We start from the raw sequence: 126,278 nt of genomic DNA on the forward strand, positions 1-126,278 counted from the left end.
ATCCAAATCCTTCAATATTATGAATATGCTACACTTGATGATTCGATTGGTAGAAATCAATTGGGTGTGATTCACGGCAAGCCAAGGTTGACATAAGCACCTCTTGGTTGTGAGCAAGAAGATTATAAACCACTGCTTCGAGATAATCACACCTCTGTTTCAATTCCAGAAGTGTTCCGACGCAGTCGAACTGCGGGTCAACCGTTCTGCATTTTCATTCAGATATAATTGAATCCAATACATTTTTTCTCTTATCACAATCCACGTCCTTGAACATACCTTCCAAGTTCTTTTTCAAGAAAAAAAATGTATGATATTGATAGTCCCTTGAGTTACAAATGATGGTTTCTAAACACCCACACCTTTGTGTATTCCAACGCAACCAAATCTCAGGTCAACGGTTCTACACTTACATTTGTAGGTAAGTATAAAGATATAAGAGTTAAAATGGATGATAAAAAGTTAGTGAAATGTTTAATCCCACATTGAAAATGAGAGACTATTTCATTCTTTTTAATTACGGTAATTAATGGGCTAATATGTATTGGAGCAGATATTGGGCTAAATATTGGACTATTTTATTTTATTCTTTTTAATTGTGGTGGTTAATTACCATATCCGTTGATTAGTTGAAATGATTATATATACTATACTACAAGAATTATTGCCTCTTGGATCCTCCTACATTATAAAAAGCATTCTACACACTATACTATGCTTCAGCAATTACAAGCATTCTACATACCATAAAAAGCAATTACAAGCATTTTACACTCTAAAAAAAACAATTACAAATATTCTACACACTATACTACAGAAATTACAAGTATTTTACACACTAAAAATGTATTGCACTAAAAAAAAAGCAATTACAAGCATTCTACACGCTAAAAAAGTAATTACAAGCATTCTACGCACTAAAAAATATACTACACTAAAAAAAAAAAAAAGCATTCTACATACTAAAAAAAGCAATTACAAGCATTTTACACTCTAAAAAAACAATTACAAGTATTCTACCCACTATACTACAAAAATTACAAGCATTCTACACACTAAAAAATATATTGCACTAAAAAAAAGCAATTACAAGCATTCTACACACTAAAAGCAATTACAAGCATTCTATACCATTAGAATAAAGAAAGTTATATTTTCTATGTTTCTGAGTAACGCTATTGGTGAAAATAAAACATTTTATTATATTATTTATTTTTATTTTTTTTGCTTTGTGGTGTTCTAATATAGTATACATCTACCTCTGACACTCTTATAGTGTATATGCCGTCAAACCCAGAATTATTGTTGTTTTTGTTTTTAGAGTTGTGATTGTTTTTGGGCTTGCAAATATTCTTGTAAGAGAGGTAGGAACGTTATTGGCATGAATCCAAATCCTTCAATATTATGAATATGCGACACTTGATGATTCGATTAGTAGAAATCAATAAGGTGTGATTCACGGCAAGCTAAGGTTGACATAAGCACCTCCTGGTTATGAGTAAGAAGATTATAAACCACTCTTTCGAGATAATCACACCTCTGTTTTTATTCCAGAAGGGTTCCGACCCAGAAGTGTTCCGATGCAGCCGAACTGCGGGTCAGCCATTCTGCATTTGCATTCATATATAATTGAATCCAATACATTTTTTCTCTTATCGCAATCCACGTCCCTAAACACCTACACCTTTGTATATTCCAACGCAACAAAATCTCAGGTCAACGGTTCTACACTTACATTTGTAGGTAAATATAAAGATATAAGAGTTAAAATGGATGATAAAGAGTTAGTGAAATGTTTAATCCCACATTGAAAATGAGAGACTATTTCATTCTTTTTAATTACGGTAATTAATGGGCTAATATGTATTGGAGCAGATATTGGGCTAAATATTGGACTATTTTATTTTATTCTTTTTAATTGTGGTGATTAATTACCATATCCGTTGATGAGTTGAAATGATTATATATACTATACTACAACAATTACTTCCTCTTAGATCCTCCTATACTATAAAAAGAATTTTACACACTATACTATGCTTCAGCAATTACAGGCATTCTACATACTAAAAAAAGCAATTACAAGCATTTTACACTCTAAAAAAAACAGTTACAAATATTCTACACACTATACTACAGAAAATTACAAGCATTTTACACACTAAAAAATGTATTCCACTAAAAAAAAAAGCAATTACAAGCATTCTACACACCAAAAAATATACTACACTAAAAAAAAACAAGCATTCTACATACTAAAAAAAGCAATTACAAGCATTTTACACTCTAAAAAAAAGAATTACAAGTATTCTATACATTATACTACAAAAATTACAAGCATTCTACACACTAAAAAATATATTGCCCTAAAAAAAAGCAATTACAAGCATTTTACACACTAAAAAAGCAATTACAAGCATTCTATACCATGAGAATAAAGAAAATTATATTTTCTATGTTTCTAAGTAACACTATTGGTGAAAATAAAACATTTTATTATATTATTTTATTTTATTTTTGTTTGGTGGTGTTTTAATATAGTATACATCTTCCTCTGACACTCTTAAAGTGCATATGCCGTCAAACCCAGAATTGTTGTTGTTGTTTCTGTAGTTGTCGTGATTGTTTTGGGCTTGTAGATATTCTTGTAAGAGAGGTAGGAACGTTATTGGCGTGAACCCAAATCCTTCAATATTATGAATATGTGACACTTGATGATTCGATTGGTAGAAATCAATAGGGTGTGATTCACGGCAAGCTAAGGTTGACATAAGCACCTCTTGGTTGTGAGCAAGAAGATTATAAACCACCCCTTCGAGATAATAACACCTCTGTTTTAATTCCTGAAGGGTTCCAACCTGGAAGGGTTTCGACGCAGCCGAACTGCGGGTCAGCTGTTTTGCATTTGCATTCATATATAATTGAATCCAATACGTTTTTTCTCTTATCGTAATCCACGTCCTTGAATATACCTTCCAAGTTTTTTTTCAAGAAAAAAAGGGTATGGGATTGATAGTCCCTTAAGTTACAAACGATGGTTTCTAAACATCCACACCTTTGTGTATTCCAACGCAACAAAATCTCAGGTCAATGGTTCTACACTTACATTTGTTGGTAAATATAAAGATATAAGAGTTAAAATGGATGATAAAGAGTTAGTGATATGTTTAATCCCACATTGAAAATGAAAGACTATTTCATTCTTTTTAGGGGGAATTACACTTTACCCACCTGTGGTTTGCTCAAAAAAACACTTTACCCACCTGTCGTTTAAAAAATGACACTTTGCCTACTTGTGGTCTAATCTATTAATCAAACGTTTACCCACCTCTGTCCTGCCGTTACTCTAACACTATTCCACTCAAAAAAACAAGAGCAATTGAATCAAAACACTTTCCTAAGAAAAAAAAAACTTCCTTATACCCGTACACCCCTGTTCGAGATTGTGATCCACTCCTTCAAGATCAACCCATGAAACTCTCAGCATCAAGAGAAGAAGGCAGTCCTATCAAAACCCATGTGAAGGATATTGAAGATTTTTTCTCTTGATTTTTACAACAAATACGATTTTGATAGTTAGGGTTCTTGATTTCTTTTTCAAAAATTGCTAGTACATTTTTTGCATCTGGGTAGTTTTCGTTTACTGTGTATTATGTATATTTGTTGTAGTAATCGATTTTGGTTTGAATGCTGCAAAAAAGTGTTGTGTGAATCATTCCGTGAAGGATACTGCAAAGTACTCTGTTATGGGCTATAGTTACTGTTCCTATTGTTTGTTCACATTCCGAATGTGAAGCCTTTGTAATAGTGCAGCCCCTTAGGTGTTTTATGGTTCTACTTGTTAATGCTTATCATTTGGTAGTGTCAATAGCAGTCACTTTCATGTAGTAGTTTTACATCTAATATGCAAACCCAAAAATGTTAGGTGCTACAGAGTGCTCTGTTATGGGCTATAATTTAAGTTCCTATTGTTTGTTCACTTTCTGTATGTGACTAGCAAATATAATATTAACCTGGTAAGTCAAGTCTATGATTTCCTTGCTGGTTTTGTTATCAGTATTTATTTTCTTCGTTGTACATACCAGATCAGTGGAATGGAACAGACCAGCTTTTTATTTCAGCAATCTTCAAAGGTAGTCCTGAATCTACTTATATGAAGTAATGAGATAGGAAGCTTCTAAATGATTTCAGTGATAGGTCATAAAATGTTTTGATGCATGGTCAGAACAACATCCTAATGTTTTTGCCTTTTGTTAATCTAAATTTAGAAGGCAACTAGTGCATTATAATGCATCTTTTGCAATGTTGCTATGGCAATATCAAGTTTTATACCTCTATGTGGATGCCCTTGTGAAAGGGGCTTTTGTTGTTACCCCATCATTTAAATCTAAAGATGCATATTCTAATGTGATTTTTTTTTTTTTTTTTTTCAAATTGCAGTAATTTCAGTGAAGGTTTCTTGAGCAACTTGTGCAATGTATTCATCAAGTGGCACTTATTCTACAACAACTCATTTTTACCAATGCTTCAAAGGGAAAAGTCAGCTAGGGAAATGGAAGAAAAAACTACTAAGAGGGAAATAAAAGCTTGTGAACAATATGTAGAAGCTAGGGAGAAAGCAATGAAGATAAGAGATAATGAGAGATTGTGCAAGCTTGCACTAGTGGTGTCATGGGGATTTTTTGTGTTTGTAATGTTGGTTTTTTGTTTTGCTTTACATCAACAAAACAGAATTTAAGAGATTTAGGTCTAGCATGATGGTTATGTGTTTGTTTTGTTGAGGTTGGTTGGATCATTGAGCTTAGTTCAGTGTTTAAGTTGTATTGTTTTGTAGGTTGAATGCTCAAATGGTCATTTTGTAAGTTGTATTATTGTAATATAACAACTTTGGTAATAGAATCACCTGATTTGATTGTTGGTAATAAATTGATGGTATTTGTAAATTGATGGCACTTAACTATCTTTTTTTTTTTTTTTTGATAATCTGCAATTTTATTCAAATAGAAAGAACTAAGAAACAAGAGGACAATCTGCCATACAAGCAAGCCTTAAGGGTGGAGGCAGAATGTTTGAGCTAAAACAAAAGGAAAAATCAGTAGATAGAGCTAACTTAGCAGCAATATGTGCTATGATGTTACAAATTCTTCTCATCCACAAGAAAGTGCAGCTAACAAAGAAAGGGGTTAGACTTTGGGATGGCACTCAACTATCATAACCAAACATTTTGGAATGTTCATAACAGTACAATATTGACACTCTTCCATATCAGCTAACAACACAGCCACTCTGTCACTACCTGGCATATTGCCAAAACCTGATAAATGCAATATATGACCAAAATATAAGTGATTATTTCATATCAGCTAACAACACAGTCACTCTGTGACTACCTAGCACATTGCCAAAACCTGATTTATGCAATATATGACTAAAATATAAGTGATTCTTCCATATCAGCTAACAACACAGTCACTCTGTGACTACCTGGCACATTGCCAAAACCTGATATATGCAATATATGACTAAAATATTAATAATTCTTCCATAACAGCTAACAACACAGCCAATCTGTCATTACCTAGCACATTGCCAAAAGCTAATATATTACCAATATATTAATCATTCTATCATAAATGGCACATGCCAAAAAATAACACAACAATATATTACCAAAATATTAAAACCTTTCCACCTTAATAACAAGATTACAACCAAAAGTAAAAACATTGTTTGACAAAGACAGAAACACATCTCTTAACCAAAACATAAAACATTGATTTTGGCACCTGACCATTTAAACTACTAATTATACTAGGTATGTGGACCACAAAAAAACAAAACATCTCATCTAGCTTCCTTCTAGTTTGTTGGTCATCATGTACTGCTCTTCCCACCAACCGATTGAAACTTTGATGGTCTTGATGTTCTGCCCTTATCACCTACTACCTTGGATTTTGTAGCACTTGATATATTGTCCTTTCCTCTAGTACCCATAGTAGTACCTCCACCATTAATTTGTCTAGCTACACCAGCAACAGCAAATGCACCAACCACACTAGCTACACCAGCAACACCACTTCTTGGCTACAAAATCATAATCATAGATAAGTTAATTGATGGTAAGGTAAAACAAAAAATTATATAAATAGAGCTACAATACCTGGGATGATGATGGTCTAGAATCCCATGTCTCTCTAGGCACATGAAAGTTTGGTTGACTGGATGAAGAGTACCAATAGGCCCTAGAGGCAGCTTGTGGAGTTGAAGCTCTGTTAGCTGGTTGTAAGGATGAAGGCTGAGATCTAGAGGTGTTAGCAAAAGGTTGATATGCAGGTTGGGATGCAGGTTGAGTTGTGATTTGAGGTCTTGCCTCAGTAACATTCTTCTTGGTCCTACTTGCAGAATTAACTCCCTGTGCACAGTGGCGGAGCCAGGAATTTAGGTCAGGAGGGGCAAAATTAAAAGACAAGATTGAAAGTAAAAAATTAATCTAAAAAAATTAATCAATATTAATAACAAAATAAATGAACTACTATATGATAATGTAATTGTCATACAGAATTTAATATAAAATGTAAATTTTAATTTATTTTTTTACACCTAGCTTATTTTACTCAATCGCCTTCGACGATTTTTCATATTTTGAAACCACTACATGATTTCTTCACACTCAATAGTCTTGAATATATCTTTCTCAATATATGTGACTAAATAATCATTCATCCACTGATCTCCTATTCAATTGCGTAATCGATTTTTAATTATGTTCATTGTCGAAAAAGCTCTTTCAACAATAGCTATTGTAACTAGTAAGATCATTGTCAAAGTCACTAATGGATATGAAACATCTTATTTTTTTTTTTAATCACTACCAAGTGAGACCCATGGTTTTATATTATAGTTGTATGTTTTTTTTTTTTTTTTTTTTTTTTTTTTTTTTTTTTTTTTTTTTTTTTAAGTCTATCAAGCTACTGTGTAATGTGTTTAGACTCCTATCCTATTCAATGTTGAGATTTTTTTTTTTAATAATTATTAAGTGGGACCCATTGGTTTTATTATATATTAGAATTGTAGTAGGAGGGGAAGTCTCCTGAGCAAAGGTACGGTGAATTGATAAATTTTTTTTTTTTTTTGTCTTTTGTGTCAAGGGGGGCAAATAAGGCATTTTAGGTCCTTATAATATTATTAGTAAAAAAAATTCAAAGTTCAGAGGGGGCACATGCCCCCCCTCGCCCCCCCTTCCCTCCGCCCCTGCCTGTGCATATATCACAGCAGTACAAGTTACAAACATATGACAACAATAATGACAGCTTACAAACATATGAAGCAAGGAACGAAGTGACTAAGGTTGAACTCTAAATATACTTACAACTTTATCCTTTTGAAGCCTCTGTCTCCTCTGCCATGTAGTCTCACCAGTAATGATAGCTTTGCAACCTCTTGAATTGTGCCCTTCTCTATGACACTTCCCACATTTGATAGTCTTGTTCATTCTAGATACCCTATATGGGTTCCTTGGCTCGTCAGGGGCTTTTTTCCTTAGCTTAGGAGGCCTACCAGGTGGCTTGTAAACATGAGGGGCAACAGGAGCAGCATGTCCAGTTTGAACCCATTCTGATTGGCCAGGCATTGGTTGAATAATCTCCCGGTAAGTTTGAAGATATGTTTCCCTTAGGTAGCAAGGATGCACATAATCTTCCACCTTCTCTAGGTTCTTAAAAATAGCAGTAATGCCATGTTTGCAAGGCAGTCCAATTAAATCCCATATCCTACAGCTGCATGTCCTATTTGTCAAATTAACCACATGCCTTTCACGGTCATTATTAACTTCATACATGAACCTACCAGATGGAGTAGCACAAAAAGGTATACTCTCTTGTTTCAACTTCTCTAACTTGTCTTGAATATTTGGACACACTTTCCCAGCATACTTCTCTATACCTTTCCTCTTTTTATAGAGATTGGTCATTAGCCTAACTCTAATCCACTCTAACATTCCTAAGATGGGCTTGTCCCTAGCCTTCAAAATCATGGAATTGAATGATTCACTAAGATTGTTGGCTAAACAATCACTTAATGCCCTGCAAGTAAAATGAGACTTAGACCATTGGGCAGGGTTAATGTCAGCAAGATACTCCCAAGCCTTAGGGTCTAGATCCTTTAATTCTTGCATTCTCTTCTCAAACTCCTTAATAGTTGTGGCTCCAGCACATCTCCATAATGCATCCTTCAACTCCAACCCCTTGTGGTTAACTTTGAAGTTATTATAGATATGCTTCACACAGTACCTATGCTCTACAGTTGGAAACAACATCTCAATTGCAGGTATAAGTCCCTGTTTCACATAGAATTCAATAGAAAACAATATTAGTATGGCATTGCTTTTACTATGGCATTTTTGTTCCTAATAGAAAAGTGATTTGTATACCAGATAATATTCCTACGGTAAAATCATGGTGGGCAAAACCATTGGGTAGGGTTGGTCATTCCTACTTGCAGAATAATATTAGTATGGCAATGCATATTTTTTATTTGATAAGTTAAAAACAATATTAGTAATATGAATAATGAAAACACATGCATGTATTACTGAAGTGAACATACAAAGTTTATACCTTTTGCCTATCACTGATAAAGACAAAATTTAGTTGCTCTGGATTCCCAATATCATCTGAAAACTGTTAAAGGAACTAAACCCAAGAGTCCTTGTTCTCTTGTTCAACCACAGCCAAGGCAACTGGAAAAATATTATCATTTCCATCCCTAGCTGTGGCAGCTAGTATTTGCCCACCAAATCTTCCTTTTAGGTGGCACCCGTCCAATCCTATGATTGGTCTACACCCTCCCAAGAAACCAACCTTCTGTGCATTATACCTTATATACATCCTCCTAAATTTTGGTTGAGAATTTTCATTCTCCATCTGAGTTTGCAAAATAACCCTACTTCCCACATCATTCAACCTTATCATCTTTGCATAGTCTCTTAACTTCCCATATTGTAACTGCTCATCCCCAGTAATCAAATCAATGGCTTTCCTCTTAGACCTATACACTTGACTCACACTTATGTCAACCTCAAGTTTATCCTTCACATGGTGTTGCACACCCTCTACAGTCCAATTAGGGTTCTTGCTAAAATCTTGCATGTACTTCTTAGCAATATATGCTGATGTTACTTGGCTGTTTTGGGGGTTCTAGGGCAGGTGCACTCAGTTATCCATGTCTTTATTTGGAAGGTCAACTCCCCACTAACTTTAGATACATAACACCTCCACCCACACTTGTTCTTGCAATAGACAGATATCTTCTCTTTCTCATTCAATTTGAACCAGATATCCATAGGTTTATGTATAGCATATTCCCTCAATGCCTCCCTAAACACCTTAGCATTAGGAAACTTCATTCCCTTACACAGCTCAGGTTTTTTCATTCCAGTTTGAACATTAAAAACCTTCTCTATTGAACCAGCAGCTGGTTCATCATCATCAGACCCTACCAAACTTTCCATGTCATCCTCAACAGGTGGTTCAAGCCAATCATTTTCATCCACACCATCAATTTCCCTAGCATTACTGCTCTGTGGGGCCTCAATAGCTACTGCATTACTCCTTTGTGGGGTTGCAATCTCCCCAAATACATCGTCATTAAAATCTGGCCCTTCTAGCCCTTCCTCCAACCAATCAAAGTCCACATTATCATTTTGCTCAGTTTCTAGCACTTCATCTCCTTCACCATCCACATTCACTTCTTCATTTTCATCCACTTCATTTTCAACAGCAAGTGGCTACTCACCACCTTCCACATATAATACCAACCTATCTGTAGGCCATGCTATGTGAATTTCACACATATACAGCACCTCAGCATCCCTAATTATCATTCTTAAGTCTTCCTCTAAATTACCTCCAGGAATTAGGTAATGATATGTACTTGTACGGGGTGCACCATACTTCTCACACAGTCCTTGTATTTCGAAAAAACTTAGACAATCAGGGTCAACATCTTCATATGCTATGTTGCCACCTATATATTCTAGGTTTGGGTTCCACACAAACTTGCCACCATAATTAATCTCAACAATCAACTTCAAATCTGCCATCTGCATAAAAATAAATGCTTAAATAAAAATGTTATTTGACAAAAGAATAAAACACAAACATAGCAGAAACAGACAAAAGTGTTTGTTCTGTTTTTGGGAGACACCCACGTGAGAATGGACCACAAAGTCCATATTTACACATTTTTTTCTTAATACAAAAAGATTCCTAGGGTCCACACAGAACACAACACAGCAAAGGACCATACCACTAGCAACTTTTAGCTCATTAAACAATATATAAATTTCAGCAATTGAAATTTTCTACAGGTTCCTAACGGAATATGCATATTAAAAAAAAAAAAATCTTTGTTTTTTATTTGGGAGGCAACCACATGGAAATGGACCAATGTCTTTTTTTATTATAACAAAGCACTTTGTAGCATAACAAAGCACGTTGTAGCATCTTGAAGTTTCTGTTTTGCACATTAGATATAAAAAGTACTGAACCAGAGTGACTACTATTGACACCACCAAATGCATTAACAAGATTTAAACTTTCCCAAACACTTTTTTGCAGCATTCAAACCAAAATCAATTACTACAACAAATATACATAATCCACAGTAAACGAAAACTACCCAAATGCAAAAAATGTACCAGCAATTTTTGAAAAAGAAATCAAGAACCCTAACTATCAAAATCGTACCTATTGTAAAAATCAAGAGAGAAAATATTCAATATCCTTCACATGGGTTTTGATAGGACTGCCTTCTTCTCTTGATGCTGAGAGATTCACGGGTTGATCTTGATGGAGTGGATCACAATCTCAAACAGGGGTGTACGAGTATAAGGAAGTTTTTTTTTTTTTCCTCAGGAAAGTGTTTTGATTCAATTGCTATTGTTTTTTTGAGTGGAATAGTGTTAGAGTAACAGCAAGACTGAGGTGGGTAAACGTTTGGTTAACAGATTAGACCACAGGTAGGTAGAGTGTCATTTTTTAAACCACAAGTGGGTAAAGTGTTTTTTGAGCAAACCATAGGTGGGTAAAGTGTAATTCCCCCTTGTTTTTAATTACGGTAATTAATGGGCTAATATGTATTGGAGCAGATATTGGACTAAATATTGGACTATTTTATTTTATTCTTTTTAATTGTGGTGATTAATTACCATATATGTGGATGAGTTGAAATGATTATATATACTATACTACAACAATTACTGCCTCTTGGATCCTCCTACACTATAAAAAGCATTCTACACACTATATTATGCTTCAGCAATTACAAGCATTCTACATACTATAAAAAGCAATTACAAGCATTTTACACTCTAAAAAAAACAATTACAAATATTCTACACACTATACTACAGAAATTACAAGCATTTTACACACTAAAAAATGTATTGCACTAAAAAAAAAAAGCAATTACAAGCATTCTACACGTTAAAAAAACAATTACAAACATTCTACACACTAAAAAATATACTACACTAAAAAAAAACAAGCATTCTATGTACTAAAAAAAGTAATTACAAGCATTTTACACTAAAAAAAAACAATTACAAGTATTCTACACACTATACTACAAAAATTACAAGCATTCTACACACTAAAAAATATGTTGCACTAAAAAAAAGCAATTACAAGCATTCTACACACTAAAAAAGCAATTACAAGCATTCTATACCATTAGAATAAAGAAAATTATATTTTCTATTTCTGAGTAACGCTATTGTTGAAAATAAAACATTTTATTATATTATTTTTTTTTTTTTTTTTGCTTGGTGGTGTTTTAATATAGTATACATCTACCTCTGACACTCTTAAAGTGCATATGCCGTCAAACCCAGAATTGTTGTTGTTATTGTTTCCAGAGTTGTTGTGATTGTTTTGGGCTTGCAGATATTCTTGTAAGAGGGGTGGGAACGCTGTTGGCGTAAATCCAAATCCTTCAATATTAGGAATATGCGACACTTGATAATTCGATTGGTAGAAATCAATAGGGTGTGATTCACGACAAGCCAAGGTTGACATAAGCACCTCTTGGTTGTGAGCAAGTAGATTATAAATCACCCCTTCGAGATAATCACACCTCTGTTTCAATTCCAGAAGTGTTCCGACGCAGCCGAACTGTGGGTCAGCCGTTTTGCATTTGCATTCATATATAATTGAATCCAATACATTTTTTCTCTTATCGCAATCCACGTCCCTGAACATACCTTCCAAGTTCTTTTTCGAAAAGAAAGGGTATGATATTGATAGTCACTTGAGTTACAAACGATGGTTTCTAAACACCCACACCTTTGTGTATTCCAACGCAACCAAATCTCAGGTCAACGGTTCTACACTTACATTTGTAGGTAAATATGAAGATGTAAGAGTAAAAATGGATGATAAAGAGTTAGTAAAATGTTTAATCCCTCATTGAAAATGAGAGACTATTTCATTCTTTTTAATTACGGTAATTAATGGGCTAATATGTATTGGAGCAGATATTAGGCTAAATATTGGACTATTTTATTTTATTCTTTTTAATTGTGGTGATTAATTACCATATCCGTTGATGAGTTGAAATGATTATATATGCTATACTACAACAATTATTGCCTCTTGGATCCTCCTACACTATATAAAGCATTCTACACACTATACTATGCTTCAATAATTACAAGCGTTCTACATACTAAAAAAGGCAATTACAAGCATTTTACGCTCTAAAAAAAACAATTACAAATATTCTACACACTATACTACAAAAATTACAAGCATTGTACACACTAAAAAATGTATTGCACTAAAAAAAAGTAATTACAAGCATTCTACACGCTAAAAAAGTAATTACAAGCATTCTACATACTAAAAAATATACCACACTAAAAAAAAACAAGCATTCTACATACTAAAAAAATCAATTACAAACATTCTATACACTAAAAAAGCAATTACAAGCATTCTATACCATTAGAATAAAGAAAATTATATTTTTTATGTTTCTGAGTAACGCTATTGGTGAAAATAAAACATTTTATTATATTATTTATTTATTTTTTGCTTGGTGGTGTTTTAATATAGTATATATCTACCTCTTACACTATTGCTGAAAATAAAACATTTCATTATATTATTATTATTTTTTTTTGCTTGGTGGTGTTTTAATATAGTATACATCTACCTCTGACACTCTTAAAGTGCATATGCCGTCAAACCCAGAATTGTTGTTGTTGTTGTTTCCAGAGTTGTTGTGATTGTTTTGGGCTTGCATATATTCTTGTAAGAGGGGTGGGAACGCTGTTGGCGTGAATCCAAATTCTTCAATATTAGGAATATACGACACTTGATGATTCAATTGGTAGAAATCAATAGGGTGTGATTCACGGCAAGCCAAGGTTTACATAAGCACCTCTTGGTTGTGAGCAAGAAATTTATAAACCACCCCTTCAAGATAATCACACCTCTGTTTCAATTCTAGAAGTGTTTCGACGCAACTGAACTACAAGTTAGCCGTTCTGCATTTGCATTCATATATAATTAAATCCAATATGTTTTTTCTCTTATCGCAATCCAACTGAAAACCAAACGGGCCCTCAAACCCAAAACTCATAACTCACTACTCAAACCTCACCTTTACTCAAAAATTGCAAAACACCTGTTTGGACTCATAACTCAGTTACATATCCCTACAACTTTTTTCCAAAACCGTGGACCCCACCCACTGACACTACCCATTGTTACTACTGTTGCTACCCGCGTCTCACTAACAAAAAAATCTTCCCCTTTACTTCTCCTACACATCCTCTCACCTTTCATTTCTCTAACTCTCCATCTTTTCTATCAATTTTTTTTGTCTATCTCTCTTTCTCCGTCTCTCCCATCCTCACTCTGTATCTGATTTTTTTTCCACTCCTCTGTTTCTTTCTCAGCTTTCTCTGTCTCTCCCCTCTTCAATCTGTATTTGATTTTTTTTTTCTCTCTTCTCTATTTCTTTCTCAGCTGTTTTTGGTTGGTTTGAATCGGTGATGGTGGGTTGTTTCAGTGGTTGCTAGGTTCGGATTGGTAATTATGGGTTTCGGTGGTGGTCATTTGGGTGTTGGCTGGGTTTTACGGTGAAGATCGAGTTTGAGATTGGGTTTTTGGGGTTGGGTCACGGCGTGGCTTGAAGCGGTTAGGGCTGGCTTGAATCTGTTTGGTGTTTCGGTGGTATGGATTGGCCTGGGTTTGTCGTGGTGGTGCTGTGGCGGCACCGGGTTTGTTGTGGTGGTGCTATGGTTGTTTGCTACGATAATATCTGAACTGATGGGACAACACAGAAGCTCTAGGTCCCATAGAGTCCGAATATTTACAGCAATGCCACTGAGTTTCCTATCTCAGTTTTTGAAAACACTGATTTCTTGTTTTCTGTTTCCATCACTCTAACTCAAAATTGTTGAGTTTTGAGTGATGGAAACACAATGTGAAAATTAAGCCAAACAACAAAATTTGTGTGGGTCCCACATTTTTTCATCACTGAGTTATGAGTTTCCAGTGATATCACTCAAAACAGGCCTAAACCAAACAGACCCTGAGTTATGAGTTTTGAAAATTGAGTTATGAAAACTAAGATACCTCTAAACCAAACGGGCCCTAATTCTTCTCACATGGAGTTTTTCAAATAAATACTCTGCAAAACATATGGTATGTTAACTAATTTGCATGATCTGTTGAGGTTTGATATTTGGAAATGGTAAAAGAGACCCATATTTTTAAGGGAAAAATACCAACAACCAAAAAAAAAAAAAAATACATGTTGTGGTTTAAGTCAATTTGCAACTGAACTTCTATTTTATCAACTTTGTATTATTGACTCCTGAAGTTTGATAATGTCCAAATTAACCCCTTCATCTCAATTTTGTTAGCTATAATTGACTAAAAATTATTATATGTTGTGCATATGTTATTTTTAAAAAGAATAAAGTGGTCATGTGCACACCACATAACCTTTTTATTTAAGATTGATGGTCAATATGTGTGTGTATATGTATATATAAAAACTTTACTAATGTAAAATAAATTTGTCAGGTTGCTATGGCACAAAAATTGAGTGCACAAGACTTTCTCAAGTGAAAATGAGTGATTCATCATATTAATTATATAATAAGTAAATTTCTTAATTATAGGGGTTTATCTTGTATTTAAAAGTTACATATCAAATTATGAGGTTTATGTAATAAAATTTATGGGTATTTTTTTGGAAAAAAAAAAAAAAAAAGTAGAAAATTGATAGTATTTTTAATATGACATTGAACCCGTGGACTAAACTAGAATGAATTAGACTGAATGAACCAAACTGGACTCAATGGAAAGAAATGGACTAAATTGGACCAAAGTGAACTGAAATGGACCAAAATAAATTGAATTAGATCAAATGGACCAAATCATCAGCCGAATAACCATTTATCTTTTTATTGATTTTACTCTAATTTCTTTGATAATATATAATATATATTGATCGGTTGAAAGAACCAAAATTAAAACTAGCATATATGAGAGTATATAAGTAAGTCGTAATCCCATTTGAACCAGGAATTTTGAAAGGGAGGCAAAATAAAGTTACAATATTATAAACAACAAATCTAATCATCTTGTTCTTGGTTGACCCGATTCTATGTATGTCTAACCACCCTCCAGAGAGTTCAACATATCTAGTTTTCTGTAGACTTCACTATGAACTTTCGGCCTTTGTTGCACGTATTCATCATTGTCAACATTAAGCCTTGCTGCAGGCTTCATTGTGAACATTAGGCCTTGCTACACGAGGTTGAGATCACAAGTTCATATCCCAAACTATCGATTTGCTCAATTGATGTCCAAATTGAGAGTTAATTAGATGGAAATTATAATTTTTCATTACAACCAATGAGGGTAATTTCATAATTACACCCAATTTCCGTTTCATTTAAAGCCTAATTTAGACAGTAGGGGCATGTAGATACAATTATTTCAAATTGGAGTGTCAATCGAGCAAATGGATAATTTGGAGGGACATTGTAAAAGAGATGAAAGTTTATGGTGGAAAAGTGTGATTTCTCCTCCTAAAAAAAAAAACATTTATCAACTTAATCTGTGACCACGTAATTGGAATTGCCATCTAACTTGTATGTTAATAAAACAGAGCAAATTTAAGACACGAGCCAATGTGAGAATATTTGTTCTTAGACTCAAATAAGATATTTTAATTGTCTGTATCATTAAAGCCTATCAAAATTCATAAACAAAAGAGCCAATGTGAGAATGTTGGTTGTTAGACTAAATTGAGAATCTCAACTGTCTGTATCAAAAAACCTTACACGACTTGTGCACAAAATGGAAAGAGATTATCACTGACTTCTCATTTCTGCTTAACTTTATGTTGTGACTAACAGATAAGCAAGGCCATTAAGATATTCAACAATTTCAGATCCTCCAAGCTTCGAGCTTCCATATACTCGATCAACAAATGTAATTGGAACCTGTAAACAACCACAAGACTCAGATCAACTAAAAGGTGAAAGATCAATGAATTACGCAGAAAGTAATCTACATGAAGGAAATCCTTTTTAAGTACAGGTACAAATGTAAATATGTAAAAGGGAATAGATTCACATGAAGCATGCAATGCAATACATAATCATGAGTACTCAAACCGCTCTTAAGATAGATTCTGCACAGCTAACTTATGTACAAATTTCAAACACTATTTTTTAGAAGACAACATCTTCAAGTGCCCGCATTTACAAGATAAACTACGCTAAAACTAAGCACAGACAACAAAATATTCCTGGAATGTCCATAATATCATTTATTATTCTACAACATCTTCAAGTGCAATATTATAGGATAAACCACCCTAAGATACACAGACTTCGGAAAATCCACTACATTTCAGTAGGGGAAAAAAAATTTGGACTCGAGCTCAACACAGTGGAGGACATAGTCTCAACACAGAGAACAAAAAAATTGAGAAGTGGGGGAGGGAGGGAGGGGAGGAATTGGCACTACTCGATCTTCTCTCTCCCTCTCTCACTTGATCTGCACTCAAATTGATTGGCAACTAGTGAGATTGGCATCGCTCGAAGCTCATCGGCACTCCTCCATGCTCATTGACACTCCACTTCTCAACAATCACTTTTCATTGAAAGTTACCAGTGCCTTTCCAGAGGCTAATGTCGAGCTTGTTAGGAAGGTAACCTCCCCTTTTGAGTTGAGTGATGGAGGTGGTTTTGTTAGCCTGTTGTTTTCTTTCTGCTTCTGTTTTTGGTTTTGGATGTATGCCAGCTGCTGGTAATTTTCTATTGCTCTCCCCCACCCACAACACCCCCCCCCCCCCCCCTCTCTCTTCTTTTCCCCCTTTTTTTTCCCTAATATGCAGGGGAATAAGCTGGAGAAATTTGCTCCTTCTCTTAGCCTAAATAACAATATTGTCATATCCCATTATTCTACTCTGTTCTTTTGTTTTGTTTGTTTCAATCTCTTTTTCTTTTTCTTTTCACCTAACTAAACATAAAATATGCTTAAAATACATAAATATACCCAAAATATATATTAATTAATTGCATGTCATGTATTAATTTTTTAAGAAATATCTTGACACTGTATTCCGTATCTTATCGGTTTTGTGTCCATGTTTCATAGGCTCCCAACGTTCCAATCCCACTATACATAAGTACATTTAGAAATAAATAGGACTAGAAAATATAGTCAGATAGGCAAAACAAGAGCATCAAAACAACTATTTGGCTGCTTATTGTTTATTCTGATCTGGCTGAGGGAAGATAAATATAGAATAGTAATGCAAATAAGGCAATCAAAAATTTGAAAATTATGCCAGCATGTTGATTGCTTTTACATGGATGCAAATGTATCTTATTAACTCAAGACAGGTATCATTAATGCATAGCTGCATTCAAGAAGCACAACATTATAGCTATAAAATTCAAACAGAAATACTAAGAAGCCAAACCATAATGGTAGGATGTTTATTTGCAAACTGTATCGAGCCTGGCCAACAAAAAGCTGCAATCAATTGTGGAGAAGTGCAAAGGCTGTGGAAGAGCCAATTTCTTTTACTAAGATTTTAAGCAAATGAAATATTGAGGATATCAGAATAGGATTTGTTCAGTAAATTAATTATTTCCCACCAGAAGATGGAAAAGCAAATAATTTTTTTAAACAAATATTTAAATTTTGTTTGTGGTTAGGATCAAGACCCACACAACAGCACATGCACAAAGTTCATCCATCTCCACCATAAACCATGACAAGACAATATAAAACTCTACCTCTTCAATATGGTAGCGTTTTCTAGAAGCTCGAACAATCATTTCCATTTGAAAGACATATCCCTTACTTACACAGGAACTAATGACATCTTCAAGAACTGATTTCCTATAAAGCCTTCAAATGATCCACATAACGTCAGTTTCAAAATCATGTAAGTGTCAAATAATTGTATAGTTTAATTCTATAGATTAGTTTGTGTACCGGAAAGATCCTGTCAAATCTGATACACCAGGCCATAGAAGTGTTTGAGCGAGAACATTGGCTCCCCTACTTGTTAGCTTGCGCATAAGATTCCATCCATGTACACCACCACCTTTAACATAGCGGGTTCCGGTAACTATACTTGCACCAGTCTCCAACTGTTTCCTTGATAAACATATCGGAGTAAAAGAAGTCAGAAGGTTTTCCAGAAAACCAGTACCTAAGCTAATATAGGAAAGTATAAAAGAATCACTAGAATTGCTCTTACCTGATGAAGCTTGGCAAGTACTTTGGCTGCATAACAAGAAGCAAATAGGTTAGAGAAAGAAATCTATAGCAATTAGCAAATAGGAAACAATAATGTGATAAATGGGTACTAACAGCAAAGCAAGCAACTACTGAACTACAAATAGCCACAGACTCCATGCACATGCAAGAAGAAACCCCAAGAAATCAATTGGGACATACTTACCTGGTCTAGAGGTCTCATGGATGTTTTAACCACCATAGGTGATCCTAATTTATACACATTTATTTCAGACAATCACATGAAAGAGATTCCAGATAGTTCAATGGAAAAGGAAATATCAAAGCATACTCTCTAAAATATAAAAATTAAAAACAAAACGAAACAAGAAAACTAAAAAAATGTTGTGTTGCTTCCCTAGCCAACATGCATACATCTAACTTCAACAACATTGCTCAAAATTATTATCCACATCCCACAGACACACTTACATGGTGAGATAGATCAGCATCCATGATCACAACAAAATTTCCTGATGCATGCTTCAGGCCATGAACGTAAGCCGTTCCTGAAATTTGAATATGAATCAAAAGCCAGTTCCCTCTAATTACTTCAAAAAATAAGTTATGAAGACCTACCTAACCCAAGCTTCCTAGGTCTAGCTCTCAAAAGCTGCATCATCAAAAAAGGGGAAGATTTCACTGTCATAAATAAACATAAACATTGACCCAAGAAGAAATACATATCCAATTTCAAGTCTATGGTACTTACAATACGGTCTTCACCATACACCTGCTGTAACTGTTTTACAACTTCTTGAGTCCCATCAGGACTCCCATCATCCACAACAATTATTTCAAAATCCACATCCCTAAACCAAGCAGGAAATTGTATTAGAAGCTCATTCAAAAACTATTATATACTGCCAACATAATCTCAAACACGTTATAAACGCCAGAGCTCTTCAATCACAATTGAATATTAGCATTTGGTTACCCCCCCCCCCCCCCCCCAACCCTTTTACCAGCAGCATAAGCCTAAAAGACCATACCCAGTACACAAAGCTCCCACTTCTGCACGGTTTGAGAGAGATTATTGATAAAGCTAATAATCAGTCTATTGATCTCACTTGATAACACTCTAAAATAGTCAGTATAGACTCACTCAATTACGTCAAAAGCTTATCAACCTCAGAAATAGTGGCAAATACCCTAACTTTAAACATCAATTCACATTGTTGACTTCATGAAATTCTAATAATTAATCAATTCACACAATCTCTCATAACTTTTTTTGATTAAGGTTAAAATTCAATAATACCCATAAGCAAATACGACAATGAAAATTAAAGTTTTTCATAAAAATTAAGAAAACGAGAAATGATCATATGTTTGTACAGACCCAAGATGCAAAACTCGGAAATAACTAATAATACTTATGTATATACACACGCCATGACAAGACAACCTAAATCAGATCCAAAAATTAAGGAAAAGGAATGGTGGGGGGGTACCGGAGATGCTTGAAGACGAGGTATACGAGGAGAGTAATGTTGAGGCGTTCGTTGAAGGTAGGGACAATTATACTGTACTTGTTCTTGTTGATTTCCATTCTCTCTTTCTTTCTTTCTTTCTTTCTTTTCCAAAAACCCTATTCTACTCTATTGTAGTATCTGTATGAACTCGTAATTCAACTCCGGTGAGAGACAGCTGAATCAGATTCTCAATTTTTGACTTTACAAAGAGAGTTTGGCAGTTGGGACTCAGTGCGTGCCAATAGAGCAAGATTGTAGAGCCAAGTCAGAATCAGAAAACCGAGGTCCAGGGGGCTTTACCTTATAGACCTTTTGGGCTGAGCCCATATCACTTGCTAATGAGGTTGGGCTGGCCTACTATACTGCATTTTGCACATTCTAGTATTTACACACTTTTCTATTGCATTTTGCACTTTAGGTGTTTTTTTTTTTTTTTTTTTTCTTCCTCCCTCTCTATATCCCTCTATATTACATGGAGAAGTGGTGTCCCAAATTTTATGACTAACTATTCCACTTCATGCCTGTGAGACTTCGGAAATCTCATAAACTGATAATATTGTGGATGGAATTTGGAATCTCTAGATTTATAACACGTCTTTCAAATTCATTGAGCCCACCACCTTGATGTCCCCGTATGGACTAATCCCTATAAGTTTTGAATGTCACACTTGCCCATCTTTAAAACTTATTAAGCTCTCTCTCTTTTCTTTTTAATTTATCAGAATATTATTAATTTCTTTTAACATCCACATGGCACAAACTCATACTCTCTAACATGAGGTCTCTACTTTTATATATATGATAATTACCATTTTATTCTCAATAAGCAAAATGTCTAAAAGAAAATGTAATGGATTGGAAAACATACACAATGACCTTGGAAAATTGCTTGGGTCTTGATGGCTGTAACATCTTCTTTGGTTGGTTAAATCTTTCCTTTGGGATGGTTGTGCTGATAAAGCTACACCACTAGAATCTTCAAAAGTGACGGATTCTGTGTATTTTTTTTTTTAATGGGAAATACTTCAAAAACTTTATTAATCAATAAAGGTAGCAACTACATCTTGCTTGAGAGCTTGTTCAAGGAAACAAGGAGTCTCTTCAACCCAAACAGATAATTCAGCAATGCCTAAAGCATGTCTTGCAAGTAAATGGGCTGGCCTATTGCCATTACAACCTACATATGAAAAATCTACACATCTGAAAGAATGGGACATGGCAACTAAACTATAGACTAGCGCTGCTACTGATGATGGAGGAGGAGACAAGTCCTGAAGCACATTAATCAACATCAACGAGTCACTCTCAAGAGTGAAATCTTGAATGGACAAATCCCTTGCGAATAGAAGACCCAACTCCACAGCCTTGGCTTCAGCTTCGATGGCACCCAAAGGAGCTTCAAGCTTCTTGCTACATGCACCAATCAGATGACCCTCAGCGTCCCTAATCAAGATCCCCACACCAGCCAAACGGTGCTCCTTGAACACAACACCGTCCACGTTAATTTTGTATCGGTCCGGAGAGGGAGGCTTCTATTTCACAGGTTCAACAGGTTGCTTCGGGTTTCCCAACTCCACCACACATGCTTGGTAAGCATCCAAGTACTCCAACGCCCCTTGCAGCAGTGCTTGACATGATTTCTTCACCCCTCTGTTCCTGCACTCATTTCTATTTGACCAGAGCGCCCAAGCCACCACGATAAGTTTCTCCACGTCGCTGTGCTCCCACTCCCACTGGGCCACCATGACCACGTACCATAACATGTCCATGAACGACCCAAAGAGCTGGACCCAAGACTCCTGAAACAGAGAAGACAAACTCCAGATGTCACGGGCTCTTTGGCAACTCCAAAAGAGGTGGCCTGAAGTTTCTTCAGCCAATTTACACTCATCACAGCAGCTGTCCGAGAGTACTTTCCGTTTGACCAAGTTCTCCTTTGTGGGCAGCACATCTCTGCAAGCTCTCCAGGCAAAGTGACGGATCTTGTGTGGGCTATTGCAGCTCCAAATAGACCGCCAGAACCTCCCTAAATGACTTCCATCATACTCGGATCCCACCCGTGTATCTGATCTTAGCTCCATAGCAAGTTTATAAGCACTACGGACGCTAAAAAGACCCTTTGTTTGTCAGCGCCAACACTTGCTTAAACATAGGAAGAAATTTCTTTTTTTCCTTCGTTTATTTTTGGGAGAGTGGATTTGGTTAGTATTTTACATAATTTTATTTGGAATCAAAATCATCTTCTACTTTGTCTCTTGTACATGATTGTTGAAATGTTTTTCATATTACGTATCTTATTCCTTTGTTTCCCTATTTTTTTGGACTAATGTAATGTATTACATTGACAAAGATACTTCTTCTTTTTTATTGAATTTTATTTGTTCTATTTCTAAAACGTCCAGGTTGCCCCCCACATTTGCACATATAGTGAAAATTTATGTATTCTCCAACTAAAATAAAGTCCCAACAAAGTCTTTCTTATGCATGATACAATACATGCCCCTTTAAAGCTCAGCAAACAGACTAAAGTGTCTAACAAGTTCAACGGACCTAGATGAAACAAAGCCAAACTTATACAAAACAAAATGTAATCAACGCTATTTAGTATTTTCACAACCATTTGAACATGCTGACACTTCTAGATTTGAGCCTAACCATTACTCTACTCCAAGCCATCCCTTTTCCTTGACTGCCCAACAAACTCATAAACCTTCTTCTGGTCAGGAAGAGACTTGGCCACAGTCTCCTTTTGCAGGCACCTCTTAGCCCATGCAATAATCTTGGGGCACTCTGCCTCTATGTTGATATTGCCAAAGATCTCATAGACAATGAACCAGCTGTAGAAGGGGATAAGAGAAAGGTCCACAAACCCAAATGTTTCACCCCCAAAGTAAGGCTTGTCACCGAGCTCTCCCTCCAGTATCTTGAAGGTTTCAATGAATTCCTTCTTGCCTGCCTCCAGCTCTTCTCCTTTTGTGGTCAATACCTTCCTTGAAACATAATAAACCTGTATTTTCCACAGATTATATAAAATGATGAAAAATGACAGTAATGAATTTCAAATCAATATAGAAGAATATTTCTTTAAACCTTCAGGAAAACAAAAAAGCATTCTATGAGATGAACTCATATAGTCATATGACCTCTTTCTCATGGCATGATGATTATTCTTTACCATAATGCCAATCACGCCAATGGATTCCTTTTATTGTATGCAGAAGGAATTCAAACCTAAGTCCATTATTTGATTACCAAAAATTTCACCAGTTAAACAAACTAGCACCTACACATAGTAGATAATTGTGTGTGACATAACAGCAAACTATAGGACTCTCCTAAAAAAATAGCATGACATACTACTGGACTCTCTTAAAAATATAACATGACAAATGCTAAGAGTAGGCAGGAAGAATGTTAAAAAAAACTACATAAATTCAACATGTTAATGAAAAGCAAACAAAAACCATCATTTTTCATTACCCCCACCCCCATTCATCTTTCTTCTTTGGCATAGGACATATTAGTAATCATAAAGGGGTTTAACTTATTTCCCAACTACACTCTGCTCTGATCTCTTGGATCTACTAGGATTAGAAACAAAAACTTCAAGTAGAATCAGAATTGCAGGAGCAAATATAACAGTAGAGACTGAATATTAGTTAACTCTAATAGAATCTAAACATCACAACAATAAATACATAATAGCTAGCTTCTAAAATAAAATCAAGCAAACCTAACGAGTCAAACATGTTTAATAAACCAAACCAAAAATATTCTGCATGATTGATAAAACGTACCTTGTTATCAACAAAATCAGCCCAGAACCTGGCATGAGCTCTCTGGTAAGGATGAGAGGGCAGCAGTGGAGACTTATCCTTCCAGACCTCATCTATGTACTGAACAATGATGAGTGACTCACACACCGGTTTCCCATTGTGGATGAGAACTGGGATCTTCTTGTCAATGGGGTTCATCTCTAAAAGCAGAGGGCTCTTTAATGAACTTTTGTTCCACAACTCCTCCTTGCACTCGTACTTGATACCCTTCTCGGCCAGTGCAATCCTAACCCTCATCCCAAACAAGCTGGCCCAGAAATCCAGCAGAATCACCTCGTCCGCCATTGTTACAGAACTACTCAAGGTATTGAAGCAAATGAAATTAAGAGAAAATGCAAACAACACTTCTAAATGATTTATAGTCTAAGTCATAGGCGGCAAGTATGACTATAGAGATAGAGGTAAAGTTGACGAGCTATGACTAAAACAATTAATTTAGCTATTTGGTTATAGCTTATTTATAAGGTGTTTATCAATAGAGATTAGTTTATTTTAAAATATAAAAAGTTAGAAATTAGTTTTTTTTTTTTTTTTTTTTTTTTTTTTTTTTTTTTAAATTGAGGCAATTGAAAGAAACGCACTCTCGTGGAGCATTGTTGACTGTGTTCCAAGAAAATTCATAAAATTAATAAATTAATTTTTTTTTTTTATTTAGATGCTGTGGCTTTTTAAAAAAAAAAAAAAAAAAAACTATTCCACGTCATATAAATAACTTAAAATTTTAAATTTCAAAAAATAAAATAAAATAATGCAATTTTTTTTCCGAAACAACTTATCACTGAGCCCATGTCACTTCCAAATGAGGTTGGGCTGGCCGAGTATATTGCATTTTGCAATTCAGTTTTTTTTTTTTTTTTTTTTTTTTTAATCCCTCTCGAACTCCCTCTATAATATATGAGAAGGTGGTGTCTCAAATTTTTTGACCAACTATTCCACTTCATGCATGTGAGATACTTCAGAAATCTCATAAACTGATAGTGTGATGGATGGAATTTGGGATCTCTAGATTTATAACACGTCTTTCAAGTTCATTGAGCCCACCACCCAAGTGTCCCCGTATAGACTAATCTCTATAAGCTTTGAATGTCACACTTGCCTATCTTCAAACCTTATTAAGCTCTCTCTCTTTTCTTTTTAATTTATCATAATATTATTAATCTTTTTTAACATCCACTTTTCTATACATCCAGAAAATAATCCTATAGCTTAATTGAAAGTAGAGCTCAGCATGCCTCACTTCAATTATTTTGTAGAATGATTCAAGATTTTTATTAAAGAAGAAAGACTATGTCACTGATGGCATGAGAGATAACTCATGGTCAGTTCATAAGCTTTACCTTCTAGTGAAGCAAGAAGCTCCCAATGTCTTGTTTTTAATGGAAACAAGACTCACTGAGGAATCCCAAGGGTATTTGAACTGCTTAGGTATGCAAAATGCTTTGGCAGTAGGAAGAGATGGACTGTGGGAATAGGAAAAAATCTAGCCCTAATGTGAAATAATTAATGATTTATTGAGGTTACAAGTTTCTTGAAGCATCATATCGATGCTTTTTTTAGTTAATATATTTTGTATTAATTTCGTTTCTATAAAATTTTGATGGGAATGATAGTAGATCCAAAACAAATTTTTATTTTTATCCCCCACTTTCTTCTTTTTGAATTTTGTCAAATGGTTAAGAATAAAATGATCAATAACCTACCAACTTGTTATAGAGTGGATTAATTTGTACTAATAGTTCTAGTTTTTACTGTAATTACAAAACAAACATTTTCTATCATGAATGTTGTTGAAACTAGGTTTCACAATTAAAAAGAATATGATTTACCAAAGGACTGTTTGATTTTATACACTGATTTTCTAAAAAGAGCATTTTTTAAGCATGAATTATTTTCGGATTTAAAAAAGAACAACGAGTTTCATTTTAATAAATTATTGGTTAAACTACATTGAAAAACAGGTATTTTTTTATCTTTTATTTTGTTTATATTTTTTTAGCACTGAATGAATAGTTTTATTTTTCCATATATTAATTTAGTTTTGAATGTTGGTATTTCTTAAATTCTATTAAAAAAATTATTCATGAGTTGGCTCTCCAAAAGAAAATTCTTGTTTATTTATATTCCCATTCATGACAATTATTATACTACATCGCGCAACGTCTTTCTTCTCATATATACAAGCACGGAAAACCTTTGTCCAAATGAAATATAGAACAACCTAAATGAAAGTCCCTTATTTATACACACACCTACCACCTAGCAGGCACTGAAACTATTCGAGTATTGACAAACGAACTGCTGTTTTAGTCATCTGGTGTCTCTTCTCCCATCTCTTCTGCTTCTAAATCTTTCATCTTGTTCTTCTCTTCTGCCTCCAAATTTTACACATTGCTTGGATTGGTACCAATATCCTTGTCTTCAACATAAGCTGATACTTTGAAAATTTTCTGCTGAGCTCCTCCTGCGTCTGCTGTTAATGTCTTAATCGCACCGACCAAATCAATAGCATTGCTTTCTTCTTCTTTTTCTTCCACTCTATAATAAACCTTCAAAAAAAATAATAAAAGTTTTAGCAATTCACATACACAATCCCAAACAGGGCACAACAAATAATAGCTACAAGCTGGAGATTTGATTTCCAAATTACCGGTAATACATGACCAAAACCCCATAAAACTTGATAGCTCGAAATAAATTTTCAACATCAAATAAACACACTTTTTTCTCTTCTCTTTTCGCTGAATAAATACTTTTCTTAGAGAAACAAAGACAAAAAAAACAAAGCAAAGACCTTCCATCTCTTTACACCACTCTTAACACCAAGATTGGTAGATATGAGATAGGCACAGGCCCTGACAAGTATTTTGCAATCTGATAAAATCCTGATTTTTAAATCACCATATAATTTTCTTCTCTTTTCTCATGGCTAGAAGAAACGCACAATTTCCATCAGAAAAGAAGAAATGCACAATAATCATAAGTAGCAACACTAGGAATGACCAAAAGAGTCAACCATACCACACATGTGCGAGGCGGTGAGAGTACTTTGAAGGAGTTGGGGCGATTATTAAAATTCGTCTCAGGCACTCCCGGAATCCCTTCAGGGGATGTGAAATGGTCAGCTTCATGGCCCACCTGCTTAAGAGATAATCGTGTCATCAAGCGATCAATAGTAACTCCTATAAAGACACAATGTCAAAGAAATCTTCACCACCAAAGATAGGAGAGAGACAAATAGATCAATTAACATTTTCTTTTTCTCTTTTCCTTTGTCCGGGTGGATATATTAAGGGTTCCAAAGTAAACTGAGTTTCACAATATACGAAGGGGGTTCAGGAAGAGGGCCAGGAGAAATGCAGTTTTCAACACAAAGGTTAGTTGGTCAAGAATCCACAAAAATTAGAATTAATTTCCATAGAAAATAGTTTAATAAATTGGAATGCAGAAACAGTAAACCAACTGAGCAACTAGCACACAGGCCCATCAAGCAATGGAGCAGTTCCATTATGCTTAATTAGTCTCTTTTATAGCATTATAGAAACGCATGTGTGATTACGGTAAAAGCGGTTACTTACCCTTCCATGGCCACCAAATTCCAAAGCATCACTATCTAGTGCAACTCTATACTTCCCAGGCAAGTCGCACCCAACTTTGTACCTGTTTGTTCAAGAATAAATTAGTCACTTGGAATCTTTTGTTCAATACATAAATGAAAAAAAAAAAAATATATATATATATATATATAAAATATATATAAAATAAAAAAAAATAAGCGATGTTGCCAATATAGTCCAAGCCCTGAACAAAAAGCCTAGCATGCTGCGATTCACTCTATACAAAATTACATTTGCACTTGCACAGAAGACATAGACACCTAGCACAACTTAAAATAAAATTTAAAAAAAAAATACCCATCATATGCATTCTCTGGATGAAAATTGAACACGAAAATGAGATCTCCACGCTCAAAGACAATAACCTGAAACATGAAACAATCATGCAAAGTTCCAAATATATAGTGAAGGTTCAACTGAAATAATCAGGACTACAAAATCAACTACAAGAAATTTGAATGCTTTCTTATTTTTTCCTACTCATATGGAGTAAGAATTGAAGTGATTAGCATATTGTAAACAAACCAAGTTGAGCCAAGTATTAAAAGTTAATGATTGTACATTTATTTTTATTTCAAACACAAGTAGGGCTTGAGCTCATCAATAAACTAGATTACATGTTCAAGTTCAGTTCATTTTCTTATAGAATAAGCTCAAGCTTATTCACAAGCTACTTGATTAGCTTATTATTTTTCCATATATAGTAAACACAGTGACTAAAATTTTTAACCACTTCACAAATCCATGCTAATAATTAATGACTAATTTATAGTTGAAATTATATTATTTGAGTTAATTAGATAGAATGGTTTTCATTTATGTACTTTTAAAAATTAGATTCACCATTCTTGTATTGTTAAAACTTAAAAGTTATATATGATTTTTACTACAAAATGGAGTATTCTCATCCAATCTCAAGTTCGAATAAGTACAATATGTATACATATAAACCTATTTATATATACTTAAATTGAATCTTATACTCACAAGCTTGTTCTCGAACACATTATTATGTTTAAGCTCAGCTTTTTTAATGATCAAACCTAAATTTAGTTTTGGCTTAGCTCATTTGCTAAATAAACGAACATAAACAAGTTTTTTCTCAAGCCAAGCCCAAGCTGTTTTCATTTACAGCCCCTGCCACCACCTAAGTAAACAATAAATAAGATTAACCTTTCAGAATATGTTCTAAATCAGGGTTAAGAGCCCATATTAGACAGAATAATTAAAAGATTTCAAGCTGTTGCTGTTCCAGGTTTGGGGATGAGATTAAACTCTATAATGATTTAGTGTAAAACCTTTATTTACACTCCAATAAAATATTGTCAAATCAGATTTTTCAAATAGAAGAAAAGGGAGTACCACAAACAATCGCCAGATAATAGTGGTCTAAAATTCTTGCGGGCAGTAAGAATACACTGCCAAATAATGAGAAATACCCAGACTTAGATGAATTATTGCCAAAGAGTTTCACAGAAAGGACCAACGATAGGGGTTTGTGGTGAAAAAATGGGTCCTGCATGTGGCAGTACTGAGTCATGACTCTAAGGATGGGTTCATGACTCATTGCAAGTGGAACTTGTGCTTGAAGCAGTGTGTGGTGGGGTGCCAATAGTTGCTTGGCCTTTGTATGCCAAGCAAAAGATGAATAGCATGGTTTTGATGGTGGAAATGAAAGTAGCGTTAGCATTGAGGGAATCAGAACAAAAATTGGTCGGTGCTGCCAAGTTGGAAAAGAAAGTGAGGGAGTTAACGGACCAGAGAAGGGAGAGAGGTGAGAGAGAGTTTCAACCATCATAGATGATCTTGTGCAGCAATAAAAGAGGGTGGATCATCTCATGTTGGATTGGTCAAGTTGGCTCAGTCGTGGAAGCAAAACTGGCATGAGTTCACTTAGCTAATAACTTAGTCAGCATGCCTTGTTCTTCAGCCACCTTTTTTTTAACATGAACAAATTTGAGAATTTTATAGCAAATAGGTTTTTAAAAGGATTTTGATTGTGTGTTCTAGTCCCTATTCTCCTATTTGGGGAAAAAAAAAAACTAATGGAGCAATATAATATTGAAGGGTGTAAATAAGGGGATCAATAATCTTTATAGAGTTTAATCTCTTTAGGGACACGATGATTATCTTTTAGCCAAAACAATGATTGATATTTCTTTTATCTAATTAAATTAAACAAAAGGGTCTTTCTATTTGGATGTCAACTGTTTTCCTCGTTTAGTTCAATAATATGTGACCAAGAAACACACCTCTAATGACCACCTTAAAAACCAATGTGTTCTTTCCAAACAGAGCTCTTGTGTACCATGCACTCTAATTTACTTGCTCATATGAGAATTGTGAACCAATTATCCAATTCTAAAAGTAAAGTAAAAGAGCTATTGATCATCCAGGGGCATCTGTACCTTGTCTTCCTCATCTGTGCTGCTCACAATCTGTTTGGTCGATGCCAAGAACAAAAATTTATCATCGAGTAAATTCATAGCTCTGTCAAACGCATTCATGAACTGTACAACTCCCAAATACAGAAAAAGAAGATGTCAAAATGGTATCAAATGGAAGCAAAAACAGAAAATATATGCAACTATAAACAGGAATAGTTAGATAATAGGTTTCTTGTGCACTGTATGGAGGCAGAATATGCAGTTTCCACCATTACCTATGCCCACCATGGTCCCATGTCATAAGTTAATATGAAAATGAACAGAATCCTAACACCTAAGGCCTAATATGTTTTTAATCAAGTCAGTTAAAACATAATCTTGGTATGGACTATCAGCAGCTCAAATTTGGTGTGGATCTAAGAAGAATTGGAGTTCCATTAAGATAAAAATCTAAACATCCAATTTTGATTTCAATCCAGTAATATATAATATGTAAAAGGTTTGAAATTTATGTCTTATGCATATATGATTACCACACACACACACACATACATACCAACATTCATAACTCTTACATGATGGATCATTATCACAATGATCTACTGAACTAGAATTAGATCCAAGTGAAATCAAGTTATAAACATTTAATTTGAATTCTAATTAAATATGTGAATTGGCTCTTAATCGGGACAGACATGATTTGAACTTGGATCCTAAAATCACCCACTGACAACCCTAATCTTGAACTTCCTTAACATGTATCACATCAGACAGGCCACAATACCTCAACTTACAACCTAAGTGTTAAAGATGTGACCTAAAAATAATAGTTTGTCGGCAAGCGTTCCACTTATACACAAGGGAAATGGGTGGAAGTGAGGTGGGCCATAACAAAGCAGACAAACTTTGTAAAATTATATTAAATGGACTTGGGTATTGGTGTCAGCTATGGGAGTGTGATCAACTGTTTAATTAGCTTGTCTTTAGGGGATTTTCCTCCAGCCATTTTTGGAGTATCAGGTAGCAAGAAGTGGCAATACATTACCCAAACCCATCATCTTCCCTAACCAACCCAATATAAGTGGGTAACAGACCATTCATTTAAGGACTGGATTTCAATGGGTAATGAATCATTTAAATATGTATAGGGGCACCAATCAGGTATCCACGTTATGCCTTCCAAAACAAAACCCTCTTTCAAATCCCTTAATTCCACCCAACTCACCTCTCTAGTCTCTACTTCCCTCAAACCCCACCACCCAAAAACCTACCACCCCATCACCCACTTTCCCAAACACACCAATACCTCAATTCCTTGAAATCCTACCTCCTCTCACAACACAAACCCACCTTCACTAGTTCTACAGTCTCACCTCCATCTTTTCCCTCACCAATCTCATTCTTAAGGTTGGAAAATTCTCGTCCATCATTATTAACATTGATGAGAGACAAGGGTTTGGTCTTGGCTCACTTTATCGCCAAGTTACTAGCAACAAACATTCCTTTGGGATGGGGTGTTGAACATTGTGTATCAATTAGGGTCTATGTTTTAGAGGTTCTTGAGAGGGACCTTGCATTTTCCAAAGGGGGGAGAAGTGCTGTTTGGCCAGAGATATCGCATATCGGATCACCTCTAAGGCCATGGATGTTACGAATAATGTGTATGCTCTTTGCATGTGAGTTGTAGTTTATCAGAAATAAGAATAGTTGTATTGTGATTTATGTTGTACTATTAATATTGCATCTAGCAGTTTTCTTGAATATACTTTCTCTTACCTATCAAAAAAAAAATAGTTAGATGCCTTAAAAATGTTTAATTATGATTCAAAATTCTGCATGAATTGTGGTTGTTAAATGTTTTAGATGTAGTTATTGAATTTCAAGAAACTACCCATTAATATATGTCTTTTTTACTAGGATGCACAGGCACGGACACGAGTACAAGTATGGATACAATACAGCGACATGAGCAATTTTTGAAAAGTTATAACATGATATGGCAGATTGGACACCATTACAACACGGGTACAGCACCCCAAATGAAGTGTCCGTGCATCCTAGCTTTTTTTTTTTTTTTCCATTTTGTCTTTTTTTGTTCCTTTTTTGTTTTTTTTTTGGGGGGGGGGGGGGGAAGGGGTTGATATATTTTTCCTTTTTAAGAAATATTTATAATGAATTTATATAACTTATCTTCTTTCCAGAAATAATTGCAAAAATATCTAATATAAACACACACATGTATTGACTTATACATAATATGTTTGTGTAGTGATTATATATATATATATATATATATATATGGGTTAATGGACAGGTCAGGTCCTGTCCAAAATAAACAGGTTGAGTTGGGACAGGGATTGAATTAAATGGGTAAGTGAAAAATCGCACATCTAACCCATCAATGACTGGCCCATTTGCCACCACTATTGGTAGTCAGCCCATTTCCCACCCCTGTTGATAGCCATACCCTTTCCCATTTCATGCTGTATGGTAGTGTCAAGTGAAGGTCCAAACAACACAGAATTAAGAAATACATGACTAATAAAGAGGTGATCTCAAACCTTATATCTCAAGTGCTCTAATTCCACCAGGTCCCATTGGCGTCTGCATTTTTCATAGCTCCACCCATTGCCTTCTCTTGGGAAGTCTATCCACTCAGGATGGCCAAACTACACAAACATCAATGAAAAATAATTTCTAAATATAACAATGTTGGGTATACACATGGACAACTTAAAAAGATCTCCACTACTTGCTTATCCCATTGCATGTGTTGATGTTGAAGTTGAAGAAACAAACTAATCAACGTGGCATGAGGTGAAAATTTTGTGTCTTTTTAAGTATATGGAATCTTTGAGGACCATCCAAACTAAGCTCCAATCCAATACATAATATATCAGAAAATACCTAGGACTGGCTGCACACTGTTTCCATGCAGTAGTCAAGAGTACGGATCAATGTGCTTACCTCATTCCCCATGAAATTGAGGTAGCCCTCACCTCCTAATGCCATAGTTATAAAATGTATCATCTGCAAAAGATAAAGACAAAAACAAGAACAAATAAAAACAAAATCTCATCAAGACACAATATATTGGGAATGAGCTTTTCTCTGGATCCAATATATAAATTTGTGCCACAAGCATTGCATGAAACATAGATATTGTTAACATTTGGTTATCTGGAAAGGCTTCAAATGAGTTGTAAGAACTCATAGCTATGGACATAGCCAAAAACATTTATAAAAGGAAAGAAAGGAGTGAATTCAGAGGCTGTGGAGAGACTATCAACCAGTCGAGCTATTAAAGATACCACAAATAGAGAAAGCAGAGTCCACAAGCTGGTACAGAACAAACCTTGTGAAGCGCAATTCCTCGATCAATAGTAGGAGAAGCATCTGTTAAGCAAGACATGCCAGAATACATTTCTTTGTCCATTAGAAGAAAAGCTATAGTCTTGTCACCTACAATGGCCTGCATCATAAAAATGAAATGACAATGATGAAATGATAGTACAAACCACAATGACTGTGTCTGCTGCTGCCTTTCTTTGCTCTTGTTTTCCTTTGTGGAAATTCAGTTGTAACTAAATTGACATTTTCTTTTCAAGCAAAGCTGTATCCAGCATAAAGTAATTTACAAAATAACACACAACAAGAAAAGAAAAAGTGCATACCTGATCATGGCTTTCAGCATATGATATACACTTCTCAGTGTATCTTCTATTTGTCAAACCCCAGGAAATTTCCTTCATTGACCAATCTATATCAATTTTGTTCTTCAAGTAATCAATCCACTTGTCAGGAATGGCCATTGCAAGGCGGTAATCAAAACCAATTCCCCCCTCAAAGACAGGCCATCCAAGTCCAGGCATACCAGACACATCTTCAGCAATGACAGTTGCATCAGGCAAGATATTATGAATCAGAGAATTTGCTAGCATCAGATATAAAACAGCATCAGCATCTGTTGCCTCACTAAAATACTCGTCATAATTCCCTGTAAATGCCATGTTGACTCCGTGGTGATGATATAACATCGAAGTTACTCCATCAAAGCGAAAGCCATCAAATTTGAACTCTTCAAGCCACCACCTTAAGTTGGACAGAAGAAAGCGGAGAACTTCCCAATTAGCATAGTTGAACAGTCTGCTATCCCATAACTTGTGGTAACCTCGATCTCCAGTGTGGAAGTATGATTCTTGCGAGTTTTGGCCAACATCAAATCCATTGAGGCCATCAGTCACATTGTTACTTGCATGGCTGTGAACAACATCCATCAAGACCCGTAGACCCAAGCTATGGGCCTTATCAATTAAATATTTTAGGTCCTCTGGGGTCCCAGATCTACTGCTTACAGCAAAAAAGCTTGTGACATGATACCCAAATGATGCATAATAGGAATGCTCCATTACAGCCATCAACTGGACTGTGTTATAATTATTTGCTCGAATACGAGGCAAAATATCATCAGCAAACTCTCTGTATGAATTAATGCGGGGTTCTGAGCTACTCATTCCAACATGAGCTTCATATATTCGAGGGGCCTTGGGTTTTGGAGGACGGGGATACTTAAATTGATACCTAAATGATGAAGAAAAGGTCAACATTCTGCCTATTCTCATATGGTTAAAATTTGAAAAAAAGTACAATAGCTCCCTTATTTCAATGAAACTTTGCCAAGCAACAGTAGAAAGCTCCTTAAACATGGTGAAAGAGATTCTTATTTTTATTTTTATTTTTAAAAATTGATGCCTCATATAAATGTGAAATATTAAGATTTTAGGACATAAATATATGCAACAGATTTTTTTTCTTTTGTTCATGAGAGACAAAAGATTAAATTTATAAAAACCCAAGACTGTGCCTCAGAATGGTCAATCCTGAAGGCATTGGCTATTCACTTTATCCAAATTGGATTTGAGTAAAATATAAGTAGTTGGCACCTTTCTGATGAAGGTGGGTCCCAGTAGACACCATCATATGGTGCTCCAAAACTTGCAGGGTCAACAGTGGCATATTTAATCCAAGCAGGGATGCGATCAACCCAAACTCCATCACCATGCTTGAATCGAAACTTGACTCTTGAATTGTGAGGAATGGCTGGATTTTCACCAGAATCAGGAACTTTGATACTCCAAACACCAAATTGATTCCTTTCCATGTTGTGGTTGGCACCATTCCATCCATTAAAGTCCCCAATAAGTTGCGCCTCTCTATATTATAGACATGAATTACAAGAAACAATCAATTGCATACAATAGCTAGCAAATTTATATATTTTCATATTTCAAAACGTAAAAACTTACTGAGCAGCAGGGGCCCATTCACGGTACATGATGCCATCTTCTTCTCTGTTAAATCCGAATTTCAAATAACCTACAGAATGGAGGAAGCAATGAGGGGTTGTTTTACACTAAAAGGAAACTAGTAAGCAAATCTTAGAATTGGTTAAGTTATTGAGCATAGAGACACAAAAATCCACTAAAGAGTCCAATAGATAATCAATGAAAAAGAATCAGATGCACTCAACATATGAACTAAATATGCTCTACATCCCATGTGGAAAACCACTAGCAGTCTTACGAAATACAAAATGTTTACTTATTAACAACTTTCTATGTGGAAGCAGAAAAGAAAGAAAAAAGATAGCAATTTTCATATCTAATAAAAACTTATCACCTTGTGCAAATTCCTCAAGACCTCTTTCATATTTCTCAAAGAGTGCTTTCTGCTCAGCATATTTCCTCACTCTATATTTGAAGTGATCTTTATATTGTTCCAAGCCTGGATCACTGCCCAGGATACCAATATTGTCTGTGTCTTCCTCAGCGGATGTCATTGTCGAGCTGTCATCTGTTACAAGAGCAGAGATCGTGGAACTGTCTTGCACCTAGAGAAGAAAATGCACCAGATCACAGCTTATATACATGTAATATACTCACGAATAATACTTGGCAGGTAAAATATCTTAGCCTCCACATATAATGGAAAAAAGGCGAGGACCATCCACAAGCATCACGCTTATTTCACATAAGATAAATGCTTGGCCCTGATGCACGAAATCCATGTTAGATATATCAAACGTACCCTCCTGTATATTGAGATTCTTGGCGCAAAAAGGAAGGTTTGGTGCCCAAGGAATTTTTGAGACCCAGAGGTCACTCCAATTGGTATTTGTATGGCAAGGTGTTGCTTATTTCTTGTTGGCTGTGAAAATGATCAAAATAAGTGAACCATTGAAAATGTTTTTTTGAGCACATCCAAAGACATAGAGATGCAGGCACTTGCACAATGTAAAATACTAGTGAAGAAAGAAAGACATTGAGTTCCATAAGTATTAAGTGTCTAACAGATTGTGTTACATTGAGTTCCATGGTATTCATAATATTTAATGACAGGTTGTGTTACAGTTGGAACGGTCAGCAACTACGCCCTCTATACACCTGCACCTATTGTTAGGTATATCATAGTGAGAGATAAAAAGTATCTTCCGACACATAAAGAATGCTTTATCAGTTTCAATGTACTTCATTTATCTAACATATGCAGTTATATGCTTGATTATAACAAACCAAAAGAAAGTGTTCAGATAAGGGGAAAGCTGATTCTTAGATGGGCTGAAGACCCAAACCAGAACAATGGATGATTCTCATTCATTAATTGACGTAAACCAGAGACTAATCACAGTTGGCGACAAGTGGGCCCATAGCGGGGCAAATCGCTGGCCCACGACTTACTGAGCAGCAGGGGCCCATCAATTGCATACAATAGCTAGCAAATTTATAATTGTAAATATATACCAATTTAAGATTAATAGTAGATAATAACTAAAAGATGATATTCATAAATTAGAATCCAACCCACAAGTTTTTTTTTCTTTTAACATGTATTTACTTATGCCAGACGGTTATGTTCACAACTACCCCACTGTGTGCTGTTTGCAACCCCTGGGTCCAAAATGCAGAGCGCTACGCCTCACAATCTGTTTGCATAAATAGCAATAATGATTTTGGCACGCCCAGCAGAACATATGATTGTTATGGTCAACCTGTTGGTGCATGCCAAGCAAAGGTGAAAACAGAAGGATATATCACTGTTTCGGCCATGATTTCGGAAAATTTCGGCCGGTTTCGGCTGATTTCGGCCGGAATCTGCGCCGAATCGGCCGGTTCGTCTGATTTCGGCTAGAATCGGAGACGAATCGGCCTGAATCGTCTAATTTCGGCCAGAATCGGAGCCGAATCGGCCTGAATCGTCTGATTTCGGCCAGAATCGGAGCCGAATCGTCTGATTTCGGCCAGAATCGGAGCCGAATCGGCCGGTATCGGCGCGGGTCCGGTGCGGGTGCGGCAACCATTTTGCCGCGTCGGTGCTTCAGAGCAAATTTGGACAGATAGGCACTCACTAATACGATTTATCTAATTTTGCCATGAAAAACATGAATAGATTCTCATCCCAAAATAAACAAATTACAGCCAATAAGTACTATCATGACTAGCAAAAAATAATTCACATCAACAGTAACAAAACAAAACAACCCATTAATTGAATTCAGCCAAGGACCAAATACATAAAAACAAAGAAGCAACCCAATTGCAGAAAATGGATGCAGTTCTAGACAAGCTCCATCAAATGTGAGAAAGAGCACAGTTAGTCAAAGTGATCAAACACAAAGGCATCAATGCACAGTACATAAACACAAAAGTCTAATAAGCACCCATTTTTGCAAACTCCAAAAAAAACATGATTTGAACATACAAAGTGAGTAACCTTGCTTGAGGAAAGTGGTAAAGACCCAAGAGCTGGTGTGTGAAGTAAACCCAAAGAGCCCATCATCTTTCTTTCTTTCTTTCTTTCTTTCTTGAACTCTCTCTTTAGTGTTTAGCTCATGAATGCCACTCACTCTCTCAGTCTTATTAAAGATTTGCTAAAACTAATATCTTTGGAAATATTTTTATAATCTTCAATTATAGCTTGGTAGTCTCTATCAGAAAAATCTGAGCCGTTGGTCTGTTGGACCCACAATGACATGTCGTTTTGAGTGATCGGTGCCCTTGTCTTTTCCTTTCTTTTCTTTTCTTTTCTTTTCTTTTGCTTGTAGTTGTTGTTGTACGTCGCTTCAAGAAGAAAAGGAAGCCAACAAAAGCAAAGGATATGCTTCCCGTGGCAACGCGCTGGATTTTCGTGCCTGATAATAATTGATGATAATCGATTTTGCTTTGAAAATCCCGCGTCTATTTTATATGCCAAGTGTACGAAAAACAGCTACTGTAATGACGGCTGTGAACTGATTGCATTAGCCGATTGTGGAAAAAAGAAGTCTTCATATCGGACGCTTACGATTCGATCAAGATGGTTTTAGATCTAAAAAGTAGGAGATTCTAGTCTTTTGCCCTTAATTTTTTTTAAATTTAGTAATATGTCCCTATTTCGAAACTATATAGGGATATGCCCCTGTTTCGATACTCAATTACTTTAAAATCGAGTTATGTCGAATAAAACTAAAAAAAAAAAAAAAAAGCAAGGAACTCGATTTTAGGAAAGTCGAGTTCAAAAACACCATTATAGTGCTTTAAAACGTCATAATAGGGTTTAAAAACGCCACTATAGAGTCCCTTGAACCTAGTATGGGGACTTATAAAAAATTTTACAGGAAAACGCCGCTATAGGGCTCTAAAACGTCACTATAGGGCTTAAAAACGTTACTATATGGCCTAAAAATGCCACTATAGGCACCCAGAATAGGGCGATTACACTTAGAAAAAAATTTGCAAGAAAACGCCGCTATAGAGCCTTAAAACGTTACTATAGAGCTTAAAAACGCCACTATAGGGCACCCTGAATATGAGCCAATCACACTTATAAAAAAATTTGCAGGAAAACGCCGCTATAAGGCTTTAAAACGTCACTATAGGACTTAAAAACGCCACTATAGGGCTCCCTGAATATGGGGCAATTACACTTATAAAAAAAATTTTTGCATGGGACTCTATTTCCTGAAACTCAAGTTCCATGGAAATTTTTTTTTTTTAAATATTTTTTTAAGTTTGATCGGGCATAAATCAATTTTCTACAAATCAAGTATTTAATTGAACTCGATTTTAGGGTAATCGAGTATCAAAATAAGGGCACGCTCCTATATAGTTTGCAAACAGGGGCATATTGCAAATTTTTTTTTTAAATTAAGGGTAAAATGCCAGAATCTCCCTAAAAAATATGATAAATTGGGCCGAGCTACGAAAAAACAAAAAAGAAAGGCTCTTCTCTAATTCCAGGAAGGGAAAAGAGACTCATTAGCTTTAATATTTGAACCATGTAGCTAAATAGTCTCATTTTTTTTTAAATTGACATTTTGTTTGAAACTCAACATTAGCAATATTAAATTTTATGTGTATTTTGTCACTTTAAATTTTTTAAAAATTTTACACAAAATATCAAGTTTCATTTTAAAATATGCATGAAACTCGATATTGATAATATCAAGTTCTAGGCAGAACTCAACATTAGTAATATCAAGTTCCAAAATAAGAATATATTGTTACATGGTTCAAAAATTAAGGCTAAGTGGCCATTTTCTCAATTCTAGACTGATCAATTTGAGCTCATTCCACCTCAATAAAAAATAAAAAATAAAAAACCCAAGGCTACATTATAGATTTCACCTTCTAACACCAACCAAAATCCAATTCAATCTTTTATTTAAGAATGAATAAGACTAAAGTGGACAGCATAGACCAAAGTTGACCGAATAGAACTAAAGTGAACCAAATCGGACCTAACAGAACCAAAGTAGACAAATTGGACCTAACAAAACCAAAGTAGAAAAATTGGACCAAAGTGGACAATATAGGACCAAAGTGGACAATATAGGACCAAAGTGAACTAAAGTGGACCGAATGAACCAATGTGGACTGAATTGGACCAAAGTACACAATAGAAATTTAAGAGAAACGTTTGTAGTGGTAAAATTTGATTTAAAAATCAAATAAATAAAATAATGATGTTGTGAAGCTTTCAAAGTGAGGTAGCAAATATAGATATAGAATATATGTGATATTAAGTTTTATTTATTAATTCTTATTTAACATGCAATTCATGCATCATAAATAAATATAGGACATTCAATATTTAACACTTTGTTGTCAAACTGAACTTCGATGTATTTGGCATTACAAAAAAGGTTGCACACAATTATTATTGTAGTTCAATTTTTGGTTTGATTGCATGGGCTCTATGCATATTTGGCATGCGAAGATTGGATGATATTCTTGTACTTGGTCATGGTATGTTTCTTCTATATGTCTCATTGATGTTTCCACAACAGGTTTACCATGGCTTGAAAGTTGAAACTATAACTACAATGTTGTTTGATTTTTCTATAAGGGTTCATGCTACTTATATAGATGTATGGGTTGAGCTTAGCCTAGTTCTTCTAATCATATATGATTTTTCAGAGAGTAAGTCAACTACACATCCTTTACTGTGAATAAATTTGTGTTGCATACAAACATGCTTTGGAAGCAAATCAAAAACTTGCATGCCACTCTAAGAAAAACAAATCCTAAAGGGTGCACATAGTTATTATTGTAGGTCAACTTTTGGTTTGATTGCATGGGCTCTATGCATATTTGGCATGCGAAGACTGGATGATATTCTTGTACTTGGTCATGGTGTGTTTCTTCTATATGTCTCCTTGATGTTTCCACAACAGGTTTCCCATGGCTTGAAAGTTGAAACTATAACTACAATGTTGTTTGATTTTTCTATAAGGGTTCATGCTTCTTATATAGATGTATGGGTCAAGCTTAGCCTAGCTCTTCTAATCATATATGATTTTTCAGAGAGTAAGTCGACTACACATCCTTTACTGTGAATAAATTTGTGTTGCATACAAACATGCCTTGGAAGCAAGTCAAAAACTTGCACGCCACTCTAAGAAAAACAAATCCTAATGGGAGCTTGCAATGCAAGCTACATATTAGGTATTAAAAGGAATGATCAACATTTGATTAGTTTTTTCAAATAAATAAAGAATTAAAAAAAATAAAAAGTTATGTGAAAATTGTGAGACAACCAAAGTTTATGTGGCATAGAGAAGAGGGACAAAATTGGCAAATGCCCTTTTCGGGAAAAAAAAGCAGCATTATGCCTCTTTTCCCAAGCTAATTAGGGAAATGCCCTTCTTTTGAAATTCAATTTTCTCAAAAATCAAGTTAATCCCTATAGTGGCATTTTTAAGAAGCTTATAGTGACGTTTTAAGGACCTATAGTAGCGTTTTGAAACTCGAGCTCCTTGAACTCAAGTTATAGGTAAAAAAAAAAAAAAAAAAAAAAAAAATTGCATGTAACTCAATTTCATGGAGATCGAGTTTCAAAACGCCACTATAAATCCTTAAAACGTCACTATAAGCTCCTTAAAACGCCACTATAGGGCTCTAAATTTTTTTTTTTTTTTAATAACTCGATTTTGAGAAAATCAAGTTTCAAAAGAAGGGCATTTTCCTAATTAGTTTGGGAATAATGGCAAAATGCTGGATTTTTTTTTTTTTTGAAAGGGGCATTTGCCCATTTTCTCCTAGAGAAGAGTCTAAAAAAAAGTCAAACGTTATGAGCTATTATATACTATATAGATTATGCTTTCTTTTAAAGCTTAATTATACTATCAGTCCTTCAAGTTTGACAAATATCCATGAAATTTATAGCGATGGCTCTAGATCGATCCAAATCCCACTAGAGAATTCATATTTGGTGAACCTTTCTTGAATGCCCTCAGGATATCAAAAAGCAAGTCTACAACATATTCTTATTCTTTTCAATCAAAACATTTTAATAGACGTAGAGAATTTTGAACATATTAAATTAGGGTGGTTGAACCAATCAAGTGATGCTATATCATTATCTATTCAACACCCCAATTGGCTAATTGCACACAATCTTTCTTCCTTCTTCTTTCCAGTCAAATGCTCAATAAAATTGATACATTTTGGAAGAATGATTGTATACAAATAGGTTGTCAAAATACTATATATATACACAAAAAGTTGTCAAAATGATGATGATGTGACATTACTTCATTGATTTACAAATGCAAATAAACTTGATCCAAATTATAAGGAGGTTTATTATAACTTTTTAAAAGTCAGGAAGGTAAGGTGTAAATAACCTAATCCCTGGATATTCATAAAAATTAACCTTAACAAATCAAAGAGCATAATATCAAGTATCAACACACATAGAATAAAATAGAAGAACTAAAACTGAGTATTAATTACAAAACATATACTAATCAAACTAATAGTTTTACGAAATGGAAAGTGGAAACCATTATTGTTAAGAAAGATAGAATTTTCATTAGTAATCTAATTGTTAAGCGTCAAATAAGTGTTGTCCATTAAGATATATCACCCGTATAATATTAGGTGTCACATTGTCACTTGATTACTAATGAAAATAGACAGCAAGAGGAATATGAAAATAGAATCAAACATAAAGGGCCAAATTATAAATATTAAAACATAATGGTCCAAATGAAAACAATCCCAAACTTTATGTACTTTAGTCTACATATTAACTAGAAACAGTACGGAAACAAAGAACAATTGAACAGTCAAAATCAGTAACTGGAGCAAGAGTTGGTGGGGTAACAAAAATCACAAATTATGTTTTTTTTTTTTTGGGAGAAACCACAAATTGTGTTTGTTGGGCACATCCAGGCACGGTGAGGATATCTGCAAAGCCATTAATTTCTATGTAAACATGATGGACACTGAAATATTCTAGTTTTTGCATTAGCCACCAGCACTCAACCAAAATCAAATTCAAAAAGGCATTAGAAACAATGTTTAATTTCAAAAGTAGAACCACTACTACTAGAGAGATTCTAGCTCAATTTTAAGGTGAGTAATGCCCATATCAACTGCTAGGGTGTAACAATCCTTACACAAAGATGAGTATCGGTAGCATACTCACAACAGAGGTCGTTCATCAAATGCAATTTCACAAGTCTGAGAGCTCTTTGGGAACTTCTTTACTATCTTGCTTACTGCTAGCTTGCGAACACGAAGCTTCCTCTATGGTTCTAGACGCTATTAACGATGATATTTACTGTCTTTAACACTCTTGCCACCTTTAGGATTTGTCTAACAAGTTGCATTTCGTCCTTATTCCCTAAAAATCCTATATAATGACAAGTTGTTAGGTGTGATAACAAACATTCAGGGACATCCAGTGACTCATCCCAAGAATTGTCAGGTACTGATTCTCCATAGGAATAATCTGTGTGAGATTCAAAGGCAAGTATTTGAAGCTTTGGGGCCTGGCCAAGCAAGAGTCTAATTGCATGCTACTAAAAAAAAAGACAATTATAAAACTTCAAGGAGGACAAACCAAGAAACATGGGAAGTTCATCATCACCAGAAGCATGGCAGAGAATCTGCAAGCACCTCATAACAATCACAAAGTCGCAACATATTCATAACAATATTATTGTTAAGTATTTTCCCTAGGAAAAACGTAACATAGCCTTAATTACCTTTGTGGTTTCTGTGAACAAACCCAGGGATTTAATGTGAGCGAAAGGTCGAATCAAGTCCCGCACCCTCTTTGCATAATCTTCAATGCTAACACCATCAACTATCCGAACCACAAGGACTAGCTCAACCAAGTCGGGGAGGCTTTCCAATACAAAGTGACCCTCGAAAGTAAAGCACTCGAGAGATGGGGTGTTTATGTAGACTTTGAATGATGATGAAGACTCAAAATAATTAATGCAACATAACTGCAATCTTTTGAGGGTGGGTACTTGTATAGTGATGTTGAAATTGCCTTGAAACACATGCACATGCACTTTGACTAACTGTGCTCTTTCTCCATCAAACGTGAGAAAGAGCATAGTTAGTCAAAGTGATCAAACACAAAGGCATCAATGCACAGTACATAAACACAAAAGTCTAAGCACCCATTTTTGCAAACTCCAAAAAAACACGATTTGAATATACAATGTGAGTAACCTTGCTTGAGGAAAGTGGTGAAGACCCAAGAGCTGGTGTGTGAAGAAAACCCAAAGAGCCCATCATCTTTCTTTCTTTCTCAAACTCTCTCTTTAGTGTTTAGCTCATCAATGCCACTCACTCTCTTACTGTCTCAGTCTTATTAAAGCTTTGCTAAAACTAAGATCTTTGAAATTGTTTTTATAATCCTCAATCATAGCTTGGTAGTCTCTATCAGAAAAATCTGAGCCGTTGGTCTGTTGGACCCACAATGACATGTCGTTTTGTGTGATCGCTACCCTTTTCTTTTCTTTTCTTTGCTTGTAGTTGTCATATGTCGCTTCAAGGAGAGAAGGAAGCCAACAAAAGCAAAGGATATGCTTCGCGTGGCAACGCGCTGGATTGTCATGTGTGATACTCCCTCTGTCCTATTTTGTTTGTTCTATTTGAAAAGTCAAATTTTTTAAGGGAACATTATTTATTGTCTTGTTTATCTTTAAAAAATGTATAAATTTTCAAAACTACCCTTAAATAAATTTATCAAAAAATTGAATTATTAATAAAATAGGGGTATAATAGGAAAATTAGTAAATTAATGACTTTTATTTTTAGAAACAGGATAATATTTTTGGACATCCCAAAATGGAATAGAGAACAAACAAAATGGGACGGAGGGAGTAATAATTAATGACAATCGATTATGCTTTGAAAAATCCCACGTCTATTTGATATGCCAAGTGAACGAAAAACTGCTATTGTAATGAGACAGTTGTGAATTGATTGCATTAGCTAATTGTGGAAAAAAAAAGTATTCATATCGGACGCTTACGATTTGATCAAGATGGTTTTAGATCTAAAAAATATGATAAATTGGGCCAAGCTACGAAAAAAGAAAGGATCTTCTCTAATTCTAGACGGAAAAAGAGACTCTTTAGCTTCTTTTTTTCTTTTGGTTTCCCACTGTGTTTCGCTAGCCCATGGAGTTTTTTTAAAGTGTTGGTGCCTGAACTTAAACTATGGAGCTCTTAGTCCAATCCAAGACAGCCACTTTGAGACCGAGTGCCCAACTACTGGACTAACCCCACTAGGTTGACTTTTTAGCTTTAATATTTGAACCATGTAGCTAAAAAGCCTCATTTTCAAACTATATAGCAAAATATTTTTATTTTTGAACTTGACATCGTTGATGTTGAGTTTTGTTTGGAACTCAACATTAGCAATGTCAAGTTCTATACATATTTTGTCAATTAAAATTTTTTGAAAATTTTACGCAAAATATCAAGTTCCATTTAAAAATATGCATAAAACTCGACATTGATAATATAGAGTTCTAGGCAGAACTCAATATTAGTAATATCAAGTTCCAAAATAAGGATATTTTGTTACATAGTTTGATAAAAGGGGTTGTTTGGCTACATGGTTTAAAAATTAAGGCTAAATGGCCATTTTCTAAATTCTAGACCATTCAATTTGAGCTCATTCCACCTCAATAAAAAAAACCTAAGGCTACATTATAGATTGCACCTTCTAACTTTGACCAAAATCCAATTCAATCTTTTATTTTAGACTGAATAAGACCGCAGTGGACAGCATGGACCAAAGTTGATCAAATAGAACTAAAGTAAACCAAATTAGACCAAAGTGGACAATATAGGACCGAAGTGAACTAAAGTGGACCGAATGAACCAATGTGGACCGAATTGGACCAAAGTACACAATAGAAATATAAGAGAAACGTTTGTAGTGGTAAAATTTGGTTTAAAAATCAAATAAATAAAATAATGATGTTGTGAAGCTTTCAAAGTGAGGTAGGAAATATAGATATAGAATATATGTGATATTAAGTTTTATTTATTAATTCTTATTTAACATGCAATTCATGCATCATAAATAAATAAAGGACATTCAATATTTTACACTTTGTTGTCAATCTGAACTTCGATGTATTTGGCATTACAAAAAAGGGTGCACACAGTTATTATTGTAGTTCAATTTTTGGTTTGATTGCATGGACTCTATGCATATTTGGCATGCAAAGATTGGATGATATTCTTGTACTTGGTCATGGTGTGTTTCTTCTATATGTCTCATTGATGTTTCCACAACGGGTTTCCCATGGCTTGAAAGTTGAAACTATAACTACAATGTTGTTTGATTTTTCTATAAGGGTTCATGCTTCTTATATAGATGTATGGGTCGAGTTTAGCCTAGTTCTTCTAATCATATATGATTTTTCAGAGAGTAAGTCGACTACACATCATTTACTGTGAATAAATTTGTGTTGCATACAAACATGCTTTGGAAGCAAGTCAAAGACTTGCATGCCACTTTAAGAAAAACAAATCCTAATGGGAGCTTGAATACAAGCTACATATCTATATATTACCAAAAGTTAAAGTGTAGTGTTTAATGTTGCTGCTCTCACGTTATGCCACATTAGCTGTCACGTCATTTTTTAAAAAAAATAATAATATTTTTCCTTCAATTTTAAAATGGTTTTTACAATTTTCAACCCTATAAATCCCAATCCTATAAATGCAGCCCACAACTTATGTATTTACTTCCATTATTACCCTATAATCAATTTGTATAATTAATCCAACCCACCTCTTATTTATTTAGTTCCACTATCAAGCCCAACCTAAAGCATTTTCAGTTCAGTTTTAAGGAAAAAGAAATTAAAAATAAAAAACGTTCAAGTCGGTTTAAAGGAAAAAAAAAAAAAAAGCTTTTAGGGTTTTGCGCGACCAAACAGAAACGTGAGCAGACAATGAGTTTGAAGATTTTAACGTAGAGGGAAGCTTAAAGGGAGGGAAAAAAAAACGTAGTAGCCTTTAGGTATTGCACGAGAAAACAGAATTTGAAAGCTACTCACCTTCCTACTCTACCGTTTCACAGTAACGGCTGCCTATCTGATTTCCTTCCTCCCTTTATTCCTTTCCACACGAAGTATAAATACTAACAGAACTTGCCTGCTTTGGTTGAGGTATCTCTACATCTCCATTCTTTTTTTTTTTTTTTTTGGTGCAAAACTTTTATGCTCTGTTTATATTAATATGAGACCTTTTTTTTTTTTTTTTTTTTTTTTTTCGTTTGTTTGTGTTTGTGTTTATATAAGACGAGCATCCTTAGCATGCCATTGATGTGTTTGTGAGATTGTTTGAATGTCGTTTCAATAGTGCTATAATTTTATAGCAAAAAAAAACTATTTTATTTTACTTTGATTTATTTGGAAATATGCCAGGTCTCATTTTTTAATGTGTTGTGCCTTATTGGAAGAATGTAAGGCTCTGAAGTAGTGAAGTATAATTTGTTGTTGGCACGTCTCAAATCACCTTCTAACGTGTTGCAACATGTAAGACTCCATTTCTTGAATTGATCAGATTGTACTTCTCATTAAAGCATCCATTGTATACTACACCATTTAGATTGATATCCACTTCCAACAACTGATATTAGAATCAAAGCAAATTATTTTTGGTGTTTCAATTTTTGCGGTAAGCTTTCTACACAATTTTACTACATAATCCTTGGCAGCCAAAAAAACTATTTTATTTTACCATTGTATACTACATCATTTAGATTGATATCCACTTCCAACAATTGATATTAGATCGTGCTTCAATTTCATTATTGTATAACATGGATTGGGTTTTAGAATGAAAGCAAATTGTTTTTGGTGTTTCAATTTTTGTGGTAAGTTTTCTGCATAATTTTACTGCATAATCCTTGGCATGCCATTGATGTGTTTGTGAGATTGTATGAGTGTCGTTTCAAAAATAGGAGTTGTTTATGTTGCTCAATAGTGGTATAACTTAGACTGATATCCACTTCCAACAATTGATATTAGATCTGCATAATTCTCAAAAAAGTTCAGTAATTTAATTAAAACTTAGAAAATGGAATCTAGAGTGGAACCAGAACCTATGAGTCCTCATTTTCTATTACTGCTATATTCTTTTAGAATTATCATTTTGATGCTGCCTATTTGTATTGCCACCAATTCATCAATTCATTATTCTAAAGCATCTTCACTAATGATTCCTTCTAAAATTAAAACATGCATTATGGCTGTGAATAAATGCTCAAGAATTCCTGTTAAGAAATGGAGGGATAGGCTTAAGATCAACATATGAAATTTTATTTTTAGGCACAATTTAGATTTAAATTTCATTTGACATGCTATCATTGTGTGCCTTGAAAATTATTTTGCCTTATTAACATTGTTCCTGAGAAATGTGAAGTATGTTTGCAGTATCAGTAGGCTTCTCCATATGACCATCCTTTGTTCCTCCTCTCCCTCCACTTTTCCCTTTTTCCCGTTGCAAATTCATGTGATCAAAAATAAAACTATGTTACAATTTTTGCTAGTTATGAAGAACTTGCCACTTACTTATAGTTATGGTAGCATTAAGGCACTTACTAAAAGCATCAATAAGTTAGAGAGAGGACATGAACTTGTGATTGTTGTAAGTTGTATTCTTCTAGGTCTCTTCCTAAAACATTTCCCTGAATTATTTGTATTTTGCCTAGGCATGAATGTAGGAAGTAGCATGTTTCTATATGATATATTATTTTTTAAAGTACTGCACCCAAGGAATCTTTCATCAATTTTTTTTTTTACCATATCTATTTTGTATTATAGCCCATTTATAATAATAAAATAAACTACAATGCAAGTTTAAACATGAAGATCCATAGGATCATTAGCATCATGTTTCTAAGAAAGCACATATTTTAACAAAAAAAGTTCCTGCTTCAACACATTAATTTACATCTCTCATTGCATCTCATTTCTTATTTATCACATCAAAATTCAAATTCAACACTATTTATTTATTCATTTTTCTCTCTCACACACTTAAAATGATCCTTGACTTGCTACTGGTGATCATAAAACATCTTGGCAAGAGTGCTTTTTCCCAGACCACTCATTCCACGTACAAAAACAACTCTATAGTTTTTCTTTTCTTTGGTCAGTAAAGATGCCACCAATTAAAGAGCTGGTGGGGTTCAAAAATTATTTTGAGGAAAAGACAAATAAAGGCAAAGCTTCAAAACATGGTTATATACATAATACTTTTCGAAGTACTCCCAGACCCTCCAATCCTATTTCAAAATTATCTTAAGTTATTATATATTTAAAGGAGTGCTCACATGGAGTGAGCTGAACCAAGAGTTGGTTACAAATATAAATTGGAAAGAACATGTACCAAATGTACTCAGCAATAATTTTGTCAGTAAATGGAGTAAGGTCCAAATTTAGTAGATCTTCCATCCTATTGATAATGCCGTTTTCAGACTTCACAGCAAAAACTTGAAACTTAACTGAGCTTTTAGATGACCACTTCTTATTCCGTTTCAACAATAGAGAACTCCACATCTTTGTTGTCATGGGACTTGAACTCACAGAGTTCATTATAATACTCATCTGCCATTGTGTAGAGGGTGCTAAAATCTGCTCCATGTTTCAATTGCTCCCCACTCTGAAAAAAAATATAAAAAAGGCTTTGGATCTAGACTAAAAAGTTTAATAGATTGGAAAGGTATTGAATGATGAACTGTGATTCAATATGGTTCTTATCAATTTTCACTAAAGCAAACTCAATAATTCTATCCAAGACCATCACAACAAAGTGTTATGAATATGATGAAATCTCAAGTAAAATGAATGCCAAGACAACTGATAAGTTTGCATCTCTCTTTTCCATCATATGTTATGTTGTATCATCATTTATAATCATTGTGGAGATATGAATACCCAGCAACTTACATTAGCTTTAGAGAGGAGGGAAAAAAAAATCTAAAGTTACAAAATCAGACTCACTTGAGCTGAAGTAAAATTAAGCAATAAAATTGGTTATAAAAAAAGTCATACACACCTACAAAATGAATATGAGAAAATTTAACATTTGTGAATGACAATTTGGAAAAAAATTGTAATCCACAAATATGAAGTTCAGCATAGTTGACTTTGTGGCCAATTATTTTATGACTCTATCCTAAGAATTGGCATCTATTGATTGAGAAAAAAAAAATTAAAAAAAATATTTTCCCAAAAAAAAAAAAAAAAAAAAAAAACTTCTTTGCATCATCACGTGCTCATATTTTGAAGTTCTTTTGGAATTTTACAATTCAATGAAACATTAGGCTTGGAGATAAGAAAACAATGAGCAATAAGTGCTTCAAAAGCAATGACTAGGCTTATTACAATCCAGTCATAAAATTTTTGGAATCCCAACTCTTGAAGGACAGAATAGCATGGCTGAAAAGAATGGTTTGTAAGTGATTGGAGGGAGAGAAAGCTCAGTTAAAAATAATTCAAATTATTTTATAAATTGCAAGGAAAAGAAGTAGGCTACTCAACATTGGTTTGTAAGTTTTGAATTACCCTTACCATCATAGTTTCAGTCTCATTTAATGAGCAACTTCATGATTTTGAAAACAAAGTTTTTAGTGTGGTGGTACTAATTGAAGTTTTCCAGAAGGTGATAACGTTGGTTGGCTATCCATTGTTTAGATAGCTTGGTGGTGGCATTAGAAAATTAATTGATGTGGATTCCATCGATTCCCATATTTGCTGGGTGCTTAGCATGTTTGACTGGATTGTAATGCCTGGACCATGTCTCAAAAGATATTTACTTTTATGATAATGTATTTACAAAGACATTAAAGTAATTTTGTACATGTAAAAATTTGTTACACGCCATTTTCCTGCTTTGGTAGGTAGCTTTTTTAGAATGAATTACGGTTTATTGTTAAGAGTTAATTGTATAGTCTCTTGTGAGAGTGCCTTTTTCTTTAGCACACAAGCCCAAGGATCCTGAACCAAATAGTTGTGGTTTGGTGGACTGGACTTGGTTCACCACAGCTAAAAGAGCTATTTAAGAATCAAGTAGTGCAAAGGGCAAGCTTCCTACAATACATATAAACTAGCAAACGAGAATATTTGTATTGAATAACAATGAAAACAACAAAAGCAATGCAAAGTAATTAGGAAATACACAAAAAAATTATTAGGGATCCTCAAATTAATAAGAAATATTTCATTAATTTTTTTTTTTTAATTATGGTTATAATGTGCTCACTAAGACGTGATATAAGGTTCAAATAAGCTCAAAAATTATAGACTTAGATGGCTATCCAAGCTTCTAAGACTTGCAAAGTTTGAATCCATTTGAATCTAAGTATGTGCTATAGTGGCTGTTTCTGGATACCGGGAGATATTTCACTACTTTTTGAATGTCTTTATAGAGTTTTCTCAAGGATTCTGTTGTGATTTTCTATTGTTTTCTTACCGAAATTTTCTTGCCCTTTTGCCGGCTGCTTTCCCCCTTTTTTATAATGTTATTCTAGAGTATGGGGAACTATTGATTCCTCTGTTTTGCTCCCTGGGTACCAGAGCCTATTTTGTGCCCGTCACTCAGAAAGTTGAGCCTTTCCTTGGTTCTCATATTTTTCTTCTTTTGATGTTGTTTCTTTGAAAGCCCATGGCTGACTTTTCATTCTGGGGCGCGCCCGTTCCTCAAAACCTCTTATAATTTAGTTTTTTTGGCCGTCCTTCTTCTTTGTCATTTTTCCAAAGTGAGCGGAATCTATCTCTGCTGGTTCGAAGGTCTTTGCTGCGACTTCCCTTTTTATAGCTTCTCATTCTGGTTCCCCGAGGTACTGTTCACTTGCATCGTGAATGGTTACTCTTAAGCTCCCTGCTTTTCTTGCTGCCTCTAGTGCCCGAGAAGGACATTTCCCCCCTTCGTTTCTTGTGTTTCTTTTGGCGTTTTCCTGTGAGCTATCTTAATCCTATTTTTTAACTAGGTTATACATCTCGGGGATCCCGAACCTTTATCAATCCCCGAGGATCCCAACTCAGCTCCTTACACCGGTCATTCAATCTTGACAAACTGGCTCTTTTTCTTTTTCTTTTCTTCCTTCTTTCCTCATAGGCTTTAAGGCTTGTCCCTTTATGGCTTTCGGGTTTCAACCCTCTTGGGCTTTTCTCAGGTTCACTTTTCTATGGTCCTTTGTAATTTCTTTGGGCTTAGATGTTGTGATTTTTTAGACCTCAACACCGCTTTAAGTAATTGTATGTTGGTTTTATTAACTTGAGTTGGGTTGTAGCTTAATTTGTTGATTTGGTTCAATTTGGTTTGGTTAACGTGTGGGGAAGTTCTAGGTAGGGATAAGCCAAATATAGTGTGACAATCATGTAGTGCAAAATCAAGCAATATTGTAGCAGCTAGAGAAAATTTCCCAATATAGCATTTATACCTATAAACTTTCATCTGAACCATTGTCTCTTGCCACAAACTGTGATGCAAAAGCCATTTCATCACTCAAATATTGCAATTAAAAATTAAATAAAAAAAATTTATACACTCCCTAGGGGCCGAATAGATGTAGAGTTTTTCTTTATACCTACGACCCTTCATATTAAAGTTTCCTACGTCAGACAGATGGTGTATTCCAAAGTCATGACGTGAATAATGTTACATAGTCAGTGTGATGCGGATATATATATATATTCTCTTTCTCATTACAATGTTGATCCATATATCCCAAGTTTCAATTTTCTCTTTTTATTAACTTTTTACTATGAAGTAGTGCGCAATTCAATAGTCATTGTTATATTTCTAAAAGAAAAAATATTTATAACTTCATCAATCAAATATTGCAATTGTGATGATAATAATGTTCATGTATAATTCTTAGTATATGATTATTGTCATGTTTTGTCACCGGTTCATTTTCTCTAATGCATTAGTTTCTTAATATGTGTTTTTGTTTTTTAAAAACAGCTGCAAGCGATTCAATTGGCTAACTAAAAGGAAAAAAGTTCTTCACCATATCAATCTAACTGAACTACTCCAAAATCCCTTCTTCCTTCAAAATGATGAAGAAAAACTCATTCATCAATGCTTTAGGGCTGGAAACAAAGAAGCACTATTTTGGGTCGAAGCTCACCAATATTTTGTTCAAGATCAAACTAAAGTGGGAAAAGAAATCCTTATTCAAGCAAACATAGAAGGAGACAAAAATGCAAAGTATGGACTGGCAATTGTGTTGTTATGCAAATCAAATGATGAAGGAATACAACTACTATTATCAATTCTAAACCAAGCAGATGGAAAACAATTGCTACAATCAACAAAACCTTCGACATACAGTTTTTGGAACAAAAAAATTTTGCATCCCAAAAAACCAAGCATGCAAGAAAAATGGAGTGGGTCATTGGGATCGTGAATGCCCTTACCCATATGGAAATGAAGAATTACATGTAACATGCAAAATGTGCTCAATTGACTTGGAAATGTACAAATTAGCCAACCGAGTTTGGTAGAAATTATGTTTACAAAAAGCATAATAAAATAAAATTTCCTCATCCTATTTATAATACTAATCTCTATCTTTAAAGGAATAGATCTTTTTTTATTATTAATATTTATTTAAAAAGACTTGCAATAACTTAATTGCAGTCCTCTAAAGTTTTCACCTAACATGATGCTAACTTCATATTTATAAAATCCTTTCTATCTAATTTTAAGTTCATTAAATTTCACTAACTTGGGAAGACGGTTGATTAGCTCTAGATTGAATACAAGACCAAGTATAGTCGTGTGAAGAGTAAGATCCCGGGGGTTATTTGTAAGCTAGACATTGAGAAAGCTTACGATCATGTGAATTGGGAGGCTCTTCTGGATCTTTTAAAGAGAATGGGCTTTGGGGAGAAGTGGTGTAGTTGGATTCGCACTTGTATTTCAACTGTCCAGTTCTCTATTTTGATTAATGGGGCTCCAGCTGACTTTTTTGGGAGCACGAGGGGCCTAAGACAAGGGGATCCGCTATCTCCTATGTTGTTTTTAGTTATAATGGAGGTCTTAAGTAGGATGATGAAAAGAGTTGAAGGTGCTGGATTGATCAGGGGTTTTTAGGCTATAGGCAGACGAGGTGTAGGGGAGTGTGTCTCGCATCTTTTGTTTGCGGATGATACTATCCTTTTCTGTGATGCGGATGTGGAGCAGATCCTTCATGTGCGTATGCTTCTCCTTTGTTTCCAGGCTGTCACAGGTTTGAAGGTTAATGTCTTAAAGAGCGAGTTGGTTCCTGTAGGGGAGGTTAACAATATTCATGCCTTGGCAGAGATCCTGGGTTGTCGGATTGGGTCTTTGCCTATGACCTATCTTGGTATGCCGTTGGGGGCTGCCCATAAGTCCCCTTCTATTTGGAATCCTATTCTGGAAAAAATTAGTCGGAAGTTGGCCGGGTGGAAGAAGTTGTATTTGTCTAAAGGTGGTAGATTGACGCTGATTAAGAGTACGCTCTCCAACCTTCCTACTTACTTTTTATCCCTTTTTACCATCCCTTCGCATGTGGCTAATAAGATTGAGAAGATTCAGAGGGACTTCTTGTGGGGGGAATCCAAGCTTCATTTGGTGGGATGGGATAAGGTGTGTGCTCCTAAGGTTAATGGTGGTTTGGGTATAAGGAAGTTATCTACGTTTAACAAAGCTTTACTAGGAAAATGGCTATGGCGGTTTGGGGTTGAGGAGACTCGTCTTTGGAGGAGGGTGGTGGCTCTGAAGTTTGGGGAAGAGTGGGGGGGGGGTTGGTCTTCCAAACTGGGCAGGGGTGTTCATGGGTGTGGCTTATGGAGAAGTATCCGAAAAGGATGGGAGGTGTTTAGCAAACACATCCGGTTTGAGGTAGGGGTGGGGGATAGAGTGAAGTTTTGGACGGACCAGTGGTGTGGGGACTCACCACTCCATCTTTCTTTCCCGGTAGTGTACGGGATTGCTTCTAATAGAGAGGCTTCGGTGGCCTCGTCTCTTGAACGTTTGGGGACCGAGGCTCAGAGAAGTTGGAAGGTTCTTTTACTTAGGAATCCAAATGATTGGGAGACGGGTGTGGTGGATGATTTCCTTCAAATCATGGGTTCTAACTTACCTCAATTTGAGCAAGGAGACCGCATGGTTTGGAAATTGACGAAGAAAGGGGTTTTTGACATCCGCTCGTTCTACAATAAGCTCCGAAGCTCCCTGCCTATTACCTTTCCTTGGAAAGGTATTTGGAAGGTTAAGGCTCCTACTCACGTCTCCTTCTTCGTTTGGACTGCGGCTTGGGAGAAGATTCTTACAGGAGATATTTTGCGGTATAGAGGATTCGATTTTGTAGATTGGTGCATTTTGTGCCGTTGTAATGGGGAGTCAGTGAATCATTTGCTTCTCCATTGTGACAAAGCTTATCTGTTGTGGAGCATGGTTTTTAGATCCTTTGGGATTTCTTGGGTTTTGCCAAGATCGGTTGCAGATATGCTTTTAGGTTGGTGGAGTTGGTTTGGAAAGCATTCTTCTGGCGTTTGGAATCTAGCTCCGTTGTGCCTAATGTGGTGTATTTGGAGGAAGCGTAATTGGCGTACTTTTGAGGATAGGGACAAGTCTGATGACCAGCTGCTCGCTTACTTTAGTGGCTCTCTTTTTGATTGGTCTAGGGCTTGGGGACTCACCTCTAGTGATTCTATCCCTATGTTCCTTAGTTCTCTTCTCTGTAATTAATTTGCTTTTTGTTGTCTCCGTTTGTTTTCTTTTCTTTTTTTTCTTCTTCTCCTCTCTTTTTGTTTGTTTCCTTCTCTGTAATCTCTGTTCTGCCTTGTGTTTTCATGAGGTAGCTTTTAATATATATCTTTCTTACTTATCAAAAAAAAAATAGTTGTATCCTTTCCACATCTAATTCCAAGACAATATCTTCTATCATCATAAATCCTACAATATATTGTTTATACATATATAAAGCAACTTAAGTAGTAATACATTAAAAAATATTTCGAATAATAACACAATCATAAAAAAAATAATCACGCGCAACGCGTGGATCTGCGACTAGTTAGGTATTAAAAGGAATGATCGACATTTGATTAGTTTTTTCAAATAAATAAAGAATTAAAAAAATAAAAAGTTATGTGAAAAATTGTGAGACAACCAAAGCTTATGTGACGTAGAGAAGAATCTAAAAAAAGTCAAACGTTTTGAGCTATTATATAATATATAGATTATGCTTTCTTTTAAAGCTTAAATGTACTATCAGTTGTTCAAGTTTGACAAATATCCATGAAATTTATAGCGATGGCTCTAGATCAATCCAAATCCCACTAGAGAATTCATATTTGGTGAACCTTCCTTGAATGCCCTCAGGCTATCCAAAAGCAAGTCTGCAACATATTCTTATTCTTTTCAGTCAAAACATTTTAATAGACAGAGAATTTTGAACATATTAAATTAGGGTGGTTGAACCAATCAAGTGATGCTATATCATTATCTATTCAACACCCCAATTGGCTAATTGCACACAATCTTTCTTCCTATTTCTTTCCCGTCAAATGCTCAATAAAATTGATACATTAGGGAGAATGATAGTATACAAATAGGATGTCAAAATACTATAAATATATATATGCGGTGAAAATTGGCCTTTGCCCCTTTTTTTTTTTTTTTTTTTTTTTTTTTTTTTTTTTTAATCTAGCATTTTGCCCCATTTTCCAAACTAATTAGGGAAATTTCCTTATTATAATTCGATTGTCCAAAAATCGAGTTTCAAAATGCCACTATAGGGTTCTTAAAACGTCACTATAAGTATGGGGCGATCAAACTTATTAAAAAAAAAATCTTGCATGGAACTCGAGTTCATGGAGCTCAAGTTCCAAAACGCCTCTACAGAATCTTAAAACATCACTATAGGACTCCTTAAAATGCCACTATAGAGCTCTAAATTTTTTTTATTTTTTTATTTTTTTTATTTTCAGTTTGTTATAACTCAATTTTTAGAAAATCGAGTTTCAAAATAGGGACATTTTCTTAATTAGTTTGGAAAATGAGACAAAATACTAGATTTTTTTTATAAAAAAAAAAAAAAAAAAGAGCAAAAGCCCATTTTCTCCATATATACACACATACAAAAAGTTGTCAATATGATGATGATGTGACATTAATTCATTGATTTACAAATGCAAATAAACTTGATCCAAATTATATGGAGGTTTATTATAACTTTTTAAAAGTCAGGAAGGTAAGGCGTAAATAACCTAATCCCTGGAAATTCATAATAATTAACCTTAACAAATCAAAGAGCATAATATCAAGTATCAACACACATAGAATAAAATAGAAGAACTAAAACTGACTATTAATTACAACACATATACTAATCAAACTAATACCTTTATGAAATGGAAAGTGGAAACCATTATTGTTAAGAAAGATAGAATTTCCATTAGTAATCTAATCGTTAAGCATCAAATAAGTGTTATCTATTAAGATACGTCACCCGTATGATATTAGATGTCACACTGTCACTTGATTACTAACGAAAATAGACAGCAAGAGGAATATGAAAATAGAATCAAACATGAAGGGCCAAATTATAAATATTAAAACATAATGGTCAAAAAGAAAACAATCCCAAACTTTATGTATTTTAGTCTACATATTAAATAGAAACAGTACGGATACAAAGAACATTTGAACAGTCAAAATCAGTAACCTGGAGCACGAGTTGGTGGGGTAACAAAAATCACAAATTATGTTTGTTGGGCACATCCAGGCAAGGTGAGGATATCTGCAAAGCCACTAATTTCTATGTAAACATGTTGGACACTGAAATATTCAAGTTTTTGCATTAGCCACCAGCACACAACCAAAATCAAATTCAAAAAGGCATTAGAAACAATGTTTAATTTCAAAAGTAGAACCACTACTACTAGAGAGATTCTAGCTCAATTTCAAGGTGAGTAATGCCCATATCAACTGCTAGGGTGTAAGTGTAACAATCCTTACACAAGATAAGTATCGGTAGAATATATACTCACAACAGAGGTCGTTCATCAAATGCAATTTCACAAGTCTGAGAGCTCTTTGGGAACTTCTTTACTATCTTGCTTAATGCCTTGCGAACACGAAGCTTGCTCTTTGGTTCTAGACGACTATTAATGATGATATTTATTGTCTTTAACACTCTTGCCACCTTTAGGATTTGTCTAACAAGTTGCATTTCGTCCTTATTCCCTAAAAATCCTATATAATGACAAGTTGTTAGGTGTGATGACAAGCATTCAGGGACATCCAGTGACTCATCCCAAGAATTGTCAGGTACTGATTCTCCATAGGAATAATCTGTGCACGATTCAAAGACAAGTATTTGAAGCTTTGGAGCTTGGCCAAGCAAGAGTCTAATTGCATGCCACTCAAAAAAAGGACAAGCATAAAACTTCAAGGAGGACAAACCATGAAACATGGGAAGTTCATCATCACCAGAAGCATGGCAGAGAATCTGCAAGCACCTCATAACAATCACAAAGTCGCAACATATTCATAACAACATTATTGTTAAAGTATTTTCCCTAGGAAAAACGTAACATGGCCTTAATTACCTTTGTGGTTTCTGTGAACAAACCCAGGGATTTAATGTGAGCGAAAGGTCGAATCAAATCCCGCACCCTCTTTGCATAACCTTCAATGCTAACACCATCAACTATCTGAACTGCAAGGACTAGCTCAACCAAGTCGGGGAGTTTTTCCAACACAACATACTTCCCCAAATGACCCTCGAAAGTAAAGTACTCGAGAGATGGGGTGTTTATGTAGACTTTGAATGATGATGAAGACTCAAAATAATTAGTGCAACATAACTGCAATCCTTTGAGGGTGGGTACTTGTATAGTGATGTTGAAATTGACTTGAAACGCATGCAAATGCACATCGAGTTCCAAATCTTGGAGGACAGGGCAGGCAGTGAGGATGGTAGACGAAGAGTCAGAATTTGCATACTTAAAGAGTGAAAGTTGTAGTTTCCTTAGACTTGGGAACCAAGAATCAGAAGGTGGGTTGAGATAAATGTTGCCTTTCAATTTGAGAGTTACTAATGTTGTAGAAAAGAACAAACTGCGTGGCAACTCTACCAAAGATTCAGTATCATTGCAATAATTATGTAGACAAAGCACTTCCAAACCACGTAGAATGGCGGCGCGGACCCATGTGTCGACATAGAAGGGACGACAAGGTGTGGACCAACAGATGCTAAATGTGTGGAGTGGTATGGGATTGGAAATGGCATTGCGAAGAGTCCATATTCTGGACACTATATCTACAAAGCTCAAATTTAGATCTGGTCGCTCTAAGTCTGGTTCTTGTAAGTAAAGTTTTGGGATGAGAGTCCATAGAGTTCTCCACCCGCTCGACAAAATGCTTGTGGCGACAGCTTCTACGATCCAGAGATTGGAGAGGATGTGGACGACAATAGGGTCCGGTAGAGTGCTAATAATGTCAGTATTAGTGTTGGTGTCAGCAAAGGCATTTTGTCGAGCAGAAGATGGGCAACTCTCACAAGACTTTGTTCTTACATTTATCTGACTCTCTCTCCTTTCTGCCCTATTTGCTCTTTCAATTCTATGCCTCTCCTTCTCCTCCTCTTCCTCTTCCTTCGTTTCTCTCCTCCGCCTCTTCATGCTTTCAATCTGTTTTTTCGATTCCGAGCTATGAATCTGATTCGGTATGTGTGTGTTTCGCTTTGAGGAAGTGGGTGAGTACCGTGTGTTTCGCTTTGAAGAAGTGGGTGAGTACCGTGTGGATATCTGATTCTAGGCGAGAATGGCTCGTGTGTACGTTCAAGCGTTATTTATTAAGGGAAGATAATTCCATTTGGATACAATTTATTTTTGTTGAAACTAAAAATTGAAACTGAAAATATTTTAATGAAATAATTTTTAAATGTATAAATAGTGCTGTAAGACTTATTTTTAATGAAAAAAGTTGCTGAAAAGTATAATTTGTGGTGCATTGTTCACCGTTGACTTGTCAATAATTGCTGGCTGATCACAAAAAAAAAAAAAAAAAACATAGATTAAAAAATGCAAACGCCAAATTAATTTGAATCCAAAGAGATACTTTATAGTAAGAGTGGCAAGCGTTTCCTTTTGTTTAGTGATGGGGTCATGCAACACATTTTTATTAAAGATAAAATATTAGCAAATGTGCGCCAACTTATTTTACTGTTCAACTTATTTTTGTTACTATTTATGAGTTCTACTGCACTTTTTGATACTATTCATAGGTCCCATTGTACCATTTCAACTAAATTTTATTTTTATCCATAGTACTTTCGGTAAAAAGTTTTCAGTTTCAGCAAAATAAGCGAATTTCAGACAAACCCTAAATTTTCTAAATGCTCAATTATTATTCCTTGTCATTCAAATTAATAAAAAATATATAATTATAAATATAATTATGCAATGCTTAAATAATAAATATATAAATAATAGAAATTAAATAAAGAATAATATAATTCCATTTTGTTACTATTTAGTTACTTTAGTGTTAATTTGATATTTAGTAATTATTTATTTATTGACTTTTAAATAATTATATATTGACATATTATATATATGTATGTGTGTGTTAAACTAATAGAGATGTATAGTAAAAATCTTGCATTTTGTCAAATCTATCCATTCTCCTTTATGATTTTAATAATGTTTTTTTCACATACATTATCATTATTTTATCCTATTTTTAAGGAAGGTATAATATTACAATCCCCAATGTGATCATGCCATTTCAAGCAATATGTGTGTGTGTATATATATATAAATATATATATATATATATATATATATGTAGTTGCACGATTTTCCTGGCCCAACTTATATTGATGAGGCCTTGGCCCAAAGCACAACCCACAATAAATATTTGTAGAGGATGGGTCAAAGAACTTAGCCTCAGTGAACTTGTTCGGTCTAATGCATGGACAGTATTGTTTGCAAAAGGAAAATAAAAACCCCAGAATGGATCTTTCTCAAGTATGATTTTATTTCTCTTTTTGTTCCTGATACAGTTCTCCCCTCCTCTTCTTTAAGGGACTCCACTACATTATATAGTTCCCTTCTTTTCATCCCAACCTTACACCTGTTGACCATCTAAGCATCCACTTGAGCACCTGTCCCATCAGACGCCCTCATCAGTCCCTTTGTGAGTTGCAGAGGCCAAGGCGGTACTGTTCAGGTGTCTTTTCCTCATTAATGCGGCCAAGAGGGTGGCTGGGGCGCAATTAATGTGGTGGTAGCCTTCCATGAGATATTTTGGATTTAATTCTTTTTATATGTTGTGAAGATGAGCTGAAACGACTGGGGAAAGTTCCTCGTCTGGGCCTCTGATGTCCGAGGAGGAGTTACTCCTCGGACAGGTTTCCTTGGCGCTATTGGGATTGAGTAACGCTTCATATGAGGCTTCTCTTCAGCCAGGACGCTCCTCGGCTGGGCCTGAGTTTGGAATAGCCCATTATTTTTGGCCCGGGCCCCACAATAGCCCCTCAAAACTCCGGTTTTTAACTCCCTCCGAGGAGAAAAGCGGGGTTTTGATGTTTGTGAGAGGATGGAAATAAGGAGATCGTGGGGCGCGCGTGCGGACCGTTACTTTTGACGCGCTACAATTTACGAGGCGTGGCCATTAACTTCTGGAGGCGTTATGTTCCCTTCATCCAACGGCTTGGCATGGATCGAACGGCCATCGTTTCTTCCCGTCTTTTTAGGCAGGGATGATCTTTTCTCTCTCCTCCCGGCTATATAAGGCGTCAGAGGGGTTCAGTTCCTTCTTTCATCTGCATTTCACAAACCTCAAAAGACTCCAGAGAACTCCCTCGAATCCCAGAGATATACGAACACTTGCGTCCGTTACGCCGCCATAGCCGTCTTCGTGAAGCGTTTCGTCCAAGAGAGATTTCCGGGCGTCCCATTGAGCGTTTTGTGAAGGTACCAGTACATTTCGCTTTTCTCACCGTTTCAATTCCCTCCCCGGACTTTACTTTTCTTCTTGGTCTCTACTTTCATTTCCCCCTTTCAGTTCAGATGGGTAGATTCGAAAAATTAGTAAAAACTCCAGCCGCTATGGAGGCCTTTAGGGCTAAATACCACATTCCTCCTGGGGTTGGGCTGCGGTACTGTCCTCTGGAAGGAGTATTGACAGATAGGGTTGAGGGAGAAGTCGTTATCCCCATGATTGCTTTCATAGAGGGAGGGATGACACTTCCCATGCGTAGGATCACAAGGGAATACCTGTTCAACCATAGGTTGACGCCGTATCAGTGTGCCCCGAATATGTTCAAGATACTAGGCTGTGTAGATGTCTTAGACGAGCGGATGAATCTAGGCCTTACTTGGCACGATGTGGCTTATCTGTACGAATGTCACCGCCTCGGGGATGATGGGTATTATCTTAAATCCCGGAACGAGGACGTTAGGTTGATCTCTTGTCTTCCAGTTTCCAATAAGACCGTGAAGAATGACTTCCTCATTGCTTCTGGGGAGTGGTTCGACGGTATTCATTGTCCAACTCGGGCAGGAAACCCAGGTGCGGCGCTTTTAGGATTGGTCCTTTTTGGGAAAGGATTTAGTGTTGAGGGGTTATTTTTCTTGCATTCTTTGTAATTGGAAAATTTCATGGTCTAACCTCACTTTTCCTGGTTTGTTTGCAGACAAAGTTCACGTTGCTCCTCGGATACACTTTGTGAACGTGCCAGCGTTGAACTATCTCCTTAGGTCGGAGATTTACGTCGCCGAGGACGGACAGTTGCGTGCGGCCCATCTGGTTCTGGGCTATCAACCTCTGAGCAGCGCTTTTCAGGCGGTCGGTCACGCTATAAGGGCTGGCAGTCCGAGGCTGGCTAGAATTGACGTGTCCAGGGACGGGTTCCTAGCCGACCACGATCTGCCACCAGTTGTGTTGCCTGGTGTTAGAAATCCCTACTTAGCAGAGCAGCTTCCTCCGGTAAACGAGCCTGGCGCTGCTGTTTTGGTTGAAGAAGAGGCTGAATCATCTCGTCTTTCCCTTGAGGAAGAGATAGATAAGTTTTACTTCGAGGAGGAAATTCAGCAAAACCCCTTGGTGGAGTTTTCTAATCCCGAAGTAGAGCAGGACCAACATTCCGCAGTTGGTGTTCCCTCAATCGTTATCTGCTCGGACGATACTTCAGACGAAGAGGTAGAGCCCATGGCAGGAAAGGGAAAGACTCTAAAGGAGCTGATGTCCTCCCGAGGGAAAGGTCAGTCATCAAAGGTTCAGTCATCGAAGGGACCAAGTCCATCAAAGGTCAAAACCCTTCCCCTTGTGGTCCCCCAGGGCGTCTCGGACCCTGGCCTTAAGGTTAATCCGGACCTGAAGAAGAAGAGGCCGGTTGACACTCCTGAGGAAGGTGAGGTGACTGCCCAGCCGACCAAGCAGCAAAAGACTACGCGGGCGCCAAGGAGCAGAAGGGGTAACTCCTCGGAGAGCCGGGATGAGGAGAACCTTGCTGACGTGCGCGCCTCCCCTCGTGCATGGAACCCCAAGCTGGAGCTAGATGGGGTTGCCATCTCCTACAATGCTTCGGTCCGAGAGTATAACCGAGGCCGGGCAGGGTACGTGGCGGATGCCTTAGAGCAACCCCTACTCCTTCCTCGGGACATGGAGGCCTATAGGCGATTCTCTCAGCCCGAGCTCTTCCTATCCCTAAAAAGGGATCTCGCGTTGGTAAGTAATCCTTTTACTGTTTTATCAATTTATTTATCCCCGTTAGATTTCTTTTTCAAAGCAACCTTGTTTCGTTCGCAGATTACTCAGCAGGTGTTCGTGGCTGATGAGTTTTGCCGCGATAGCCGTAGTCGGGTTGAGGCTGAGACCCAGGCTCGGGCGGAAGTGGAGAAAGCCTTAGGGTCCCTCAAGCACAAGCACCTTAAACTCACGGACGAGTTCAAGGTGTCGGAAAACCGGCGCAAAAGTGCAGAGGCTGGTTTAAAGAGTGCCGAGACCCAGGCGGAGGACCAGCGCAAAGAGCTGTACACGATGCAGCTTAACCTCATCACCGAGAGGCAGGTAGTGCAGGATCTCAGGACTGCCCTGAAAAAAGTTGAGGATGAGCTGAGGCAGGCCAAAGAGGAGGCCCAGCTGATCCGAGAGGCTACAGAGGCCGAGAAGGCTGCTGCTCGCCAGCTCGGGGCCTAAGAGACGGAGGCCAGGCTGTCTGAGGAGATTCCCGAGGTATGCAGGGAGTACTGCGGCATTTCATGGGCTCATGCTCTCGACGCTGCAGGAGTTCCTGCAGATTCGGCACTAAGACTGCCCGAGAGCATCTTCTATCCTCCGGAGATCCGGGCTATTCCTGATGATGCCCAAGTCGCCTCAGAGCAAGACCTGGCGGTGCCTGATGCCGTCCTTGTGCCTGATATGGCGAAGGATCCTGCCACAGACTCTACCATTGAGGTTCCTCCTCCTCAGCCCCAGCAGACAGAAGATCCTCCCGCTAAGGCTTAGCTTTTTTTTTTTTTTTTTTTAAATGAGAGTTGTCTTGTTTTTTCATTCTTTTGTAAGGACCTCTCTTTCTAATGTACTCGGAATATTAATATAAAATGTTCGTTTTGCTTACTATGGATGTATGTCAGTAGCGCTCTTTTTTAAACATGTGCAACGATGTAGATACAGGCAAACGGTCAGAACGAAAATGGGTTTTTGGGTTGCGCGTTTGAGGGTCGCGATGGTTCTAGAATGTGCGCATGTATTAAAAATGATTTCCTTTAAGTAATAATCTCTCAATCTATCATAAGTAATAATTTCCTCTAAGTCTGTGGTCCGAGGGACCATGCAGGACTTAGGTTCTGTTTAAAACTTATGAGTAGTTGCCTTAAGTATTAATTTCCCCATAGGCTTGAGTCCGAGGACCATGCAAGGCCTTGGTTCTGTTTAAGACTTATGGATAGTTGCCTTAAGTATTAATTTCCCCATAGGCTTGAGTCCGAGGACCATGCAAGGCCTTGGTTCTGTTTAAGACTTATGGTTTTTCTCTCGCGCATTTGGTTTCCCCATAGGCTTGAGTCCGAGGACCATGCAAGACCTTGGTTCTGTCCAAAACTTATGGTTTGTTGCCTTAAGTATTAATTTCCCCATAGGCTTGAGTCCGAGGACCATGCAAGGCCTTGGTTCTGTTTAAGACTTATAGTTTTTCTCTCGCGCATTTGGTTTCCCCATAGGTTTGAGTCCGAGGACCATGCAAGGCCTTGGTTCTGTTTAAGACTTATGGTTTTTCTCTCGCGCATTTGGTTTCCCCATAGGCTTGAGTCCGAGGACCATGCAAGGCCTTGGTTCTGTCCAAAACTTATGGTTTGTTGCCTTAAGTATTAATTTCCCCATAGGCTTGAGTCCGAGGACCATGCAAGGCCTTGGTTCTGTTTAAGACTTATGGTTTTTCTCTCGCGCATTTGGTTTCCCCATAGGCTTGAGTCCGAGGACCATGCAAGGCCTTGGTTCTGTCCAAAACTTATGGTTTGTTGCCTTAAGTATTAATTTCCCCATAGGCTTGAGTCCGAGGGCCATGCAAGGCCTTGGTTCTGTTTAAGACTTATAAATAGTTGTTAGCGGAACAGCAAGCAGCGGACAGTCAAGAAAGAAAACGTACGCTAAGCCATCCTCATTAATAACAATATCTTCTGAGATTATTTACATTCCATGGTCGAGGTACAGCTTTTTCATCCAAATCTTCTAGGTAGTAGGTGCCTATTCCGGCCACGGATGTGACACGGTATGGTCCCTCCCAATTGGGCCCCAACTTGCCCCAAGAGGGGTTCTTTGCGCTGCTAAGAATCTTTCTCATCACGAGATCACCTGGGCCCAGAGGCCGCAGTTTGACATTAGCATCATACCCCTGTCTCAGCTTCTGGTGATAATAGGCGATGTGAATCATCGCTTTTTCCCTTTTTTCTTCAGCTAGGTCCAGACTCCGTCCCAATAACTCGTCGTTATCGTTTGGGGTAAACAATTTAGACCTTAGCGTGGGAAAGTTGTTCTCGATCGGGAGCACGGCCTCAGCCCCATAAGTCATCGAGAAGGGGGTCTCACCGGTCGATCGTCGCGGCGTCGTCCGATAAGTCCATAAGACGTGGGGGAGTTCTTCTACCCATCTCCCCTTTGCCTCATCCAGTCTCTTCTTCAGCCCGTTCACTATGACCTTATTCACGGCCTCGACTTGCCCATTTCCTTGAGGGTAGGCGGGGGTGGAATATCGATTAATGATCCCAAATTCACGGCAATACTCCCTAAAATTCTTGCTGTCAAACTGAAGACCATTGTCGGAAATGAGTGTTCTCGGAGTTCCGAAGCGGGTGATAATGTTCTTCCAGATGAATTTCTGGGCGTCCACGTCCCTGATGTTGGCCAAAGGTTCAGCCTCCACCCATTTAGTGAAGTAATCGGTTCCGACTATTATGTATCGCTTGTTCCCCGCAGCCTTGGGGAAAGGCCCGACAATATCAAGACCCCATTGCGCGAACGGCCATGGACTGGAGAGTGGGTTGAGAACCCCTCCGGGTTGGTGGATATTCGGGGCGAATCTTTAGCATTGGTCGCACTTCTTAGCGTATTCCTGGGCCTGTCTCTGCATGCTCGGCCACCAGTATCCTTGGGTGAGTGCCCTGTGCGCCAGCGATCTTCCTCCGGTGTGACTTCCACATACTCCCTCATGCAACTCCTCAAGAAGAGACTCGGACTCTTCTGGATGTACGCAGAGTAAGTACGGTCCAGAGTAGAAGCGCCGATAAAGTTTGCGGTCCTCTGATAGCCAAAAACGAGGAGCATTTCTACGTATCTTCTCGGCTTCTAGTTTTTCTTCCGGTAGGATATCGTCTTGGAGGAAATTCCTTATGGGGTCCATCCAACTGGGGCTCTGTCTAATCTGATGGACTTGGGTCGGGTTTCCGCTGATGGGACTGGCCTTGACTAGATCTTCGACTAGGATCATTCGTGGCAAATTACGTGCCGAGGACGTGGCAAGAGTGGCTAGCGAGTCTGCATGAGTGTTTACGCTCCTGGAGATGTGCGTCAGACTGAAGGATTCAAAACTCGTCTGTAGCCGTTTGACTTGTCCCAGATACTCTTGCATCCTGGTATCTCGAGCTTCTAGCTCTCCCATCACTTGTCCGACCACTAGTCTGGAGTCCGAAAAGGCTTCTATTACTCTTCCCCCCAATCTTTGAACCATTGCCATTCCTTGAAGTAAGGCTTCGTATTCGGCTTCATTGTTCGTAGCCGAGAATCCGAGTCTTAATGATTTTTCAATGACAGCGCCGTCCGGCGATATTAAAACTATCCCAACTCCTGATCCTCTCTGGTTGGCCGCGCCATCCACGTAGACCTTCCAATGCATGGTCTCCCCGGCTGAAACTGCGCCAACCAGTTTTCCACCCAGGTCCTTCTTCTCGGTCATCGTTTCTATAGAGGGCTCAGCAAACTCCGCTACCAAGTTTGCGAGGACTTGTCCTTTGACGGAGGGTCTGGGCATATACTTAATATCAAAAGCCCCCAAAAGAGCACTCCACATGGCGATCCTTCCTGTGTAGTCAGCGCTTCGAAGCACGGCTCGAAGGGGAAGCTGAGTCAGAACGATGACCGTATGCGCCTGAAAGTAATGAGGAAGCTTCCGGGTTGCGTGCACTATCGCCAGAATTGCCTTTTCTAAAGGTAGGTATCGCACCTCGGCCTCATGTAGTGATTTGCTCACATAGCACACCGGTCGCTGCACCCCATTATCATCTCGAATGAGTACCAGGCTTACAGCGTGGGGAGCTACGGCTATGTAGGCAAGCAGCACCTCATCTGCCTCAGGACTGGACATGACGGGTGGTCGGGACAGGTAGTCCTTAAGTTGCTGGAAAGCCTGAACGCAATCCTCCGACCATTCGAACTCTCTCCACTTGTTTATCAGGAGGTAAAAAGGCCGACATCGATCCGCCGATCGCGATATGAACCGGTTTAATGCCGCAATCATGCCAGTGAACTTCTGCACCTCCTTCGGGTTCCGAGGAGTCTGTAGACTGTTAATGGCTTTGATTTGGTCGGGACTTACTTCTATTCCCCTATGGGTGACCATGTACCCTAGGAATTTCCCAGACCCGACCCCGAATGAACATTTGGAGGCATTCAGCCGCAACCGGTGCTCCCTTAAGATAGCGAAGACTGTTCCAAGGTCTTTCACGTGCTCGGACACCTTTTTACTCTTTACAACCATATCGTCTATATACACCTCAATGATCTTGCCCAGTTGTGGCTCGAACATCCGAGTCATCATCCTTTGGTAGGTTGAGCCCGCGTTCTTTAGCCCGAATGGCATCACCTTATAATGATAATTTCTGACGGGCGTCATGAAAGCCGTTTTCTCTTGGTCCTCTAGCGCAAGGGGTATCTGATGATAGCCCTGGAAGGCGTCCAGGAAGCTCATTCGAGGGTGCCCCACGGTTGCATCCACCAACCGATCGATTTTGGGTAGAGGGAATGGGTCCTTGGGGCACGCCTTGTTCAGGTCCGTGAAGTCCACGCAGACCCTCCACTTCCCCGTCTTCTTCCTTACCACCACTGTGTTCGCCAACCATTCGGGATAAAAGACCTCTTTGATAGCCCCTGCTCTTTTCAACTTTGCCACCTCGTCTCTTACGGCACTAGCGTGTTCCTTTGAAGGGTGTCGGGGTGGCTGCTTCCTCGGAGTGGAAGAAGGGTTGACGTTTAGGTGGTGACAGATGAGGCTAGGATCAACTCCCGGGGCATCGTAGGCGTCCCAAGTGAATACGTCGACATTTTCTCTGAGAAATCTGACCAGTTCCTCCTTTTCTTGAGAGGGCAATTCAGAGCCGACCTGAAAGAACTTCTCCGGGTCGTTGTTGACAGCAACCTTATCTAAACCCTCACACCTTATCTCCTCGGCCAGCCCATCGTCTTGCTTTGCCGAGGAGGCTGGTTGCTATAAGCTCTTTGGGACCGAGGACTCGTCCAAGGGCCGATGTAAAATGGCGGCCACCACACACCTCCTGGCCACGGCCTGATCTCCTCGGATCTCTTCCACTCGTCCTCCGGATGGGTATTTTACTTTTTGGTGAAGTGTGGAGGTCACGGCCTCTAGGCTGTGGATCCATGGCCTTGCAACTATCGCGGTGTAGGGTGAATAAGTGTCGACCACGATAAAATTCACCTCCACCACTTCCGCCCCAGTCTGTACGGGCAGTCGGATTTGCCCCTTTGGCGTAACAATCTTCCCCTCGAAGCTGAGAAGGGGGGAGTCATAAGCTGTCAAATCTTCCGGCTTCAAGTTCAGCCCCTTGTATAGGTCGGGGTACATTATCTCCACCGCACTTCCAGAGTCTACTAACACCCTTTTCACATCGAAACCCCCAATCCGCAAGGTGACCACCAAGGCATCATCGTGAGGTTGAATTGTTCCTCTTTTATCCTCATCCGAGAATCCCAGTATCAAAGAGCTTCCCTTTTTTAACTTTTTGGGTTCCCTTTGCCTGCCCTCGGAGGGAAGGCGATCCACGGCCAACACCCTGGGGATGGGTGGTCCAGTTCTTCCCGGTGCAGCGAGGATGACATGTATCGTCCCAGTGGGGGGTCTTAAAGACACGTCCCTTCGAGGTTCTTGTGTTACTTGTCCGGGATGGCCGCTCGATGGGTGCAGCAGGTGACGTAGCTTTCCTTCTCGGACCAATTGATCCAGGTGATTCCACAGATTCCTGCAGTCCTCAGTAGTATGCCCGTGGTCCTGATGATAGTGGCAATACAAGTTCTGATTACGTCGGGCAGGGTCTCCAGCCATCTTTCCCGGCCATCTGAAATAGGGTTCATCCCTTACTTTCTCCAGTACTTGTTGTACCGGCTCTCTGAATACGGCATTCACTGTTTGCGGGTTGCTCTGCCCAGCCTGTCGCGGAAAATCTCTCCTCGGCTGACCAGGATTGTGACGTTCCGTCCTGAAATCATTGGCTTTAAGGGGGATAACCTTCTCCTTTCCCTTCCCTTGCAGCTGATCCTCCTCCACTCTCTTGTACTTGTAGATCCTATCCATTAGCTGTTGGACGTCAGTAACTGGTTTTCCGGTGAGGGATTTCCTTAAGCCATGCCCGGTGGGGAGGCCGCTTTTGAACGTGCTGATAGCAACATTATCATGGTTGTCATCTAAATCGTTATACACCTCCCAATACCTATCCGAGTACGCTTTCAGGGTCTCTCCTTCGTGCATGGATAAGGACAGTAGCGAACTGAGAGGTCGAGGGACTCTGGTGTTTATAATAAAACGGGAGCAAAAAGCTTGAGTGAGCTGCTTGTAGGAGTCTACGGAGTTTGTCTTCAGGCTGTTGAACCACCTCATCGCCATCGATCCCAAGCTGGAAGGGAAGATCTTGCACATTAGGGCTTCGTTTTGCGAATAGATCGCCATTTTTTGGTTAAACTAACTCACGTGCTCTACCAGGTCTGTTCTGCCGCTATAGAGGGCGAACACCGGTTGGTTAAAGCGTCTTGGCAGCTTAGCCCCTTCGATTCTATTCGTGAAAGGTGACCTCGAGACCTGATCCAGTGCCTTCTTCATGGCGTCGTTCCCCGAACCTTTGCTGGATGGGCTCTCATACTTCCGTATTGGGCGTGGTTCTTTTTCGTAAGAAAAGGTTTCACTTGGGGGGGTCCTTGACCTTTGTCTGTAACTCACGTCCTCCGCATTAGAAGACTCGCCTGAGTCAGAGGGAGATCGTCTTCGCTGTACACGTCGCAACTTCCTTTTTAGGTCATCTATCTCTCGCTGCATGGCTTGGTGACTATTTCGCCTCTGAGACACGTGACTTCCTGTCTGAGTGTGACTCTGGCTCGTCCGGATAGTATGCACACTTCCCTCACGATTCCCCCTGCCGCCTGGGTTGATTGGGTTATTTTGCCTTTGGGACTCGGCGGGTTGTGTTCGTCGGGAGTCAGCTTGGTGAGGATCCTCCTGGTGCGGGCCTATCTCTGCCATGCTCGACCGTTGTACTAGCTGATGCCCTAGTTCTTCCCACAGACGGCGCCAATTGTAGTTGCACGATTTTCCTGGCCCAACTTATATTGATGAGGCCTTGGCCCAAAGCACAACCCACAATAAATATTTGTAGAGGATGGGTCAAAGAACTTAGCCTCAGTGAACTTGTTCGGTCTAATGCATGGACAGTATTGTTTGCAAAAGGAAAATAAAAACTCCAGAATGAATCTTTCTCAAGTATGATTTTATTTCTCTTTTTGTTCCTGATACAGTTCTCCCCTCCTCTTCTTTAAGGGACTCCACTACATTATATAGTTCCCTTCTTTTCATCCCAACCTTACACCTGTTGACCATCTAAGCATCCACTTGAGCACCTGTCCCATCAGACGCCCTCATCAGTCCCTTTGTGAGTTGCAGAGGCCAAGGCGGTACTGTTCAGGTGTCTTTTCCTCATTAATGCGGCCAAGAGGGTGGCTGGGGCGCAATTAATGTGGTGGTAGCCTTCCATGAGATATTTTGGATTTAATTCTTTTTATATGTTGTGAAGATGAGCTGAAACGACTGGGGAAAGTTCCTCGTCTGGGCCTCTGATGTCCGAGGAGGAGTTACTCCTCGGACAGGTTTCCTTGGCACTATTGGGATTGAGTAACGCTTCATATGAGGCTTCTCTTCAGCCAGGACGCTCCTCGGCTGGGCCTGAGTTTGGAATAGCCCATCATTTTTGGGCCGGGCCCCACAATATATATATATATATATATATATTTATTGGTGCAGTTTTGTGTAGTTTTCTTAACACAGAACCTCACTGCACTTTGTTGTGTGGTGTGGTTACTCTATTTTGTGGACAATTCTGGTCGGTTTAGGCACAATCATGCGGTTCAAGCATTTTGTGAACACCCCTACATACACACACTGAATTAAATCTTGAAATTGGGAACATATTGGAGCTGAGAGCAGGTAGCATGAAGTGCCAAAAGAGAGAATCAGAATCTCTATAAAGCATAAACCCCACTAAGCGAAACAAATTCAGACCTTGGAATCATAAGCAAATTGAAAGCATGAAGAAGGAACAGAGGAGAGAAACAAAAGAGAAGGAAGAGGAAAGCCTCTCCTTTGACACTGATTATATCAGCACTCTACTGAACTGTCTCCTCTGTTATATCATATCCTTTTTCTCAACTCGAGACGTCGTCATCACAAACATTTTGTTGAGCAAGTGGAGAGTTATTTGGACTTTCGTCCCAATTCTTGACTTGGACCAGGGAGAACTCTCTAAAACATGTGTAGATAAGACTTTAAGTTTGGGGGTTATAGTGTCACTATGTGCATGCAATACTGTTCCTAATTCCGTGACCATATAGAAGTTGCAGATCCATTGGTTCACCGATTGTCTTCCATTCCATGCTCACAGATGGATTTGTGCCAACATTTAGCATGGTTTGCCCATAGAAATTCATACCCTCCTTAAAGCGATTATGATACTTAAAAGTGATTATGGTAAATTATGCTTATTAATATATATCTTGCTAGTAGCCTAGTAAATTTAATTATTTTTCTTTCTAAAGATGGACTTTGTTTATTACAAAATTAAAAAAGAAAAAACTATTTAAAAACTTAATAAAAAATAATTATTAGGTCTTGACGGTAGAAGAATTAAACAAGTTATGAACTCTTAGACCATTTTAGCCCATTATGCCAACCCACTAAAGAAAAAATGGGCATTGTCCCTGGGTAGGGCCATGGGATAGTCTTTCTTTTCGACTTGACTTGTCACTAGGCTGAACATTAGCGTGTGCAAGGATTGAATTGGGTTGGGTTGAGGGATTTATTCAACCCAACCCACTATGGTGGCCCAACCCATTACAAAGGTCTAACCTAGCCCACGTGGATCAGGTTGGATCGGGTTGGACCCATGGGTTTGACATATTTTTTTAAAATACTATTATTAATATTAAATTGAGAACAACATCGCCACAAATAAGAAAAAATTTATAACTTAAAAATCATGAGCATAACACCAAACCATATGAGCAAAACTTATCATTAGAGTTTTATTTAAGAAGATGGGTAAAAAAGTAAAAAAAATAAAATTCTATAATATATTTTAAAAAAACATATATTTTTAAAATTTAAATATATATTAAATATAGGTAGATCGGGTTAGGTTAAACGAAATTGTGAATCTTATGACCTAAACCCAATAAAAACAAATTTCACAACCCACCCTAACCCACCAAACCTTAAAAACCAATCCAATCCAGTGGATTGAGTTGGATTAGGTTGGTTTGGCTCGTGTCATCATCATGACAATTTTGATCCAGAACGGCTAGAACTCAAGCTTTGGCCTTAGGATGTGTTTGTTTGGAGGTGAAATATGGTAAATGGAAAATTTTGGAGATAAAATAGGAAGAAAAACTTTTTTGGAGTGTTTGATTGGGTGAGGGAGAAGAAAAGTAAATGATGGGGTTTGGGTATTTTCTCTTTGGGCCTACCAAAAGTTTTCTCCCCAAAATGGGGAGAAAACCAGAAGGGGGAAGTTCATGAAATGAGCTTCCAAAAACACCCCCCACGTTGAACTTCACCTCCAAAATATTGGGTTTTTTTTTGGTTAACATTTTGGCTTTTTTTTTTTCTTTGATTTTTTCTGTGTTAGCTTTCTTCTCTTTCTTCTTCTTCTTTTTTTTTTTTTTTTTTTTTTTTGGTGCTCATATGTTTATTTTCTCATTAATTTTGTTTTTGTTTTTGTTTTTTTTAGTAAACAATTTTGGATTAATTTCTTATACTATTTATTTATTTTTTGAATTTAATGAAGTGTCCATCTATACACAATTTTTTTTTTTTTTTAAGTATAATGTGTTACTTTTTGTTTTATTTAATAGAGACGGCTTTTGTTTCGGGTAGAAAGGGTGTTGATAATGTCATCATTGCCCAGGAAATAATTCATTCCCTTGGGAAAAAGAAGGGGAAGATGGGGTACATGGCCTTAAAGATAGATTTGGAGAAGGCATATGACAAGCTTGAGTGGGGGTTTATTCGGAACATGCTTAGGAGGATTAACCTTCCCACACAGCTCATAGATGTTATAATGAGTTGTGTGTCGACGGTCTCCACTTCCATATTGTTTAATGGAGAAGTTTTGGAGCCGATTCTTCCTTCTAGAGGGATAAGGCAGGGTGATCCGCTCTCTCCGTATCTTTTCATCATTTGCATGGATTTTCTTGGTCAGTTAATTGAAGAGAAGTGCAATATGAAAACATGGCAGCCAGTTAAAGCCTCTTAAAGTGGTCCTGAATTCTCTCATCTTTTCTTTGCGGATGACCTCATTCTTTTTGCAAAGGCAGATTGGGTTAATTGCGCCGCCAGTAGAGATGTTCTTGATGATTTTTGTGAGTTATCTGGGCAATGAGTTAGTGAAGCTAAGTCGAGGGTGTATTTCTCTCCTAATGTCGACCGTGACACAAGGGAATCTCTTTGTGACATTCTTGGGTTTGCTTCCACTCCTTTCTTGGGGAAGTATCTTGGATTCCCTCTTAAGCATCCTGGTTATTCTACTCAGGAGTACAATTTCATCCTTGATAGAGCAAAACAAAAGCTTTCAAGTTGGAAGGCTAACATGCTCTCTTTGGCAGGGCGGAATGTTCTCATTCAAGCCTCTTTAGCGGCTGTTCCTTCTTATGTTATGTAGTGTAACTTTTTGCCTGGTAGAATTTTGAATGGGTTAGATAGATTGAATCGAAATTTCCTTTGGGGTTCTTCTGAGGCTGCCAAGAAGATTCACTGGGTTGGTTGGGATAAGGTGATAAAGTCTAAGGAGGAAGGGGGGCTTGGGTTGCAATTTGCTAAGGGAAAGAATATAGCTCTCCTTTCTAAGCTTAATTGGAGGTTCCATACTGAAAAGAAGGCCCCTTGGGCTAGAGTTTTGAATATGAAATATTGTAATCCGAGAAGAAGAGTGGCTACCAATGCTAATAGGCTTCCTTGCTCTCACATTTGGGCTGCGATGAAGAAAGGTATGGACACTTTCAATAAGGGTAGCAGGTGGATGGTTGGTAGGGATAGTGGGCTTAATGTGTGGCAGAGCAATTGGAGTAATGGAGATTCTCTTAGAGGTTTGATTCAGGGTCCTATCACGAGGGAGGCTAGCCAGTTAGAAGTTAAAGATTTTATGATAGACACTGGTTGGGATTGGGGGAAGATTCCCTTTGAACTTCCTGTTGAGGTTAGAAGGTTAATTCAAGCAACCCCTGTGAATTTGTTGAGTAGAGGTGCTGATAAGTTGGCTTGGTCGGGGTCTCCTAAAGGCACTTTTGACTTGAAGAGTGCTTATAGGATTGCCATGAGGGATGAAGGGATAGATCTTTTTCCAGCTCGTTGGATTTGGAAAGTGAATACTCTTCCAAGGATTAGAACTTTTCTTTGGAAGTGTGCCCATAACAGCATTAGAGTTAAGGTTTGCCTTGAGAAGAGGGGTGTTAGTCTTGATACTACTTGCCCTTTATGCCAGGAAGGAGCTGAAAGTATTTTACATGCCCTAAGAGATTGCCCTCTTTTAAAAGGCCTGTGGAATCAGTTGGGGGTGTTACCCTCTAATCAAGCCTTTTGGAGGAGCAACCTTCAAGATTGGCTGATGTTAAATAGTAAATTTAAACACAGTTTAGGTGCTACTCAACCTCCTTGGAATGTTATTTTTCCTTTTGCTATGTGGAATGTCTGGAAGAGTAGGAATAATGCGATCTTCAATGGCAAATGTAGGAATCCGAAGCTTGATTTGGTGATTGTAAACCAAGTAGTGGAATTCTTTCATTGCCTTTCTTCTCCAAGGCAACTGACCTAGAAAGTTTTAAGGAGGATTAGGTGGGAGAAGCCGCTTCAAGGATGGTGGAAGCTCAACACAGATGACTCTTATTGTGGTAACACAGGTTTGGCAGGCTATGGAGGGGTGATTAGAGATGATGCAGGTAGGTGGGTTATGGGTTTTAGCAGGAGTATTGGCATGACCAACAGTTTTGCTGCTGAGCAATGGGGCTTAAGGGAGGGTCTTCTTCTATGCAGCAACCTTAACATTAATGCTCATGAAGTTGAACTTGATGCCAAATCTATTGTGGATGCCTTAGATAATCCTTCTTATGTGAATAATGTCATATCGCCTCTGTTGGATGATTGCAAGTTATTGATTTCTCGCATTCCGCAGTTTTGTATTAAGCATTGTTTTCATCAGGCTAATAGGTGTGCGGATAGTCTTGCTAGATTGAGCTTTTGTCTTGATGCTGATTTTTTTACCTTTGATAGTCCGCCTATGGACCTTATAGATGTGTTTGAGGATGACCTCAATGGATTGTTTTGTAATAGGGTCTGTTTTGTTTGTATTGCTGCTGCTTAGTTTGTAATGAAGCTCTCTTTTCACCAAAAAAAAAAAAAAAGATTATCATTCCTGAATTTGGTTCCTTGAAAAGGCCTCCATACATTTTCCCCAATTGACAAAAATACCCCCTATTAGTGATTACCGTTTTTCCGTGACGCTATAAATTAAAGAGAGCAAATAGAAATACAGCGAGTTTTTCGTGAGTTTGGGGTTAATTAGGGTTTTGTAGAGAGCGTGAGAAAGCAACCAAGAGTGAGAAAGCAACCGAGAGAAGAAGAAGAAGAATGAGCAGGAGTTTGGGAATACCGGTGAAGCTACTACACGAGGCCTCAGGGCACGTGGTGACGGTGGAGCTGAAGAGCGGTGAGCTCTACAGAGGAAGCATGCTCGAGTGCGAGGACAACTGGAACTGTCAGCTCGAGAACATTACCTACACTGCCAAGGTACTCTCTAAACCCTAGATTTTGTGTTTGTGTTGGATATGCTCTGTTTAATTGTGCCATTAATGGGATTTTCTTAAACCCTAGACTTTTGTTTGTTTCAGAAAAGTTTGTAATTTTGTGTTGTTTGTGGTATTCTAAAACCCTGGGTCAAAATACTCTTGCTAAGAAGATTTTACGTCTGGGGCTGTTATTGTTTGAATGATTGGTTTCATAACTTACTTAGATTAGGAATTAGCTTATGGGGACAAACAAATTGAAATTTGGATATCTTGAGGTAAAAGATCTAAAACTAATATCAAGAAGTTAATTAGGGAATTTTTATTATTAAAGAAAAACAAACTGTACAAAAAACAAGACACCATTAGCTAAAAAGGCTGAAGACAAGAAACCCTACAGACTAGACAGAGTGGATGACATTGTTACAACAAATGACCCTGTCTACTGGGTTTTTACACTTTCTTTACATGATCAACCCAGGCTTTTGTGTCTCTTCTAATCAATTGAAGAATAGCCTCCTGTGATCTGTTATTTCTGCCAGAACTCAAGCATCCCTTCCGGGCCAAATGTGGTAAACAGCCGCAGACAAAGCGTGCCTTCCGATGAAGCTTTTAAAACTCTTGCCTCTTAGGTTATCACTCAATGAACCACTCTATCACAACAAAAATACAGACTTTCATTCATACACCAGCCCTTGATAGTCTGCCAAAGCCTCCTAATGGAAGGGTATTAGTGATCCCTACTCTCAAGGCTACCTCTATAATAAACACAAAGTAACACCTACCTTGAAATCCCCAAGTCAGCATTCTGTCCCGATTAGCAAGCTGGTTTCTAAGCAAGCCAACCAATAAAAAAATTTTAGGGATAGCGTTTTTTTTTAACCAAAGATTGTTGCATGTATTCAGCCTCTTTATTATTTTCTTCAATCCCTTTTCCTGTCAGGCGTTAGCACATTTTGCATAGTTCCTACGGTTGTGTTTCTCCTATTTTCACACCCATAATGTTTTTTTTTTACTATATTTGTTTTTTGAACTTGTATGTATGTCTTGAATACATTTTTGGGGCTAATTTCTTTATATTGCTGTTATTCATTTCATCACCCATCATTCTATTGGGTTCCCACTCTTTAACTTTCACATGCTATGAATTTGAATGATCAAAGAAATGAGAGCTTCCTCTACATGTATGAATAGTGTCCTTGAGAATATGTACATTTAACGTTGGTAGTAATTATTACTGGCTAAAAAGCATAGTTGATAAAAATATAGAGGTAGTTGAAGTATTGGACACAAGTGGGTAGGGGAGGTAACAAATGCAGAAATTTAATATATATTTTTAAGTTTTATCAATATACATATTTATTTATTTATTTTTAAAGTGAAATGAAATATATTTCAAGATATTGTTGTGCAAATGTGGAAATAAATGGAACCAGCAAGGCCAAGGCTTGCTGGCGTGCTTGTCAGGTGGTACTCTTCAAAACCACTAGTATTGATATAAAAGTAGATTTGTACTGGATACATTTTTTATGTGATTTCCTTTTGAATTTTTGTAAGACTCTTGTTCGTAGTTCAATGGTGTTTTCTATTTTCCCCAGCTCCACAGATTTTGGCTTGATTCTCTTTTTATGTGCCAATTAGACTTTGCAAGAGAGTGGGGCAAATATTTGGATTTTTGGTTCTGATTGAGTCATTCCTTCATTATAGCTTGAATAGCTTTTTAGATAATTGTATCTCTTGTTTTGCAATAGCTGCTCATTTTTCTTGACTTATGCACAGGACGGGAAGGTCCAACAACTTGAGCATGTCTTTATTCGAGGCAGCAAAGTCAGGTATGTAAATCATATGCTGTTTGATTAGAATATCTAAATTATTTGCATCTCAAGCCTTTTGATGTGTTACTTGCAAACTGACTGCAATTCTTTGAAAATGTTTTGAAAATTTAACAGGTTTATGGTCATACCAGACATGCTGAAGAATGCTCCAATGTTTAAGCGTCTGGATGCCAGGATTAAGGTATCTTTTGGTTTTTAAATGGTTAGGTTCCTACGTTGTACATTGCTTGAAAATTTTCTGACCTATGCTTTCTGAATTTCCTATAGGGTAAGGGTGCAGCACTTGGAGTTGGCAGGGGTAGAGCAGTTGCAATGCGGGCAAAGGTAAAATTCTTTTGTATTTGGTGTGTTTACGGTAGTAGTCTCTCTAGCCAGTAACATTTTTAAAAAGGAGGGTATGATTTGAAACTCTGATTTAGCAGCTGTATATATGAACTTAAATGAAACAGGATGGTTTAGTGATTTCTATCTGCATGAATTGTCATGCTTGATAATAAAAGAAGGACAAAGTTTAGCTACAAAATTAGTTATAGCTTAAGGCTATAACCTTACTCAATATCTTTTTATTGGAGATGAAATTTGACAAATCTACTATTGGATTACATTTTCTTCTTATATCCTCCATGCTTGTAAAATTTCTAGAAAATTAAAGATCAATAACTATGCCATCAATAAATTGTTTAAATTGCAAATTTTTGTAGTTTAAAGTTACGCATAAAATATAATCTTATAGATTATATAATAAATAATATCCAATTGACACAAAATTTAACATGTGTATTAAGAGCATAAATAACATGTAATTCAACGGTTAGATTTTCGAAATATATAATAATATTAATGATATTGAGTAAGGTTATAGCCTTAGGTTACAACTAATTTTGTATCTAAACTTTATCCATAAAATAAACCCCCCTTAAATGCAGCATGCTATGTGAAACATTGTTTCTTCTTTTTAGTCTTTGAGTGGCATCTGTCTGGCTGGGAATAAGTCTTTGAAATCATGTTGCTGTGTGTGTATATTGTAGTGTATATGTATATATGGTTTGGAAGTGTTCTAACTCCTAACTTCGTGGAATATTTTTTTTCTCTGTAGGCTCAGGCTGCTGGCCGTGGAGCAGCACCTGGTAGGGGGGTTGTACCACCTGTTCGGAGGTAATCAACTGCCGGATGGTTTCTTATCCTCTTCACTCTAGAGCATGGATTGTCCTTGTTGGTAGCCTATGGATTCTTTGGGTCCTCTTGATATCCTCAAAATCTATGTAAAAGAATGAGTTTTTGATTAGGAAGAAAAAACGATGGTGACCATATTTTGTGAATCTGAGAGAGAGCTCTTACTTCCATCTCCATGCATGGGGCTGCCAAATTACTTCTACTCACTTCTTTCGACTTTCTATTATGTACTACTGTTGTAAGCTAGTAGTCTTTCCTGTTTTTGATTCTTAATCAATCTATATTTGTCTCTCTTAAATGAAAAATATTGAAGAATGAAAAAGAAAAAATCTTGTAAGGCACTGGATAGAGAATTTGTAGGGATTCGCTCAATGATCAGTAGCCCACTGCATATTATGCAACCCACTGAAGGATTTAATAATAGTCGGCTAAACTTGTGGCACAACATTAGCTAGTAACAAGTGCCAGCCACATGCTCTTCTTGCTGGACTCGCAAAACAAACTCAATAGTACATGATCCACGACCTCAAAGTACCCAATTTTTTTGTGCTGATTGGGTGGATTACCCCAAATCTCATTTACTCAATTAACTTGTAGCAATTTTTTCCTAGGCCGCAAGAAGAGCAAGTAGATACTACTGCCCCTTTGGGAATGGGAAGGGGTTAAGCGCCGTCTGGTTAGGAGCCCTTTATACGATTATTATTATTTATAGACTTCATAATCTGGTTGTAAAAATAAAATGGCATTTCTAAATTCTAAGGCTAATACAAATATTATTAGATGAAAATGTTGTGCCACTTGCGGCAAAAGTATGCAGCAGTTCATAAAGGCATTAGAGCACATACAGAAATTCCGCTGAACGTACTTGCATAAATCGTTGAGCAAAAGACGTCTGGTAACTCTTTGCTAATGGCATTTCATGTAACATTATTTTTTATTGGCTTGAATTATTTATTTGACCTTGTAGCTTAATTTTCATATTTTGATTTTTGTTTCCTAGGAAAATAGGGCCTGGTCGGATTGGAATTCCAGTATCCAGGCACCACAAGAGGTGCTGAAATCATTGGAGTATCCCTAGGATAAATAAATCCCCATAGTTTGATAATTAAACCACTTCTAGAATGCTCTCTCTGTGGGTTAACCCGACTTGCAGCACAAATGCCACTTGCTCATTCTAATATCTGTACAAAGCACATTTTTTAGAGTTTTCTCACCCAATGATCCCCCAGAGAGCACAGCATCACTTTATAATTCATATTGTACACGTTTTGCACAATACAGCCTAGCCCTAGTGCCTTTGCTCGAGTCAGTGCCTTCCCAATTAACAGGATTCGAATTGCAAAATCTTCAAAGAATTCCCACTGCTTTTTTAACACAATTTATCTAACGAAAAATGGTTTACGTTACTTGTGTATGTGATTATATCTCTGTCTCCGCGTATGCACGATGTATAAAAAGCCTCAACTTTATCCTTGCTTTGTTTGTATAACCAAGCAAATGAACAACAAGACAAAGCAACACACGATAATACATAAGCCAGGGAGGCACACAGTTCCTATCAAACTAGTGGAAGTAGCCGTATAGTTCTAAGAAGCAAATGCAGAAGTTCCAGGGGTTAGAAGCATCAGTGGTTTGGCCAGTCATTATGACCCTAAAGAATCTAAAGGGTAGGAGGGCATTTGGTCCAATAATAGGCCATGATGCAAACTGACCAGGTTTGCAGACTGTTTGATCATTCTCATGTACTCTCAAGTTTGTCCAACTCTTCCCATCCAGAGAGCCCTGCAGATAATAAGAAAGAAAATTCAGTCAACATTTCACCCATCTTACTGTTTCAGGTGACACCCAAATAACAATTGCAAAAACATTGCAGCAAAGTGTGTGTGTATAAAGCCCCAATCCCGAAGATGTTCTTTACCTGGAGATTCCAAGATCTCATAAAAGCCCTTGACCCATCCTGTCTCAAGGTGTAATAGTTGCACATAAGCTGCATCAATCAATAATATCTTGCATCAGGATATTAATCAGAGAAATAACCAAAGCATCTCATGTGATCCAGTCAAAGGAAGGACTTGTGGAAAAAAGCACGACTTGACCAAAAATTCTTGCCAGGATTGTCTGCTCTAGTATCCCATTTTCACAAAGAAGAAAGATATAGCTTAAAGCAACAATTATTGAAGATAGTTTAGGCCAGACTCAAATTGGTACTTCATTAGGTGTACAATATCAAGTCCTACGTCAATGATTACCGTTAACTTATATACATTAGCTGGATCTGTTAGTAAGACACCATGTTATGGACCCAACAAAAAAGAATATGCAAATTAAACTCTATCGTACAGATTTGCCTAAATACTTGGGCTGGCTACATGACAACTTGGACTATGGCTCCATTTTCAAATCCTATTCATGTCTTTCCTCAACATCCCTTTTAACTTCCTCTTCTCCTTTCTGCAGAGGGATTTCTTGTAAATGCAAATCTAAGATATATCCCCAAGTTTCCTTGTTTCTATTTTCTTGATATTTTTATTTGTACCCTTCCAAGTTCCTCTTGTTCCAAAGTACCAGGTATAACCCAGCATTTTAATTTTTAATGGTATGAGACACATACAGTAGCTTAATTTCTATAGTGAAGAATCAGCCAAACTGGATGTCACGTAAGTTGGCTAAATTGAGTTTACAGGCAACCATATTCAGAAATTTTGTGCATGGTTCTATTAGCTATATGTTGACAATAATATCAGTATCTAACAAGATGCAATCAAAGCTGATGATAAAATTTTATATGCTATTAAAAGCTTAATCCATTAGTGATAATGATATTTCTTCTACGGTGCCTGTAAGTGCAAACTTGGGAGTAACATTCACAACAATGAAGTTTTGCTATATCATAACAAAATTATTTCTGAAAGTATGAATAGAGACAAAACCTGATGTTCTTGGCCAAGGTCAACTGCCCACCATGCACACTTATGTCCATCTTCCATCCGAGGCCCAGTAATAGATGTTCCCTAATGTAGGAAATACTTTTAGTTACCATTTAGAGGATCTTATGGTGCAATAACTTCAACAAAAGTTTGTTTCATAATACCTGGTAGGTTCTTGAGACCAAAACCTTGGGATCAGTGTATCTTGAAGGGGGACTACTAGCTGTAATAGTTATTCTCTGAAAAATTTAACTTCCGGGGGTGAGAAGCTGTATTAAAAATAATCAATTGACCTACCAAGAACTTTTTTTTGAAAAGTTACCAAGAACATGATTTGGAAAAGAAGAATATGAAGATGACACAGAAAGAAAAGAAGAATTAAGAACTTTACCTTAGACAGAACAGGATTTACCCATTGATGTTCTCCATATGATGTGCCCGCAAAGTACAGAACTCCATTGCTGTCCCCATCACGGATGTACTGGAGCTCTTTATAACTAGATCGCCTATGTTGAAATCTAATACTACAAAAGTAAGAACAAATTAACTAACTCCTCTGTAAAAATATCTAGAGAAAGAATATTAGCCACACGAATTGTTCCCAGCAACCAAATAAACTATTGCCTATTATGCCTTATGGCTCTATCTTAGATAAAATGATTTCAATCCTTCCGGAAAACCCTCTACAGCATGAGATCATGAATCATCAGTACAATACAAAAACAAAATACTTCATACTTACTTTTGATCATTTTCTAGCCTTGCTCCATTTTCTACATAACTGATGGCCTCCTTCACCTAGGACATTAACATAGGAGAAAAACAGTAAGCCAAAATTCCATAAGATCACTGTGTTATTTATAATTAGTAAAAAAGAACCAAGTAACTTACAAGATTATGAAAATTATGAATATGCCTGCTAATGCTGCTCTTCTCCAACTGCAAAATCATTAAAGATTAGGTAAAGTCAAACTAAGGAATTCATATATTCGGAGATTGGCTGACAATTTTCTGCACCAAGGGCCTGCATACCTTCTTAAGTAAGGCATATGGAAGTAACGGAAATCGTACAAATGGCAACAAGTCATGAACTGACTGAAGCCTTTCCCCAAAAAGGTGTTCAGGAAACGAATTTATTATCAGTTCATCTACCACCTCCCACCCATACAAGTCCTTTGCTTTCATGCCCCACATTAAGATTGCATTAAGAACTTTTTCTTCAGATGTGACGGTCAAATCCGGATGCTGCAACACCCACAATATGTTATAAATGATATTAAAAATCAAAGTCTTTAGAAGAAGTATTATAAGGCTAGGCACTATCAGAGTAAGATAATAACTAAGTAATCATCTATCAGCTTTGGACTTGGACTTGTAATTTTGGCTTAGGACACTTAATTTTCCTGTCTCAACTCCAAGAAATCCTGTCTTTTCAAAATCCACAAATAGATGTGGTCCAAACTTCTACATTCCTCAGTGTTTCTCCAACTCCTTAACAACATAATCTACTAATGTGACAAACCCTCTTTGGTTCAACAACCAAAGCAACCCTCATTTTATTTACATATTGAAGAAGTAGGACAGAGAAGTAAACTATCACCCTGTCACCCCATTTCCAGATGTTAAAGCTGGTAACCACACTCCACTTGTGGAGCATTTGTCCCTTCTAGTTCTAAATTATTGAAGCACTTATGCTCTTCTTTCTAGGAGAGAGTATGTGTGCTCTTGTAAAGCCACCTTAATCCTTGATTTGACTGTCTATCTCAAAACCAAGATGCAACTTGAAACGTGAGAACCCACCTGAATAATATTGCTAAAAGTTGTCTCGCCTAGCAAGACGAAGTCAATGCTTGCAGTTGTACAGTAATCAAAGTGCATTGCAACTTTCCTCTCGCATGTTTCTTCAATAAGTTTACATGATGGAATTGATGCAACCACTGGGAGGATTGAACATACTGAGTCCTGCAACAAATTTCAACAGTTAGCTTCAAAGGCAACAGTCCAATTACTTTTCCAAAAATGTCTGCTTCCTCGTCCATTAAACTTGTGCATAATAGAAAAACTCGTTGTATGACCCTCTTCCACTAGGAGAACTCCATCCCTGCATATAATATGTACACAAGAAGTATCAATATTTTATAATTCATTCTCACAAAATGGTATCTCTTCTTTTCTTTTCTTTTTTCTTTTTTTTTTTTGGGGTTCAGAAGTCCGAAACCGCTAGTCACTTCTCCGTCTTTTAGTTCTAGTCATACAAGTAACACTGTAATAATGAAAGACAAAAACAATGATCTCAATTACTATTGAAAAATTAAAATAATGAGGTAAGATAGGGGTAGTGAAACTACCTCGGAGAGGCATTCTAAAAGTGTTTTGCAGCATTCCTGATGAAGGAGAGTAACTCCAAATTGATCAGCCAAAAATAAAATTTGGAGTAGCAAAGCACCGGCAACCACAGTTGCTTCCATATCAAGTTCACCACTGTACATGAACTCAAGCATAGCCTTAAATGCTTCAGGTGACACATCCCTTAAAGAAACCTCTGAGGACATGGTTTCACTCATTCCATTTGTGAACATCTGTCAGTTAAACTTTTACTTTAATAGTGGATCATATGCATTGCTAAAAGAATAAAAACCAAGTAGATTCCCAAAGAGTAAAGAACTCTTAAAATATCACATTTTCCAAAAGAAATGCATAAAGAAAAGACAAGCTGAAATCCTTTAAAAAAAACCTATATACCACTCCTTTTCATGTAATTTATGCAAACCTCGTCCACAACTTAGGGACAAGTATTGCATACAGATAGACATACAAAGTAGCATTGTACAACCCCAAAAAGTTCTTTCTTTCTTTCTTTTTTGAACTTTTTTAAGATGCATATTAGATGTTTAACTTGTCTATTTGCCTTTTTTTTGGGAGTTATGATAGGATTTGAAACCTACAGCATCCGATCCATGATGATTATTACCATCAGGCCAAGACACCAATTAATTATTTATTGTATAAGCACAATTCAAACGTAAGTCCCTTATTTGATCACAAGAGAATTTACCAATTGAGCTAATTAGAACCTACAACCTGTCTATATTCTGTTTTACATGAGTTTTTTCCAATGCAGTCCTTTTCCCATGTAAATCATGTGAATAGACAATCTGGGCAGGCAAATGATATGAAAATAGCTATTATGCCTTTAAGTTCATATCAGCATATCACATTGGAAACCTTAGCCCAACAGTGAACATTAACAATTATGTCAAAAGCAAGGCCCCTAAAAAACCAATAAAACAAGAATTATTTGTTATTTGTTGTAGACTTATTTAAACTTATTCATACACAATCACAATTTTTTTTTTTTTTTGAATTTTACAAATTAATGAAATGGTTACCATGGAGCTTGGTAAGACATAATTTCTATTAATATAAATGCATAGTGAATCCTGTTAAATAGACAGAGCACATTAGATGCCCCCGCTCAGAAGCCAAATGCTCACTGTGGAATGTCAGAACTTTCATTCTAAAATAGTCTATGCGATTTAAGGGGTTGAGGGAGCCACACAAGAATTAATTTGTCTCACCTTTGCAAATGGGACACTCCATAAACTGAGAATAACTTTATGTGCCTGGGCAACAAGACCATGACCCTCGATATATATGTTCACATCACTGTATTTGCCAGTTATGAGCAATTGTCTGAGCTTTTGTATATTGACAGGAAGTCCAAGAGGGAAGGTTGCACAATAATGAGTCCGAGTGCTCGGATATGATAATTCCACGCTCTTACCCGAGTCAAACAACTTTTTATTTAGTTTAAACCGTTCCATATTTTGTTCACACTGCTTGACCAATGACATTACTTCAAAACGTAATCCCAGTGCCCTCAGAGGACCAAGTTGTGACTCTGGAATCTAAATCAAACACAGACACAAGCATTATTAGAATCTAAAGTTCCATAACAAAGTTACAACTGTCATAGCCATCTATCAGCATACTAACTTTTGCATCAAGAATAACAATGAGGAACTTGATATACATTAAAAAAAGAAGAAAGAAGATAGGGGTACAACATAATGACAGTTTAGCTTATGTTTTTTTTCCTGTCACAAAAATGCATAAAACAAAGTTCAGGCTTCTCTTGCCTAGAAGAAAGAAAAATGGAAACAAAAAACACACACCATATGTATGTATATACGTGTATGCATATGAATGATAAATTATTGAAACAAATTTTATAGTGAAATAGTGATGATGCATTTACTACAGTTTTAAAAGAGGGAGGGGTGGGGGGGTTGGAGCAAAAAGGGAATGCAGATAAATGAGGATGTTATTAAGTATTGGAGATTCAAGAAAACAAAGTACCTTGGTCTGGCCTGTGTAGATATATTGAAGAAATGCATGAAGAACTGGATAAGTTACAGCCGGCAGTTTGACAACATCTTCAGACAAACTGAAAGGAAAATTACCAGATGCAACCAAGATAGCCTTGTGAGCAGGAACGTGCCTTTCCTCAGTATCAAAAATGAAAACCATATCAGACAATTCCCAATTCTCAAGAAAATTTTCAAGACCCCATTTCTCATAATCCATGTATTCACCATTCAATTCGTCTTCCCCTTCCTCCTCACCCTCTAATTCACCACTTTCCACATGCTTCCACAACGATATGTGATTGTGTGTTATTGGCAACACATTCACATTTCTATAACCAACATGTTTATCCCAGCTACTAAGCCCAACATACCGAACACTACAATTTGGATTCGAATCTAGCCACTGAAAGACAAGATTCTGAAAGGGGTATCTTCCCTTACCAATACTAATCAACCCATCACAGATACTGATCCAATAGCTCTTAAACTCCGAAGAACAACAAAGCCCAACACCTGCCACATCAACCACAGTTTTCCCATCTACCTCAATTTTCAACCTCTTATTCCTATGACTACCCAATATAACTGTATAGTGAGGACTATTATCTCTTTTGTAATGGTAGTGCTGGCTTCCCACATTCTCCCGGAACACCAGAGTGACATCATTGTGAGCAAAAGCTTCAAAAGCCACACAACCCCGCCCAGCTTCCCGGAATTTCAAATCCTTTCGCCAAGCACACTCAAAGGGTGCGACTCTGAGGAATTTCTTCTCTTTCATTTCCATTATCCCTCCTTGTACAATATCCCACTATTCTACACTCACTAGTCACTTACACTGGGAAAAAAAACGACAGTATTTATAGGAACATCACCATGTCTATCTGAAAGGGAAAAAGATAAACATTAAAAAAAGGACAATTTTTTATTAAAGCAACAAGACAAACATCTTGATTTTACCAGTGTATGAGATTTTTTTCTCCAAATTGAACCACAACTGTAGGAAACTAACATAGTCTCTTTGATGTCATATAAAAAATTCTGACAGCTCAAACATCACTATCTAAGGTTAATTTAGAAAATGCTAGAAGCCTTTCCAGTCCCCACCTGATACAAAAAATCTAAAACCAAATAATAAACTACAAGTATTAATCAGAACCTCGCTCTCAATCCTACACCACATTCTTATCTAAGTACACGACCAGGACAAAAATATATGTAGAAAAACCTCATATAAGGCCAAAAAAAATCCATAAACGACAAGAAAAAGTCATGGTGTTGATGACAACAGTGGAAAAAATCAAGTCTTTGATCAAAACCCACCTCAAAAATTTATTGAAAAATGGAAGCTTTTCAATTATTACCTGGTTGAAGAAGATTCATGAGGCCATGCCATCTCTGTTCAGGAATCAGAATCAGAAAGAGGACTGTTGAGCCAAAACAGATATTTTCCACAAATTGGACAACATGGGTTTGGTTTGGTTTGGTTAAAACTTACATGTCTTGGAGGACTCGGCCTTTAGATTAGGATGCGTAAATGCTTTGAAAGTAGAAGTCCTTTTTTTATGGATTTCTGACCGTAAAACGGCCTGACAGATTGAAAGTGAAACGTGTCAGCTGAATAGGAATTACCGGAATGATACTCCAAGCAAAATAAAAAACAACAGCAACAAATCTGGCTCTCAATATTTTTAGAATTATCTTTTTCAATCAACTATATTTTATATGACAAATTATACCATTATTTGTGTTTTATTATTTTTTAATGGAATATGTGTTTTATTTAAACAAATCATATAATTTCAAAACTATATATAAATAGTCTCTTCAATTATCTTTTATTTATTTATTTACTTATTTTTTTATAAAACAACCTAATTAAAAAAAAAATGATATATGGTTAAAATATTAGTTTTTATTAAGTGACCAACTTTTAATATGTATGCCAAAAACCTTATTAACTCAATAATGGGTCCTTTCTCAAAAAAAAAAACTCAATAATGGTTCCAACAGAGACATCTAAACTGTAGAGTTTAGATTTCCCTTTGTAACAGTCTAATTAACCTTTAGGCCTCGTTTGGGAGGAGAGAATGGAATGAAATGGAAATGAATAAAAAGAATAATTTTAAAATATTCTTTCCTTCCCCTTGTTTGGGAGTTTTAATGGAGGGAATGGAAAACTCATTCCCTTGTTTGGGAGTTTAAGTAGAAGGGAATGGAATGAGTAGGAGGGAACATTCATTCCTCTCTATTCCGTTAAAACCTCAAATTTTCATTCTCCCGAAATTGAGAGGAATGGGAGGGAATGAAATTAAATTTAATGATTTTTTTACTAAAACTCCCAAAATACCCCTGTATATTCAATTATTTATTTTAAAATAAGGGTCTAATAGTAATATTGTTATAAAATGAATCCATTCCATTCCCTTCATGTTGCTCCCAAACAAGATTACTTACATTCCATTCATTTCCATTCCTTCATTTTAAAACATCCAATCAAGGTTACTTAATTGCATTCCATTCCATTCTTTTCCATTCATTTCTCTTGCTTAAATACATTCCATTCCATTCCATTCATTTCTATTCCCTTATGATCATTCTATTCCATTCCATTTCCTTCCTTTATGAACTCCCAATCGGAGCCTTAGTCTTTTGCTTTCCCTTATTTATTTATTTAAGCTATTAGTCTTTTGCTCTTGACATAAAGCTTATTTTGTTTACATATTAAAAGCAGTATAAAACTCCCCCCCAAAAAAAAAAAACTATTATGTACCGCTTTTTTTTATAATTTTTTTTTAATTATGTACTGCTTAGAATCCCTATATATATATATATATATATTAATTAATTAATTAATTTATTTATATATACAAACACAGCATAGGGATGTAATGCTCTATTCATGACATCTCACAAAAAGTGGGAAACACAAAATATGGACTTATGCTTCACACGTCTTCTTCAATTCGATTTGTTTTCACCCTTTGATTGTTAGCTGATCTTCACAAAAATTACACGGGTCTCAAAATGAGGAGATAAATAAATTTTTTCAAAAAATAAATAAATAAAAAGAGAGACAAGGAAGTTTTGTTTTCCACCCCTAAGATGTTTATATATTTTCATAGAATTCCTTCAACTAGTTTGATTTGTTGTACAAAAATTCAGGTGCAATTTTCCTCTCCTTTTCCCCCCTTTAAACATCATTCAGAACTTCAAATTCATACCTACTTACTTATGGTCTACACTAAAGTAATGTCATCACTCATCATCACTGTATCTTAAGGTGGATCTTATCCAATCTAGGCCTTTTGTCCCTCCTTTCCGTTCTCAGTCTACAAAGTAAAGTGGTTATGAAACTTGTATCTAATAAGTAGCCAAAAAAACAACAGGAGTTTTATTGCTCAACTTATACTTCCTAGTGTTTTCATGGAGAGATTTAGGTTCAAACCCCCCCCCCCCCCCCCTCTCTCTATTACTATTATCGAATTATATAAAAAAGTAGCCAAAAATAAAACCCAATGGGTAAAAGTGTAAATGATGTTTATTATAATCTCTTATATAATCAAACAACCACAAATAAGCACTTTTCATTTTAAGCTAGGAGATTCATGATAGGTCGAAGTTTGGATCCGGAACTCTAATGCACTTAACCAGTTAAGTACGCATGTCACCACTGTGATAAGTCCCATGCTCTAGTGAACTACACTAAGCCAAATCCTTCGTAACAAAGGCATCTTGGTCAAATTGTACCTCCTAAACAAGTGAGCTCATATTTGATCCATGGTCTATTTTTGAGAGATTTATGTGCATAAAGGCACTCCAATCTCAACAAGTTAAAAGACAAATGAAAAATTTTAGGCAAAATATCATTTTGGTCCCTATATTTTGAGGCATAATTAATTTGACCTTTGATATTTTCAACTTGTAGTCAACTTGATTAATTCATTAATAGAAAAACACTTACCTTGCAATTGGTATGCAGTCATAGCACACTTGAAGCTTACTTCATAACTAAACAATATTAAAAAAAGTATTGACATTAAAAAAAAAAGGCCACATCAATATCTTAATAACAATTAATTAATTTACCAATTTTAAAGGAAAAGATAATTTAAAAAAATAAAGAACTCAAATTAGAACACAATATTGAACACTAAAGTCATCACATGTATTTTGCGCTTGCCAATTAGGCTCTTTTTTACTTTTTATTTTGGATTTAATGAAATAATGTTTAAAAGTGAGATAGAAATAGTATCCTAATTTTTAAGATCTTTCTCTACGTAAGAATTGATAAAAGTTTGAAAGCCCAAAACTTAAGAACTTTTTAAAAAATAGTAAATTACTTTTTTAACTGTTTTATGATTTTAAATTTAAAATTATTTAACAAAAGGTAGGGTTATATTAGAAAGTGTAGGGACTGGGTTTGAGCACTTCTTCTATTAGATGAGTAGACTCAAGTCCAACTAGCTCAATACAATAAATTTGTAGAGAATGGATTTAAGAACTAGGTCTTAGTTTGGATTACAACAACTAGACATGGTTATGTATGGATTGAATAACAAAGATATAGACTAAAGCATGAAACTTTGTCCTCGGGTACTTCGTCCGAGGAACTTAGTGTTCTTTTTCTTCCTTAAGTACTAGGTTACAAAGGTCTCCTAAATCATGCAAATTGACTGTCTTCTCCTTTTTTTTTTTCTTTTTTTTTTTTCTTTTTTCTTTCGCCTCCTTTCTGATCCCCCATTCTTGAAAGATCTCTCACATTATATATTTCTTTCCAGTCGATCTTAGCCCTCCATCTGTTGATCATGCAAGTCATTACTCGAGTGCTCGTTCCATCAGCCACCTTCCCAAACCCTCTGTGAGTGGCGACAACCAAGACTACACTATTCAGGGGTTATTTCCTCATTAATGCGGCCAGAACGTTAGTTGGGTGCATTCAATGCGAAAGTGATAGTTTCTCATTGAATTGTTCCTACACCATACTCCCATAGGTATCCTACTATACTTATCCTTTTTCTAGGGGCGCTTTGGGAGGTTGTCTTTGCTGGCGCGCCGTTCTTTCCTCCTAGGATTTGGGATGCCGAGAACAGGATAGTCCTTGGCAATGTTTCTAGGCTATTTGGGCTTTCTTTGTTCGTCCTCGGCCATTTTTCCCTCTTCGGCGTAGGCCTTGGGCTTAACATGAAGTGGGCCGGGGTTACCAAATTCTTTGGCCCCACAGAAAATTTAAGAATTTGTGTGAGGATATTTTAGTACACAAAATGATGAAATTCAAACAGGAATCTTGTTATTAATAGTAGGGAAATGTTTTGGGCATTGGTTTAGGAACCATTTTTAGAAAAATTTTATTGAAAAATGATAAATCAATTAATTTTTCTGACAACTTTTTATATTTTTCTTGAAAGTGATGTTAAAAATTTTGTAATTTTATTTATTAAAAATTATTTTAAAGGCACTCGTTAATATAATCCTTAATAGTATAAATGAATCCAAAAAAAAAAAAAATTAAAACTAATTCACAAGATTAATTCCAAATCATGAGCCGCCAAAGACCAACATAATTGCAGCAGATTTGCTTCCATAAGCCATTAAAGCTCAAGCTTGGGCCCTTAATTCGACGATTGGCACCAATTGGCAACCTTTTAATTCAATCTGAGTCTTTCGTCTTCAGATTTGTCAAACTCGCACAACCTACTATGGAGGCTGATTCACCGCTGTCCCATGTCATTCCACGGCCAGAATAACCTTGTTGGGTTTTCTTGCTGCCATTTATGGCCTTGAAACCACCGTTCCCAGCCTTGGGTTCATTATTTTAAGCAGCCATTTGTGGGTTCTTTAGTGTTTTCTCTACTTCAAGCCTAACAGATCCTAGTATGTCTTGTGACAATTCCATTCGTCCAGGGTTTCAGATCTTCAACTTTCATAGTGGGACAAAAACATGAGGGTTGTGAATGTGGCAGGGTCCAATTCTTCAATATTAGCAGGTATCAACTTTTGGAAAATTTCTATAAAAAAAAACTTTTGGAAATAATTTATCTAGGTTCTTTTAGTTGAATGATTGATTGATTGATTTTTTATTTTTTTTTATTTTTTTTTTTTTATGTTCTCAGTGTGAGATCCACATTCAATTAATTGTATTTACTTTTTGACCAAAAACAAATAAGTGGGACTCACATAATAAGCCATCAAACAAAAAAATTTCCCTTATTACGAGACCCCACATGAAACTTGCAAAAAGAAAAAAAAAAGATGGCTTGTGGTCTAATCCAAATGTACACTATTAAAGATCAATTAGCTTTTGACTTAAATTTTATAATATTTGTGAGCTCTACGCGAGTCTCATAACACTAAAACTAATTTCCAATAAAAAATAGTTTTTTCTTCACACAATAGGTACTGTATTTGGTTAAAAAGTTGTGAACAAGTACTATTTACGAGTCTCACTCTATATTATTTCTCACCAAATTTGTTTATTGCCGGTTCCAATCTACTTTTTTTTTTGTTACAATACTTTTAGCCCAAAAATAACAATTAAGTTATTTTATTTACTATTTTAGAAAAAAAATTTGGCAAAAAAACTAAATAAATTGTTACCAAATGTACATCAAAGCTACACACTAAATGTTTCTAGGTTATTTTGTGGACATGGTGTGAAATAATCAAGTTTGAGATACTACTTTTTTGGGGCTAAAAAAAACTACACATACATGGTAAAATTCACTATTATATTTATACCTAGGGTGGTTAATTTGGCCCCACATTGGAAAATATACCAAACTTTATGTATACTCCAAATAAAATAAAGTCACATCATGATCTAACATTTACAAGCCCAACAACGTGTCATCCTTATTTATGATACAATGCATGCCCTTTAGATTTAAAGCTCAGTAAACATACCAAAGTGTCTTACAAGTTCAGCAGACCTAGATGAAACAGACCCAGACTTTATTTTGAAAGTAAACAAACCCAAACTTACATATTACAAAACGTAATCAACACTATTAAACAACCATTTAACATGCTGACACTTCCAGATTTGAGCCTAACCATTACTCTACTCAAAGCCATCCCTTTTCCTCAAGTGCACAACTAACTCATAAACCTTATTCTGGTCAGGAAGAGACTTGGCCACAGTCTCCTTTTGTAGGCACCTCTTAGCCCATGCAATAATCTTGGGGCACTCTGCTTCTATGTTGATATTGCCAAAGATCTCATAGGCAATGAACCAGCTATAGAAGGGGATAAAAGAAAGGTCCACAAACCCAAATGTTTCACCCCCAAAGTAAGGCTTGTCACCAAGCTCCCCCTCCAATATCTTGAAGGCTTCAATAAATTCTTTCTTGCCTGCCTCCAACTCTTCTCCTTTGGTGGTCCATACCTTCCATGAAGCATCATAAACCTGTATTTTCCACAGATTATATAAAAGGATGGAAAATGACAATAATGAATTTCAAATCAAATCTATTGGGATAGAGGAATATAAATTTCTTCACACCTCAAGAAAAAAAAGTATTCTATGAAATGAACTCAAATGACCTCTATCTCATAGTGGCATGATGAATTGATGATTATTTTTAACTATCATGCGAATACAAAAATAAATTTCCTTTTGTTGTAGGCAAAATTCAAAATTAAGTCCATTGTTTGATTACAAAAAAAACTTTACTAGGTAAATTAACTGGCACCCACACATAATAGATGATTGCTTGTGAGATATCGACAAACTATAGAACTCTCCTAAAAAATATAATAGTATCATATACCATTGGACTCTCTTGAAAATATAACATGACAAATGCTAAGGGTAGGCAGAAAGAATGTTCGACTCAGTACCCAAAAACTACATGAGTTCAACATGTCAATGAAAAGCAAACAAAAACCATCATTTTTCTTTCTTCTCTTTTCCCTCTTCGTTCACCTTTCTTCTTTGGCATAGGACATATTAGTAATCATAAAGGGGTTTAACTTATTCCCCAACTACACTCTGCTCTGATCTCTTGGATCTACTAGGATTAGAAACAAAAACTTCAAGTAGAATCAGAATTGCAGGAGCAGATACAGCAGAGACTGAATATTAGTTAACTGTAATAGTATCTAAACATTACACAAATAAATACATAATAGCTTCTAAAATAAAATCTAGCAAACCTAACGAGTCAAACATAATATACCTAACATAAAATATTTTGCATAAACGATAAAATGTACCTTTTTATCAACAAAATCAGCCCAAAACCTAGCATGAGCTCTCTGGTAAGGATGAGAAGGCAGCAAAGGAGACCTATCCTTCCAGACCTCATCTATGTACTGAACAATGATGAGTGACTCACACACCGGTTTCCCGTTGTGGATGAGAACTGGGATCTTCTTGTGAATGGGGTTCATCTCTAAAAGCAGGGGGCTCTTTACTGCAACTTTTGTCCATAAGTCTTCTTCCTTGCACTCATACTCGATACCCTTCTCGGCCAGTGCAATCCTGACCCTCATCGCAAACATGCTGGCCCAGAAATCCATCAGAATCACCTTGTCCGCCATTGCTACAAAACTCAAGGTATTGAAGCAAATGAAAAGAGAATGCAAAAACACTTCGAAGAGACTAAAGATTTATAGTCATAGGCGGATATAATCATAAATAGTGGTAAAGTTGTTGAGTGATGACTACAAATAGTGTCTATTTAGCTTGGAAAAAGTTTATTTAAACTTGAGCAAAAATATTTTTAAGCAAATCCCAAACGCACTCTCGTGGGGCATTGTTGACTTTTATTTTTGATTGATGATTTGGAATTAGAAAGTTGGCTTATAATCTAATCCCTACGCACACCATTACGAGGGTCAGTTGGGTTTTGGCTCAAATTTCTATTTTATGGGCCCCGTAGCAAAGAAACTTATTCTAGAAAAAGGTAGCTTATTTCTTCACAAGACAAGTACTGTTTTTGGTCAACCAAGCATTGTATTTGGTTAAAAAACCATGGGCATTTACTGTTTACGAGCTTCGCTCTATAATTTTTTTCTCACCAAATTTTCATTTTGCGGGTCCCACTCTACCTTTTTTTGTACACCAAAGCTACACACTCTTTGTTTATAGGGTATATTGTGTACAAGGCATGAAATAATCAAGTTTGAGACATTACTTCTTTTTTTTTTTTGGGGGGGTGGGGTGGGGATTTTCACATATTTATAACTAAGGTGGTTAATATGGCCCAGCATTTGCACATATACTGAAATTTAGGGTACTCCACATAAAATAAAGTCAGAGTCTCACAGCATTTACACAACCATTTGAACATGCTAACACTTCCAGATTTGAGCCTAACCATTACTCTACTCCAAGCCATCCCTTTTCCTCAACTGCCCAACAAACTCATAAACCTTCTTCTGGTCAGAAAGAGACTTGGCCACACTCTCCATCTGCAAGCACCTCTTAGCCCATGCAATAATCTTGGGGCACTCTGCCTCTATGTTGATATTGCCAAAGATCTCATAGGCAATGAACCAGCTGTAGAAGGGGATAAGAGAAAGGTCCACAAACCCAAATGTTTCACCCCCAAAGTAAGGTTTGTCACCAAGCTCCCACTCCAATATCTTGAAGGTTTCAATGAATTCCTTCTTGCCTGCCTCTAGCTCTTCCCCTTTTGTGGTCAATACCTTCCTTGAAACATAATAAACCTGAATTTTCCACAGATTATATAAAAGGATGAAAAATGACAGTAATGAATTTCAAATCAATATAGAAGAATATTTCTTTAAACCTTCAGAAAAAAGTATTCTATGAGATGAACTCATATGACCTCCTCATAGCATGATGATTATTCTTTACTATAATGCCAATACCCCAATGGATTTTTATTGTAAGCAGAAGGAATTCAAAACTAAGTCCATTCTTTGATTAAAACAAAATTTACCAGTTAAACTAATTGGCACCCACACATAGTAGATGATTGCGTATAAGTTAGCGACAAACTATAAAACTGTCCTAAAAAATAATATCATATACTACTGGAATCTCTTGAAAATATAACATGACAAACGCTAAGAGTAGGCAGAAAGAATGTTTGAAAAAAAAAAACTACGTAAATTCAACATGTTAATGAAAAGCAAAAAAAAAACCATCATTTTTCATTCCCACCACCCCCCTCCCCCCCCCCCCCCCCCCCACCCCTTTCATTCATCATTCTTCTTTGGCATAGGACATATTAGTAAATTAGTAATCATAAAAGGGTTTAACCTATTTCCTAACTACACTCTGCTCTGATCTCTTGGATCTACTAGGATTAGAAACAACAAAAACTTCAAGTAGAATCAGAATTACAGGAGCAGATATAACAATAGAGACTGAATATTAGTTAACTCTAATAGAATCTCCAAACATTACACAAATGAATATATAATAGCTTCTAAAATAAAATCTAGCAAACCTAACTATTCAAACATATATAATAAACCAAACCTAAAATATTTTGCATAAATGATAAAACGTACCTTGTTATCAACAAAATCAGCCCAAAACCTGGCATGAGCTCTCTAGTAAGGATGAGAGGGCAACAAAGGAGACGTACCTTGTGAAACTTGAGTTACATGGCAAACACGAGTTTAAAAAAATGGTAGATCCCTAATTATTTTGCAAATAGTGGTAGATCCTACATATTTTGCCAAATAGTGATACTTGGTCATTTTGGCCAACTTACGAATAACATAAATTATAGATAGATAGATGGGAAAGCAGGAACTGCACATTCACGTTCTAAATCATGGAAATACTTCCTCAGTCGCTCAACTTACTTCTTTCAGTCAAAGCAGCGTTGACTCAACCTCCTTGGAAGAAATACTGAGCAAATATTTGTAGAACATTTTCATAACTTTTATAAACAGTGACATTATTTATTCTCTTTCTAGCTTCATCTGTCCCTGTAAAATAAGAGTTTAAGCAAACATGTCTCCATCCATAGATGCTGATAAGAATAAAAGAAAAAACCAAGATGTCGAAAAATCCAATCTTATAGAAGAGTGTCTCCTACTTGAATATCCGAACAAGTGTGTAAGGTTTGACGTGTAAGGTGAGACAAGAGTAGTAGGGCAAGATTCATGCATAACAATATGCTTAGGAGAATCGTATATTCAATGAATGACTACATCATCCAAGTTGAGAAACAAACCTCGAGATAAGAAAAGCTATGGCCTTGCAATCCAATGCAGAGCAAAACAGAAGCCTGTGCATATGACAATGTAACTGGAAGTTTCTCTTCAAAATACAGATGTGCAAGAATTAGAACAAGATCAAAAATGCAAAGCAAAACACTGATTAGCAACATAAGCAGTGGTAGAGGTTTACAAAGAAAATTTTCACAATTTGTAATATTATGGATCAACAATTATCAAACTGGCCAAAGGATTAAGCCACCATTCATATACATGGTATAAATCAGACTTCACCATCTGGAGATTTTGATAAACTGATGCCACAAAAAGAGAGCCAATAGAGAGTATAATTAGTATTGAGCAAGGACCAATCTACTGGAGGCTTGGGAGGTGGTGATATGGGCAGTGGAGAGAGTGGCTTATGTACAGTTTTTGGAAACTTCACTATGCATCTATATTTTTTGCACACAAAATAAGCTCACACACACGTGTTATTCTATTTCAAGCAAAGTTATCAGAAACAAATTTTTAATTGTATGAGTGATTTTTTAATGGCCTAATGAGTTGAAAGTCATTATTACACATTGAATTAAAAAATATGTGGATGATTATATGATAGGTAATGATTCTAATGTTGTCAATACCAAACCAGTAGTCGCCTCAAATTGGTCAAGAAAATGAAGTACTAGTGTACAATTTTAGGATTACTGCTATTTTTATATTTATACATAATTATTTATAAACTTAATATACACACACACTTTTATATTCTTAAATAAATATATGTTCTCTACCACCCTTCATAAAAAAAAAATTTTAAAAAAAAACTACCAAGGTAAATTCATGTGGAATGGGAAACCAGAGTAAACTTTAAACTAACCTAACTCAGGTAAATTTTACACTAACCTAACCACCTGACATTGACCTAAGGAAAACAAAAGGTAAGAAAGTAAAAAAGGTTGCCACATAGGTTGTCAGGTGGGATGGAGAAACCAAGAAACTTAGAGAAGAAGAAGAAGAGGCCAAGAGGAAGAGGAGGAGAGCAGAGGAAGAAGGCAAGGTTGGTACTGGGCTGAATTGGGTTTACCAGCCCAAATTTCCAGCACAGGCCAAAATAGTCAATATAGACCAAAGCAGTCCTGTATGTAAACTGATAAATATCAAGGGAGGTAAGTATACCAGATTACTACAAGAAATTTTGGCCATACAGGCCAGTATGGTGAGGTATTAATAACTTTGAATGATTCTCCAAATCAGTAATAAGGAAAACTTTGTACTATCAGAAAATAAAGAACAGTCTAAATAGAAAAAGAAGAATGACGCTTGAAAAGATGGAAAGAACAGATAATCCCATGAGGCAACGTGTTTTTAAAGCTTCTTATGTATAGGTCACAGAAGCATATATTACTTTTTCCATCACTTCAAAAGTATCAAGGAAGACAGAAATTTGTCATTGGCTTGGATACCATGGATTGTTTGTGATTGGCTATACTGGAAATTGCCAACAATTACTGAAAGACAAAGCCACTAACATAGATAAATGGACAACATTAATGCATATAGTTGCTCCTAACTACTTTCTAGAGATCTTACCAAATGAAAGCCAGCATGATTGTTGGTATAAGCTTCCAGTACTTCATATCATGTGGTGACAACATGTTTTAAATGAACTCAAAAATCCATCTGATGTGGAAAGTGTAGATTCCAGCTCCATGAAATTGATCTTTGGATCCAGGATGCTGAAAAATTATGAGTAGCATGAGCATATTTGAAAATGAACACACATCTGAAAAGGGTGAATTTTCAAATACCAACCTCATGACAAGCTTATACTCCATTTCACAAAAGCTAAGATTCAATAATCTAGTAATCTCAGCCTGAAATCTAGTGATGACAAAAATTATCAAACCCCATGCACGAGACCAATATCTTCTGAATGTAGATTATTGTGACTTGTACCATAAAATTACATTAAAAGGCAGAAACTACGACCGCTTACATATGGCACAATCTATTTCAGATGATCAGCTGCATTAGCATATGCAGCTGGCCAAGTGTTGCATCTAACATTTTTTGAATAAGTTGTTGCATATAACATTATAAGGACCATCATTATGTAAAACCATTTTCACATACCTACAATATACCCATACAGAGAAAAAATTGATAATGTCACATTAAACAATAAAAATCCATTTAAGTCAATTAACCTGAATTGTTTGTCTGTGTTGCTTGCAAATATTGATCCGCGCAGTTGCTTTCTTGAATTCAGGATTATTACTTTTCACCACATCAAAATCTAAATGTTCCTGAATACATGGGTTACAGTTTACTTGATGATCAGTATACCATTTTCAATATATAAACAGTGAACTCCGAAAAGAAGAATGAATGAGATAACATCTTTTCGGGAACACAAAGCATACATCAAAACTGAACATATCCCTCAAAAGTGTAATCAACTTCAAGCACCACATATACTTGGGAAGTAGATCATTTTTACAACTAAAACATCTAAAAAACTATTATTCAACTTCTAAATTTTGTCTGCTCCTGAAGACAATCTTCATTAACAAAATATGAACTGAACCTTAATTTGGAAATGTCATTGCAGACTGAAGGAATGCCTATACACCAATTTTCTATATTTCATTTTCTGAAGATGCATCATTGATTCACACTAGCATACAGTCTCTTAGCTGACCAAGGTCACAGTTAATTTACTAGAAAAACTAATATGTTCAAGTTATGTATTAAAAAGTACTCCATGACTATGCCAATGAGCTCTAGCTCAACTAGCCTCTCCTAACCTTGCAAGTGCTCGGTGGAGGGTGAGGTCATGGGCTCAAGACCCACTAGGTGTGTGTGTAACTTGCCTATCAAAAGAAAAGGTACTCCAGGATTATCATTTTGATAAAGGTCTCCTGAGAGAAATATTTATGTATTACAGCAACTACCGACCTACCACAAGAACCTCATAAAAACATTTTATGATAGTAAATAACATTACCATCTTAATGATAGATAACGCCCATACCTTACAAGAGTATCAAAACCCTTGCAAATAAATTCAAGCAAGGTTTTCAAGTTTTCCAGACTGGGTGCAGTTGCAAAGATATTAGATTACCTATCAATAAAAGTTTCTCATCAGAATCTAACAATGGTCAATAAGCAAATATTTATACATATAATATGAAAAACTAAATGCACATATAGATCAAGCATCTACCCTGCAGCAATAGCTCCAGCAATTGCTAAACCAAGTGCAGCAGATTTCCCACGGCCACGAGCAGCTAGCGAGGTGACTGTACTTTGAAGTGTCTTGTCCAAGTGCAGCATAACTGTATTTTCGCACAAGAGAAAATATTTACCAACTCAAATTTGCCCATATCATTTAATTACATGACACCAAATTGGTAACTCAAAACTTCCTTATCAAAGGACCAACAGGAAAATCATCATTTAGTTGCTCACTCTTTCAGCTTTTTCAGGTCTCTTTCTGCCTCAGAAAGCCCTTTGGAGTCCTTCAATAATCAATAGAGCCAAGAAAAAGTTATCAAGAGCTTGAGAGAAATCAGAGTGCATTACGATTGACCACTACTGTAAACACACATCATACTATTCCCTTTTAGTATAGTGTATAAACAACTACACAGTCAATCACACGCAGAATAGGATGATACAACAAAAGTTCTGCAGTTTTGTTTGGGGATGCCGCCAAAAAAACTGAAAAAATCATTAAAATTTCTATTTTCTTCCAAACAACTATATTGAAGTTGACAAAAGTTACCTCTTTAACTGGAACTGGAGTAATTGACCTTATATGAGATAAAATTGGTAAAATATTTGGTTCATCATTCATGACTACACATGCTTTACATGATGCAAGTTATAACAAGAAACACTCATTAAAGCTTCCAGCAGCCCATAATGGGATTCAGTTTGAAACCTATCGTGAACATCCTGAAATCAATAAGGGTTATGTGAGTTTTCAATAGTAACAGTTTAGGAACAACAGAGGAATATGAACATCAGTTGTCACAAGTATTGGCATCGATGCATAACAATGTACTTATAAAATATACATATATATCATGGCCTATTGGGCTATACACCTTGTCATGGTTAACCTGAAACTAAAAACAGTAAAGTAAATGTAGAATACATCATTCCAGCATTTGAGGAGACCCCAAAGCAAGAAGTGCTGTTGACATAGTTGTCAAAATCCACAGCAAGCTTAAATGATGAACCTGTATGTCCACTAAGCTATGAAATTTAATAAGAAAATATGCCATGCATCACAGTTGCCATCTTCACAAAATGTCTTTGTAGTCAAATCCTATTATAGGGCGTTACAGTCAACATCTCATCAATCCTTTCCTTGGAATAGTTTGTCGAATCCTAACTTCCAACAAAGGCCAGATTTGGGGAAAATTCTAAATACAGACAACCTCCGGAAGCAGAGATTAGCTGTGCTTGTTGTAGAACAAGTATCCCTGGATTTTCTTGAGAAAGTGGATAATCATAAATCAAGGTGGAGGGGCACATAATTAATTAATTAGTTTTATTTGTTATTGCTTATTTTCAGACCAAAGTTTAGTTATTTTATTTTAGCTATTCTATTTGGGGGTAGTTTGAACTTTTGTGATGTCGTAGGAAATTTAAGGGTATATTTGTGACTTTATTTTCAGGGAGGCCTAACTTAGAACCTAAAGGTATCATACAAAAATGTATTTTTCTACACTGGTTTTCAATAGATTGAAATAAAAAATATTTTATGAGGTTTTCTCAAATTTCTGGTGGATTCCAGGCTTATTTTCCCTTGATACGTCAAGGGTTCATTAAGCTAGAATAAGATCTAGCCTACTACGTTTTCCATTCTGTGTTAGTGCTAGATTGGTGCTACATGTGAAAGAGGGATGGGGAAACTATTGATCATCTACTACTCCAATGCATAGTGGCTAGAAAGCTCTGCACCATGGTATTTTCACTGTTTGGGGTTCTTTGGGTTATGCCAAAAGATGATGTGAAGCTTTTAACCAGTTGTATAAGCAAGTCCAGCTGGTTTTGCAATGCTGAGATTTGGAGCATAATCCTTCATTGCCTCATGTGGGGTCTTTGATGGGAGAGGAATGTTTGGACTCTTGAGGGTAGTGAAAATTTGGATTTTTTTTTGTTTTTAAATAATTCGATAGTTACAATTTTTTTTTTGGGGAGGGGGTGGGGTGGGGGGGGGGGGGCAAAATTTGAACCCTAGATGTCTCAATGGGGAACATTAGGAGATGCCAACCAATTTAACTACAATGCTCTTGGTAAGATTAGTTCATGACCTAAGATTTTATTCCTTAAGACTTTGTTTGAGTGGATAAATGCTTCAAGGTTGTTTTCTCTTGTTGTTTTGCCTGATTTGCTTGATCGATACTTGTAAGTTGTAACAATTAATTTTGGTGTCTCTGTTGTACGCATCTTGTGTGTATGGTGGCTCCCTTTCAACTTATTTAATGAAATCAAAGTAGATTTTCAATATAACAAATATTTCAAAATGGACATCTATGATAAGCAAGAATTTTATTTGCAAAATTATATCAAGTAAAAAAGAAAAGTATTAAAACAAACAGAAGCAGATCATCCAACAGAATAATATAAATAAATAACAAAACTAAACACCAAGCAAATAAAAATAAAAATAAAAACTCATCCTATACTTATCATAAATAAATAACTCATACTATACACTATTGTAATAGGACCAGGAAAAATTATCCCTTATAGCATCCATTCAACAGGCCCCAATCGATAATTCAAATGGAAAATTTTACCACACTTAGGTAAATACAACATCCAATACCATAAAAATGACATCAAACAAATTGAGGAAAAATTAGGAATTTAGGATTCATTATTTTATCCTTAAGCTACAGCTCATTTGAAAACACTTTACAAATTTAAGAGTTATTTATCATATTTCATTCAGACACAACATAGGACTAGGAAGCAAGGACACAAACATGGGTGCTGGTATGGGTACGGGTACAACATGGTGACACAAGCAATTTCTGAAAAATTATAACATGAAACGGCTAGAATGACACAAGTATGACATCCTAAATAAAGTTTCTGTGCTTCTTAGACATAGATGGTATTATGGTAATTTGCCCAAAAAGGCATGTACAGGTTGGGTCGTTAGGAAAACCAAATGAGAGTTAACATTAATTGTCACCCCCAACCCAAGCTACTCATAGATCACAAAAAAAGACCACTAGTTCGTTTGGGTCCCATAACTCATAAGGTAACTGATCTGACCAATCAGGTTGACTGAAATAAAGACATAAAAATCATAATTTATAAATACAACATATATTACTAGCACAGATTTTGAACTGCATACAAATAAGGATACATACACAAACACATACATGTGTGCGAGCGCGCATGTGTGTATAGAGAGAGAGTCAGTTGCTAATCCCAGACATGCAAAATGAAAAAGATAATAGAAACAAGCTATTATAGCAATAGAACCTATATTCATACAATGACCATGGAGTACAAATTGGTGAGTGAGGACAAAGAACAAAGTATCAATACAATTAACCCACCACCCTCTACTGTCTCAATTGTTCTTGCAAGTAGATTTGGTGTCAAAGCCTCAAAATCTTGATAACAGAGCAGAGTAAACTTCACTAGGAGAGAGAGAGAGAGAGCATAAATAATTAACTGTTAAAGGGTTTAGCTACAATTCAATTACATGGAAGAAGGCAAAATTACCAAGAATCATTTCTTGATTCTTCTTTCTTTACACCCTCATTTCTTTAATTAAACTATGCCTCCTACCACCCCCTCCTCCTACTCCTCCGGGATGTGTGGTTTGCAAACGATGCAAACCCAATTGTCCTTTCAGGACCGTTCTTCCCGAGGAAAGGTCATGGGATTTTCAATTTCTTACCCACTTTTTCTCGAAGAAAAGTTTAGAGGGTATGTTTAGAAAGGTGGAGTGTGATAGGAGAAAAAACTTACTAGAGTCGATGATGTACGAGTGCGAGTGTCGAACTGTTGACCCAGAGTTCGGCTACTTATCTCGAAAAGGTTGTTTACCATCTTCTTGCTCACAACCCGGTGGAGGTTGAGTCAACCTTGCGTTGCCGTGAATCCCACCCTATAGATTCCTACCAATGGAATCGTCAAGTGCCTCACATCCTACTATTGAAGGGTTTGGGTTCACCCCAGTAGTGTTCCCACCCCTCTTACAAGAATATCTGGGGTTTAACGGCGGCAACGATAACAATTTTGGGCTCGACGATGGTTTTCCGTTCAACAGCAGCGTTCCTAGATTTGACGGCGGCAAATTGCGGACAACGGACGTCGCAAGCGGCAGTGGGTTGAACAACTACTCTGGTAGCGGTGAGTGGCAATCCATGGACGTGAAAAGGGGAGTGAGTACGAATTTCCCAGTTGGACGAACTTGTCGATTTTTCTTTTTTCTTTTGGAACCATTGTTGCATCATTGGAATTTTGTCAAAATTAGGTTACCTGGTTCCAAAAGAAAAAAGAAAAATCAACAGGTCCGTCCAACAGGGAAATTCGTACTCACTCCCTTTTCCACGTCCATGGATTGCCACTCACCGCTACCAGAGTAGTCGTTCAACCCACTGTCGCTTGCGACATCCACTGTCCGCAGTCCACCGCCGTCAAACCCAAGAATGCTGCCGTTGAACGGAAAACCATCGTCAAGCCCAAAATTGTTATCATTGCCGCCGTTAAACCCTAGATATTCTTGTAAGAGGGGTGGGAACGCTACTGGGGTGAACCCAAACCCTTCAATAGTAGGATGTGAGGCACTTAACGATTCCATTGGTAGGAATCTGTAGGGTGGGATTCACAGCAACGCAAGGTTGACTCAACCACCACGTGGTTGTGAGCAAGAAGATGGTAAACAATCTTTTCAAGATAAGTAGCCGAACTTCGGGTCAACAGTTCGACACTCGCACTCGTACATTATCGACTCTAGTAAGTTTTTTCTCCTATCACACTTCACCTTTCTAAACATACCTTCTAAACTCTCCTTCGAGAAAAAGTGGGTAAGAAATTGAAAATCCCATGACCTCTCCTCGAGAAGAACGGTCCTGAAAGGATAATTGGGTTTGCATCGTTTGCAAACCGCACATCCCAAAGGAGGGGTAGGAGGAGGTGGTAGGAGGCATAGTTCAATTAAAGAAATGAGGATGTAAAGAAAAAAGAATCAAGAAATAAATCTTGGTAATTTTGCCTTCTACCATGTAATTAAATTATAGCTAAGAGAATTTGCAGCAGTGTAACTATAATGCTATATTTTAACTCTCACAATCTCTAAACTCTCTTTCTCAACTTTCAAACCTCTCCCCCCTTGACCCACGCCGCCACAAACCCAGCTTCGACCACGGCAACCCCCACCACCACCACGACCACCACATCTTCTCCCATCTCTCTCTTTCCTCTCTTCTTTGTCTCTATCTCTCCAACAACCACCACATGAGAAAGACGAACTCAGTCACCCACCACCTCACCACCACACACACCCCAAAAAAAAAAAAAAAAATAATAATCAGCAACCTCTCCAACACCATACACACACCACCACCACCTCCAATACCCAAAAACCCACAAATCCACCACCACTAAACCCATAAATCCACCATGAACCACCACCAACAACAACCAAAGCAACCCCAAAACCCATTAAACCCACACCACCATCATCTCAAAAAAAAAAAAAACAAAACCCACCGATGAGCAAACCCACCACCACCATCACCGATCTACACGGACCTAGACCCATTCCACGGACCAAATCCACGGACCCAAACGCACGAACCCAAACCACAGCACCCCTACGGACCCACCATGCTCAGCCACCGCCGATCTACACGGAGCAAGGACACCTCCACGGACCCACCATGCTCAGCCATTGCTGATCTGCACAGAGCAAGGTTTGAGAGAGCTGATCTGAGAGAGAGTTGAGACCGGTAACTGAAGAGAGAGAGATGATAGAACTGAGGAAATAGGGTTTTTTTTTGGCAAAAATGTAAAATTAATGTTCTAACTTTCACATTTTTTTCATTTCAATTCTCTCACTTTCAATTTTGTCAATTTAATCCCCTAATTTTCAATTTTTATCAATTTAGTCCCCTATTACAGCTCAGTTAGTGCTGCCATTAGAACCAGTAACCACTGAAACCAAACCACGCCGTTTTGCTTTTTTTTTTTTTTTTTCGGAATTAAAATAAAATAATAAAAATCTGAAAAAAAAAAAAAAAAAAAAAAAACATGATACCTGACGACGACGGCACTCAGAATCTGCTACAAACTCTGGAAAACCAAAACACCCAAACGCTTTCTTTTGAGTTTCGCACCAAACAAGAACAAAAAGAGGTTTCGACGGCACTGACGCTGTTTGATAAATCATGGGTTTCTTTCAATAATATGAGAAAAAGCACGCAAAAAGACGAATACGCTACTGCTACTTCCATTTCTCACAATTCCATAGTGGCCTCCAACGCACAAGAAGAAGAGGGTACGTCGTCCATGGCGACGCTGAGCGCTGTGGCCTTCGTCTAAGAGTTATGTTTTCAATGGAAAATGGCACGAGGATTTTGTGGCTAGGAGGAAATTGAAGGTAGGAGATATCATTGGGCTTTACTGGGATCCATGCCTTTCAAAGTTCAATTTTTGTGTTCTGCAAACGCCACATTAGATGTATTGACTGGTCTGTTCTTTCCATGCCGTTAGAACCACTTATTGGTTTTTTTTTTTTTTTTTTTCAGATTTTTCTTATTTTCTTTTAATTCTGAATAATAAAAAAAAAAAAAAAAGACACAAGCAAAACAGCGTCGTTTCAGTGGTTCTAATGGCAACACTAATTGAGCTATAACAGATGACTGAATTGATAAAAATTGAAAATTAGAGGATTGAATTGATAAAACTGAAAGTTAGAGGACTTAAATAAAAACATGTGAAAGTTAAAGGGTCGGTTTTGTGTTTTTGCCCCCTTTTTTATATATTTATTGAGAGAGAAAAAAATATATATTAATTTTTTGTTATGTATCCTCAGACTCACTGTTTACCGTTGGTAAATTTTTTGGGTAGCGGTGGTGGTGGAAGAGTTGGCAGTGGCGGCAGTAGCGGTGTCGTTTGTGAGTGGTTGTGATTGTTGTTTATTGTAGTGAATATATTATTTTATTATAGTGGATATATTATTTTATTGTGATATTTATATTATTTTATTGTGTTGAAAGCTAAAATAGATTCACTGCTGCAGCATGTGTGTAGGTAAAATAGATAAAGTAACTTTTAGTGGAGCTAAAATTTTAGCTTTTTAGCTCCACTAAAAGTTACTTTATCTCTTTCTGTGGATGTTCTAAACCCTTTAACAGTTAATTATTTATGCTCTCTTTCTCTCTCACAGTAAAGTTTACTCTTTGCTCTGTTATCAGGATTTTGAGGCTTTGACACCAAATCTACTTGCCGTCGAACACAGGAACACTGCTAGAGTAGTCGTTCAACCCACTGTTGCTTGCAACGTCCACTGTCCGTAATTCACCACCGTCGAACCTAGGAACATTGCCGTTGAACAAAAAACCATCGTTGAGCCCAAAATTGTTGTACAAGATGGCCTTGAAAATTTGCTTGATCTTCTTGATGGGTGCATTCCTTTGGAATTTTGCGTTTTTTTAAATTTACACTTTTGAATTTTGGATTTTGTTGCAACATCTGGCCTTGTGGATTTCTATTTTGTTTTGGTATGATGTGATCTTCTTATAAAAAATTTTAAAAAAAGATGATGGGATCTTCTATTTCTACTTGGTTTTGGTGCTTAGGCGCCGTTTGGTCACCATGTTTAAACACAAAAAAAAATGTGTTTGGCGTACCAATCATGTTTCCTATTGTTTGGAAAACATGGTTCAAAAACCAATGTTATAAAACCCATTTTTGAAATCATCTCCAGACAGTTTTTAAACAACAAACACTAGTGCTCAGTGGCAATTCTGTAATTAGTTTAAACAACAAACACTAGTGCTCAGGCCAACTTTTTCGTACTTTGGTCAATTTTTTTAAAAATGTTTTGGTCAGTCATGTTCTCTCTTGTGATTTATGGGCCCATCATGTTCTCTCTCCTGATTTAAAATATATTTATTTTGTACTTTGGTCAACTTTTTTTATCATGCAAAACACACCTATCAAACACATATTTTATATTTTTTGAACACTAAAAAATATTGTTTAAACCATAATACCAAACACATTTTTTTGTTTTATTCACACTAAAAACACTTTTTTCAACAACACTTTTTAAATCACAATTTTCACATCTTTTTAAACAACAATTTTTGAAAACTATGACCAAACAGGCCCTTATTATTTATACAATTTTTGAAAATGTTGTAAAAAGCAAAGGTAAACAGATAAAACCGAGAATGTATCATAACAGGAAACCAAAAACACAACTCCATACTCTTAAAAGACCAAAATTGGAATTTAATCATGATTTTCCAACTATTTAGTTAGTAGGCCTGGTTCTCAAATTATATTATTTACTAACATCTCGAGTCTTAAATACTCGATTTTGGGCCTATAAATCGAGTCTTTGAGACTCGGTTTTCATGTTTTGATCAAATCTGACCTGGCAGGAGGTCTATCTGGAAATCGAGTTTAAGACTTGATTTCCTATGTGGCGTCCACATGGCGATCTGGCTGTGATGTGGTTGAACCACGTGGAAGACCGGGAAAGACTCGGTTTCAAATAGGGTTTTTTAAAAAATTAACACCTCAATCTAAGTCTCCACTCTCTCACTCACCCTCTCTCTCACGCAGACCAGTCTCACCCTCTCACTCTCACACTTCAGCGCCTCTCTCACTCACCCTCTTCTCTCACTCAATCTATTTCACATTCATCACCTTCGCCAATCACCCTCTTCTCTCACTTAGTCTATTCCACATTCATCACCTTCGCCGAAAGATTTGATAAAGCCACATCGAGGTGTACAGAGCTTTGATAAAGTCTCCACTCTCACTCACAAAGCTTTGAGTTCCTTCAGTCTACGCGGTCTCTCAAAACTAAAAAAAAAAAAAAAAAAAAAAAAAAAAAAGGTGAGTTGCTTCAAAGTGTGTTTCACTTTCACCGTTTGGTTGCCTAGAAATAGTGGGAAAAATCAAAGAAACTTTGGTTTCAATTCGTTTTTTTTCTATTTTGGTTTCTATTTTGAATTTCTAATAGAACTGTTAAAAAAGATCGAAGCTTTATTGTTTTTTTAGATCAGATTATGTTTCTGGGTATTTGGGTTTGTTTATATTTGTAGTGGAATCGGACTATGTTTCTGGGTTTGTTTATATTTGTTGAGGATTTAATTTTAGTGCTTTGTTGATCAAAATTTACTTTGATCTAAGTTTGATTTGGTCAATTATGGTAAATTGTTACTAAGAATGGAGAAATTGGAGCGATATATATATATATATATATAAATTTATGTACTTGTTGGGATATTGAAGTACATGTGTTTCTTTTAGGTATTAAGCCATTGAATGAAGCCATAATAAACTTGATCAAGTATTAAAACACATATCAATGGATAGTGACATCAAATGAAAATCTAATATAATAATCCAAAACCAAGCTTTACGTCTCTAATTTCTTAGTATTTCATTACTCTTACATATTCAAGTTAATGTAAATCAGTCTGCTTGTGAACTTAATTTAACTTACTTAAAAGTCTCCAATTGGCATAAAACTTAATATGAACAACCATACATATGATTAGTTCATACTCTATAAATTTCAGTTCAGTCTCATTCCTCAATGATTAATTAAAATTTGTACAAGCCCTTAAACTCAATTCCGTCAAAGATAGATTAAGAGTTAGAATGAAAAACTCATAAAACATTCAATACTAGTCCAATTTCTTTGATACTTGATTCATTTGAAACAAATGGATGTAATATTTCATACAATTCAAACTAGGTCTCAAAATTTAGTCTATAGAAATTAACATAATTTTTAATCACAAGCTGTACATAATCTGTATAGGAAACAACAATGCACATTAGTCTTGTAAATTTGTAAAACATGCTCAAATGGAGTTCTTTCAACATGGAAAGATATGATTCAAAATGAGGAAATTTGCTTAAAGATAGGGTAGCCCCTATTGATGAAAAAATAAGAAAAATCATGTTCAGAGGAGAGACTAATGCACCGGCATGAAAGAGTGACTTGATCCAAGTTGAAAGAACAAAAAAAAGGTAGAGGAAGACCAAAAATCATAAGTAGAAGTAATAAAAAAGGACATATCAATGAAGGACGTAATAGATCTCATGAATTTAGATAGAATAGGATAGGGAAAAAAAATACATGAGGCTAACCCTAACTAATCTAGTGAGGATCCATAGCCGACCCCAAAATTTTGAAACTAAGGCTTTATTGTTGTTGTAAAGGGTGAAGGTTGTTGTTCAGGACTTATGGGTAATTTTGAACATTTAATACCATGACAGTATTTTCACCCAATGATTTAATTGGGGGAAAAATGCCCTTAAATTTTTTTTTAGAAAAGGGATTAAGAATTTTGAAAATTATTATATATGAAAAGAGGGTATATTTTCTTAGAATAAAAATAATTAGTCTAGTTGAATCTAAAGTACATGAAACAGAAAAGGCAGGTATTGAATACAGAATAAATACACCCTACCATGGTAGACATGCACCATAACCTCCCATGTTTGGGAACTAACAAGATCATAAAAAACAGCAAAAAAGTATTAAACCTCTATCAAGGAGCACAACCACAAAACCTTTCAACCAATGACTCATATAAAAGGGGAGATACATAGAAGACAGATTCAAACGCATAGTGAGAACAAGATCTTAAATCAGTGTACTTATGAGAAGAAAAAAGAAAAAAGAAATAATTGCAAATATTGGAGCTAAATCAGAAAATAAATTTGGCAAAATTAAACTAATATTGCTGACTGCAACTCTTGTAGGAATGAGGTAGTAGTTAAAAGGGCTATGGTGGTGAAGAACTAGAGATTACACAACAGTAACGAAACATGATGAATTTTTTTTATTATCAAATTGCACCTACCAAGGAAAGTATATAACAAACAAAGATAGAGCAGAAAAAGAATATATATATATACTTTTTTTTTTCAACAGTCATATATCACCAAAGGTGGCTTGATTATGTTATTTGAGCAGTCAAAGATAATTATAAACATCCCCATCATGATTGGTTCTTATTCTAATCAATGATTTTTATTTTTTTATTGGTAAGTTACACACACACACACCCAATGTGTCTTGAATGCACAACCTCACCCTCCACCTTGCTCTTACAAGGGAAAGAAGTGCCAATTGAGCTGTAGCTTACTAACTTCTAATTAATGAAACTATCAAATTTAACAGCTTATAAAATTACTAAAGCCCTTCAAAGACATCCATACTAATCATTCAGTGGACAACCACAACTCAGACTACAAGTAATACAAGACCATTGATAGAGTACATTAGCCCTATCAATGAGGTAGTTATAGCAATACGACCACTTCCGATTTTACAAATTAAAAATAAAAACCCCAAGAATCATTCTTAGTCCCAAAAAGGGCATGGAGAGAACCAATCTCTGGCATGCATCAGGTCCCAACACTCTATACTCAGATAACCATTCTAGACTTCTAGGTGATGATCACAACTAGCGTATTTACTTTTTCTAGTGACAACTTTACCATTCATCTTCTAATGAATTTTTTTCACATATACTTGTTCCATTACATAAATTAGTACTTCGAAAACTACAATTTAGTGCATGCCCAAGTATACATATTGAGAGTTAGGTAGATACTTCATCATAACAATCAAAATCCTTCTACATTATACACATAAGAATTCAACTACCAAAAAACGAAAACCACTAGCTCCCTTAACAAACCACCAACTCCCTTTGAACCCTAGACATCTCCATTAGAAACACTAGGAAGCGCCAATTGAGCTACAAGGCTCATGGCACCAGCTCCCTTAACAAATCCATACAGCTTATGTTAAGAAAATAACAATAACAACAACCAAGCCTTATTACCAAAAAAAAAAAAAAAAAAAATTAGGGTCAGCATAGCTCATATTAAGAAGAGTGTGAAATAAAAGTGAAATAAAAACAGCCAAACAGTAGAGTAAAAAATTTTACTTGCTTAGTAGAGTAAAGAAGATAGTTTCGAAGAATGGGGGAGTGTCATTTCAAGCAGCTTGCTAGAAGCTGCATGCCTAGGTAGCATGCTAGGAAATGGCCCTTACAATGGCTACATGCTAGAAGTAGTATCAGAGACTGCTATATTAATAATGGTATTCATGCTGGGGCTACCAATGGAGCAAGGGGCATCTAAGGGTAGGCACTAGGCAGCAACTGCAATTGGTCAAGCCTGTAAATTTTCTCATTGCATTCAAAGGAACAATGGACTCAAGAAAACATATATAGTTGCTGAATATGTTCCACAAAATTTTTGTGATGAACTCATTGACAAAAAGTTTAAAATGTGAAAGCCTCAGGGGATCACATAGCCAAATTGTGACAACTACCCCTTACATGATTTAATTCTTCTGTTTATTTTTGATAAGTTTGCACGCACATGCAGTGGGTTTTGAATCCATAACCTTATCCTCCAATCTTTCTTATGGGGGAAGGAAATGCCTTTTGAGCTAGAGCCCATTGGCATAGTTCTCTAGGATGAAATAAAAAATAAAAAATTAAAATGAATTAGCCAGCTTCAAAGTTATAACGGAAAAGAATTCTCTAAGTGAATTAAAATATTATCAAAGAATCAAAATGCAGCTCCTAGGTTCAAATATATTAAAGCATTGAAAAAACAATGGATTGATTAGTGTTCAAATGAGCATTGCAACTTACCTGGCCACAACTACTAAATAAGGCAACAAGCTGCTCTTCAGTGACCTACATTTGATAAAAGAATTTATTAAAGTTATTATTCAAAAATTAGAACCAAATAAAGACCTTATATTTATATATTCAACCATCAAGATGATTAGAAATTCCCAAAATTTCCACTTACATGCTGGTCAATATCAGAAACATAAACCGTTCGTCTAATGCTATCCTCTCGTTGAGCTTTGAAAGCTCTCCCATTCAACCTTCTCCTGCCCTGGTTATAGTTGTTTCTTCTCTGGAAATGAAAAGTTGAAATTTTAGCAACTACATTGAAGAGATATAATAGATACAAGATTGTAAAATGCCAATGTTTTTGGCAAGAAACTTCTTCAAAAACTATTTCTCAATATACACAATTCTTTGAACCCTTATTTATGTCTCATGTCATGTGGTAATAATTATGTTTTCATATTTATTTGCAATGTGTAGAATGGTATGTTTACCTGGTTTAAGATGGTCAACTTAAAGTTTGTTGCCGATCAATAGAGAAAAGACTCGAGCATAAATCTATTCCAGAAAAATCCTTTTTGTCTGACTTAAAATGTCAATTATAGTGGAGTGATGATTGGTAGTTGTTTTTTAAGAATATTTCTTAGATTGTTTTTGTTTTTGTTTTTTTTTGTTTTTTTTTTTCAATCATGTCTAATACGTGCTAATTGCTTATCATTCTTGTGCAGTATGGCACGTCGGTGTTGGAGTTGTAGCCCACCTATCGGTCAGAAGCTATTTGGAATGGGCAGGTAAAACACAGCACTAAACTCGATTTAACGAATGTACACGCATTTAATTTATACAATGTACATGCACTTACTGTCATATATTAATCCATGGTTCTGTTTTGTGCAGGATCCAGGGTTGGTGTGCTGTCGCAGGCAACCAAAAATAAAACCTATACTCCTAAAAATATATGTAGTAGTGCGAGTAAGGATCGTTCCCACGGAGAGTATCTAACCTAGTTTTATGCTAGTGAACAAGGAAGGGAGGGGGGAGGTAGAGTATAATGAAAACAATTTTAAGAAAAACAACTAAGGAACAATTCAAATCAAAATATCAAAATCAATCAAGAGAACAAACCTTGGTCCAAGTAAACATCCACCATCGGAATTTTACAACTGATCATCAATGCAAGTATATATCAATTCACACTTTGAATATTCACCATTGGAACTATTTTTCTATCTCTCCTTAGTCGTAGTTAATTAGAAAACAAATGATCTAATAAACCCTAACTACTAAACAACCCAAGACAAGCGCTAAAGATTTAATCTAGTAGTAGCCTTAAGAACTAGAGAGATCGACGAAGCTAAACAACACAAACACAAGCGATTGCATTTAATTTAGTCGAGCATTCTTCCTAAGATCTAATAATTTCTGACGCAGCAAATCATTAAATCTTGGTTGCTTCACAAGTTAGAGAGATCAAACAATTACGGTTTGATATCTAACCTAGCAGTAGATTGCAACGAATAATAAACTAGTAGGCCTCCTAGTAATTAAACGAGACAATCATAAAAATAATCACAGAAGAACATCCGATATTCAAAGCATAAATCAAACAATAAAAACAAATTAGATCTCACAGTTTTATTGATTTCAAGGCTTCAATTTCCTTCAACCAAGTATAAAAGTTTTAGCCACGCAGGGCCATGAAGAAAACTCAAAGGAAAAATCAGAGAAGAGGGGAGAGAGAGGCGTGTGTGTGTAATTTTGATTTCTCCTCCCCCCTTTTACACGTTAATTCCCCCTTTTCCAAGCTTACAAAATCTCCTAAAAATATTCTCAATAATAATATCCAAATCTAACTAATTAAGGAAAAATATTAAAAATAAAACAAAGTCCTAATATAACTAGGAAAGTGGTATTTTTTAGCTGGAAATTTCGTGCATCAGATCTGGAGGCTTCCAAAAATAAACCACATCAGATACGCGTATTAGAATTTCAGGCAAAGGAACATTCTAGAACGTCAGCAGTGCAGGTGCAACAACTTCAATCCCGATTTAGACCTTGATGCAGCCCATATCTCTCAAAACTCAAAACATGAAAGATGTAGAGCTTTGTCTTGGCGTTCGATAGCATCTTGAATCATCTCAATCGGAGCTTGGATGAGATAGTTATGCCCAGATTACGAAGTGATGTCAAAGCTGTCTAGAATCACCCAATTTGCTACGTTTTGCACTTAACGCCTCCATTTGCATCCTAAATCAAAATATAAGAATATTGAGTACATTTAGGCACCAAATAAATATAAAAGACTAAACATTAAGGGAGAAAAATATGACAATTTGCATTCTCATCAAGGGGCCCTTACCTGCTATGGCCATACTGAAAAGTTCTCCAACCGAGAGCCAATGGTGGACAACCAAGTCGTTGATATCATCAAGGCACTTGGTTTGGAGGGACTCCTCAGGCAACTAGGAAGAGAGATTGACCATGGCCTAATAACAGCCTTAGTGGAGCAATGGCGGTTGGAGACTCACACCTTCCACATGCCACATAGTGAGGTCACCATTACATTGCAGGATATGGAGGTTCTTCTCGGGCTTCCTGTTGATGGTGACGCTATAATAGGGAGCACACAGAAAGATTGAGTGAATGTGTATTGGGACTTCCTTGGTTTTCGACCTATAAATCAAGAGCATAAGCAACTTACTAGCCAGAGGATTCTCATCAAAAGGCTTTTGGAGCAAGTTACTGATCCATTGCCGCCTAATGCTAAAGAGGATCAGCTGCATAAGTACGCACGATAATACATCCTAGCGCTATTGGGGGACACAATATTCATAGACAAATTCGACAATAGGGTGCATCTAATGTGGGTGCAGCAGTTGGAAGACCTTCGCAACTCATGAAGGTACAGTTGGGGAAGTGTTTGTCTTACATGGTTGTACCGAGGGTTATGCAAGGCAAGCGATAAGGACGCTAGTCAGATTGGTGGGTGCTTATTGTTGGTCCAGTATTGGGCATAGGCCAGGTTCCCCTATTTGTGCCCGGCAGTTGAGCGCGGCCCGCCAGTGGGTGCTTATAGTCCTCCAGTGCGTGGTCCACTGTCCCTGAAGTAAGTCTCTACCTTATAAGGACTGTTTCTTATTCTAGTGATATTATTAATTGAGTAAATATCTATAAGATTATCTTAGTAGTTATATGTGATTACATTATTGTTTTAGTCATAACATTATCTTAGTAGGAAAGCTCTAGATATTGATCCCTTGTTCTTGATTGTTGTAGGTGGTTGTGGGTCCCAAATAAGAAAAACAGGCCTGCCCACGTTTTCAGGGACAGGTATCGCCAGCAAATAGCTTCAATGTTGCTAGGCTAAGTATGAAAATGCCTTGTTTAACATGTTAACATATTTAGGAACAAGATATACATTTGGTGAACTTTGAAATATAAACATAGTTGTCTAATGTGTTGCGTACTTGTTTTTGGGCTACTGTAGGTGGTGTGGCAGCCGTATAAAGCTGATTTAGAGGACCTTCCACCATGGTGCGTTGCAGGGAGAGCCGTGTGGATGGCAATGGTGTCGCTTGTATGTTTCGACCTAGTAGAGATACATACACTGGATCGTGTCGTTCGTCAATTTGGGATGATTTAAGAAATTCCCCATGATGTTGACACTGACACCGTGCTTCATGCCATTGATTTGAAGGGGAAGGTCGGTGTTGATTTGATGCGAAAACATGCTGTGCATATCGTGGAGTGGGGTAATCTCCTTCAACGGTGTTGTGAAGCAGTGCTTGGTGATATGCCTCCACAGCATCAGTACTTCGACTAGTTCAAAAGGGTAACTCAGAGGTTCATCGATGTCCCCGGTGCTACATTAATTCTAATGGTAACCTCTCCATGTCTTCTACATCTTACCGTACTTCTTAGCATGAAACCACTATTTAGAGAGCATGATATATGTGGTTCAATGTATACTTAGCATCAAACCTCCCTTTTAAAGCTATTGTCTACTTAAGATTCCTTATAGAGAACTTTGTTGATTTAAAAATCTAATTTAAGATGCTCTAAGGTCATATTTCCTATTTCAGCCTTTAGATTTATGGTATACATTCTTCTTCCCATTCTTATCATTTTTAATTTTCTGCTCATTTGAATTTTTAATTAGCATTTTTGTCTACGCTATCTACTAGCTACATCTTTAATAGACTTGGTATTGTTGATTTGGCATTGTTGATTTGGTATTGCATTACTAATATACTTGGTTTTTCCATGTGCAGATTGAAGAATACCTCCGTTTGTTGAGCCGTCACTCAGTGGGCACGGAGGACCACCTGGACATTACTGATGTGCTGAATGCAGTGCAAGCGATTGGCCGTGTATGACCTCTGGACCCTGAGGCCCCGAATGAGGACGCAGCTACTCCTGCAACAGCAGCTACTCAGAGGCCAAGCACTACTGAGAGCTCAGGCACGAGCACAGCTCCTGCCTAACGTCCGCTTGTTGCTACCCCTCAGGTTGTCCTTATCCCCAATCCTTCATCCACCCCACATCCATCCCCTAGGCCCACCATCCCTCCACCCACCCCACATCTATGTCCTGGGTCTGACATCCGTCCACCCACCCCATGGTCATTTTCTGAACTGTCACCCATTCCATCATTTGACCTGGGTATTGATCCAACCCCTCCTGGCATGCACACGGAGCCACCCTCCCACAGTATATCCACTGGCCCTTCTTCGGACATCGACCCACCCTATGTTTAGGCTGAGCAAGCTGTTGGGTTACCTGTAGAGCCAGCAAGTCGGCTGAAACGCATATCAAGGGCACCTTCTTGTGGGACAGGGGGCCACAAACATGGACACAAAGTTGGGCCCAAGGCATCTAACAATGGACATGCAAGACCTGCTCCTCATTATACGAGATGGCGTAAGATTCAAAAAAGGTAACTCAAATTGATACCTTCTTCCTTTGTAAGAGTGAAGTGGAGGGTGAGGTTATGGGTTTAACTAATTGTTGTATGATGGTTGCTTGTTCAATTCTAATGCCAAACACTATACTTTGCCAGGACCAACCAATGAAAATCTGGTCACAGATTGGTTTGTGCACTTTTGATGGGACTCGAGGTGTAAGGTAAGAGTCAACTGGTTTCAAATGTATTGAATCTGATAATTTGTTGTTAATTGAGTCTTAAATGTAATACTGATATGCTCTCACACATGTTAAAAGTATAACTCTTATCAGGAATGGCTATTGAATGTCTTGGTGTGTGTATATATATGGTTTTGTTATTTGTATAGGCTAAAGCAAATTAGCGAACTATTCCAGTAAGTTGGCAGTACCATTTTTCAGTTCTTTACAAATGTTCATTTTTAAGATTGAGTTCTAGCTCATTTTCTTCTGATAGTATCAAAAAAGAGAGCTGCTGCCTTTGCTAAGTCTATAGTATTGTTCTTTCTTTTGCAAGTATTGACGATTTTCACTGGCATTCATTAAATTTGGGAAGTCCTTTGATTAATGGTGTTGAAATTGTAGCTCATATTGAATGATTTTCCTTTAGGTTGCTGTGTTTGCTGGTGGTGTTGATTCTTCTGCAACTAAAACGAAAGGAACTATCTTAATTCATTCTGCTGAGTAGGTACATCTTGACAAGGAACACCTCTTTTAGTTGTTGTTCTATCTATCATCTTTCTATAATACACGATGCTAATGTTTAAAATTTTTTGCGTGGCCATTCTTTGGCACCCATTTATAAGCTCATAAAGCAGGTGAGTATATAAAACCTTTAAAATATTAGCTCACTTTTGCCCAATAAAGATTTCGTTTCAATAATCACCCTTGTGGTAAATGATTGGTAGAAAATCATACCAAGCATTTACCACTAGGGTTTAATCATAACTAGTAGTATTGTTTTGCAATGATTTAGTGTAGCATTGTTTTGGTGTAGCATTTACCACTAGGGTTTAATCAAAATATGGAACCTTAAGAAATTGGTGTAGCATTGTTTTGCAATGATTTAAAGTTGGAATCATTGTGTTTCTTTTTTTTACAGACATTCATTGTTTGTATTTACAAGCACAATTGCTTCTTTTTTGGCTTTTGTACCGGTTCTTTGCTCTTAAATATGCTGCAAATGCTGCTTGCACTGTACTGCGAGTGGACCAGGTAATTAACTAGCATATTATGCAAATCATTTTTCTATTTATCAAAGAAATAATTTTTTTGCTTGAACTGTCAAATATCACTTGGTTTGGATTTCTGTAACTGTAATAACTCTCCAAAGTTTATAAACCATAATGCATTTTGATTAAAATCTATTGTTGTTAATTTGTTTGAATTTTAATTCAGAGTACTCTGATGAGAAATTTCAAATTCCGAGTTGTTCAAGTGTGATAATCAAAAGAGTGCCTACCGGATCAGCTCCTTCTAATATGTAAGTTTAACTTTAAATTTTTTTTGGCAATTTTATATTGTAGCTGAGAAAATTTCAAATCTGATGTTTGTTTGGTGCTGCTTTTTACATGATATTTTTTTTTTTTTTAGGGTGAACTTTAACATGATTAAGAATGTCCAGAACAAGCCCTCAAAGTTGGTTAATTCTACTCTTCCAATGGTATGTCAACAAATTTGCTTTCCATTGGAAGGCTTTTCAATTACTCTGTCAACAAAAATATTAGAATTACTTGCTTTATGATGATTGATGGATAAATGGTTTAGCTTCTTCTCCGCGTATCTTATAATTTGTGTTAAGAGATTTATTGATTCCAGAAAATTAATACTTGCATTTTCTAGAGAGAGAGAGAGAGAGAGGGAATTCACACCTCAATCTAAACTCAAATCTTAAATTCTAAATTTTACAATCAACTCAACCCTTCACAACGCATGTCACGTCATTATCATCCATGTTTTGTGGTATACTCCTGCATTGTTTATTTATTTATCATATAGTTATTTTCTTTCACATTGAACGCCATGGGTTCTATGTTAGAATCTTTTTAAGAAGCAAATTACACAAAAGTTTTAAGCTTGGGATTTTGGGATTGACTCGAGGACCTTCAGGGCAGAGGCCAGAGAGAAAGTGCTGATGAAAGTCCAATGTGCACATTTACAATATCGTTTTATTTTTGGAAAGTGCATAGATGTCTAAGATGGTTTTTTTACTCTCTTTTATCTCAACATTTAAATCACTTTGCTTGCATATTTTACTTAACTATATGATTTTACATCTCAATCAAACTTTTATATTTTGCAGAATGTTGAAGTGGATGACTTTGATGACTTTGGGATCGACTTGTATCCTATTCTTGAGGCGACCTTTTCTGGAGAGGACCTTGATGCTAACAAGAATGTATGCACTGGAAGTGATCAGAGAAATGATGCTCTTACAAGGTATAGTTGTTTTTGTGGAACTTTTAATTATGCAAGATTGTTGTTGTAGGGTCATACTTATGGTTAATTCTTGGCTTATCCCCCCAATTTTCATAATTGATTCTTATGTGTATTCAGATGCTTGAAACCATCTAAGGAAGGATGTCAAAGACATGAAGGAAGTGACCTCAGTGAGGTTATTCCCAGGGGTATGTAATGTGTCCAAATGTATATTAAAAAATCAAGATGCAGCTTGATGCTTACCATGCTTAAATTTAAATGGCAAATCCTACACATTGTGGAGCTGAAGGGAATATGCCCCAGAAAAAGTCAATACTTAAAGTTGAAGAAGATAAAAATTTAGAAAGGTAGGATATGTACTTAGTCATATCCTTATTTGTTCTTTTGGTCATTTGGTTTCAAATATCTGATTCTTTGTACTCATTGGAATTATGAAGGGTGATTGATGCTAATCCTCCGGCCATGCAAAACGCCTACTTGCCATCAGAGCTAAAGTGCTCTCTCTGTGATTCATTTTTCAAGGAGGCTGTGATGATACCTTGCTGCCAGCATAGTTTTTGTCAGAAATGTAAGTTTTTTTTCTTTTTTTTTGGTTATGTACATGTTATAATTGCTTAAATCGAATTGTTCTTTCTTCATTTTTAAGTTGTATGTTTCTTTAGAAATGCATAGACCGAAGCACAGAGCTTATGCATTTTTTTATCAATTGCCTAAAGTAAATAACAAAATGATTTGAGCCTAGTGAGAAGCTTATGTTTCTTCCTTTACAAAATTCTACAGGCAACCTCAATTTTTGATAGGCCTTGGTGATCCACAGTTGTTTTCTTTTTGTATCTGACATATTTGTACCTTGCTTGTGTATATTTTGGTACAAGTATTCATCTAGTGCTGCTTGAGAAACGAAGGTGTCCTAAGTGTCTTTCTACCAGAGGCAGAGTAGAAGATCTACTACCAAATGTATCTCTTAGGCAAGCAATTGAACATTTCCTTAAGTCTCAAATTTTAAACACCGGTTTAGGCACTGCATTTTGTCAATATGCTCTAGGTAGGAAAATTAGTTATATAAGTTTCCTTTCTTACACCTACTAAATTCTAGTGAATAACTAGTTATTAATCTAAAAGTAGACGGTGAATCTGGAATTCAAGCAAAAGATGTCTCTTGTGGTGTGACTATCCTCCAAAGAGAGCCAGAGCCCTACTCTCCCATTGCAACAGGGAGGGGATCCAATCAAATTATGTTAGAATCTGCTTATGACTTACAGATAAAAAATAATACATCCATGGGTGGCATTGGTATCAATCATTCGGGTGTGAAGAATCCTTTGAAAGCATCACCCATGTCACATAAGATAAACAAAATGAATGGAGAATGACATGGCTCTTGTTATCCTATGGACATCAAAAGTAGACCTGAGGACTTGGCTGCTTTTGATGATTTTCAAGGGGAAATTTTGGCCATGCACGAGGAAGGTATAATCTTATCAAAATTCTATGACCTCATTCTTTGGCAAATTCTTTAATTATGATATTCCCACTGTTAATAATGTGTTTGAGTTGCATTCTAAATGATTGTTACTAGCTTATAGTTCCTTATGATATTTATTGTCTGCATGTATTTATTTCTACTCTGAGATTGGCTCTGTTGCTCTAATTTTTCTATTTCTAATATTACCACAGCTAAATCCAGTCTAAAGAAAAAGAAGGGATTTTGGGTTAACAATGCTGTAGGTAGAATTGACATCTACGGTGTTTTTGTAGCCTCACTGCAAACCTCTTTAAGATTTCATCTCCAATATTGTTATTATTATTATTATTATTATTATTATTATTATTATTATTTTCATTCTGATGCATATGGTAAAATTGTAGGTGGAGACAAGCCTTTTATGGAGTCTGGAAGATACAGAAAGGTACCAATTTTCACAAAAAACTTGCATTCGTTATATGTTACCAAGTGAAAATCTTTTTAGTTTTTCAACAACTACGCACAATTAAATCCTTTCATTCTATGGGGGGCATGATTGGCTTCCTTATGGACTAAGAATTTGGGATGCCCAGCTTGGGGGTCCGAATAGGAGTATTACTTAAGAATCTGATTCCTGACCCTGAGAATATTTTGGTGGGTTTTTGTGAAGTTTTAAATGTTGTGCTCATGAACCTTTGTTTTTGGTCCATCAACTCTGATTTTGCTGATATGATTGTACCGATGTTTTCATCTCAAAGTCACGTTGTATTTGTCTAAGCCATATTGTGTTGGCGTTTTTGTTGTATTTTTCTCTGTTTATTTATTTTTTGGGTCCATTCCCTTGTTGCAATTAGCATGCCAACTTTTTCAGTCCATCTACTCCTACCATTCTTATAAGATTGTACCAACGCTTTCACATAAAAGTCTTTTGCATTTGTTTAAGCCAAATTGTGTTGCCGTTTTCATTTTGTATTTCTTTATTTTTTGGGGGGGGGGGGGTGTTGTGGCCATTTGCTTGTTTCAATTCGTATGCCAACTTTTTTTTCTTGGTACTTTGGCTCAAATTGGTGGCCAATATCAACTTATCACATGCTATGAACTTATAATAAAAAATACTACACATCATGTTATATGATTCCCTATAATGATTCTAAAGTTGAGATTTGCATTGCATCAAAATTCCTCCTCATTTGGATTATTACCAAGCTATAACAACATTAGCAACAACCAAGCCTCATTCCCCAAATCTTGGAGTCAGCTTTGGATCCTTAATATATATATTTGTCCTAATTTTTATTACTATTTCTTTGCTCAACAGAGAACTATCTCGTGATGATTATGAAAATGATGATTTTAGTAAGAGGGGTCCCTATAATGAGATAGAAAGATCACATGACCGTAAATCTTCTTTAAACAGGGAAAGGAGTGTTAGTTACTCTGAGGACAGCTTCACTCAGAGGTCACAGAAGAAACATCAGCGTGATAATTATGTACATGATAACAACTTGGTTGATGAAAGATGTGAGAAGGGATCTCATCCCTCAATTGCTGTTAGGGATCTAAGGTCACATCATCACACACAAAGATCAAGTTCAGAAGTAGAAGATATGCCCAGTAGCCCAAAGTGGCATAGTAAAAGGAGGCATGTACACCACCGTACCAGCTTCGAGAAGCACAGTGAAAGAAGGGATAAATGCGGAAGTGATTCTAGTCGGAGTCACCATCAAACTTACAAAGAAAAAGAGGTTGAAAGAAAGAGAAATAGATCTGATATCAAACGGCAATTAGAAGAGTGCACATATATGAAACTTCTAATTTGGAGAGTGCACTTTTTGCTTGCTTATATTGTTAATTACAATAGGTTTTATATCACCTGATTAATTATAACACATATGGAACTGAATCTCGGTTACTTTGGTAATTTTTCTTTTCACATGAGTTTTATTAATTATACCATCCCTTTTTATGTCACAGATTATAATGGCTTGGTTCAAGGGGGTCCAAAGAGAGATCAGCCTGCAGGGATGGATGAGGACTAGTTGAAATGGCAATTGACATTTTGGTCATGCTTTTAGTTCTCATAAGCAGGTTCTTGGACTTCGTTAGGCATCTGTTGTTTTCTTTCAGATGCCAAAAACTTCGTTTGTAAGAAAATTTTGTTTAGGGTAGCAAAAGTGTCCTATTTTTTGCTTTGTATATTGTGCTATGGTTGGGAGTGATGGCGGTTTTACATAGAAAGTCCAAATCATTTTGTTGAGAACCTGAATCATGTTAATTGTAAAGGTTGTAAATGAATAAACATTCCATGACATGGTTTAAACTTGATGTTCTGGCAAAAGGAAATATAAATGTCACAGGCAAAGAACTAGCAAGCCAAATTAGGAAAGATATCAACATGTAGAAATGAAGAATTGTAATATATAACAGGGTAAATGAGCATAAGGGACTGACTTCTATAATAGATTGGCACCCATGATTGTGAGACAAGCCTCAAGTTAGCATGGTTTCTCTTGTGGACAGAGACAGTGGGTTAATTGCTAAATGTATTACCTACGTCAAAAAATTTCATTTGATGTTGCACTTATGTCATACCACAACACTGAACTAAATGGTAATAGGCTAATAGCAATTATTTGGCCAAAACCGACTTAACTCAATGGGTTGGGCTGGATCGAGTATCGGTTTTAGTGGATCCATGAGTTAGCTTCACTCCTTTATTTGTATGCTTGGTTCAAAGTGAAACTAAGTTTGAACATTCAATACTCCAAGGCTTGGTTCATTTACATCTCTATTTATTACACTAAATTTATTGTTTTCAAATGAGTGAGAGGTACGATTTCCACTTTTCTTTTCTTTTATTTTCTTGTTGAATATCCCATTGTATTTCAGATGCTTGTATCATTGGTCCTAATAAACCTTTCTTCAATTAGATGTTAGTGTAAAGGTACCATAGCGAGTATATGAAGTATGAAGACAGAGAAATAAACACCCCCATTATCTTATACTTCATTCTAGATAGGGGTGGCAAAATCAACCTAAACCCATTTACCCACACAAACACACTCAATTATTAATTGGGTTAAATAAGTATTGGAATTTTATGTATTGGAATTTGACTCTTTTGTTGCTAAATGCAACCTTTTACACCAATCAATTGGTTTTTGTAGATTTTGACTTATTGGTTTAATAAGATGATGGTGCAAAATCTTTTTTGTTTAGTAGTTACACTGTTGCTCTCCTAGGAATTTTCTCTTATTCATTCTCTAGCATAAAATTTGTGTCTTACAAGGCCTCATAAAGGCATGCCGT

General features: G+C 36.6%; 7 protein-coding genes and 1 long non-coding RNA gene across 14 annotated transcripts; 1 reads left to right on the forward strand and 7 right to left on the reverse strand.

The window, feature by feature from the left end:
• Positions 1-16,211: 16,211 nt before the first annotated feature.
• LOC126712553 (dolichol-phosphate mannosyltransferase subunit 1) lies at positions 16,212-20,589 on the reverse strand. The gene is made up of 8 exons (XM_050411914.1): positions 20,297-20,589; positions 19,555-19,654; positions 19,422-19,455; positions 19,275-19,351; positions 18,805-18,830; positions 18,537-18,701; positions 18,335-18,449; positions 16,212-16,525 (listed from the first exon to the last, which is right to left on the reverse strand). Exons 1-8 carry the CDS (start codon positions 20,392-20,394, stop codon positions 16,421-16,423), a joined length of 720 nt encoding a protein of 239 aa, XP_050267871.1. The 5' UTR covers positions 20,395-20,589; the 3' UTR covers positions 16,212-16,420.
• A 765-nt stretch (positions 20,590-21,354) lies between these two features.
• On the reverse strand, positions 21,355-22,398 carry LOC126695321 (uncharacterized). Its single transcript, XM_050392022.1, has 2 exons — positions 21,859-22,398; positions 21,355-21,795 (listed from the first exon to the last, which is right to left on the reverse strand). Exons 1-2 carry the CDS (start codon positions 22,396-22,398, stop codon positions 21,355-21,357), a joined length of 981 nt encoding a protein of 326 aa, XP_050247979.1.
• Positions 22,399-22,740: 342 nt separating this feature from the next.
• On the reverse strand, positions 22,741-107,951 carry LOC126712557 (probable glutathione S-transferase). 4 transcript variants are annotated; one of them, XR_007651128.1, is made up of 9 exons: positions 107,527-107,951; positions 107,022-107,198; positions 101,694-102,182; positions 101,449-101,560; positions 101,257-101,346; positions 97,863-100,528; positions 97,591-97,720; positions 24,115-24,142; positions 23,264-23,324 (listed from the first exon to the last, which is right to left on the reverse strand). XR_007651128.1 is itself a non-coding variant. In XM_050411921.1 (3 exons), exons 1-3 carry the CDS (start codon positions 95,616-95,618, stop codon positions 22,980-22,982), a joined length of 672 nt encoding a protein of 223 aa, XP_050267878.1. In that variant the 5' UTR covers positions 95,619-96,129; the 3' UTR covers positions 22,741-22,979. The 4 variants fall into 4 exon arrangements, 2 of the variants coding, with proteins under 2 accessions (XP_050267878.1, XP_050267879.1); XR_007651127.1 differs by having other exon boundaries at positions 97,591-100,528; XM_050411921.1 differs by lacking the exons at positions 23,264-23,324; positions 24,115-24,142; positions 97,591-97,720; ... (4 more) ...; positions 107,022-107,198; positions 107,527-107,951 and adding exons at positions 22,741-23,076; positions 94,235-94,482; positions 95,292-96,129.
• On the reverse strand, positions 26,239-44,268 carry LOC126712554 (1,4-alpha-glucan-branching enzyme 1, chloroplastic/amyloplastic-like). 3 transcript variants are annotated; one of them, XM_050411917.1, is made up of 14 exons: positions 44,164-44,268; positions 36,242-36,361; positions 35,834-36,044; positions 35,461-35,530; positions 35,098-35,367; positions 33,829-34,735; positions 33,510-33,626; positions 33,122-33,184; positions 32,716-32,823; positions 30,176-30,277; positions 28,065-28,132; positions 27,729-27,810; positions 27,172-27,288; positions 26,239-26,699 (listed from the first exon to the last, which is right to left on the reverse strand). In XM_050411917.1, exons 1-14 carry the CDS (start codon positions 44,227-44,229, stop codon positions 26,535-26,537), a joined length of 2,466 nt encoding a protein of 821 aa, XP_050267874.1. In that variant the 5' UTR covers positions 44,230-44,268; the 3' UTR covers positions 26,239-26,534. The 3 variants fall into 3 exon arrangements, with proteins under 3 accessions (XP_050267874.1, XP_050267873.1, XP_050267872.1); XM_050411916.1 differs by lacking the exon at positions 44,164-44,268 and adding an exon at positions 37,925-38,094; XM_050411915.1 differs by lacking the exon at positions 44,164-44,268 and adding an exon at positions 37,913-38,075.
• LOC126712559 (uncharacterized) lies at positions 42,935-43,842 on the reverse strand. The gene is made up of 2 exons (XR_007651129.1): positions 43,686-43,842; positions 42,935-43,586 (listed from the first exon to the last, which is right to left on the reverse strand). It is a non-coding gene; the product is annotated as an uncharacterized LOC126712559 (long non-coding RNA).
• LOC126712556 (putative FBD-associated F-box protein At3g50710) lies at positions 57,800-59,810 on the reverse strand. The gene is made up of 2 exons (XM_050411920.1): positions 58,559-59,810; positions 57,800-58,458 (listed from the first exon to the last, which is right to left on the reverse strand). The coding sequence occupies exons 1-2, from the start codon at positions 59,630-59,632 to the stop codon at positions 57,994-57,996; spliced, it is 1,539 nt and encodes a 512-aa protein (XP_050267877.1). The 5' UTR covers positions 59,633-59,810; the 3' UTR covers positions 57,800-57,993.
• On the forward strand, positions 76,521-80,056 carry LOC126712558 (small nuclear ribonucleoprotein SmD3b). The gene is made up of 5 exons (XM_050411923.1): positions 76,521-76,779; positions 78,555-78,607; positions 78,725-78,791; positions 78,878-78,934; positions 79,707-80,056. Exons 1-5 carry the CDS (start codon positions 76,621-76,623, stop codon positions 79,767-79,769), a joined length of 399 nt encoding a protein of 132 aa, XP_050267880.1. The 5' UTR covers positions 76,521-76,620; the 3' UTR covers positions 79,770-80,056.
• Positions 81,233-88,684, reverse strand: LOC126712555 (BTB/POZ domain-containing protein At2g30600). Of its 2 annotated transcripts, none has more exons than XM_050411919.1 (13): positions 88,442-88,684; positions 87,070-87,915; positions 86,289-86,618; positions 85,059-85,289; positions 84,511-84,672; positions 83,743-83,955; positions 83,602-83,649; positions 83,453-83,508; positions 83,102-83,234; positions 82,875-82,949; positions 82,714-82,794; positions 81,702-81,770; positions 81,233-81,565 (listed from the first exon to the last, which is right to left on the reverse strand). In XM_050411919.1, the coding sequence occupies exons 2-13, from the start codon at positions 87,862-87,864 to the stop codon at positions 81,347-81,349; spliced, it is 2,412 nt and encodes an 803-aa protein (XP_050267876.1). In that variant the 5' UTR covers positions 87,865-87,915; positions 88,442-88,684; the 3' UTR covers positions 81,233-81,346. The 2 variants fall into 2 exon arrangements, with proteins under 2 accessions (XP_050267876.1, XP_050267875.1); XM_050411918.1 differs by having other exon boundaries at positions 87,070-87,961.
• Positions 107,952-126,278: the final 18,327 nt, after the last annotated feature.

This window comes from Quercus robur, chromosome 2 (assembly GCF_932294415.1).
Source record: "Quercus robur chromosome 2, dhQueRobu3.1, whole genome shotgun sequence".
NCBI classification, from domain to species: Eukaryota; Viridiplantae; Streptophyta; class Magnoliopsida; order Fagales; family Fagaceae; genus Quercus; species Quercus robur.

Excerpts from the sequence above, each read along its gene's own strand:
- LOC126712553 (XM_050411914.1), bottom strand. The coding sequence starts at position 20,394 with ATGGAAATCAACAAGAACAAGTACAGTATAATTGTCCCTACCTTCAAC. Across the intron at positions 19,655-20,296 it reads CTCGTCTTCAAGCATCTCCG|GGATGTGGATTTTGAAATAA; the intron begins GTACCCCCCCAC and ends TGCTTGGTTTAG. Across the intron at positions 19,352-19,421 it reads ACCTAGGAAGCTTGGGTTAG|GAACGGCTTACGTTCATGGC; the intron begins GTAGGTCTTCAT and ends TTCAAATTTCAG.
- LOC126695321 (XM_050392022.1), bottom strand. The coding sequence starts at position 22,398 with ATGGAGCTAAGATCAGATACACGGGTGGGATCCGAGTATGATGGAAGT. Across the intron at positions 21,796-21,858 it reads CGAAGCAACCTGTTGAACCT|GAGCACCGTTTGGCTGGTGT; the intron begins GTGAAATAGAAG and ends GTTGTGTTCAAG.
- LOC126712554 (XM_050411915.1), bottom strand. The coding sequence starts at position 37,990 with ATGATGGGCTCTTTGGGTTTACTTCACACACCAGCTCTTGGGTCTTTA. Across the intron at positions 28,133-30,175 it reads GCACAGATGAGGAAGACAAG|GTTATTGTCTTTGAGCGTGG; the intron begins GTACAGATGCCC and ends TTCATGTTTCAG. Across the intron at positions 27,811-28,064 it reads CCAGAGAATGCATATGATGG|GTACAAAGTTGGGTGCGACT; the intron begins GTATTTTTTTTT and ends TTGAACAAACAG.
- LOC126712556 (XM_050411920.1), bottom strand. The coding sequence starts at position 59,632 with ATGAAGAGGCGGAGGAGAGAAACGAAGGAAGAGGAAGAGGAGGAGAAG. Across the intron at positions 58,459-58,558 it reads TGTTCACAGAAACCACAAAG|ATTCTCTGCCATGCTTCTGG; the intron begins GTAATTAAGGCC and ends AGGTGCTTGCAG.
- LOC126712558 (XM_050411923.1), top strand. The coding sequence starts at position 76,621 with ATGAGCAGGAGTTTGGGAATACCGGTGAAGCTACTACACGAGGCCTCA. Across the intron at positions 78,792-78,877 it reads GTCTGGATGCCAGGATTAAG|GGTAAGGGTGCAGCACTTGG; the intron begins GTATCTTTTGGT and ends AATTTCCTATAG. Across the intron at positions 78,935-79,706 it reads CAGTTGCAATGCGGGCAAAG|GCTCAGGCTGCTGGCCGTGG; the intron begins GTAAAATTCTTT and ends TTTTCTCTGTAG.
- LOC126712555 (XM_050411919.1), bottom strand. The coding sequence starts at position 87,864 with ATGGAAATGAAAGAGAAGAAATTCCTCAGAGTCGCACCCTTTGAGTGT. Across the intron at positions 84,673-85,058 it reads TTTTAGAATGCCTCTCCGAG|GACTCAGTATGTTCAATCCT; the intron begins GTAGTTTCACTA and ends AATTTGTTGCAG. Across the intron at positions 81,566-81,701 it reads TGAGATCTTGGAATCTCCAG|GGCTCTCTGGATGGGAAGAG; the intron begins GTAAAGAACATC and ends TATTATCTGCAG.
- LOC126712557 (XM_050411921.1), bottom strand. The coding sequence starts at position 95,618 with ATGGCGGACAAGGTGATTCTGATGGATTTCTGGGCCAGCATGTTTGCG. Across the intron at positions 94,483-95,291 it reads CTGATTTTGTTGATAAAAAG|GTTTATGATGCTTCATGGAA; the intron begins GTACATTTTATC and ends TGGAAAATACAG. Across the intron at positions 23,077-94,234 it reads ATTATTGCATGGGCTAAGAG|GTGCCTGCAAAAGGAGACTG; the intron begins GTGCCTACAAAA and ends ATGGGCTAAGAG.